Below are 120,351 nucleotides of genomic sequence, written 5' to 3' on the forward strand. Positions count from 1 at the left end.
GTTTGTCAGAATCATATAATACATGTAGATGAATTAATTGTTGAACAAAAATTTTGTTGTTATCTAAGAATCAGTAATCACAACGTGCTTTAAATTTCATAACAGAAAACAGATTGAGTTCCCTGATGGAAATAGCTTTCTAAATCTGAAGGGGGAAAAAAAAACAGGAAAAGATGAGATTCAAGATGTAGATATTTACGTAAGAGTGAAATTCACTGAAGGTAGGAGTTGCCTAAATATTTGAAATTTTAATATATGTACACACACATATTCGTTATTCTGACACTAATGCCTCCTATTTATTTCTGTGGAAACAATTGCATATGACCATCCAGAACAAGGCTTGCCTTTCACTTTACTGTTGTCACTGATGAAAGGCATCACCCACTGCCTCACTGCGCTCAAATCCACTGTTTGGTCTCCATAAAAGTTCAGCAAGCATCAGTGAATGCCAATCAGTGCCACGTTTTCCACATGGAGAAATTCAGTGACACACCTCTGCTTCATCTGCTCTTCCACGTTAGACACCATTTTGTCAGACTACACCTCTGCTTTCACATTAATGTGACAACAAACACAGAATTGTTGTTTGAATTTATGCCAGAATGAATTTATGCCAGCCAACACAATTTACAGAATATTGGTTTTATCAAACAAGCCAATACTTTTTGTATGAGATTACAATTGTTGTAAAGAGAGCTAGATAGTCAAAACAATTGGAAAAAGTATTTGAACCTCCACTAATTGGCAATAGCATAATTTTAAAATGACCACTGAAGGTCTATCTTTCATATGTTAAATAAACTGAAAATTACTCAGTAGTTCGAAATCATGAAGCAGCTACTTATGCAGTTAGTACCATTCTTCAGCACTCAGCCTTGATGATATGCAACACAATAATTAAGATTCCAAAGTAGACAGACTGTTACTTGTAATAGAAGTGTAGATATTCCTGGGTTTGATAAATCACTGAATTACAATGACATACACTATCATCACACTTGCATACTGTTCAAACACTTGCAAAACAAAAACAGTGACATGTTTAAGAAACATGTTTATGTCATATAATTTCATAGAAATTATCATACAATAAAAGTGATACTGGCTTTTATTGGTGTTTTTTGAAGACTGGTTTTGTTGCTTTGGTTTGGTTTTTTGATTTTTTTTTTTTTGTTGTTTTACTTTTTGCAAATGATGGGTCAGGAACACTTCAGCAGGAATTTCTAATGCTAATATCACATTTTCACAAATAGCAGGATAAAAAGCAGTGAAAAGGTTCTCTGTTGGGATCCAGCACTAGTAAACTACACAGAGTGGCATTTCTTATGTCTGTATTTCAGAACAGGATGCTGAAAAAAACTATGAATGGTGAAATGTTGAAAAAATGTTTTCCGGTAAGAAATTTATGGTATAATAATAAATCAAGGCAACTTTGAATTTAAAATAAAATCTTTGTTGACAATTGTTTAGAAGCATACGTGTTTTTTAAGTGGTGTATTCACTTCTGGATAAGAAACTGCACAATTCTGTACAAAGTACCAACCTTTGTAAGAATCAGTGCCTCCCAGCACATCCTTTTGTTAAAAAATAAGTAATTTGTCTGCTCAGTCTCTACATAATTGTGCTGAATTCATGCTTCTTCAATATTGCCAAAAGCATTTTTTCTCCATGTATTCTACCAGGGTTTGAATAGGAAAATTACAGATACTTTCCCATGGCATGTGTCTGCACACACACCTTGGCCTTTCATGTATAAAATTTGAATTCCAGAACAAGATTTCTTGCCCGTCAGGAGTACCTGGATTACAATATTGACCAGAGAGCTCTGGTTCTCCCTTTTAAATATGAAAAAGGGAATTAGGACTCAAGTTCAGAAGAGAAACTGCTTTGTTCCTATGAAGGTCAGCTCTGGAAATCCAGCACTAGCAAATCAGTTATTCCATAGATTCTTTTTTCCATCATATAGATTATGGACTGTGTATACTGTGTATACTGGACTCCCACTTTTGCTTTCAGACACATTTTCAGAATTCTGTCATTCTGCATTTACATCTCCCTATCATCTTATTTTTACAGACCTATCTAAAGTTGACTCCAAAACGTGTATATTAACTTGCTCTGAAGATCTTCCTCTATGAATAGATTTATAAAATCTCTGTCAGCAAAAAAAGTCACCTTGTCTTTTCTCCTCATTATCCTGGCTTGAAAATTAATGTAGAATGAGCAGAAAAAATGGGGAGTTACTGCAAGCAGATCCTCAAGTGGCTGAATTGTTTATATACCTCCATTCACTTTACCTAAGTATATTAAAAATCTTCAGAATAATTTGCTTGTAACTATTGATAGAGACAGAGCACGTCACAAGAAACACCAACATGATCAAGCAGAGATGAATAAGCACGCAGCACTGCAATAGATGGTTATTAGAACAATAAAATAGTGTTGTGACAGTGAGATTCATGCCAAACATGCTGTATGACATGGATGAAATTTAGCATCACAGAGCTGTATGGATGTCTGTGTAGGCACAGTTTCTACCTCACAAAGGCATATAAAAGAGCAAGTCATGCTCATCAATATTATTGATGCATGACATCCTGAAGTAGAACATAACACTGTACATTTGGCAGCTGTTTCAGGACTCCTTGCTTATGTATACACAACAAAGTAGAATACTGTGTAGACAACTGCAACCTAGGAAGGGCTAAGCTAATTTCAGAATCAGAACCATCCCAAACTGGAACTGCTGATCCTGCTATATGTAGCTACCGTAACCCAGCACTACTTCAGTGTGCTTTGTATCTCATTCTAGTCAGAGAATAAACTGGCCCTTAAATGCAATCATCCTTTTCCCTCTTTTCTGTGATATGTACCTACATGTATGCACACACAAGTCAATTCAGACCAGCAGCAATATTCAACTGCAGAAATATTTTTGTTCAGTCTTTGAGTCCAGCCATACACACACCAAAGGTTTAGCACTGCGTTCCGAGCTCCTGATGGATGTTCCATCTAAGATGACTGCAAAAATAAGTTAAGCCCTAACCTCTGAGTTAGACAACAAGGATAGAGAGCTGGTTCAGAGTACCACAGGGAGATTTTACAAGACACTTATCAGTCCAGAGATTCACATTTGGTTTTTGTTTTTTTCAAAATGATGATTCAGAGAGCACAATGTAATGTGAGAACTGTCCCACAGGTGAACAAAACAACTCAAATCAGCATTTGAAAGGGCCATGCAAACATGTGGAATTGAAAAATCTATAGAAGGCGACCCTCTCTGTACAATCCCAAAGCAGCTCAGTAACAAGATGGGCATTCTCCTTTGGGTTAAAAGTAAATAAATGATAAGGAGAAACAACTCCTTCAGAAGCAAGACAGAAGTAAAAGGTCTGTTTTTCTAATGAAATAAATCATTAATGAATTCTCACTAGGATGTGTACTGAGTCCATTCTTTTCTGTTTATTCATAAACAAACTGGAAGGGAAGGTGAAGCCTTATGTGAGTCAGTTTGCTGAAAGAGATAAAAGGTGAGGACTGACTGCCAAGGGAAGATCCTACTGTCCTGCCTGATGGAATGTAACATAGGTAAACAAGAACCAAGGTATTGAACAAGTTAAACCAAATGATGTGAAACCGAGCAGAGCACAACAACTTTCAGCATCAGCAAAAGTATTCATTTCGAATTTCTTTTATGTAGATAAGGAATTATTTTCTGTGTATATATATAAATATATATGTAAATTAAAAATTGAAGCCAAGATAAGAAAAAAGTGAAACAGATAGAAGACTTATACTCTACTAAATTTTAAATAGTGGATGACAGAGTTTATAACAGAAAGTGCTGGATGACATTAACAGAGTTTCATTTCATTCTCTCAGCTCTGTTGAATGTTAGTGCTATCCCTCATATACTCATTATCTCAGGACTTCTTGGAGTTTGTCTACATCTACTGTGTCAGAGTACTCCAATAGTTTGACAGTCTGAACTCTAATCTTATTTCCACAATCACTTTATTGTATTTTTTCATGGCTGTACAAAAGAATGCTGACTCAATTCTTTTAGAAGTTTGTCTTTACAATTCCCAACACAAATCAGGCTTATTACCCTTTAACGATAGGTTATCTTTTTTTCCTTCTTTCAAAAACTAGCACAGCAATACAAAGCAGCAAACATCACACAATAGTACAGTATCTGTAGTACGTACTACATCCTATCTCTCCCTTCACAGAGCTGACATCAGACTTCTTTTCTAAAAAAAAAAAAAAAAAAAAATCCCCTAAACAGTTTATTTACTTGATAGTTTGAGCCTTTCTAAATAAATCATGAGATCTCTGATCTCTCTGGCAAATGATTATTTTAATATGAGAGTACTTTATTTTTCCTGCTATATAAACACTTGAGAGATATATTTCATCCCACTTTTTTTTTTTTTTGTAAAACCGCAATAGCAACAAGTGGAAGGCAAGGCTTGACATACACTTCAGTTTTAGTGAATTACATGGTACATCATGAAAATTTAGTCACAAAAACAGTTCAAATGAATTTAATAACAGGCAGTCAAAAGCACTCACAAAATGGATGAAGAAGTTAATGGATACTGAGCATTTATATTAAATTGGTAGGAGGGTAGCTATGGCTCTGGGAAAACTGTTAATTTACTAATGCTGATTAACTGAATGAAACACATGGAACAGAAAGTCTGTCAGTTGCAATCACAGGTCTGCTAGAAAAGATCAAAGAATCATTGAATGGCTTGAGCTGCAAATGTTCTGGGGAATAAAGTAAAAAAGAATTTGGAATATGATGAAAGTCACCATGGACAGGATGCAAGAACAACTGTAAGAGCTACAGCATGACACAAAGCTGTCAAATGGATGTCACCCGGAAAATTACTGTCTGGCAAGAGTTACTGCAAGCTGTAAACTGAGCCTGTGTTGGCATTGTAACATGCTAATACAAAAGACAAGCACAGCTGCATAGGAAACACAGAAGGCAAACATTTTATTCTTTCAGTATGGGCATAGGAATGTTCTGAACACTGCCAACATGTTAAACCCACTGGACTTACCACCCACTGCAACGATAAAAGTGCCGGCCATATAAACTTCACATAGCTGGCACACCACCAAACAAAGGATGCTGGCACAGACACATTAAGAAGGCCTCTGAATGGAAATCAATAGAGACTGTACCTGACAAGTTTATGAGAATACAAGCAAAGGCCCAGAGAATAGAGATAACCGCAACCAGACTTCTCAGCATGCTAAACACATAGAGGATGTCTGCAGCAGAAACAAATGAAAGGAAGCTATGGCTGAGTTCTGAACGCTACCACAAACAGTCTTGTAGCTACAAAACAGGTTGGGTTCACACCTATCTGAATTTTTCCACTTTACATTGCAGTGATCTTGCATCAGCTTAACTTTCTGAATAAAGAAGAGCAAAGAGAAGACTGCATCAGCAGTTTGTAAGGCTCCTGCCTTTTCTCCATGGAAAAACAATCTGTAGAATTGTTCAAGCTAGCAGAGTGTCAGCACTCCATTACAAGATGCTCATGGAAGAAAGGCAGCAGAAAATATTGAAGAGTGCTAGGGTAGCTACATGTGTTAGGGGCATCTTCATGGCTCTATAGCTCTCTTTCCATGTGCATCGCACCAACTCCTGTATGCGGACATCTGCCTAATGTGTATGTCTTGCTAAGTTAATCTTTATTTCCAAATAGATAATAACATGGGACAGACAAGTGTAAAGCAACGTGGCTTTGGCTCTGCCATCAATTCTAAGATGATTTTTAATTACTGGAAAAGTAGCACAGCTTCTTTTGTTTGGAGATCAGACAAATTAGGAGTAAATTCAAGCTGTTTGATGTGGAATTGTGTTGTGAAGAGGGAAGACATTTAACATCCCCCTATCTTTGATGGTGGAAAAAAGTGCCTAGTACCTAAAAAGAACTTCTTGGCGCTTCACAAGGATTAAACGCTAGAGTGAGAACATTAAGAGATAGTTTGCTTTCTAATGATTTAAGTCTGACTCATCAAGACTTGACATTTACAGACATTCAAATATTCTGGAGTAATTAAAAGGGAAGCATTTTTAAAAGAGCTTTTTATATCAAAGAGAAAAGAAATAACTTTGTGTTGACTGTCTAACAGAAGTGTGACAAAGCCTAATTGCATTTATTCAAAATCCAGCCCAAATAAAATGTCAAGATAATGGCTCTTTCTCAAATTTTGAGCTGCATAAGAAACATACAGGGAAACAGGCTGTAATAGATACAAACAAATCTAAATCTGAATTAAATGAAAAGCTGTTACAAAAAGAAAGTGCACCATTTCCACAAAAGCAGCATAATGACAACTTAGAGGAAAATTATCATTCTCCAAAAAGCATATTCTACCTTGCCCATGAGAGGGCAACTCAATTCAGCTTCAGTGACTGTAGAAGATCCTGGGGACATGAAGATTGAGGGTTTGATAGGCAGGGAGGATTTCTGAGAAATTCTTAACCATTTTAAACAGTGTGGGTTTAAGTGGTAGCAGAAGCACATTAACCTGGATTTTCAGTAAAATTCAATGGCTCAAGTTCACTCTCAGGATCCCCTGCAGAAATGAGCTCAAGCTGCTGACTGAAGCAAAAAGCCAAATCGCTGTCTCTTTGTGAAAGCAAGGATATTACTCCCTGGATGATTTCCACTGATGAAGCAAAGAAAAATAAGGGCAAATGATAGAGGAACAGTACACCTCTAGGAAAAAGAAAAAGAAAAAAAAAGAAATGAAGCACAACTCTTTAATTGATTCTCTAGTCTCTTACATGCTGTCTCCTTTCTCCTCCTTCTACTGGCCAACTTCATCTTTAAATCAACTTCTATCCTTCCTTCTTATTTTTCTCTACACTGTCTTCTTAACAAGAAATTTTATGTACTACCAGTGAACACGGTACCTCATCAGGGACTAATCCTGCCATCCTTCAGCTAAGAGCTCTCCCAGTTAGAGACAACATACGGCCTATTTTTATCCAGAGAAAAACTACAGGGAAGAAAAAGAAAATAGAAAAGGTTATAAATAAAATAATTCTGGTGTCAGCATTAAACTATATTCTCTTTACTGCCCAAAGAAGTAAATAAAAATCATCATGAAATTTCTTCTTTCCATATACTGTAGATGAGTCATCAAAAATACAAGTGTGTTGGATGCACTAGTATTCAGAGAGCATCTCTACAACCTCATATAGCATAGGGAAGTTTTATTAAAACAAGGATCACGAAATCTCTGTCATGATCCCAGAGTTCCAATTACAAGCTCACACTTAGTTCTGTAGCTACCAGATGTCAAGTCAGAGCTGCCAAAGTGAAGAGGAACAGATGGCATAGATCCATTTAAGTCTGAGTTTTAAGAATAGGTTTGAGGGATTGCATAGAGGGGTTTTACTTGTGCCAAATAAATTACTAGGAGATGCTCCACCATTTATAGAGGAAAAAATAAAATTAAAAAAAAATCAGGATAAAATCATAGAATGGCTTGGGTTGCAAGGGACCTCAAGGTCTGTCAAGCTCCAACCCCCCCGCCGCATGCAGGGCGACAAACCTCTTTATCTAATGCTAGACCAGGCTAGGCAATAAATAAAAATAGGCAATCCAAAGGTTTGAACAAATATAGCAGATATTTAAATTCTGATAATTTTCCCCTCACGTGAAAATTTTTATTACTAAATCCACTTTTCTAAATGATTTCTTGGTTTTAATTTTTGAAAAGGTCTGTAAAACCTGAAGGAATTCCATTAAATCTCATCACTCAAAAATATATAAAAATGTGTTTTAAGACAGTGAACAACTCTTGGCTCTAAGCATATCTGAGAAGTATTAGATTGAAAATTAAAGAAGTTAAACAAGCATAAGTAATTGTATTTTGTCAGGGCCTGTCGTAGGGTTCGAAGAGAAATCTTACAGCCAAAGTGATTTTATAAGATTTTCAGCAAAGTGGCAAAACAGAACAATTTACTACTGGGTGAAGTTCAAAAAGAGGAAAAGTTTAAGATATCTGCCGTCTGAAATTACCAAATTCTTCTTTACACAGAAAATCTATTGCAATGCTAACATTCTGCAGTTGGTCAGCATATCTTCAGACTGACTGCTAAAGAGTCAGACTCCAATTCAGAAGTAACAATTTAAGCATGGCTTTTAACAGATGAACAATGCTATTAAGAGAAAGCAAGTAAATAGCTACAGTGATGAGGCTCACCACAAGCCAGTACAGCACTGCTGGAGGCATAGTCCCCACAGGATAACAGGATTTTTCCTCAATGGTCTGAGTTCTTGCCATTTGAAACTTGTTTCCCTGTAGAAAACCTTTCAGCTCTGCAAATCTGCATGTCTGCATCATCGTCGTACTGCATTGCTTAACTCCCCAACCATTATCAGAACAAGGCTTGAAAATGGCTGGCTTGGCTTATGAGGCTATGCAACATCAGTGCTCAATGTTGCAATCTGCATAGCATAGCAGAGCACAAGAAACATGCTCCTAAAACCAGTGATGAATGAGTCCGTAAACTCATAACCAACTGTGAAAGAATTTAAAGGATGCATCAATGTACTGGAAACAAAACTGCCCTCACATTCCTCATTTAACCTCTAGGCCTAGCTTCATCCTATTCAATTTAGAGATTTTACTTAGAAACGTGGCTGTCTGTGCCCTAAAATTAGGTTCTGAAATCACTAATTCCATCTGCATAATCTCACAAAATCCACAGAACAAGTAGTTATGGCATGCTCAGAAAAGGGGGGAGGAGATTAATTCTAATTTCATCATTTTAAAAGTCTTAAATGAGACTAAAATTAGACTGATATGAAGGGAGCCTGCCTTTCCAAAAGGGTTTGATTTGAATTCTTTCTGACAAAGAAGATAAGCACTTTTATTCTGGGCAAGTTCTTCAACTTTTGTAGTTACACAAAACTCCCAGTTGTTCTTTAAGAAGAAGAAATAAAAAGCTTTTAACATCCCCTCCCTCCTCATTCCCCAACTTGAATCTCATTGTGAGAGCACAGAATAGTCTCTACACTGGGAATGCAAATGAATGGGTTAGTCTACAATATATGGAGAATTACAGTACAGAAATGCAAAGAGAGTGAATATGTTACTACCATCTTTCCCTTGGAAATAAGGCTGCAAGGCAGACTGTGGAGCTTCACATACTTGTGAGGTCGTCTTCTGTACTCAGTAAAATAGATTTAGGACCAAAATCTTAAATCTACAGTAATTTACATGCTGGTTTTTATCCTACCTGTTATATATAGAATTTGGTCATAAAATTGAAAAGGATTGATATACAATATATCAAAGGTCTGAAATAGACTAAATGATGAAGATACAACCTCTGGGGGAAAAAATGAAATTAGAAGAAGAGGCAAGTAAATTAACTATCTGTAAAGGCAGTTCATGGAGCCAAGCAGCTGGCTTGTGTGGGCATTTTACTTACCAAACTGTCAGGCAACAAAGAATATCACACACTTTTCAGCTACATGCATCTCAGCAACAAACCTCTCTTGCTGAAATTTTAAAACTACAGAAGTGACTGCTTTTAACTAAGTCAGGCAGCTCAAACAATATACACTTATCTCTACAGAAATAATATTATGAAAAGTTGAAATTTCAAGAGGAATCACCAGGGAAGTGTAGTTATAGTAATCTGCGAACAACTTTCAGCCTGTGCTGAGGTCTACCTATTATCAGTCAGCCACCTAGGAAAAGAAGAGCAATACATTGGGAGAAACAGTACATTTTTTCCCCACTTTCTTTCTCTCCCACCAATAAGTAGAGTTCCAGAAGGAAAAAGTTTTTTGCTTCATTATCCCACCATAAAGCAGTTAAGTTCCTCATCTCAATGGGTGCTCAAATCCTCCCATACACTGGACCAGATTTGCCAAGTCTCTGCACTTGAGATAACCAACTGCTCTTGTCACACACTAGCATAAAGAGCACTAAGTCAGTAAGAGGAAAGCCAGTACCTCTGCAGGAGCATCTTGTGAGGAAATATGCAGTCTTTTCTTCTTCCTAGCTCTGGAAGAGCTCATTTATTTGTCTTTATTTTTTCCCCCCCTGTTTTTAGTAGCACAGCTGTACATTGTTACTTCATTTACCTCACTTTTCTCCAAGTCTCAACAGCAAATATTCTTTGTTCCTTGTCTTTGTCTTCTCTCATTTCCCACCAGAATCCTTAAAAGATTTGAACCTGCAGAACATTCTGCAACCAAGAGAGATTTTTGAAGGCAGGGAACACAGTATCCAATAAACATTTTCCCAAGAATGCCCAGGATATATTCATAACTACAGTTTTCCCTGAATTCCTCTCAAAGGGATGTATTTGTACCCCCGAGCTTGGAGTTTCCACATAAAATCTCAGTCAAGCCCTAGACTATTCCACAAGATGTAAGAAGGGACAGCTTGAACATCTAATCTGCATGAACCATTATAGATGAAGTTATGTGAAAATAACCAAAGAAAACATTTCATTCCTACAAATTCCCAGGTGTGCAGGTGACTTGGTCAGACTCAACCACAAAAAAAGTAAAATATATATACCTGTCTCAAGGCAAACCATGTCACTTCTATGTAACAATCAGCATGAATTTTCTGCTAAGATATTGATTTTCTAAAATATGGTACATGAAGTCACATGAGTTCCCTTCCAGTTTTGCTGTGAATAGCTATCTTGAGGTTATTGAAGATACTACTCAAATATCAATACTAATCTCTGTACATGGATAACTTAATCCAAGGTAAGAGAGCTGCATCTCAAAAGCCAATGTCACGTTCAAGTGTTCGCAAAATTGTATCGTACAACAGGAGCAACTACATGGGGAAAATCAACAAACAACCTTAGAATTACAGATTCTAAATTAGCAGAGGAACATTCTCCAAATAAAAATGCTCACTGTAGGCCAGGATGCTTTTAACGAGATAATGTAAAATCGTTTACTAAAATATTCCTCTGGTATCTCACACAGTTGCTCCTTCTGCTGACAGAATAGTAAAACTATAAAAGTTCTATGTATCATAAAATTTATTGTCTGCCTCAAGGAATATATTATATTATAGTTATTGTATTATGTAACTCCAAATAACTATGTATTATGTGTTTGCCAAGGGTTTTCTTTAATTACATCAATAACCAATTACTTTAATTTTGTCACAAATGTGATAGGAAAGATTCAACAGCGAAACATTGTCATGCAGAAATAAAAGTTTGAAATAAAATAGTTTTAAAGTGTTATAAAGTAATAATTAGAAAACATACTCTTTGAACTTTTGAACTTCAATGCACTTGAAATTTACATTTTGCCCATTTTGCCTGGAAAGTAGATTTAACATGCATATGTATTTTTGTGGGGAGCTAGAAGTTGTTGTTCTCCTTCTATTATGAAACAAAGGTGTCTGTTCTGCTGAGAACAAAATGTGACCTTTTTCAGTCATTTAAGTTTTACTGATTGCCTTTGAAGAGAAACAAAATGTCACTGTGTCTCCTGAAGTTTGCTGGTAACTCATGTAAACCAGAAAGATATTTATCTGAGTGGAAGACAAAGGTGTAATCAGCCTGAAATATAGCACGAGAAATAGTAATTTTAAAAGCCCTTTGGTTTAGATATATAAAAAAGTTATCTTGTTGATGGGTGAAAAGAGGCACTCTACCTAGCTTCGAGTGTCCTTCCAGTGCTCTAAGAAAGCATTTCAATCAATTTCCACAGGCTACAGACTCCTTAGTGCATGTGTTAGGGATAAGTCCAAGCCCATATTTGCCTGAGCATTAGCTCATTATTCCTACATTGCCTATTTTTGGATTTAGTTTAATTCCAGCTTGGTAAAATCTACCATGAAGCAGAAAGAAGCACAACAGCAGCCAGCATCTCAAAGACAAATATAAGAGGGAAACTTAAATAGATTAAAATGCATAAAAGCATTTCAGTTTTCATAAATAAAATCTTGGCTGTGTTGGCATGGAAGATTGCTGACATCAGTGCTCTCACTGTATATTTTACTCAAAGCTTTGCACTAAGCAAATACACCACCGGGTACCATAATGGGTTTTATTTCTTCATTATTTCCATTAGTACTCCAAGAGACAAATGCTACATCAGTGTATCAGTAAGCTTGTAGAAACTCAACATGACAACGAAGGAGAAAAGCAGGACCATGATCTCAAAGGCATGCTCTTTAACACTTTGAACTGATGGAATACATAAATTTGATTTCTCTCTCATTCTTTTCCCCAGGAAAATGTTTATTTTACTATTTTGATTAATTACAGGAAAACTGCAATTAAACTACAGCATTCTATTTATTTAAAATTCAACCTTTCATCATGATTCAGTTTTTAAAAAAACAAAATTCTCCATTTCTAAGTCAGATTGGTTATTTCCCATCAAACAAAATGGAGTGCATTTTGTTGTCACCAAATTTTTTTCAAGACTCTTTTGTCTTAAGAAGGAGGGGAAAAAAAGATAGGAAATGTTATGTAAATTCACAGCTTTTTCAGCAGTTGATGATATTGCCAGAGGGCTTTTAAAACTTGTAGAAAAAATGTAAGTCTTTATAAAAAAAGGCATAGGAAAAGGGAAAATGTAGACTGTAGACTTTTTCTATTCAATTCAGTGAGGAAGAGATAATCAAAAGTTATTCAAAATTATCTATAGAAGTGAGTCTTGTTTCCCCATACAAGGAATTTCAGGAAAACAAAAGCAAGCTCTGTATGGAGTGCAGGTTTAGATCACAGAATCACAGATCTCCTCTCTGTAGCATACTGAGCAAATATTTTTCTTTACCACATACAATCCAAACAGGTACAGCCTTCCTTGGTGCTGTTGCTTTTTCCAGCTAATAAGGTTCAAAGAGGTAGATTAGCTCTCTCAGCTTTTGTTCTTCAGAAACCTCTGGTTATTTCTTTGCTGAGCTATGTCAACATGGTACCACACGGAAAGTGCTGGTACCACACACTTCCAAGGCACAGTACACACCATGTGGAGATGGTCAGACGAGTCCCATTGCTTAGCATTTCCTGTTGGTAGGGGTAAACTATCAATATCAAACTTCTGTGTCTGATTACAAGCCTATCTTGCTCAAATTGATAGCAGAATGCATCCCTACATGCAGAAATACTAGTCTTTCCTTTAGGCTTTACTCTGAAGTACCTTCTTCTGCACATATTTTCTGGCATGGGAGAAGTGTAGCAGACACAGTGAATTTCCACTTATTCTAGAAAGGTGGGCAATGGACACACACTGGCAAATGAATTTTATCTGAGATCTGATACGTGGCAATTTGAATCATAATCTATACTTTGCAGATGTACAAGATTTTTTTTTTAAGCAATAGAATAATGAGAACTGACTTTAAAATAATAGTTTATATTACATACCAGCTTATAGTTGAAGATCCCCAAGCCAGTTCTAAATAGACTAGTTCAGTCAGTACAAGCTACAGCCTAAGCACCTTGAAGCAGAATAAGTGAGCCCCAGCGCACAGAAGCTCTGTGCAGACTTATGTTTAACACTGGTGTTTACCATTTGTACCTGGGTTGTTTTGTTTTTGTTTTAATAATAATACATTTTAAGTGTAGGTTTTTATTTTATTTATTAAGGTTGTGTATTTAGGCAAAAGAGAAAACCAAAAAAGCTTTTAAATCCATCAGGCATTTTACCACTACTGAAGGTCACCTTGCCAATAACTAAGAAACAGAAAAAGCCATCATAAAGTTATGCATAGTCACACTGCTCTTCTGTTGGTTTTGATCTTTTTGCAAGAACAATTAATAAAACAGTGAGGAACTGCATATATTAACCAAACTGTCCTATTGTAGCTTTTCACAGTGTTAGCTAGTTATCACAAGTGGTAGCAACACAATTAACAGGCAGCTTGTGATTGAGTATCAGTACATCACCAGACAGAATTTGTTCAACTTGATCACCTATTCCTAAGCATTATAACTTCAGAGTCAACATGGTATCAAAAGCTTTTATTACAATGTCAATTATATTTCTTAAAATGACATTTGTTTTTCTCTAGTAAGAATGCTTTTATTCTCTATAATTTAGAAAATCAATTCCTAAACATCTGCAATGAAAAGATAATGTAACTAAATAAATGGCAGCTGGAATCTTTATATGAAGCAAAGAATATGAGTTTCTCTGCCAGAATTTCAGCCCCTTTTTATCTAATTGTGTGTTCTTACTGCATTTTTTCCCTTCAGCATAATGATTAAGCATTGTGTTCTCCGAGGCAGTCTGATCCAGTGTTGATTGCCCTCAGATGCTTTAGCTAGGAAGGAGGGAATAAAACTTGAGAAATGTAATGTTATCACTTATATACATGTACATTTGGCAAATGGAATTGTATTTAATAATGCCCTTTCAAACACTATTGCAAATCATTACAGTTACATTAGTGGGATCAGATCACTCATTTTTTAATGGAGTAGCTTGAATTATAGAAATATTCCTGCATTAGTAAGAGGAATATATTAGGGTATATTAGGAACATACTCTGTCATCTTACTGCTCCTCAAGCACATTCCTTGTTACATACTTAGTATGACACTTGGTCCACCTACTGTGATACACATGCCTATCACACACCTTTCTAAAGGTTGAAGATGTATTGGAAGAGAGTGTTTTTCTATTACCCTGAGTGGAAGGAGTAGCAGACTCACAGATGAATGGCTTTTCAGAGCCAGACTTAGAAATGAAAGAAGCCCCACCACTCTTATAGCCAGTGGAAATTTTTCCTTAGCTTACAAGAGTTTAAATCAAAATTTAGAGTTAAAAAGAGTTTAAATCAAAATAACCCAGAAATTTTTGTTTCTAAGGAGTCAAATTATCACTGCCTAATACTACTGAGACTTCTCTAACTGCAGGTTGTCTGCATCAGAAAGGAAGTAGAGACCATAAGACATATTACAAACTGGTACTTAACATTTAGAGCTTTTCCTTAAGGCCCCCGTCCACCATGCTGTGGTAATATACTCTAATAAATATTTCATCTGGCACTCTGGATATATCTCCTGCCCACTGAAATGGTTAAATGAGTAAGCACACAAGCCACAGAAATAGACAAATAAAAGAGACAAATACTTTCCAACATTTAAAACTACAAGATTAGTCCATGCTGCCTTCAATTCAGAAGACATTTGAAACCTCTGTTTTAAACTGTGCTTTACAGTCATATCTGTAACAGCTATATAATTTTGCTGTCTGTATAATTAAGCTCCTTCATGGCATACCTCCCAAACCAGCAATTTTGCTTCAACATTTGATACATTAGTATGTGCTGAATCTGCACACACTGTTATAATCAAGTATTGTGCTTCTGTTGAAAAGTGGTAAAGAGAAGCTTGAAAAATCACTTGGAGGCTGCAGTCAGCAGCATGAGACTCAAAGCAAGGATCTGTTTAAACCACCTTCAGCATTTTCCCCAAAACTCAGACTTCTTGGAGACAAGGTGGGGAGTGGCGTGCTCCATACTGAGCAAGAACTCTTGTTCCAGCCATACAGCCTGGCCTAGAATGGATGTGGCACTGGTACCCTTTGCTGCATTTCACCTTCTCTGCATGAGCTCCCTTTTGATCATATGTACTTCCCTCCACTCTGTAACACAATTACCTTCTTTTTGTTCTAGCATCTCTTTTTATGTGGAAAAGGTGAGAATGAACCAGAAAGATCCTATTCAGCTTTGGTAGTCTGACTATACGTTTACATACATAGGCATACAGATTCTAAAACTTGAACAAATTGGGAAAATATCCCCATCAGACAGGGATGTAGCTGCCAAAGTAGGTAAGAAATGAGAACAAGAAATGCAGAGTGTTAACCCTTGTACAACACCAGAAATCTACATTTCTAGTGAACAATAAATATGTTTCCATGGCAGATAGCCATAGTATGGTTTCTCTTGGATCATACCCATCCTAATTAAGATTGTTTAAGTGTACCTTACCCTTGGATTTGCTATTTCCAGTTTTATTTGGTTATTGTTCTTTACTAACCTAGTTTTACAATTCACTTGAGTGTCTGCCAATAAATACATCTTTAGAAGCATCTGGTATAGTGGCTTGCATCTGACATCATGAGAACACTTCAAATGATAGCTTCAAAGTTAATTTTCCTTTTATTTAGTTAAGAATTACACAAGGGATGGGCACGAGCTAATTATTTACTTCTACATTTCTAGTTCTGAATTTCTAGATCATTCCACAAAACTGCTAGCTAGAGCTGCAATGATAAACAACAATTGGAAAGGGTGAGTTCTGGAGCTTTTGTGCTTTTGCTTTTTTTTAATAATCTTTCAAATCTAGCTGAAGTTATAAGAAATAGCCTTGGGAATAGATGATAACCTGTGCTTGTATTCCTTTTAAAGACTGTATGACTGAATTTTGTGATGGATGGACATTCAGAAAGCAGTCCATAATCTGCTCCTGCTCTTTCATACTATTACTGAAAAGGAACTAGGAAAATTCACAGAAGCCTTCTCTGGAAGACAACCATAATTTAGCAGATGGAGATATTCGTGTGAGTGAAGGATGCTATAAAAAGAGCAGCAACAGAGCATCTTATCTCATAAGAGATGATGTAACTGATATCACAAGCAAAGTGTCTCACCATACAAACTTCAGCATTTATGGCTTAACTTGCCTATCCCCTCTAAAGCACTGCCATCCTCCTCTCTGAAGGACACAGAGATCTTGCAATAAGGAAAATAGGTAATCTCTTATAATGGATAACAAATCCAAAAATCCATTTTTTTTTGAATTGTGTGGAGTGAATGAGATTCCAGTGTTCTTGCACAGGCAATTTTTATTCAGTGCAAAGTGTATTCCAACAGAAAAACAAACACAACATTCAGCAACACACACACACACAAAAAAAAAAAACAGCCCAAGACCTCACACTAGCTGGGCTCCCTACTATTTTGTTTTACAAAGAAATCAGAAAGGTTAATTTACATCGATGGGTCTTGTAACACATCATGGATGTGCCAGTTATTTCCATTTGTGTTATATACTCCTTCTATAACATGGGATAAAGCCAATCAGTATCGTTATATCTCATCATTGACGGCCTGTACAGCCTGAGCACCGTGAAAGACAACCTTAGAGTAGCTGGACACAAAAGAAAAACAGAGGTGAAAAGTGCTTTACAATACAGTAAAAGTCAATCATTTTTATTAGGACGTACTAAGTCAATTGTCCTTGGACAACACAAGGGAAAACTAGAATGACTATGCTTGGTTTCTTATCCCTTTTCATTGAGCACCAGGGCTGTGGTACTGCAAGATTAGAATATCAAGCTGTATGGGAACTGCTGAATCACAGCCTGAACCTCTGATTGACGACCTGAGGCGAGCAATGATTCAGCCCTGGGATCACAGGTGAAGGCAATTCATCTGCCCTACGGAAGGGGTACAACCAACAACTCTCCTCAACCCCATTTAAGAGCTGACTACCAGTGGGGAAGGCTCTCTTTTGGAGACTGCTCCTCATGGGGTCTTCTCAGCAAGCCCAGGACAGGGGTAAGCTTTCCATCCATTCTTCTTTAGTGTGATAACCTGTTTAGCCTTTCTTGTATATTTCTTAATTATAACATCCATATAATGAATATCATTGATTATACACAAGCCCAGAAAGGATAAAAATGTAGAAAAAAAAAAACTTTTTTTCTTGATAGGTATATTAAATTTTATTTAAAACAAAAACAGTAAGAAGGAAGGGGTACCTTCCCTGGAGGTGTTCAAGGAATGTTTGGATGTTGTGTTGAGGGATATGGTTTAGCGAGAACCATTGGCGATAGGTGGATGGTTGGACTGGATGATCTTATAGGTCTTTTCCAACCTTAGTGATTCCGTGATTCTGTGAAATAATAATAATGTTGCCACTAGACATATCACTGATAGATCACTTAATTTTAGCCTAGTTTGTATTTTCAAAATAATAACAAATCCTACCTCACACAGCTAAGGAACAGCCTTCAACAAATTCCAGGTCCAGTCCCTTGCCCAGCTTCTGGTTGTGCCATTCAGTAGTGTTTGCACAGCCCCTGGGACCACTATGTATGGTATGTGTCAGTCTTGAAAATGCAATTGCTATCATAACAGCAAGTACTAGCAAGCTAATTGATCTGTCACTCCCATGGGCTTCTTTGATCACCAAGGCTGTATATGTATTCTGCCATGTTTAAACTAGACAGTGAATTAATGCTTTATTGCCATCTGATGTTTGTCTAAATTGATAAAAATAAAATAAATTGCTGTCAATAGAAAAATCATAAATAACTAGAAAAAATATTGTGTATGACTTGTAATAAAATGTGGTGATTGATTGTAGGGTTTTATTAACAGCTATGAAATTGGTGGGGTTTATGTTTTATTTGCAATCCTGAACTCTTGTCTAATGCAAGTCAGAATTCATTAACTATTAACCCATTTATTAAATGACCTCATCAAAAAAGCAACAGTTTTCCACTATTAAAAAAAATGCATTAGTAATAGCTCAGATGGAAAATGTTATGCTGTGTTTTCTTCAGTGTAGTACAAACATAAGGCCTCCAATCTACCTCAATCCAAAGATGATGAGGTCATCAGTGTCAGGCATGGTTCATTGAGTCCAGCAGACTTATTCTGCTTTTCACACATGGAGGTAAGGACATATTAAGCTTGTATTTATTCAGACATCTTCGGTACAATCCAGCTGCTCAATGACTTGCTACATCTCCCAAGCTCATGCCTCCAAACAGGTAGGGAATTTCAGATACATCAGAACATTAAAGTAATGAAAAATAAAAAATAGTAATTATGATGCGGGGTCCAGTTGAAGTGTGAGACAAAACTTGTGCCATTCAAGTATTCTTCCAGCACCCTGACCACATACATGCCTTAATCCTACAACTCTCCTTAAGGCATTGCAAAGAGACTCAGAGAACCACCAGTACAAGAGGAACATAAGACTTGGGAATCCTAATGTTTACTGTGCCAAATCCCAGACTTTCCATGTGACCTTTGTCATTCATCCACTGCAATGGGTGCCACAGTGTTTTCACTGAAGCTTGTAGTTAAGGATTTTACCAGAAAGGAAACTGAGTCAGAGGTATGATCATCTGCAAACCAACAACTGTGGTAATAAAGTGGCTCATGCAACTTCACACAGGTGAACTACAGATAAGGCTATGAGATGATATAGTCTTAAGAAAATATAGACTGTACAAAAAATCCAAGGTTCTGTTTAAGGAGCACTGGGGTTCAGAATGGGATGCTTTCTTGCAGCTATATCTAAATAAAAGGTCACTTTTGCTCCCTAGCATACATTTTCTAGGAATATCACCTGCCTGTTCACCTTCAGCATTTACCTTCATGTTCCCCAGGGCCTCCAGTGGTCTCACTGTTACTGGGAATTGTTCCTCCTCTCCCTGTTAGCAGAAAAAAATATTCCACTATCATTTCATCCAACTGGGGCATCTGTGGTAAACTATCTTATGCCATGTGGTCTGTGGCAACTGAGAAGCTCACTGGATGTCTCCTCCTTTAGTGCCAGAAAATGTCACAGTTTAAAAAACTGAAATGGGCAATTTATTTGAATACTCAGGCTTCCTCGTGTCCACAGTAAGAAAATTTTCTAGCTCTTTTACAATTAGAAGGTTAGGTAGCTGTCATGGTGAACATGTGACACATTGGACGGCTATTCTTTTAAATTCTATTTTGTTTTAGTGGGTCTATTACCACAGTTGTAAAGAGTACATGGCCAAGATATTTATTGATAGTACTTTTGGGAGTGACATAGATGCTGAAGATAGGAAAACTAGTAATTAATTGTGTGCAGATCCATTAATGTTAAAGAGCACATCCCTGGCCCGTGTCCTCAGTCAGAAGGTGTCTGCCTACAAGATCTAAGTGAATGGACATAACATATAGGTAATCTATGACAGGTTAAGACCCAGAGCAGCAAGAAAAAGGGTTGTATGCAACTCCCCCTAGTAAATGAGCAAGACTGAGGTCAGCAGCTTGAGTCACTGAAATGTTCCTTGCTGCTACTCAGGAAGATGTTTCTCTAAAGTGAAGTAGAAAGCACCCTGCTCTTGAACAACTGGGAATAAATTGCTTGAACAACTGGGAATAAATTGATCCCTTCATGAGTCTAAGAAACTTATTCTTCAACACACTCAGAGACTTCTGGTTAGTAAATGTTGTTTGCCAGCGAGTGGCCAGCATACTAAAGGTTAACAGCATTAGTGTCATATTAACAATACTGTGCAATGTGCAGTTTTCCTACCTGAAGTTTTCTTATTGTTGGAACCTACGATATCAGGAAGGAGAGGGTGGGTGGACTTGTACTGATTAATTTGAATTTCCTCTCTGATTAAAATACATTAAGTACCACATTTTAGAATAATGAAGCCTCAACAAACATTTCTATTGCAAGATTTCCTTTTATTAGCTCTGGCAGAGCTCCTCAATGCACTATATGGCCCGAGGGGACTTGTTGGAATGGAGTGGGGAAGTCCAACACAAGAGTAGCTGTGTCTGGCACACTGTGATCTTGCGTGCCTCTGGCTTCAGGAAGAGAGCTGATAGTCAGTCACTGCTGGACTGACTCACTGGCCTCTGTCAGGCTGCTAGCAGCCCTGCAGGGCTAGGACTTGGGCAAGTAGTTAGGGGGCTGATCATCTCCTGACTATCAGATATCCTTAATCTAAAGTCACAACCTACTCCATGATTCTTGTCTTTATCATGAACACCAGCAATGCCAAAGTGGAAACTTTCAATTACTAAAGGCTTGTGCAAGATCTAAACTAAGCTGCAGGTTTTTAACCCTACACTGCTTCAGTTCCCCTAGGTGTCTAACTTTCTGTAAAGATAGATTTATATCCATGTTTTCCAAGACATTACTGCAAGCATAATGGTCATTACCCTGTTCACCATTTCTATTAGAAATATTAGCATCTTCACCCCATTCTATCTGGGTGATAATATCTAAATTTCAGGAATTTGCCACCCTTCTCAACTCTGGGGATGTTTTTTTTATTTTTTTTTTTAGTGCATGCTCAATTGGCCTTTAGCTGCCTTGGTGCCTGAGCAAGACCTTAAGCATTTCACTGTGCCCAAGTAAAGCCTTGTATGTAACAGCCAGGTAAAAAGAGGAAGCTGGGGGAGTGCACGCTGTCACACTGCTACTTCCAGGTGACTGTGTTGTGGGTGACTCACCCAGTGCAGGCCATTTTTTTATTCAAAACAATTCAGTAGAAGATAATTCCATTACATAAACAGGCCCTCAGACCATCACACATTAAAGCTAAGAGCTGTGAATGTCTTCCTGAACATGTAAGTGGAATTATTCTACTACAAATTTTCTGATATTCAGCACATTTTCTAATTTTGGAGGCAGTAAAGAAATGTCTCCTGTATGTTGCACTCTGACAGCTGTGCAGGTAAAAAGATGAGTCATAGTTTTCAGTTAAGTAACACAAAGCTTGAATCTCTACAGACACACACTGTAATCATTTGTATTGGTGTTCAGCTAAGTCTACCCAGTACTACAATTCTACTGGATACTCTCCTCACGTACAGATGTGAACAGAATGGACAGGAGGCACATGAATGCCTCTGTCAGAGAACACATCCAGAAGCGCTTGTGCTTTCTAGACCCCTTTCAAGATTTCATTTCAAGATACATTCCATGAGAGTTGAAAATCATGTAATTATTCATGTCATGCAGACGTTTCAAAATTTAAGAACCATCATGTCCTAAAAAAAAGTTGGCATTAGATTTTCCATTTATGTAGGCTGTTAAGGAAGCAGTGAAGAACACTGCGTTGGCCCACATAAATCACAAAAGCATGTTCTGTCAAGAACACCAGAACTTTTACTTCAGACCTCAAATCATCCCTTGCAGTATTTATCTTTTAAACAGAGACTGCCCAAAACACAAAAGCACCACACAGTAACAGCTGAAACCACTGGATCAGACACAGGAACAGCACATATATTTGCATAGGAACCTCTTAGTAAATAGTGGAACAAATACAATTCAGCTGTTTCTTATGCAGCATTTCATATTAGAATTCCACAGTAACAGCAACATGCAATATTTCAGTTTTTTCCTCTTCTTTTTCAGCTTTCATATCATCAGCTCTTTACTACAAACCAAAACCATCTCCCCTAAAGTTGTATAAGGTGAACTGCCAGGTAGACAAAAAAAAGGACAGCCAGATTTTAGCCAGATATTTGTCTAATGGAGCAAGATTAGCCAGAGCCTTGCTTTACATTCTTTGCTTTTTGCACACAGTAACTATTCCAAGTAGAAGTCCATCAGAGAGAGAACAGCTGTTCTCTGTAAAACCAGAGAAGCTTCCCCCACCATCTAACCATTGCCAAAAATCCTCTGTTTTACTACTGGCTTTTTTTATTGTCACTCAAGACTGTGTTTAAGTATTCAGTTCTGGTTCCAATAAAAATGCAGGTCAAAGGAGTGTAGCTATGCTACAGATTACAGTGTGATGGAGGGATGTGAGCAAGCTTGAATCGAGAAAGCCTGAGTGTTAGCACTTGTCTAGCTGTGGCCTTGTTCAGCAGAGTAGATTAGTCATGGTAAGGCTTTGTGCTGCTGCAGTAAGATCTCTACGAATACCCAAGTTACCTCATTTAAAGCTAGAGTGAGAAGACAAGAAGAGAGCTTCCATCATTAAATACTCAAATGGTTAGCAGTTCCATGGCATACTCAAGCCAGGTCACTCCAAGAACTCACATGCTGTGAATTGAGATTTTTTTTGTTAAGCTGTTAAACATGAAGCAGTTGCTAAGCATCAAAACTGCAAGCAAACTTCAACACTTCTGTCCTCTTGGGAAATACAAATAATGATTCTACCTAATGAGTTTACCCTGTCTTTGAAAATTTAACAGTATTTCTAAAGACTGCTCAATTCAATATTTCTTTTAAACAATAAAAGGACATTAATGAAATACCTTTTTCAATCATGTAAACCTTACCATACTGCATTTGGAAACCAGTTTTTTTGTTTGTTTCATTTTGTTGTTGTGTTTTTTGTTTTGTTTTTTTTTTAAGGTAGTGTTTTTTCCTCAGGTTTCTAAGATCTTGCAAGTTCTATATATTAGAAAGGATACGTTCTCTAACAGTGAACATTGTCAACTAGAAGATATTTTTCAAAAGACAGAGTCATCTTTACAGAAGGAAAACAGTAACTGCTAAGTTTTGTAGACATTAATAATGTAAGGTTACTATACAAGGTACAGTAATGTTTGCATCTGCTATTGAGAAAGTCTTCAGAAACTCAGTGGAATTTTCAGAAGATTGATATATTCAAATTTGCTCTCTCCAAAGGACAATCTATGACACTGACTTTATTCATAGTGGATACTGAGGCACTAGAGAACCCTTTAGACCTTTGCTTCAACTAAAATCTTACCATAATTTCAATGTTTGGTTGTCACTCCATTACACTGTATCTTGAAAGACTAGGAAAAACCACCTCTTGCTTTTGCTGTTCAACAGGGTAAGACAGAAGTACATTTTTTTTTTTTTTTCCACTGTATCTTTGCTGGATTGGTGACTGCAATAATCAGATATTGCATCAGCTTGAGTTACTTTTGGAGAGCAGGAGAAAAAAGCCACTGGATGAAGAGGGGCTGTCATCATGCAGCAAATTGAGGATATATGTTCTTTGAAGCTTTCCTTCAGCTTTTCCTTCAAGGGAAGATTAAAGACTCGGAGGAAAAACTCCTCAACAGGGACAAGCAGAAACTCTCAAATGGAACTTGGAAACAGTTGAAAAGCCACAGCATGGAAAAAAGAGACTGCAGAGAAGCAGATTGTAACTGGGCAGCAATAACCTACCTAAGCTTGCGAAAAATAGCCAAATTTAGATAAGACTGTGCATTTAATGATTTGTTATTTAGTCTTTTTTTTTTTTTTTTTTTTTTTTTAGCAAAACCTCTATGGAAAAACAAATCACATATTGCTCAGTGCTAACAGTTCCCTGAGACTGTATGAGACCACTTATAGCGGCTCTTACCATAAAAGCAAGATTGCTTTACCTGGTCAAAAAGAGATCAAGCGGGCCAAGAAAGAAAGGAATGGTCACTGAAAACCACAGGGGAAAAAAGGACTGATACAGACAGGAAATATTCAGGGAAGAGATCAAAGGTAGTTCTACTTTATCTTCAACCTCAAATGCAATTGATGTATTTGCTTTAACTAAGGGAACATACTTTTTTCTCCTTTTGTTTCTTTCATTTTTATTTGTTTCGAGAAAAAAAAAGAAAGACAACCATTACCCTACTGAAACCAGACTTCAGAGGTTTCACTCCTCTGGAAAAGGGTAACAATACAGTGGGCAAGTATTAGATGTATCACTACTTTACTGAAACGCATACCCATGAACACCATGGGGACCTTTGTGGGGCAGCAGAGGTTAATTGCATTTCATTTTTTCTAATCTTTTCCTTTCATGCAGGATTTTGCCTTTCAGATGATTTCTTAAGAGAGTTCCCTTCCACACCACATGCAATTCTTTTGCCCTTTAATGAAGGACTAGATTTCTAGTCAACCACAGTAAAGTTTTCTTACTGTTTTTTCACCCAAGCAATAATAAGCTTCAACAACAGTTTCGCTGACTTGGTTTGCAGTGTTTGTTGTCACTACCTAGAATATCTCAAAGCAGTGAAGGGAAAGCAGCAAATAACACTGGTGCATATGCACTCCAAATCTCTTACTAACAATCACAGCTTTGGAAAAAATGACTTGACAGGTGCAGTCTCTTAATGGGAAAGGGCTGTGGGTGTTCATCATCACTAGGAACAAGGCAAATTTCAGTGTCTTTTGTTGAAAAATATCTTCATAATATTTCAGAAAGGAATTCAGTGCAATGTGTAATATATCTGATGCAAGGCAAGAAAAACCAAGGATCCCTTCCCATTCAAATGATCCTGTGATTCTGTGTGATGTCTCATTACCATACAACTTAACAGAATTTAAAAGCAACTGACATGTACAGAAGAGACATGAACAGAGATTACTTCTAGAGTCCAAAGGATCAAAATCTTTTCTATTATTAAGAGAATTATGTGAAAATAGAATAATGCACAATGCAGCATTTAAATAAGCATAACCTATACGTAGCATAAACAAAGACCGCTTCTATCACATAATATCATTTATAAAAGGCTAACATATCCTTATATTCCACAAGGAAATGACAGCTTGGATTCATGCTCTTGTGTGGCCAATATATCAAGCATGATTTTTACACCCTCATACCATTGCAGAAAGCAAATAGCACCTGGAGTCCTTACAAGGTCAAACTGGTCACTGGAGCAAAATAGCAAGGGATTAACCCTAGGAGGAGGCACCAGCACAGAGGAATGCTTCTTGCTTTTCAGCAGGGCCTTCAAGCCACCTATGCTATCAGCCATTAAAGAAACGGTTGGTGGGAGGGAGTAAAGAAACTTGATTAACAGCTCTAAACATACCTCTGTAAGGAAACAGAATACAGGAAGGAATACTATGCAATTTTTCAAAATCAGGTGTTTTCTTATAATTGAACTGTGAGAAGGAAGTATCTGACAAAGTACAACAGTATTTACTTTTTACATTTTCCACAAATCTTTTGAATTTCAAAAATTAGCCAGACATCAAGCTAGACTCTCTTCCTATATAAACATGAAAAATGTAAAGGAAGGGAGTAGCTGGCCAGAACATACTAAAATAGATATCCAACTAGGAAACCTTAAAAAAAAAAAAAAAAAAAAAGGGCAAGAAAGAAAAACGTCACCTGAAATCCTTTCTTAAATTACCAAAGCTCCCAAGATGCAAAATATCAAATAGTTTAGTCTTAACCTAGAAAAATAGTGCCCTCTGGTGGTAAAAATGTCGTGTTATTTGAAAGTATGAAGTTTATCATTTCTAAAGACACTTAACTGTATTAGATTACTTGATTTACAGGGCTCCGTTTTCTAAATATGCTTAATTAAGAAGCTTTTATTTGTAGCAAGATATCTGAGTGCATGATTGCAAAACTGGCAAATCAGCATTTTCTTACGTGATGTAAGTATCTGCTGTCCGATTATGCTGCTCTGCACATTCTCAGTATTCATTATAGTTAGAAGGTGCTTTACAGAAGAGGGATTTGCAGCCCATATGACTGCGTCATTTGAGAATTAACATGGATATAACACTTAGTCATAGATGTGTAGATCTCAAGCAGATCAAACTGGAGAAAAGGAAATAAGTATTTTTTAAAAAGAATGACTTAACATTATCTTAAATGAGATTTCATGTGTATAGTGTCCCAGTGAAAATATCGCTAATTCAAGTAAATAAGAAAAATATTGAAATTGGGGGGGAGTAAGTATTTGCAGGTTAAGGAATCTAACACAAGAAATATGAAATAATGGTGAAAGGGATCAAAATATTGATTCTATTCCACATACCACAATATTAACTGGTGTTACACTTTGAGATGCACTTCCTGCATAAATGCATGTAAAATAACTGGAAAATAACTACTAATTTCACCTCATATCATAGTTTACTTGTCCATAGAAGATCTAGTTTGCTTTGAGTAGTCTCACTATAAGCTCACACTTCTCAAACAGGAAGGAAAGGACTGGATGAGGATCTGAGAAGTGAATTCTTTCAGACAGAGAACAGGCAACAAGCAGAATCACAGAATATGACCTGGTCTAAGGCAATATTACAGAACCACTCATTTTACTCATCCATGGCAAAAGCATATGAAAGAGCACAGTGGCCAAAGAAGGCAGGTATCTACTGATCTTCTCTCTGTAAAGACTCTTCTTGATGTGAACCTGGTTATGCTTATGAAGAAGGAGGCTGAGAGATGAAGCAACATCATAGCTGGCGCAGACTTCAGGATTTCTATTCATTAGCCATGACTCAACTTTTCCAGACACTTGGACTACAGTTTCTAAGAGATTTCTGTCCTTGTTTTTCCATAGTCATGTGCTGAGAACGAGAGCCCCCAAGGAAACATTTGAGAACTAAAGGACAACGGCACATCATTACCAAGATAAGAGAGGGCTCAATTTCTTTTTTCCAGTGTAGGCCTATCCACTCAGGCAGAAGAACCTCTCAATGTATGCCTGTCCTACTGTCTTTTTAACAGCTTTAAGCTTTATAACAGACTAGCTTTGAGAATTTGAATACGGAGGCAGTGAAGAAAGTGAATTTTAATCTGAGTCTATAGTAGTGAAAAGGTTTGAAGTAGTATTAATGTTGTTTTTGCAAACATTTCAAATTAATTTGAAAATAGGAGTGTTTCTACTCAGCTCAGGATATCATTTAAGTGAAATCTGCTTCCATTTAACCAGTACCTCTTAGAAGTGATCTCTGTGAAGCAAGATGCATTTCTATAAATTATTTTGTATTTTTCACTATCTTAGATATTAGCACTTTTCCTTCCTCTGACTGGAACAGATAGATCATGTTTATGACACTGAGCAGTCAGAATGACAATGTTAAAAGCTTTAACTATGCATTTAAATTTAGCATAAGAATTTGACATTACCAAACTATTATACATGATCTTTTAAATGTAGACGTTACCATCTTTCTTATCTAAATAGTAGCAAGAACACAATAGAAAAGGATTTGAAATTAAATTTGAATAAGCACAATCATATAGCATGCTACAGAACTACCTTAAAGAATCGTCTACCTACCCTTTTTCTCCAGAGGAGCTCGCTAAGTACACAGTAAGCACACTGCACTTACTGAAGTCAGGCATTTGCCTGCAAGTATTCATTTTTGAGGTGTGAGAGAGAGAGCGCGTGCACAACAGACAATGCACAAATAAAACTAGCTGCTCCTAGGAAAGATAATTTAAATCTTCTCTCCCCCTCTCACTACCAGCAGTACAAACAAAAGGAGTAGTGCCTGGCATACAGACTAGCTCTCTTCACACAGCAAGAGCAAAGATCAAGAGTTAGGGTTCTTTAGTTTATTTTATAATGCTGGAAAGTATTCTATTGATCCTGTTGTTCCTACTGCCCAACGCTATTTTACAGGCTCTACTTATTCATCCCGGTATACTCTAGAAAATGAAGAGATACAGTATTGAAGAACTATTAACTCAAAAAGTAGAGCGAGTCCCCCAAATCAAGAGTGAAAAAGAAAACAAGTTCTTTGATCCCACAATATGAACAACAACAAATATATCCAAGACATTAACTTAGAGTGTCATAACACTATATTTGATAAAGGAATTCCTTCAAATGAGATGTTTAAGAGGAAAATGCTTGCAGAGAGTATACAGCTGAGGATACCAATTAAGACTATTTATGTATACAAGCCTCATTATATTCTGAACTTCTGCAAGATCAGGAAAAGGTGAGCAGTGGAAGAAGAGTATTTGAAGCAGTCAAGGAAGTTTTCTTTGAAAGACAGAGACATCATATTTTTTTTTTTTTTTAAGGTATTAATGTTTGATGTGTTACCTATTTATTATCCCATTCAATATAATATTTGAATGCATCTCACCACCTTTAGGAATCCAAGTCCAAAGAAGCAATACAAATTTTATATCTAATTTCGCTTATCAACCCTATTCTTTTACCAGTCCTTAAGAAAAATGGGAAGAGGGCTTGTAAGTGAAAATAGCAATAAAATACAGTTCTTAAGTACTAGGCTTCAAATTGACAATATAGTATAAAATACAAAGGAGTCTGATAATGGGCCAATTGTCAATTAAATCACAGAATGTCTAAAAATAGAGTGAGAAAGGACAAGAAGTTAAAATACTTTAAGACTGGAATATATGCTATGTTCTTAAATATTTCATTATCTTTAACTGCACCTACAAAACTTATGGATGAAGAAGATATTGATTTTCCTTCCGTTGAGATCTATTTATAGAACAGCTCCATTTCTCTTTGTATCTGGTAGCCACTTTAACTCTCTTAGTTTGACCCCTATGATTCATTGTCCCTAAGAACATCAGAAACTTTATTACTGAAGGACACTTATCTGAACACAAATGATACTAATTCCTTGGTAAACCAAAGGCTGGAAAGTATCAAAGATGTACAGCCTGATGTGTTAGCTTAAAAATTACTGGTACCAGTTCTATGGTATTCAATACCATGGATTCAATATAGCAAAAACAATTAATGAAGCACTTGATTTTTAGATGTTTTGTTGCTTTGAAGGGGGAGGATAGGGAAGGGTCTGCAGTCAAATTGTTAGAAATACACTCCTCTGTGCTAATCTCCAAGGATGCCTTGAGATACTAATAATAATTCTGAAAGTTCAGGAAGTTTTGAAATATTCATAAGCTCTACTTTCAAAAGTTTAGTCAATGCCTTAAACTTATGGCAGACTTAAATAGCTCCTGTCAACTCAATAAGAGTAGGAAATTCCACTGGCAGAATACACACAACTGGTGCCTGGAGCATGAGCTTCAGAATATCACAGAAGAGAATTAAGTGAGCAAGGATCCATTCCTAAGCAGAAACTGCAAATGTGAAGAGGATACTGGAGATCCATACCCAGCAGCAACCTAGCCACTGAATCATTCTGCTGCAGTGCAGCCAGGCAAATATATTAACCTGGATCAGAATGACTGCACATCTTCACTGTTCCAGGTTCCTCATACCAGTTCTGCATGACTAAGTAGCCATGCCTCAGGTTTAAAAAAAAAAAAACATTGTTGAGATCTTACTGAATTTGATGTTGATGCCAGATATATAAAATAAGTTTCTTATATCTATGTTAGCTTTTAAATATCATTGAAGTTTATCAGATCTATATATTTGATGTTTTTAATGTTTAGCTGGAGTGCTGTGCAATTTCCACGTAGTACTATAAGCATTAATTGCTGTAGCACTAAGCAGAATTAGTTTCAAATAGATTGTTTAAAGGAAATCACATAAGGAAAACTAATTATTCATTGTTTTATAGTAATACGTGACTCTCACACCAAATAAAGCAGAAAACATTACACACTTTAAAAGGTTAAATAATGTCCAAAGTAATTTTCTAGAAACTATAACTATGAATAATTTAATGTTTAATTATTTCTGCCAGTAAAACAGTAAGAAACTCTAAGTTCAGTGTTTCTTCCTTGAAACTGTTTCAAAATAGACAACTAATATTTATAAATTTACTTGTCATAATAAATAGCACATAAACATTGATTTAATTACTGAGAAGTGATATATCCACATATGCTCTGAACAAAATCCAAGCTGTTTTTTTGACACAGACTATCAATATCAGCTTCCTATAGCATCCATACACACAAAATGCAGCCAGAGAAAATTTTCTGCTCCAAGGCAGCTCCACATTGACATAAACTCTTTATTATCTGCTCAGTATTCTTTTCTCTATTCACATTTCTCCCTTAAACCTGTCTGAAATGCCCATAGGTAAGATGAATGAAAACACTGCTGAAAGGGTTGCAGCAGAACGTGGCTGGCTGCCAGAATGCTCTGGCAAGCAGAGGAAGGCTACTGGCCAGCATGGAGCAAAGGTAACTGGCAGCTCAAAAACACGGATGTGATCACAGCCAAGGGAGCAGACGGGTTTCTGCACACCTCAGCAGACTGAAAAAGGAAATTGAAAAAAAACTAACCTCCCCATGACTATGCAGAGGACTTGAACAGTGCAGCTGCTGTCCTCCTTCAGCAATTCCTGAATCCAGGGATTTAATTCAAGTTCCTCCAGTTAACCACAAGTGTGAAAGCAGAAACAGACTAGAGAAAACATGCGAACAACCAGAATGAAGCATTATAGGTCTTCACCCAGGAGAAACTTCTCCACACTACCTAATGCACCATCAGCTTGTTTCTCTCTGACGCATCAGACAGCATACAGAGCAAACAACCAAGCCAGTGAGAAACTGAGCATATTCACACAGAATGAGTCTCAATTTAGATTTTGCCAAAAACAAAACATTAACATGTTATATGGTTATGATTATTTTTCCATCTCCTTTCCTCCTCCGTGAATGTTAGAGAATTTATACCTCCAATGCTACTCTTTTTCATAAAAACACAGAAATATATTGCGATATTGCTGCAAGCATCAAAGCCCTTCCTCCATAAAAAAAAAATCTTGGTGACTGTGCAGAAAGCCACGTGTTACAAAGAAAAGGTCAAGAAGTCGTTCTTTGTACAGGGATGAACAAAGGCTTTGCTCACCATCAGCATTCATAATCACTTAGCAGACACCTCGCCTGGGGCATGAGGCTGTTGTTCTTCATCTTTAGGAAGCACAAGCAGAAAGATCCTGGTACAGAAACAGCTGAACAGTGCTCGAGACCCAGCCATGCTACTTCTGCATTGTGATGTGTATCTGTTTACTTCAGACCTGTCCTTCCTTCTCACCTCCCTTTCTGCAGCTTGCCCTCTTACCCCCATTCAGTCATTTGCATTCAAGGAGTGTTTCCCTGTCTGTTCTGCAAAGAAAGGAGGGAGACCAGATGGATGTGTCCTGTCCAGCCAGTCTGCAATGCAAGCCATGGCCATAGCAGTTTCAAACTAAAGGAGGCTCGAGTTTCTTCTCTCCCAGCCTCATGCTTTCCTGAAGTGCAAGATTCCCCATGGATTTGGGCTCAAACATCAGGCAAATTTAAAGTTTGTATGAACAAAAGGTAGCATACATGAAGTACAGGCTATGTGACTTTCACTGAACATACACATGTACTGTATGGTCAAGTTCTAGAAATCATTTGACTGATGCACCCAGAAATGTACATACAGATAGGCTTTGTATGTTTTCCTAAAGAGACTTCAGCTGTTTCCATTCAGAACAAAGCACACAAAAATATAGGTCTCTAGAAAATACAGTGCCTAGAGATAATATCCTATTCTGTTCAACCTCACCTTGGAGATACAACAGCACCTGACAGCAGTATTTAGAAAGATAAAACTATCACTAGATCTATCAACCAGGACAGTTATTTGATATTCCTTCATTTTCTTTCACATCAATTAATTAAATGGAGATAAACATAATTACCCAGAGAGATGCTTCTGTCCTTTATTTCTCAGGAGGGACTCTACATGAAGAGAGAAAAATGGGTGATATGTTCTCTGTTCCTGAGTCAGAGATTGCAGTACTGCATTTAGTAGTATTTGGCAAATCTTTCTATTGCCAATTTGCACAATCACTCTCTTCGTATCTGGTGTCAGAATATCTTGCTGAGGCACTGTATGCAAAAATTCCACTTTGCACATTAATGTAAACGGGCTGTGGGATAATTCTTGTACTTTGACGAGCAGTGGATAATTATCACTTAAATAACTTCATGGCATATATATATATATTTTTTTTTTCTGGCATTTATCTTCTCTTCAGCAATGAAGATCTCTGCATTGTTTAAAAAAATTTATCACGAGAAAAGGGGACTCAAACTGGATGAAATCCACTTCATGAAAATGGTGTAATAATAACATACGATCTTGTTTTATTCTTCCCAACTATTCTGTAATAATCATTTCATTACCATGAAGCCTTGCAGTGACTCTTAATAAAGCAAACAATATTGAACCAAGATCTTTTCTGAGTAGTAAAATGTAGCTGAAAGCTCCTCACCCATGCATAGAGAGTGATGGTAACACACAACTTTTCCAAGACTTTTGATCTTCTGAGACTTCTGTTACATTTCATCTGACTGCTTTAAAATTTTTATGTTATTGGTAAATTTTGCTATATCCCTTCTCAGCTCCCAGGCTTATATACGAGCACAATGAAGAAACTGCGTCCACAGCTCTTCTACTATTCTCCCCTACATTACTACAAAAAAAATTCCTATTTCTCGCTTTTCATTCCCCATTGTTAAATTTATTTTTATAAAGTTCTCAAAGAATTGTAGATACCATAAAACAAGAGCTGGATAAGAGACAGGAACAGCAATACCGGAATATATGGCTGGAGTTACTGCTGCAACCATCTGGATGCATACACATTGGGCTTTCAAATGCTGGCTTTCTTAGTTGGAGCCCTCCCTCAAAAGCATTCCCACGTGCTGTAGCTCACCAAAACCTGCTATGCTTCCTTTCACTCTTTGATCCCTTTAAGTGTTAATTTCCCCTGTTTGCTGTTGATTTTCCGCTCTTCCCTCTTTTCTCCTTCTCTCCTGAAACTCACATCAGCCATTGTCTTTGTATTTCCATTATCAGCTACCGTGGAAGAATAAAAACTAAATGATCCCTATCGCTCTTCTTGACAAGTACACGCTTGAGCCGCTGTTAGTCAGTACAGTGGTTTTCATAGCAACAACATTAATAGGAGTACGATTTCCTTTTATTTTTGCATTAAAATAAATATTTGCTTATCTCCAACTAACCTATTACATTTTGCTCAGTCATTGATCTCTTTAAGAATCATTGGAGTATAATAAGTGCATGTTCCACTCACAGTTGAAAACCCTAAATCTTGCATCAAAAGAAAGTTGTCTTCTGTGGCACACTAACATTATATTTCTTCCTCATAGCAAAGGGGAATATAGAAAAAAGGATAATTCATAGCAGTCAAGAATATCCAACCAGAACATAACAACACATTCATAAGAGTGTCAAAAAGCCTCGAATACATAATTAATGCAGTTTGTTAGTAATCAGATTTTGAAATAGAATAACCAGATTTTACTTAGAATATTCCTGTCAGAGTCTGTCTGCTCATCTCCCACTGGGTATCTCTATTAACTGATCAGAGATTTTGAACAAAATTGCCTGTGATTTCTTTAAATAAAAGTTCCGTAGTAATTCCAGTACTCAAGATTTTCCTGAAGTAACAGTTACCAATGGAAATGAAAAAAAAAATCTTGCTTCAGGCTTATGTAAACATTTCATTTAATTTCTGGTTAGTTGTTTATCATTGTCAGCTGCCACGGAATTTCAAATCTTTGGTGTTTTCACAATCCCTCTGAGGAAGCTCTGGCAAACAGCTGCTGCCCTAGTGCAGTCTCACTTAGCATGCACTGCAGGACATTTATTACCAGTGCAAGAACACCATAGACTTGTGATAACCAGAGCAAGCGCGTCTAGGCTAGGGTGATCAGATGCATTGAGCATGCTAAGACTACAATGAATTATCTTGGTTGGGTGGTTTATTGTATTTTTTCCCCCCAGGAAGCCTTATAAATAGAAGTTTAAGAATTTAATGATAAATTCGTAACTCCATTTAATGTAATGAGCAGATGTTCTCAGTCTCAAAAATTAAACGGGTCTCTTTGTGATAATAACAATTCTATCTTTAAAATCGTTCCTGGGCTTAACACTATTCAGCCTAGTTAAAAATGCAAGAAAAGACTATTAAAATCAACCACTACATTAAAATCTTTGCAAGAAAAAGAGATGGAGAAACAAAATAAGTTGTACAGGAGCTAACTATGTGAATACATCAAAACAAATCTGGAATAATGCTTGCTTCGCTGACCTCCGAAAGAACTCTTACAAAAGGAGAACGTATGCTAAATACAGCAATAGGAATATAGTAGTTGCTATGCTTAGATTCAAGCTTTGATCACAATGCATCGCCCTTAATTTCAGTCTCACTCTCATTGCCCAGTTTCACACATTGCATTTCTCTGCTTATCAGCAGGAAGCCTTATGCAAGCAGATTCAATCAACTTGGTAAGAAAACTGAAAATTGGTCCTTTCTGTTCAAGAATGTAAGAACTATCACAGCCAACTAAGTCTCTGAAAATAGGAAAACAAGGCCCAAGGAATGAAGAGTGGTTTGTGTTCTGAAAAAGCTCTCTCTCCAAGGACAGCAGACAGTCCCAGCAAGCATAGATCCTTGTACGCGGAGAGGAATTTATTTCCCTATATGCAGGAAAGAGGATATTTTGTATATGTTAATTGAAACTTGTAGAGAAATAAGAGCAGCACTTCATTCTCTGTCACTCTCCCTTCTTCCTTTGAATGATTGACATTGGTTCTTTCCAGGAAAAACATTGTCCAAAGAATGGACAAAAATCATGAAAGAATCACAGTAATGTGTCTCAAACCAGGGCTGGGGGAAGGTCAATAAGGCAAGGGGCTCAGACCAACAGTTGTTAAAGGAAATTGTGTTGGATTTAGGGTGGATTTTAAAAGCAAAATGTGCTGAAAGACAGCTAATGATATGCAATTAAGTCTTCATTAATGCTAAGATCCTCAGGTCATACATTACCATCCTTACTTAACCTGACAGGCAGCAAGTATACTGAGTAAGCACACAGCAATAAGTTCATTTAAACAAACCCACTTCCAAGAGATTTCTGTTTCTCATGTTATCACTGTCAGCTGCTGTGATAAAAAGGCTTTATCCTTATTACATTAACTTTTTCATGTATGCCTCATTATTTCTTCATCCTGATTTCACAATGGAAGTGTTGGATTCTATTGAAGGCTATGGAAAAGGTCACTGACAAAAGAGTACTCGAGTGTCTGTTTGCTATTTTTAAAGAAAACTACCACCCTAGTGTTAATATTTGCTTTCACTTCCAGCAGGTATGCTCTGGTTATCTGAAAAGCAATCACAGTGACCCATACAAATGAAAAAGCACTGAGAAGCCATTGATCTCAAAAGGATGTAGACATGTAATGACTGAATTGTTAGCTTTTTTTTTTAAAAACAGAAATTGCTGAAATATTTTGTGTTTTGTTGTTATCATTAAAAGGCATTTCAGCTACCCCCTGCAGAAAAGATAAAGGACAATTTATTTGATATCCACAGAAGAAATCAGAGCATGCAAGTTAAAAGAGAAGCCATTACAACAACTGAAATTGAATGCAAAGTGAATAATGATTATAAATAAACCATTTACTTCAATAAAAAATTTACATGAGCACAGAGCAAGAATGGCTTCTGGTTTTGTTCAACTGCTCTTTACTTTCTAGGTGAGTTAAAAAGACTTTGAGAAGAGTTTAGGCAGCAATTTTACAGTTGGCCTTGATGCCTGAAGAGTAATTTTTAGATGCAAATATTACCACTGCATTCAAGAGCTAAATCAGGTTTTGTAGCAGAAAAAGGTCAGGATGAGGTTTGCTATCAGGACCCATTTATAACATTTATGGTAACTTTTCAAATAATTTGAAATATATCATTTCAAATCATATTTCATATATGATTTGTTAAGAAGCAATAAATTCATAGTGTCTTTTACATGAGATTTTGCACAGACTGTATAGAGAGCTCAGGCACGTCCAGATCTGGTAAGCACTGACAGACATCACTTGCTCTGCATTGACAGCTGTCTTAAGTGCCAGAAGTGAAAAAACACAACACAGAATTGTAGGGGTTAGACAGGACCAAGAATAGGTTGCCAATATATCCCTTCCAGTATGAGACTGCCTCTTCCCCAGAAACCATCCATCCTTTTCCCATCTTGCCCATCTCAGTTGCAAGAGCCTTCAGAGAACTGTAACTGTAACTCAGGAAGATCAAGCCTTTCACTGCCTCCAGTTGCCAAACTTATGTGCCATGATGTGAATGGCCTCAACGAGATCAGTGGTAGATAAGTGATAACATTCAGAATAGGAACTGTCATCATCGTTCCCTCCAGCGACAGAGAGCCCAGTGGAGATGTAAAAGACAGACCATACTAAAAATGCAACTACATTCCAGCCAGCAGCAAAACAGCAGCAAACTGCATCTTTAAGAGGCTAGATAGGGAATGAGGTCTTCTCCCACACAGCTTTGATGTCAAGATCCCACGTGTTGTATTTTGGAGAGCAGTCTGCTCTACCCCCAACATCTGTGAGGGCAAAAGGCATGAAACAGCATTTAAAATGACGTTTTGCACATTATAGGAGTACCTAAGATTCTGTATGCGCTATGGTATTAAAACACAACTGATGGTAACTAGTTACTGCACAGCCCAAGACTGTTTAACTTACTTATAGCAGAATTGAATAATGTTGCATATTAGCTTCTACCTTTAAGCATACTTTCTAAATACAAATGTCCTGAAAAAAAAAAACCACACTTCATACATCCCAACATATCAACAATGTTAAGCAAGCTTGTGAAGCCTAAAGATTGCAAGCCATGGTCTCTCACTGGGATTTATGTAGGTGTTATTTTGTTTTACATAAACCAGATTAAATTTTTTGGTTTAAGCTTCAAAAAGTATATACAAATGACAGCTTGGTGAAGCTGTTTGCTGCAGATGGATTTATTCAATCCAATTACTTTTCTTATGTTATATGAAAGAGTTACTCAGAAGTTCAATTTTACTTGCTGACTGATCTAAAAATATACCTGCCACTCCAGTTCATTTCATAAACTGAATGAAGAGACAAAAAATTCACTTTCAAAAGGCACTATCTTTGTGAAAATCGTACAGTTCAGTTGACCCAATCAGTAAATGAAGCTGTACTAACTGATTAAAAAGTACACTGAGGTTTTTGAATTCTGCAGAAAAGGAGAATATAGAAGGCAATAAACAACATTTTCAAACCAAAACTACCAACAAAGGGATAGTGAGAAATGAAGTGTTAGAGGAAAATGAGGCATTTCAGGCTGCACCTGGGGCTTCTTCCAGTAACTCACTGGACAGAAAAGAGCTTCACTGTACATCTTATGAATGCCTCTGATTTCACTTCCTGTTAGCTGTCCAGAAAGCCTTTGCCCACAGGCTTACTCTACGCTCCTGCCCTAGGGCTTCCTCAAAATAGAATGGTTGGAAGGAACCATAAAGCCCACCCTACCCAAAACTAGATCAGACTGCCCAGGGCCCCAGCCAGCCTGGCCTTGAGTGCCCCCAGGGATGGGGCATCCACAGCTTCTCTGGGTAGCTGTGCCAACACTTCACTACCCTCTGAGTAAAAAATTTCTTCATAACAGCTAATCTAAGTCACACGCTCAGGATGAACCCTACTCAGAGTTCTATGGGCATCAGGAGGACAGTATCCATTATGCAGACCACACAGGTAAACATTTTGCAAAGGTATAATGTTACAGAAGTATTCCAAAAGACTAAAACGACTCATGCGCCAGCATCTCCAAGAATGGTGCATGAAAGCACGTGGAAAGGACAGGAGACAAAGCCCTTACCTTTGTGATTCCTGTAATGCAAAGTGTCAAAACCACTATCATTTTACCACCCTAGGAAAGAATCAACATGGCAATCTAAGCTTGTTTCTTCTGTTAGCTGAACATATCGCTTCCTCTCACATATTTCAACAAGTAATACAGGCTGCAACAGGGACAGCAGTTTCTCATGCTCAAACTCTGAAGTCAGTCAGAATCTGTATTGAGTATCACAGCTGCACGTTCTGAGTCACTGGGTTCCAGTGTCACTGGTGTTTGCAAGATTCAAAGCAGAAGCCAGGTCTTCCACCCTCAGCCCTGCACTTACCCTGGCAGAATGACATGATGTGCTGGGACAGAGCAGGCAATCATGAGCATTGACTCAAGTCAGCATGCTGGGCACCTGCAGCTTTACAGAGCAGCACTTGCTTTCTCAGCCAAAGATTTTTAGATCTGAAGGGAGAATGGTGATGTGACACAGCCATTAACTGTAGTTTTATAAAGTGCAAGTACGAAAATCAAGTGCATTACATATAAAGCACTGAGCAGATATGTTAATTATCCGATGATGTGGAGACAAAAAAACATCATTTTTTAAAAACATGAGTTTTCAGCTCCAATTTTTCATATACAAAAATTTAGTTTCTTTTTAAAAGCTTACTATAGGGCAGCACATTTATGATCTAGCATGAACATAAAGACAAGTTTATTTAGGAGGTTCTATTGTACTGCTGTAACATTTTTTTAAAAATAAAAACTTTCTAAACACTTCTAACCGAAGCCATTCTACAAAAAAAGGAAACCTCCCTTACAATAAAAGTAGCTACAAAGGATGACTATTTTTGAAGAAAAATAAGTTGAAATAGGAAGAGTATCTTTTGACAACCCTTGAAAAACACCCATATAATTCTCCAGTTTTGCAATCCTTAGCAGACAAAGTCTTCTACCTGCCTAAGGCAACGGATACCTAAGGACGAACTTCATACAAATTGGTAGCAGTACTGGCAGCTGTCTTTCCAGCTGCTTTTTATGGCTTTTGTCTTTCAGCACATACACTCAACAAACACCCATTCGATCTGTTGTTGTAACGTAATTCACGAGTGTGGAGTTTCTTGTTCTGTGATATTCACTTCTCACCTGTGTTTATATATTCTGTCATCCTACAGCCTCCTTCACATAGCCATCTCTTCCACTGTGCCATAAAATATTTCTGCAATTCATTGATTTTAACTTTTTCCAGGTAGCAGCTAGACATTCCTATTTTATATAAGCAGCTCATCACAAAACAGATTCCTGGCAACAAAACATTTTCTGGTGACAGTAGTACTTCCTCCTTTGTCCTAATCCATCTTTGTTTTTAACATAGCTGCAAATCGGAAATGTTTTCTACTAAGATAATACATTTACCTCAATATTTCGCAATGCAGTTGGCTTAATTTGGTGAAAGATTTGTTTAGATTTGCCTCAGTGAATAGCACTGCTCATTTCACATTTAGAGAATGAAGTGACAGATCTGCTGGAAGTCAGTAACAGTTACTGTTTATGCCTTCCCAAACAATATGGAGAGACACTGAAGTAGTACAGCTGTAAGGAAGCAAGTTTTCTAAGCAAATAGCCATAGCATTATCATAACCCATCTGATCTGAGTGGTTGGCCAAAGAAACAGATGTAGGGCTTGATTTCACAATGTATTCATAATGGAGTCTAAGATTACTATTTACAAGGAACATACAGAATTCTTTTTACCTACAGTACAGATCAGAGCAAAGCAAAATATCATTCCTCTCATCTTCAGCAACTTTCTGATCAGTAAATACTTTATCTTCAACATTTAACCTGAAAATTTCTCTCAGTTTCTGAATTCTGCAGTTAGATATTAAATTATCTCCTTTCCTGTATTATTCCATCTCACCCAATTAACTACACATTCATACACCTGTAGAGCAAGAAATTGTAACTCCTATGTTTGATTTCTATCAAAGCTCTTCATACTTGATATGAAAGAGTACAAGCAACTTTTACTGAAAGCAGACCCACGAAACCAATTCAGTGAATTCATAGCTGCAAGAAGGAAAAGCAGAGCTTGGGCCTACAACTACTCTTCGTAACACTTTAAGATCACTTAAGTATAAATGAGGTGATAAAAACCCTCAACTTCTTACAAGCCTAGTTATGCCAATGAAAAGCAAAAGGAAAGGCAGATTATATAAACAAAGCTCTTTGTTTTAGAAATGATATTCAAGATGTAGAACTTCTGTTACACACCAGATCAGCACATTATTATCTTTGTCCTTTCCCTTAATGCATTCCCACCAGGGTTTATTAGCTCAGCCACAGGTCTCTTGTAATGCAGTCCTGCAACTTTTTGAGACCTTGAATGGCAGACAGAGCAAGTTCACCTTTTTTCATGTGACACTGTCTTAGTATTATCTGCTCAAATTAAGTTAGTCACATTTATTTCTTAGCAATTTGATTTGGGACTGCAGACCTTCACTAAGAGACTCCGTAGGTTCAGATGTTTTGACACAGTTAAAGTGCCAGTGGAGTCACAGAATGAACTGCTCACAGCCACAGCTCTGAAGTCCACTCCCAGGTCCTGTCTTCACATCTGCTGGTGGCTTTCTGATCTTGTCCTGGCTTTCATTTTTACTTAACTGCAAATCTGGGATTAAGTGCAGCTAGTGTTTTCAAGGCATTTAAAGATTCGTTCAGCAAAATAGCTTAACAAATATTTACAGTTTCCTGTTTTGCTAATGATTGTAATAATACAGATATAAATTTCCATTTATCAGCTCAAGAGTAGTAACAGATGTGTTACACATTGAAACGCAGGCCAGAATTTGCTATTTTTAAATTACAGTTCTTTATTGTTGCCATCACCAAACTGGACACCCCAGTCTCCCTCCATCCAACCACGGAGTCATGAGAACAAATAAGATCAAGTGCTTTCAGTGTCTGGCTTAGGCTAAGAGAAAAAAACATGACATCAGACTAGCTCTTAAGCTATTTCAGAAGATGGCAAGCACTCTTTCCATCAGAAAAGAAGATTTAAGTTTTGTCTTTGCAACACTGCATTTCAGAAAAAAAGCACACGTGCAATCTGAATGAGTACTGAAAGAGCATCAGATTGATCCAGTACTCACTCAGAATATCCTGTTTCAATGACAGTGTTAAACCCTGTTGTTCTTCCAGGCTCTCAACTATCAAGTTTTTTCTTTGTTTTTGTTGTTGTTTGTTTTTTTGTTGTTGTTTTTTTTAAGATAATCTTACCAGATTTCAAAGTGATCTGAGAATTTTATTCATTAGTGCATCCTACATTTGTTCAACCTTGCAAGACCTAAAAGCATATCAGAATGGCATGCTATAGTGCCAGCTATTTTACAGTTTAATCATCATGTCATAAGAATAAAGTAGAGCCATGAGCTTACCAATCTTTTCAGAGTTAGAGAAGAAACAAGACTGTAAAAGAAAAATCTAGAGGCAACGTAATAAATCAAAACTCTCCAAGAACACCAAGAGTTCGCAGGCAAGATCCAATTTCAGCAGTTCTGTTGCTTTCTGTTCTCATCGCAATTTTACACAATTTCACACAATTTCAATTATTATATATATATATATATATATATATATGCACACACATATATATGGCCTAGCATATATTTTCATCATGGGCCTAACTGTGCAATATGAAAATATGCAATCTCAGAGGTCATCAAGTTTTTTTTCCTCCTTTCATATCTATACAGGGTTTTTCCTTAAAAAATTACTTTTCAAAGTGAATGAAATTTAATTGAAGATACAGGCATACAGAGCCTAGAGATAGAACTGGATGCAAGAAAATCACAGGAAATTTAGACCACAGACATAATAAGTTCCCAGCTCCTCAGTTTGTGATTCATTCAGCATGATTTTTAATGCTTTTCACAGCCTCCTGGCAGTGGAAGCTTATGCTATGAATTTAAGTCTTGATCTCATGGGCTATTTACTCTCCTCTATTCATCATACTGGGGGAAAAAGTCTGGCTGCACATAGCTACAGTATATTTTACAGCACCAATACACACACACACAGCTAACAGCACTAACTAGGAGAAAGAGATAGGAAATCCAGGTGGGATGGTGACTGGTTAAATAAAAAAAGTCAGATTTTTGGGAGTCAGGATAGAGAACAGACACCTCCATGCCATACTTTAGAACACCTCAACCTCAGCTTCTGTCTCAATAACAGATGTTTGTTATCTATTTGAATTTCCACTAGGAAGCTTCTGCAGAATTGCAGTTTTTGCAGAAATTGCGGAAATCAGAACTCCCTTGTTCTCAAGGAGGACATGAGACCCCCTAGGAACTTACTGGCTTATTAAAACATTCTTCTTGCACCAATAAGTTCTTCTAACATCTGTTGTAAGCTGAAACCTTCACAGTACTTCTCTGAATTGTTTCCACTTCACTACTCTTCTGTTCATAGTACAAGGCTGTACTATAAAGCCAAGATGCAGCTTTGTCTAGAAATTGTGTAGTTGAATTAATAGCAAATTAAGCAACATGAAACACTGATTAAAAAAATATCATGCGATTTTTCACTGAACAAATTAAGAAGAAACACACTGCAATTTCACAAAGGTCTAAAAACTTCAAGGCAACAACAGTCAAGACAACCTGTTTCTGTATAGACTGTGCTATATATCTTGTGGTATCCCTAACCTGATTTCTACAGAGCAAAAAGCAAATCACACCTGTGAGATGACCTTCCCAGTGACAAACCAATTTTCTCCACCCCAACACTATGTTTTTATTGATATTGTACCAGTTCCCTTCCAGGAATGTCAAGTGTTTATTTCTATACAGAAAAATATAGAAGCAGCACTCACCAAAACGCTGGTTAAGACTGTTATTCAACACGGGGTTATTTTTCAACAAACACGTAGCCTGTCTTTGTGCACTGTAGAGAGAGCTGCTTGATGCTTCATAGAAGGGATAAAAGCCTCAGGAATTGTGGACAATTTCTAATGGTATGATCTCACACAGATTGTTCTGTGCATACAAGCAGCAGAGTAATTGAGTCCTGTAGAACATCAGCCCATAGGTCCAGCTCTTCTACAGGACCACAGCTTGCCCTTTGTGCCTTGCAACTACCCAGGCACAGTTCTGGCTGTTCCCCAGCCTAACACAAGGCATTGTTCCAAGTTGGCATATCCGTGCTGGGATGCATCTCCAGGAGTCAATGTGATCAGGCTGCACTGTCTTTGATTTCCTCCAGACCCCTAAGGGTTACCCTGGCCACCAGTGCAATACAGTATACCTGCATGATCTCGTGCCAAGGCACAGTTTTTCGTGCTAGAGACAGAGGTTACTTCAGAAGCTCTAAACTCAGCACTTCTGGTGCTTCAGTGCCACCAATATCCTGAATGGAGCTAGCAGATTTATGGCAAGTATGACATAACCTAAGTCAATTAGATTTGCCCCTTTTTTCAGAAGTGCTGCCCTTATTTCATCATCACTGTTCATCAGCACTCTCAGTGTAGGGGAAGGAGGGCAAAGGCAGCAGATTACACAGTCACTCATTTCTTCCTGCTTCTCCTAGTCATTAATGCCTTTGTCAGGCCTCATGTGAACTACTGCAGATTTGTACTGATCAGTGCAATTGCATTTACTATTGTCATCAGATCAATTTATCCTTTAGAGAAATAAGAGTGTGTTATTTTGTCTTTTTCTGCATGGTTTTGATTTTAGGCCACTGAGGCACTCCTAAAACCACACAACTCAGAATGAATTAATATACTAGAAGCCTTAGGGCACAATTTCAGTACACGTAATCCTGCATAGCACTGTGAGAAAATGGAATCACCACTTGCAAAAGAGGAAATAACATTGCCAAAACAAAAAAATTTATTGCACCCAAGAAAAAGCATAGCAAACTCCAATTATGAGCTTCTACTGAGACTAAGAACTGCCACTGGCCAGAAAACACATTAATATGCCAGCATGAAAAGCATGTGCAGAATTTAGTGCCTCTTGCTTTTAATAGGAGTTTTAGATGGAAATGGTTTCCTTCTTCTGTCAATACCTGAAAAATTTCTGAAGAAAAATGAAAAAAAAGAAAAATATTAATACAATAGAAAACCTGGTATCTATCTTCCAAAACACAAATAAAGCTTGAAATTAAAAGCAAAAGCTTTTGGAGAATTTTTTTTTTTTAAGCTGAAAACCTCATTGGTGTTAGCTTAAAAAAAAAAGTTTTTGTGCAATTTTCCTCCACCTAGCTCCAACTATAATGTGGGGAAGCCAGGGGTTCCTGGCTTCAGACAGCTCTCTGATAGCTATGGCAGAAGGAGAAAAGATGCTGAGCTCTCTCCAAACACATCTAACTGAAATCATCACAGTGTTGCCTTACTGGTGTATTCAGTAAATGTAAACAAATGAATACTGTTTTTATTTTTCACAGCTACACTCAGTTTTTATTTCCTTAGGTTCTGTCAAATACACGGCTCCACTCTTAAGTGAGCAGTTTTAGAAAACTATGCCACAATAATACAGATTGTTTTCAAAGATCACTGTAAAAAGCATGAAAAAGTTGCAAAGGAAGAAAAAAATAAGGATGCACAGAAAACACAGTACAACCCATCTCACTGGAAGTGGGGAAGAACAGCTGGAAAGGGAGGCAAACACCAGTCCTGCCTCACTCCCCCAGAACCCCAGCCCTGAGCTCCCTACCAGCAGTTATCAATCAGTGCTGCAACAGACAGTGCAGGTAAAGGTAAGCTCACTTACTCAATTTTACATGGGGCCACAAAAATGTGCAACTATGTTTCTATTCTTGTTTTGAAAGAATGGATCTGCACATATCCAACATGATCCCCACTGCGCGCAGTCATCGCCAAAGGCTTGCACAACGTTATCAGCCAAGCTACTGACAGAAAGGTCATTTCTGTTTAACGAAGATAAAACCAAAGCTGCATTTTAAGGATAAGCGTGGGGAAATGAAGAAACAAATATACCTTTTCTGTTCCTAAAACCAACTGGGATAACATTAGACATCTGTAACACGATGATTTATAGATCACTTTTCCTTGGTTTTGTCAAGGAAAGTTCAGAAATTGCCACAAATAGATTTATAGACAGACAATCCTATTTTAATGTTGAATTGCAATCCGACCCGACACAAGTGGGAATATCACTCTGCCTTTCTAATCTGTTGACAATAAAACAGCAAAATCTTTGAATTACAAAGTTGTTTTTCTACTGATGATGGGGAAGAGAGTTCAGGTTTGTTCTCTTTTCTCAGTCCCAAGGCTGAGATTTTCCACAGGCCTGTGCAGCCCTGAGGAATTAAATGTTTTTAGCTGTTCTTTCATTCCCTTGCCTTCCCATAAAGAGCTGTGCCACAATTGCTGTAGTTAGAGTGGTTTGGATGAGTGAACTTCAATTTCCCTGCCTTGCTCAGCAGCTGGACTCCTGAAAGTCTCAAAGACAGGCACATCTGATGAAGAGACCATTAAAGCGAATGGGAGACAACTCAAAAGATGTGGCTTATAACATCAAAAGCAAGTGTTGTGCAGGTGCTTCATATTTTCAGTCATTATGTGTTAAGTCTTTCAAACAAGCAGTCTTCTCCAACAAAGTGACTTGGCACAGATGCTGAAGCATAAAGCTTACTACTCCAAAAGACTACAATGCACTGGCAAAAAAACATAGGGAGGTAAAAAAAAACAGCTCCCAGGCTAAGCTGTGTAGTTCTTAAAAACCTAAGCTAAAACCTTAAGTACAGAGAAACATTGTCTTTTTCTATTTAGATGAGAAGTCACAAATCCTGGTGGTGATATAGACAGAACTATAATGATAATCATTAATAGGTAAATCATGTAAGAAAATCATGTCACTATAAAGCCAAGAAATTCAGCACACACTTGAACAGTTGGCTTAAGTTGATCTATCAAATGATCTTTTCTGCTGTAGGGGGTTGCATTAAGTCAGCAATTAGATGATTAAGAACCTGCTAGCCAGCATACAGAAAACAGCCCCATTTGACAAGTAAGCCTTATAATATTTTCCAATTGCTTTTCCATCCCAATATCATCTGTGTCAAAGATAGGACAGATGGCTTATTAAGCATATCACAATCCACTTTTATTCACTAATTTCCTTAATGTTTCTTACTACATCTTCTTCTGCGTCTCTCTAATGTTTAAGGACCACTCCCCCACTGTCCTTCTGTATCCCATTTAGTTAGCTCTCAGTCTATTAGAGAGAAGTCACTCACCCACAGAGATTCCTCTGCTATCAAGTCCCATATTGGCCTCTACGGAGTAGGGAGCAGATGTGCAATTCTCTCCAGTATGCTAGAAAAAATTCTAAAGGAAGGAGGAATTTTTATTTGTTTTGAAGACCAAGCACATCCCTTCCTCTCCCTTAACCAATAAAATGTGAACATGCCATATTGATTCAAGGTAGTTCCCTGAAAGTCATTCTTAGGGAGTTTATGGAAAAAAAATTGGAAATGTTAAAATATAGCTAATCTAGTATCAAAACATGAATGATTAACATAAGACTTCCTTCATTCTCTGTTTCAATTTGTTCCCCTCTTCTTGTATGAGCTACCTCAAAAGGTATTTGAAGTTTTACCTGCACAAGATTATTTCCACTATTTCCACTTCTCCCTCACCATTCCCTGCTCCCAAAAATACTGATATCACTTTTCATTGCAATCATCTTCCATCCTGACAGAATATAAAATCTGTAACTGCCCTGAAGATTATTAAGCTATAAATAAACCGTTTACATTTTGTGTGGTTATGCAAGTGAAATAAACAGATTCCATCTTCCAGCTCAAAACTGCAAAACAGACGTGTGTGGATTTCATCACTCTTAAATGAAGTCACAAAATGGTAAACAAATACACAGGCACAGAGAAGCGTTTCAAGTGACTGATCCCAAATCACTATGAGAACTATGATGATCTTTTCTACTTTGTAAATGCATATTTAATAGTAACATTATCTCAGAGATGTTGAAAGTTAATTCTAATAGAAGAGAGACTAAGAATAAAAATATATTCCATAACAAAAGAAAGTACTGGAACTAAAAAAAAAAATAATCAGTCATGCAAATAAGCAGAGCCAACTGACCTCCTTTGGGGATGCAGATGAAAAAGAATTAATTTAAAACCTAAGATGAACACCACAATGTCTAAAAGTAACTTCAACGTGGATGAGGCGCCAAGTCTGACCTCACCGTATGGAAACATTCCTGCTTGAGTCAGTCCATAGGTACCTGTCCAGAAACCTCCTGAAGAGCAGCAGTCAACAGCCAAAACACAAACATAGCAATGATAGCAAAAACACCATAGCACAAGGCTTGTTCCTTAGAGAGCTGTGTAATATTGACTGAAAACAGATTAATGTACCATTTTCAGTATTTAGCTAGAGACTACTCCATTATATCTGAAATAGGTTTACTAAAACAAAACTCAATGTTTATAAATGTCACAGGACACTTCCAAGAATAAGGTTAATCTTCTAATTCATTGTGAACACGTCCTTCACTAGCACCAGACAAAAATACACAATTCCTTTTTGGCTAACATAAACTCGAGAACTAAAATCCTTCCAATTCCAAGAATGTAATTTATTCTAATGTACATCATTTATAAATTAATCAACAAAGATACGCCAATGCTTACAACACTGGTCTGTTTAACAAAATAAGTCCTCTATCTCTAGGCCCAGCACTGACCATAGTAATCGGCTCTCAAACACAGAAGGCTCCATTCAACAGCATACTTCAGAAATTTCTGAATCTGTGTACTTTATCTTCCATAAGCACGCATCTATTTCTAAGGATACAAACAAGAGGCAGTAAGAAGAGGGAAAATAATGAAAATAATATTAAAGTTACTATATTGAAGAAACTGCTTAACATCTAATCTATTAGACCTTGTTTTTTGATCAGCACACAGAAAACTGCTGCCTTTTTCTCCTGTGGGAGATTGCACAGACAAATATTCCAGAAGAGAATCACTTCAGGCTACCACACAGTCAGAAATCTGTCCTGCTTAAGTCAACTGGAAGGGGCAAAAAAAAAAAGAACAGTAACTTTTACACGAGCTTTGCTGAATGTTAAGTTACAAGCACATAATTTCCCATTATTCATTATAGCAACATAGTTCTAGTTCTAGATGAAGATTTACAATGCAAGTTTTTTGACATTGCATATACATAATGAATTTACCCAACATTAAAATATCCGACAGCTAGCAAAAGGGACAGTCCAAGCTGTCTTCTTCCACAGTTTAAAAGAATTCTAGATATTGCTTTACCTACCACCAGAGCGTGGCATTCCATCCAGGAGCTTTGCCCACAGTGTATTATAGCAAACTTGGACTTTTACCAACACCTTGAAAAATTCATCTCATTTGAAAGATGAAATTAGCGTGATAAAGATAAAACATATTTGGCTAGAACTTCCATAGAGTTAATTTAAACCCCTTCCCTTTGAAAAGCTGTTTTGTGTCCACTGAGACTTCTAGAAACTGTATTTCTAGTTACTCTTTCTAAAGAAAGAAAATGTGTATGCTGGTGTGCTCTGGATGTCAATTTTTTTTTCCATTTGGTTTCTGATTAAGGCCTTATGCTTCCAAAAGCGTTGAAAAAGAAAATCCTTACAGAACTTCTCCATTATTTTTTTTTTCTTTAACAGCAAGGCCCATGCAGGTATCTTGGGATATTTTTAGAATCTAAGAAGCATTTAAAGACTTCTCTGATGTCCACCACTACACTACAAGACAGTTTTACACGTTATTCTATGCATGGAAAAACAACATATTTAAACAATCACTTCATAATTAAATTTATGAGACAGCACACTGAAATCGTTGTCCAGACAAACCACACTGGGTAAATTTGCTGCTGGAGTTGGGACAGTGGTCACCTCATTAAAAACAAAATTGCAGTCAGATGAAAAGTTTCTTTAAAAAGTTTTCAAAGATGCCAAAAGGAAGAAAAAAGAAAAAACCTAAGTGAGTTTTAAAACTTCAGGCCTGATATGGATTAATTATTGTCAAAAAACCTATTCCTAATACTTGACCAAACCAGACTGGCTAGGCTTTGGGGCTGCTTACTATTCCTTGAATATCTTCATCAGGTACCAGGACAAGGAAACAGACTGCTTTTGCAGAGGATCTCCATAACACCTAACAGCTTTTTTATTAACTGTTATTTTTTAGCTTCCCCTTTAAAGAAAGGAGGTACTTTTTTCTCTAATCAATTAGGACTCTAAGCTCTCAGTTGGCTTTCTCAGTCTGGGATGCATTTTACAATATGATTTTTAAAGTAACTATTAAGTATTATTAAAGTAATTAACTCCATATTGTCTTGTGAATTGTACACAGATGCTGCAAGAGGAAACATCCACAATGGAATCTAAAAAAGTCAACACAGCTGATAATTTAAGGCTGTTTAAATCTTGCTGGAAATTTCAGCTAGGATAAAACTCTCAAAAAATCTTTAAAACAGAAAAGCAAAGACGACTGGGGAGAACAAGGTGGTACAAGATGACCTAGGTTGCCAGAGAGATTCATGTCTGAGAGGCTTCACATGATGTTCCAGCCTGTTGTCTGGGAGGTCTGCTTTAAGTGTAATAGGGTTGAAAAATCTCACCAGCGCTAACTGTGGGCTATGCACTGACATGAACAGAAAAGCACAAGTTTGAGAAGTTCTCTGCTCAAAGAATCTTCTCTGCCATGTTCAGGGATACTTGCCATCCTTCACGCCCTATACATGCCATACTGCAAGCTTATCTCCCACGTTTGGGCTGCTTCCTGGATTCACATGCTCATCAGCAAACTCAAGAACTGCAAAGCAATTGCAAGTCCAGGCATTTAAAACACTGTAAAATCATAGCCCTTCCGGCCCCTGAGAAGCCCTAATCTGTAAGGAACTGCAGTAGTTTGGAAGTGACTAAAGCAAACAGATTCTGTCATTCAAGACTTTAAAGCATTATCCGTTCTGTGCTATCCATGCCTCTCACCAGCCTGAAGAACACAAATCATCTTCTACACTTAAAAATACAGTCTTTGACCACACACATGCACAGTTAAAGCCACAAGGACTTCGCCACTTGGATCTCAGACCTGGAATTCATTGTTGCAACACATTCTTAATTCTGGTCTGCATCAAGAGTGGTAGGTCTTAGAGGACTGGATTAATTCCACTACCTTTGTCAGTCTCCATAAGGTGTCATTGAGAAGTAACAGTACAGATTTAGAAACATATTTGTATTCCTTTTTTTTTTTTGGCAACATAAATTCAATGCTTGGAGGAGTTGAACTCCTGGATAAGAGGATCCAGAAGACATATCTTTTCTGAGGACAAATCAATATTTTCAGCTCTGCCAGTTTTAGGAGATTAGACTTAAGACAAAGATAAATCAGGCATTAACTTAACAATAATTTTGATCAAAGACTTAGAGGATACAGCTAGTTAATTTTCAGTAGAAGCTAAGGCTGATAAAACTGCTTGAAAATTATCTTTCACAATTATCCTGTTGTTCAAAACATTTGAAGAATACCTACTCCTCAAAGATGCATTTCTATGTCATAGCCATAGTTTGAACACTGCCATCTGTCAGCACACAGACTTACACTTGACTAAGTTCCTCACTAGCTTTCTTACTTTATCAGTTTCTCTGGTTCACTAAAACCCTCTCTTTATATGATATATACGGGCTTTGCCAAACAGAAAAGTCAGTTTAGCAAGATCTTGTGCAGTTTCACAGGTAAGTTTCCAGTGGAAAAAAATCTCATAAATTAAGACCAATCTTGGTTTTACAAAGGAAAGAAGTAGTTCCTTTGCACTATCCACCTTCAGAACACCATGGCTTCAAATAGGGCATTCCTCATCTACAACAGTCAGCATATATTCATCCTTAACTGTCATATTGGTTTCAGTTGCAACACAGCTACAACCAGGGTTCAGACTTCACTGAGATGGGCCACTAATCATATAGTTTAAAAAACTGTAATTGGCAATGCTTCCACAACAATTATTTGCATTTCTGTCTTTCAGCATGATTGCTGCCTGTCTCTGCTTGCTTTGATAGACTATTGGAATTCTTAGCAGCAAGAGAAATATAATGAAGGGTCTTGATATACAGCAGCAAGTTATCACAAGCCTAGATCTCCTATGCTAACCTGAGCTACAGCTTTACAAAAGACTTTCTGTGGCACTATACATCATAAAAACAACCACCATATCAGCGTAGGATTTAGGGTACACTTGGTCAGATGTAGTTACAAATTAACTGGATTAGGAACAATGATATTTGAAGCACAGCTAAGACACACACTGCAGCAACCATAAAACCAAAGATTCAGTACGTATTTTCATTTCTCCAGTTGCATTCTTTAGCAACACACAGAAAGCTCAAACTCAACATCAGAGTAAACAGGCAGTATGCATTTAGATATATTCAGTTGTACTTTTTCAAATGCATATGCAGGTAAAAACATGTTAGTTGGCAAGCAGCAATAATAGCATCTGCAGTCTGAGAATAACCAACGGGCAAACTTTTGAAAATAGGAGACCTAACTTACACTCATTTGGTGTCTTCAAGCTTTCACAGACCATCTAATTTTTACACTCCAGGTGAACTGTACTTGGCTGTTGACTAACCCTCCCAGATCTGGTGGAATTTATAGCACTTCACTAATTCTAAGTAGACCACTTGCTGTACTTCCAAAAGAGCCCAATACATCACCATAACTATTATTATTCAGAGCTCTCCATTTAACAGTCCACATCTCCTTCGCAGTTCCTTCATACAAGTTGGTAGCTTGAAGCTCCCTATAACATTTTGATGTGTGGCCCTCTATGCATTTTAAATGGAAAGAAGATTAAAGAGGTGCTTTCTTTTACCTTTAGTAGTTAACATGATGCCCTTAGGGAGTCTAAAACTGGGATCTTTAAAGAGGATAAATGCTCCTGAGCTGTCAGAGGAGGTCTGAGCAGACATACAACAAGGCTGCTGACTACAGCAGTTGAACACATGCTCTTAGTAACTGCTATGTTCTTTAGCCTCCTTGTCCAAATATATGAGAAGCTGCTAAGTTAGGTTTCCATATTCCTGAAATACTCAGTTATTCAAATAAGGTGAATTTGACTTCTCTTCAGTCCAAGCTAGAAGTAAGAGGACTTGGAGTTACTACATTACTGCTAGTGTGAGCTGGTACTTTTGCCCTTTTCATCATCATTTTTTTGACATCTGTTTTTACCATCATACCTATTATTATAGGTATATTTTTCCAGAAAGCACTTCAAAAGCTCTTCATAATGATATCTAGAAATCTAGTTTGCATAAACAGGTCATTTACGTGAGCTTGCTCCTCTTTTCTTGTACGAAGATCATTAGATTTGCTAATACTAATACAATAACTAATTCAAATCACCAAAAAGTAGTATCACCATCTGTATTACAGTCTACCATTGGAACACTCTAGGAAAGAAAATAGTGTTGATGAAAACATACCCATGCAAAATTCTAATGGTAAGAATCTTTTGTGCGTGTTCATGGAAGTAGTTTAATGTCATTTACAAAATACTATGAAAGAAAACCCATTTCTATAGCTTCCACTTCGATTTCTTACATTTAATTTGCAGCAGTTTCCACAGTTTGTTATTTCATGACTTAATGGAAAACTCTCTGTACCACCTCCTTTTAGATTGGTATACACAGTCAGTAGGCTCTGAATAAATTAAAAACAAGTAATTGATAACAGAGGAGATGAAAGGAATAAAATGAGCTGGATTAATTGCAATCTTTCTACCACATCACAGAAATGTGCAAATGGGACAGTTCTTTTAAGGTGCTAGAGTAAATTCAGGAAATGAGAACATTCTTGGCAATGCTGTGACTTAAAGTGGATCCTTGGACAAGTTCATTAATTACTAATATTAATGTAATCACTATATATAAGAGTAATACTTCCTACAGTTAGAAAGAAGTTGCAGCACATAACCAAATGTTCATGATATCTTCAATTTTTGATTTTTCATTATTTCTATTCAATACTCAATCAGATCATACCAAAAAGTTGTAACAACTAATCTTCTCAGCTGATTTCTGATCCAGTGAGACAGCTCAGAAGTCTCCTCCCTCTTCATTGTGTCATTTGGTAACAAAGAATTTCCCAAAAGTCCTGTAACTATGTGGTATTTAAAGCTGAAACAAAAAGGCAAATCCAAACTATTGAAATATAGCAGCATCTAATAAGCTATTTCAGGTGTTTATTCTCCTACAGTTTTTGCTAATTTTATTATCTCATAACTTCAATTAACTCAAAACGAATTCTCGGGCAAAAAGAATGATGCTGCAAGTTATCTAGCACTTGGTCTCTTGGAAAAAAGTTGTCTGTAAACATCTTGACAAAAAACATTAGAAAATAACCATAACTTTTCTTAATAGCTCTACTCATTCATGATTTTGTTTTAGCTTCTTTTGTTGTCCAAGCACAGAATAACTACATTACAAAAATGACTCGGCTGCCACCAATTTGCACAACCTATTTGGAAAATGAGATGTAAGTTAAGACTTGATACAAACAGCTTCTGTCCTAATCAAATTTAAGTTGGTTTGGGTTTGTTTTTTTTTTTTCTTTTTTCCTTCTGTAGTACTGTGGCAGTACATATATAAGCTAAAAGAACCCAAAAAAAGCACCAAGCACATCATTGAAAGCTCTGGTGTTCTCTTGTTTACTGGCTTCTACTAGCCAGTAGAAGAATTGATTCAATAACCACATAAGAAATACTTCAAAAGGTCTCAGCATCTTCAACTCATACTAGTAAAACTGAAGAAACATACACACACTCCTGAGAAGCTATTCCAGTTTGAAAGTGCTTTACAAGATTCAGAAGTTTTTATCTGGACAGAAAAATCAAGATACTTAAAGAAAATCCATACAAGAACGTACCTTTTTGAAGTTAACTTTTATCACTTACAAAAGCAAAAATCGGGTCATTAGATTATTAAGAGATTCCTAAGTAAAATGTAGTAGCCTTCATTATTCAGCTATTGATAATTAAAGGGTTAACATTAAACCCTAAAACAGAAAGTCCTCTTAAAGTTTCGCCTCCAGCAAGAATATTTACTAACATTTTTTCTGGAAATCTTTCCAACCAATACATCCAAGAAACTGGAAGAGGGCTGTAATCCTTCCACTATTTCAGTAAAGCACTATTCTATCATAAGAACTAAAAATCCACATTAGACCTAGAGACCACAACAACAAACTACTACAATGCCCATCAACTCTAAGTCAGAGATCTCAAGGTGATTTAAAAAATAAAACAACTTTAAACTCTTTAAACTTACCTGTATGGTGCTGCCCAACAAAGCCAACAGTATCTCCAGGAGCTTACGAGATAGAACTGCCTGTAAGTTTCACACACCTGGAAAAACAGAGGGAATAATGCATCACTGAGAGGACCATGTGGCTCCTGTTTAACTAATTAAAGGAAGAAAAAATAAATGAAGAGCAAGCTTCCAGTCTTGCCTTTCTGAACATGAGACCACTGGAGTTTTCAGTTACTTCAATTGTCCAGCATGAAAGAGTGAAGTAGTAACATAACATCATGTACTTTTATTTCCTTCTCTGACCACCTTTGTGTCCAGCTGGTAGCCTTCTTAGAACAACAACATTAGGAAGGCATGAGATCTGTATTTCCAGACCAATTTATTTCTAAATCAAGCCATATGCTCAACACACAACAAAAGAAATGATTCTGATTTTAATCAGCAGTACACTTTGAACACAGTCACTGTAATGCAATGGAAAGCACAGCAATGATGGTGGAGTAGCAAAGTCTTGGGCTGCTGCAAGTGAAGTTCAGCCCAAATGCAGCAGCCTTGAACACAGAAACAAAGGAAAAAAGCTGCTTACCCTTAAAAGACTTCACATAGGCAAGGATCTCCAGAAAAATAGCCTTGCTTCCACTGCTAACCCTTAAATGAGATCTGGGGAGGGGTGGAGCCAGATTCCAGTCACTCAGATGCATTGCATACAGCTGAGCTCCCCTGGGTTGGCCCAGGTAGACTTCCCACCAGGTGCTCAATCACTGTTTCAAGCTGTGACATTTCTGCTACTGTTGCCTAATTTCATTTGGGGGAATGCAGCTATGTCAAATAAGGGAGCTAAACTGAAGGAAGAGTGTGGAACTCTGCCATACTGCCTTAGGCCATAGATGTGATGAATTTTGCAGAATACAAAAACTACAAAATTGTTAAACTATTAGTACTTTAGAATGCATGAAGTTCTCTCTAAATTACTACTTTTTTTTTTTTCTAGCTATAGGATAATGTCCAACACTGCCCTTTTTTCTACCAAACATTAAATTGTGCTCTTTTTTTAATTTTATGGCAGCATACTGAATCAGTTCTTTAAAAAAAAAAAAATCACCAAAAAGGGCAGGCCCACATTCTACTCAGTTCTAGGGCAAATAATGACAGTATTAACATGGGAATGGTTCTGCATCCAAACCTCTCAAAATGTGCTTTCTAACCTCACCCTCACTGTAATATCCCGAAGCGGCATTAAATAATCCCTTCACTCAGGCCCAGCTCAAGTGCTTCAGGAGCACTCAATTCACCAGAAGTGAGGCCATTTTGTGTTTCCTCACACACCTGGGATTCGTTGCATCACCCCTATATGAGGCCAGGCAAAGCATTTCTTCAGTGACTGTGTGTCATGGAAGAGATGGCCAAGCCAGCATGCCTGTCTCTGGAGACATTTTCTTTGAACGAAGAGCGAGCCTGACTCTGCCCCTCAGGTGCCAACACAATCACTTGCAAACAGGAAGGACAATTTTGTGTTTGTAGTATCCACAGTGCAGGAGAGGATTCTGCCACAGAATGGTGGAAGGAGTTGAATGCATCCACTATGTATGGGGAGACTGGGATTTTCTGCATTTTTTGAAAAAGTGAGAAAGCCAAGTACCTTCATTTCAGCTGGGATGCACCAACAAACACCTCATCCCCCGACACTGAAACTAGAGCAGCTGGGCCCACACTGCCTTCGCCCCAGGCTTACCCAAGTTATATCCACCCTAGACTCTGTAGGGTAAGGATGCTCCCCCATTTAACTCTGCAGTCTGAAATTCTCAGTGCATTTCATGAGGCCCATCTTCTCTGTAACTCTCCCTTCTTCACCCTTATGTCTCAGCTTACAGCAGATGAGGAACTGCAGGAGAGTACATCCCTGGGTCCTGTCTCCCTGCTGCTATCCCTGCCAGCCACAGCACAGTGGTAGCTGCAGGCAGGCAGGGAACAAAGAGCAGGACTTCTAAAAATCACAAGTTTCTTTTACTATTTTATTAAATACACACCAAGTCTACAGTTGTCTGTCACTGAAATTGCCCATACTTGTTGAAAAAAGTTCTTGTAATAGTCTCCAAATTTCTGTCCATCCTGTTTACCACAAACTTGCAGGAGATTTTCCTCCTTTGACACCAACATATACAATATATGAACAGCTTTATTTCTAACTGAAGTCTTGATTCAGTACAATAAACAGAAGTTATGTATTACACAAAGAAACAGTTCTACTGCCTGCTCCCATAGCTCCCAGCTAACTCCCTTTAACAGATGTTTCATGCTGTAAGTCAAGCTTGAGCCTTTGTATATGCATACACAGTTTATGAAATGAGCAAATTCAATTGCACAGTAAAAACTACTGCTTCTTGGCTACGGCCGCTTCCGCAGTCAAACCTCTGTATGCAATAGCTGTTTGGGAACTGAAATTGAATCCTGCCCTTATTAAAGTTATCAGTGTCTCCTTTTCCCTCCAGAATTCTACATTTCATTCTGTTTAACACAGGAAGATTTTCAGTAGGTCTCTGAAATCTTCATAGATTAAAAAACTTCCTGTGAAAATGAATGAAATCCTTGTTACCTGAGCATTCAAAGCTGGCAACAGACACTAACGTTTGGGACAGATATTTCATTTTTCAATTAGTATCCTTCCAGTATTGTTTTTGAAGAGAAAAGCATTATTTAATTGAAAGATAGGTCCACCAACATTTATGTCCTTATGTATGTACAGTAAACACATTCCATGATGTATGATATTACAGATTTAGAAGTATTACAAATATGCAATCATGATCCAAATAAAAATAGGTCAGCTGTATTCAAGTTACATTTACTTCTTGCAAAGGTTAGGAGTGTCATCTTAACTACATCTGCATTGCATTAAGACAAAACTGCAAATCAGTTGCTGAAAGAAATGGAGAGCAATCAGATTTAAAGGGTTTCTAGAGGGCAGAATTACCATAAAAACTGAGCTGCAAGATCTTACATTTGACTACTGCCAGAATTTATTCTAAAAATAATAAAAATAATAGTTCCACTAACAAAATATCCTCTCATTCTTAGTTAAGGCTGTAGTGATTCTATATACAATCAGAAATTTTGGCAAAAGACACTGTCAGCAAAACAAGGAGCTGTTAATGAATTAAAATGCAAAAAGGCTGTGTAGAAGAAATATAAATGAGGACAGGTGACAAAGGAGGAATATAAAAGCAGTGCTTGGGTAATTTGGGATGTTATCAGGAAATAGAGAGCCCAGCAGGAGCTCAACCTGCTGAGGAGCATAAAAGGCAAAAAGAAAACAATTTTGTAAGTACACTAATAGCAAACCAAAGTTTAAAGGAAATGTGAAGCTGTTGTTGAGTGGTGGAAACTACCTACTGGCAGATGATATAGCAAGGTTGAAATATTAAATGACTTTTTTGTCACGATCTTCAAAAAAGTTCCCAGGCTGCTGTATTTATCTGTATAGTTTGAGAAAGGAGGTCAAGCTAAGGCAGAGGAGTTAGACTGTTTAAAGAACGTAGGTGTATACACATAAATGGGATCAATAGAATCTGCTCAAGGATGGTGAAAAAAATGGGTGATGTGATTATGAAGACACATCATCCTCAGAACATTGTGATGATTTACAGGAAAGGGTTAGTGTTACAATCATCTTTTAGAAGGGTCCAGAGAAGGATCTGAGAAACTAGCTGCTGACAGCTTCAACTCAGTCTCTGAAAAAGCATCTATACATTTCCAAACAAAGGATAAACAAGAAGGTGATGGGCGAAAGGATTTATGTATAGCAGACAAGGTCTGTAATTACTAATTCCATCTGTCCTTCTATGCTGACGTATCTAGCAAGAAAAAAAAGACACTCCTCTTTGGCAGCACATTCATAAGGTCATTTTACATAGGTAGTGTATTCCAAGGTTCAATCCAGCACAAAGGCTCAGACCTGTTAGTGCTAATACACAAAACTGTGAAACATGTATCAGTCCCACTCCACAGCCAAAGAGGAAGACACAGTTTAATACTGCAAGTGTAATCCCCTCTTCTTTGATGCTGAATTAATTCCATAGGTTACTTCATACCAAGCTAGCGTCACCAAATGTTTTTGAATCTTCACTTACATTCTATTTTTTCCACACGACTGTGCATTCTTCATAAACTTTCACCAAGAACCCCAGTGGATCGGTAGAGCCCCGTATAGTATTTGCAGACTATGAACTGTGGTCTGTGAGTCACTGGCATATATCCCAGGTTAAAAAAAAAAAAAAAAACAGTAACCACATAGAGGTAAGTTCAAACCTAAAAGGAATTATGTATCTGGGGACCTCAGAGGCCATCTCCACATTGTTTCAACTCCATTTCATCAACCACTGTGGTTCCCAGTCATCGCCAATAGCACAGTTTGTGTATGCTCTAAAAGCAGATAATCCCCTGAGTGATTGTCCAAAGGAGAATACAACAAGGTAGCCATGCCTAGACTTTGTGAGATGAGCTGTTTTTCTAATAAGGTATATTAGCCTTTGGCCATTCTCTAGTCAAACATCCCTGAATGCACACAGTTCCAGTGCAAGACAGTAGATTCGTAGCAGAACTCGTGAATGCATCTCTCCAAGAGGGACGTGGGACACTGTTGCTCATCCAACGTGCATTAACTTTCAAGAAAGCTCTTACTACATTTCATGACCGATGTATCACACATCTATATATTTCCAGGCAGTCATGGAATAGGATGGAAAGATGCACAGAATGGACATTCTGAGGGTGTTGGTGACAGCCTCTGCTATTTATGCATGCAGTGATTATTTTGCTTCATTTCTGCTGAAAGCAATTTATGGACATTGATTTCATTGTTTATTTTCCACCTACATGGTCCTTTCTTTGGACAAAAGCTTGTGTTGTTAGGTACAATATGCTATTTTAAATGAGATTTTACATTAAATTCAGAGCAGAGCAACAACTTAATTAATCTTACCATCTGTTCTGTTCAGGCTCGGTGGCTTTCACGTAACATTTAACTTTTGTGCAAACCCAAAATGCTAAAAGTTAAACTGAGCTCAATTTCTTTGTGCTTCACCATTTGATGGGGATAATGAAATTGTTTGCCTCAGATTTGGTAGAAAAACAGGGTAGGCTCCTGGTCACCATTTATCAACTTCTGCTTTTAACTGCAGAAAATAAGAAATATCAGGAAATGCGATTTTTCACCACAGTACTGTGTTGGAAGCAGCCATGGGATCACTTATTGCTGTGGGAGCCTCACAGACCAAGGCTCTGAGGCAGTCAGACAGATTTATCAGGCAGCGTTTTCACATCTGGTCAAAAACATTTGACTTTAAGCAGTTTAACTTCAATTTTGGGGTTGAGCTTGTTACCTTGTGAGCTATCCCATCCAAGCTGGAGATTAACAGTTCTCTACCTTTTCCAAGAAAGGAGGAAAGTAAATCATTGACACTCACAAAATGACACAGGCAATGTCAGGGCAGGCTGCTGCCTTCTTTCCAGCACACTACATCTCTGTGTGGATGGCAAGAAGATTGGTTTAGAGGACCAATCAGAAACATTTAGGGCTTTTAGTTTATTAGACACCAGAATCAACATTCCTGTTTTGGATGATGGCTGTTCTTCCTCTAACTGGTTCATTTCAAACTAGATCTATGAAACTCTGTTAATACTCCTGAACCAACAGCAGATCTCACTTTTACAGGTTCCGGCAAACATGCACATCTTTAATAAATAAAATAAAGCTAAAATCCTGTACTGTGAGAAAAAGATATCCCCTATGGCTACAATAAAGGCAGCAATGCAAAAGTAGAACCACCCAACAGAATTTGAAGAAATCCTTATGGCAGGAACAAAGAGGAAGTGGTCACAGATTACAGCATCAGAAAACAGCATGAGTACAGACTCTGGCAAAATATTTGTCATGGCTCCCATGGTGATACAAGAAGCCCTTGCACCACAGCTAAGGCCTTATCCATTTCCCCATGCTACAGAAAGTGAGGAAAAAGGAACACCACCACTGGAGGGCTCCAACTGACCTCACCAAGAATGCACATCTAGGCAAAAAATTTGTAACTTGGAATAGTCCAAATTACACAGCCCCATGCTCATTTCCATGAGGATATGTGGGCAAAGTAAATGGACTGAGAATACGGGAACTGGAGAAACAATGAAAAGAGGAAAAGAAAGAAAACAACACAACAGATGCTTCTGCAGCACACAGAGCCTAAAAAGTTGTTCTGAGAAAAAGGCAGTGGACTAGAAATAACAGCCAGGCACCACACAGTGACTGCCAGTCACAGCGTGTGTTTCTATGAAACATTCAAACACTGGCAACAAGATCATCAACAGCTGTTCAATTTCTATGAACCTCCATCTGATTTCATGAACCTGGCAGACCATTAGCCTCAGCTGTGCTTCTCAGATAGCCTATCTGAGCATATCTATCTTCAGGCATATCTAATGAAGGCCTTTATCTCAAAAACAGATTTTGCATCATTCTAAACTGCTTAACTGAGCAGAGAAAGTAGCATCCAATTGCTCAATGCTGTTGTTGTCTACCTACTGATATTTTTCAATCTTCAGCTGCCCAGGCATAGCAATTGGACAGATCAATACAATGGGAAAAGTTGTTTCACCAAAGTGCAACGACAGAAGGATTGGCACAATAGAAAGGTGCTCTAAAGGAAACGAAGAAAATTGCTTACCTGCATCAGAAGATTCCACGTTCACAGGGGAAAGCTCCACCAAGGAGGGATCTCCAGAAAGAAACCCATCCCCAGCAGAAGTCAGCCCTTAAATGGAGTCTCAGAGAGGTGCAGCCAGGCTCCACCCTTTCTGGTCACACAGCTGAATTACCTTCACCTGTGCTCCCAGGGCTGACCGGTCCTCTCTCCAGGTGCTCAATCAGTGGTTCAGGCCATGACTCAGCAGTTCCCATACACCAGGACTTAACAGCACAGTCAGCAACTCTGTTTTATCTCTTATCCAGTAAAATGGTAATTCACTGAAGCATGAGACAGGAGTAAAAATCTCCATATGTTCTTCACGAGATTTGACCAACTCCTTCTCTGATTTCCAACCTGTGTCCACTCAAAACCAAGTATTTAAAGAGATTTTCACTATGCAGTCCAACATGGGTGCTATGAATGGACTGAAAAGATTCATGTATTCAAAACAGTCCAAGTTATTTATAGTTCTGCCCATAAGTTACAGCATCAATTTTAGGATACACCTCTTTTACCTGTCCATTATGAAATTTCAGCAATCACACGTAATAGGGACTGTAAACAAGACATTCCCATGTTTATTTTACCCATTATTGTTTTTTAAATTCCCTGCACAACAATTTCATGACATCCTCAATATCCCACTGTCCTGCAGGGGCACACCAGTGCTGTAGAAACTGCAGCTGAAAAATGCCATTTTCCCCACATTTTAGATCAAAATTGAATTTGTTCTCACTACCAGAACTGTAACAGAATTCTCTCATCCAGAAAACAACCAGTGGTTACTGTCATCTCCTGCAGGCATAAATCCTGAAACAGCTGCATCCCCTATACATTTTGGTTGAATGTTCAAAGGAAATTAAGAGAGCTAAAGCTGAATTTGAAAAACACCTTATAAGAGATATTGAACTCTATAATGAAAAATTCTTCAAGTACAATCAAAGAAGCACAGCTTCCAGGGAATCAGTGAGACTGCTCATTGGCGGAGTAATAAGTGGGACACTAAAAGAACTAAAGGAGGAAATTCTTTACTTATGAGGGTGGCAAAGCTCTTGCACAGGATGCTCAGAGAAGATGAAGATGCTTCACCCCCACAACAGCTCAAGGCCACGCTGGATGGGGCTTTGGGCAACATGGTTTAGTGGAAGTTGTCCCTGCCCATGGCAGGAGGAGCTTGAACAAGATGATCTTTAAGGTCCATTTTAACTAAAGCACTCTGTGGTTCTAAGTTTCTATTAGGAATAGAGCAATGAAACTCAGTGCAGTCTTTGTCACTGTTGAATGTATTGAGGAGGTTACTGTTCCCAGTGTGCTCTTTGCAGGATATAAAACTGATGCAACTCATCAGATCTATGTAAACGTTTAAGAGGTATTAAACCAAATAGATGAGTAAGACATTACTAAGTTACCAGGAGGGGACAGTACTCACCCTAGAGTTCTAAAGGGAAAGAAAAAACACCAACAGGAAGAAATGACAGCAAAGGTGTCTAAAAGTAATTACATACACCAGTGTGCCAGAGGACCAGCAGACTGCTTCCCACATCACACCCACAGAAAGGGTTGTATGAAGCAGGCTTGTATGAAGGAAAATCCTGTCTCACTAACCAATATTTGGAAGGAGTCAGTCAATAAGCAGGAGAATAGAGGAGAAAATACATCAGGCTCCAGGATTTTTTAAAAGTCTTCAGCAGTGTAAAATATCTAAAACAAAAGAAGTGCATGAGTTGCAAAGGGAGTGGATAGAAGAACCCACTGTAGACTAAAAGATGGTTAAGGGACAGAAAGGAAGCATAGAACTTACTAAACACATAACAAACAAAAATCTGTTATCATGACATGATGGTGAAGTGATTCATTAGTGGAATGATATTTAACTGTCAAATAAATCAGACATACCTAGTGTCAGGAAAAAATTTTTTTAGACTTATTTCTTAACTAAAACAAGAAGAGGGCTTCTGAATCTTTATCTCAAATTGCAAGTAATGTGGGCAGTTCAATATCACTAAAAGTTAAGTTTTATACCAATAATAATTGGCATCGAAGATGTGAGGTTATTCTCAATTTTATCATTACTAGCTTTATTTCCACAATTCATTTCAAGCACAAACAGAAAATCAGCACAATAAACACAAAAAGTGGAAGAAAACATTTTATTTGTACTGAGGCAAAAGGAACACATCTCATTTTGATAAAAGGAGAGCAAATGGTTTTGAGAATTTACACAAAAAATTAAAAAAACCTCATTCTTATCACACCAATACATGATTGAATTTCCTATGTCAAAACTCTCTTCCTCCCAACTTGGCACCATTTTTATTGCCCAGTACAATATTTCATGTCTTCATTTGTCAAAACATCATGTTACCTATGTAAACATCTGTTTTATGTGTAAACTTCAAAAAGTAAATGGAAAAACCTAATTTATTTCCTAAGTCACCCAAAAATTAAGTGTTAACTAAATATCAGATTAATTACAGCATATTCTCTGTAACACTGTTTCAATAAGAACTACAGCCTGTTGAGTTCCTAACAGAAATGGTCCAGAAAAAGCTGATGTGCAGAGTCATGTATTAGTGTAATAACTTTATAAGGCAATAATAAGAAAGATAATATACTTCTTTTTTCTAAAGCATACATGCCAGGACAAAACTCAAGGCTGCACTCTGCCAGTTCATTTTTGTAGTGTAGGATTTCTTCTCAACTCAAGCTTTGTGCAATAGCAGACTTTTTTTAGTGTTTTTGTTTTTTTTTTTTTTTTAACGTTTTCAATCCAAATTCTTCACATGAAAAGTAAGAAAAACTCTGTTCCCAAAGAATCAGCTATAGTAAATGCAAACAGGAACTATCTGAAGTTAAATACTTCTAAAAAAAATAACCAACACATGAACAATAAGATCACTGCAGAGAAGTTCCACAACCTAAGTCAAAAGATTGAGCTAATATTACTTTTGTAACCTTTTTGTTGCTTTTTTGTTCACTTTATGCTCAATTTCAATAAGTAGTAGTAGTTGTATGGCAATCTGGAAAGCACGACATCACCAAAGATTTCCTTTATTGTTCAATGTGGCTTTGTAGTGCACAGCATAATCAACCTCAACCACTCAAGAAGAGAAAACGTTTCAAAGTTGTTGAAAACAATCTAAAAGTAATTACAGTATGGCAGTAATCAAAATGACTGTTCTCTTTCCTCTAATTATAACTTAATCTACTACTTGTCATTTTTACAAACTGCAGTTCACATTAAAACATTTTTGATAACAAAAGCTTTTCTTTGAAAACAACACTGCTTTACATCTAGTCAGGCAGCTTGTGCATATCAGAGCATTCTGTCTAGAGAGACACAGAAAAAGGCAAAGGAGGAAGAGCTGAAATACGGCTACAGCTTATGTGTGCCTGTAACGCACTGCAGCATCTCAGGCAGCACTAGAGACAGCAAGTTTCTTCAGATGATCCATAAATACTTGCAAGCTGACATCATCAGTAAGAATGGGTGCTCCAGATTCCTATAAAAGAAAACAGAGAATAGATTAGTTATTGTGAAGAAAAAGCATTTTAAGGTACATATGCTCCATCAACAAACACCTCTCTAAACTGAAGTTTTGAATGATCTTAAAAGCATATTATTGCTGATGTTTTCTGACCAAAAAAAACAAACAACCAAACCTGCAGTCTATACACTTTCATACATTTACATAAATTCAGACACAAATCACAACCAGGACATGAGGAAACAGTCTCAAGTTGCTGCAGGGAATGTTTAGATTAAATATCAGGAAGACTTTCTTCATGAGAAGGGTGGTTAGGCACTGGAACAGGTTGGTGGAACAGCTGTCCCTGGACGTATTTAGGAGACATGTAGACACTGCTTATGGACAAAATTTCGTAATGGATCTGGTAGCATGGTAGTGTCAGGCAATGGCTGGACTTAATCTTAAGGGTTTTTTCAAACCTAACATGATTCTACTTTATGATTCTATGACCACCCTCTTTCCCAAGGTGGACGCATGAGTTGAAGTGCAGCAAGATATTTACATCAAACATAAAAAACTCAGCGTTTTTGACAGATACCAAACTCTAATTTTCAGAATTTTAGAAGTGAAAGCTTCCATGTCACGATTTCAGTACCATTCCTATCTCAGTGAAGCAAAGGTGACAAGCAGAAATGCGCAAGCACCACAACTACTAAATCAGTATCAGTCACTGCTGAAGCTCAGATGCATCAAAATATCAAAATGGAGAAAGGAAGAAAAAAAGCCACTGAAGATCTGATCTAAGTGAGGGTCAATTAGCTTTTCCAAAGTGAGCTGGACCTACAGCCCTGGGCTACCTCAAGAGAACCACAAAAGTATCAGAAGCTACATCTGATTACAAATAATGAAATCTATGTTAGAGATATGCTTGTAATTTGCTTTTTGACCCCAGAATTAAAAAAAAATCAAGATGTTCATATTTTTATTATCTACAAGCAAACTTCCACTCTAAATAAAACAGCAGAGTTGGCAACTCTGCAAATGTTACATCATAACTCTCTTAGGTTATCTGAAACAAGTCTTAATTACTCTATAAATTTAAAAAAAAAAAAAAAAGAAAAGAAAGAAAGAAAAAAGAAAAACCACAAAACCTTTTCAAGGTACTAAGCACCCACAATTCCAAATGGAATCAGAACCATCTGAACTTTTAGTAAATCTTTCAAAACAAAGACAGAAAAGTCCTAATGAGGATGCTTAGACCTGGTGCTCCTTATTTAGGACTGGCCAAAACCACTCCTCAGTTAATGACCAAGGCACAAATCCAGGAGCAGAAAGACTTTTTACATACATTATACTTGATATACACACAGCAAATGTCAGTGAAGACTCACTTTTAACTTTTTTTTTTTTTTTTTTTTAAATCTTTTAACTTCTGGAGCCAGGTAAAAATAAAGACATTATTCTTCCGTATTCATCAAAAGCTAAGCTTTTCTTGTTTAAGGAGCCACAAGAGGATAACAAGTACTTCAGTTCTGTTGCAGAATATGATTTGCCACCTTGTGTCTTATGTATGGAACAGAGTGCATCATCCCCCAGAAGAAAGAAAGGAATGGAGTTGTTAGAAATCTAAGAGGACTTTCCCCACAGTGACTGCTGGTGGTAATCCATGATACTTAAAACCAAAGCACAAACTTTTCCTTCAGCTTAACACAATACAATTAAACCAACGAGAACTCACTGCACAGCATGCAAATCCGAAAAGCAGATGAAACTTAGCTTCAATTTTGCACAAATTATCTTAAATTTTGTTTTCTGTTCATTCAAAATGTTCAGCTAAGGAATACGCTGAGGACTTAAATGTAATTAACAGTGATTTAATGAGAGTTAACTGGGTATCTGGTAAGATTTGTGCCACCGGCGTCTTCCATTTCAAATTGCAAAAAATTACCGACAAGATTATTTAAAAAAAAGAGAGATGAAAATGAAAGTAAATGCCATATCCAATATAATCAGAAAACTTGAACTGCATCTTAAAAGAGTAATCAATATGCACTTTCAGAGCCAATAGAATTGAGCTGTATGCAATTAGTTTACCATTATCTTCTGAGAATATTTTACATACCAAATAAGGTACTTATCTGCTAAAGTTTGAAAAAATCTTTACTTACAATGTTAAAACCAAAGTAGTCAATTGATCACCGCCTGAAATACGGTCTCAGTGGTGTGTGGGTGCCCTCTTCAGGTCAATGTGGACTAACAATTTTTTTCTGTGGACTTTCAGTTTTGCACAAAATACACAAATTAACACGAAGTCCAAGACAAAAATAGGCAAAACCAGCTCAGTTCAGTATTTCCTTTCAGCATTTCTAGTTTCATAATTTTTACTCTATCCAGATTTCTTCACAAAAAAAATACAAAACAAGCAGGATATTATGGAGAGCACACACATTACAGTGATACTGGGGAAATTAGCACACTGTCTTTTTTTATGTCACCCTAAACTAATTATTTCCAACATTACAAGGGAAAGTTGTGTTTCAGAAAGTCTCACTGGGACTTCTCCAGCATAAACAGTTTTGTTAGAGATTCAGTTCAGTATTTGCATCTACATTTGATCCACCTCATTTGCTTACTAAGAAAGCTGTTGTCCTACACCATGAGAAATATCAAAACTCCAAAAAATTTCCAGGTAACATAGACATAAGAACCATTCAAACCACATAGTTCATGAGGAACTTCATGGAAGTTCAAAGGAAACTTCCAAATTTGAAGGCAAGAGAAACAGTTTAAAATGGTGCCCTCTCTGACTCAGTACAAGCTCTTGAAGCATTTTCATTCTGGATCTCAGTGCTCTATCCCACCAGAATTTTCCTTAGAACCAGTAGTACATCTCTATGAAAACATACCCTGATCAAACTTATCTGACAAAAAACACTGCCATAAAATTGTTACACAGCTCACTCATTCATAACTTGAAAACCAAATGCCTTTCACCAAAATACAAATACAGTTAATGTGAAGATCTCTCTGATGCTATCACATTTTCATGAGAAAATTACACTGCACCAGTATTCAGCCAGTGCAGTGTTTCTCTTTCCACTACGAAAGCTGAATTTGGAAGGATGACACTCAACAAAATAAGCAGCTTAAGCAGCTACAGAATGTTTCATTTTTGAATTCATATATTACTTCTTTCACAGAGAAAATTTGAAAAGCCTAATCAAATGGTTCACCAAAATTCTAGGAAATATCGGTACCTTCTGGCTCTTCCTAAAAATAATTTCAAAATTAATATCCTCTACTGAAAAAAAAGTCCTTTAGCCTTTATGTGTGTTAGGTGCCCTCGTTCTAAGGAATCTAAATATAGTTATGAAAGATAGCTAGACATTAAAGAATCCTAACAGAAGCTTAAAATAGAAAAGTAGATCATTCTTGTCTAAAGAAATGAAATTTTTTTCTTAATTTTCACAATTCTAATGGCATCAGGCCAAAACTGTTTTTTTCAGTTTCAAAATCTGACATTACTACTTTTATGTACACAGCATCTTACATGATTTCTAAAACAGGGAAAAATACTCATAAAATTACACATGTGAGCTTAATTGTCAGATTCTTAACTCACCTGTCCCCATGCATACATGTTGTTATGAGTCTGAGAGGGATTTACTTTTGAAAGCAGGAAACGAGCCTTTAAAAAACAAAGCACATGCAACAAATTAATCTTCTCAGGCAGAATTTTCTTATTCTCAAAAAAAGAATACCCATGCATGAAATATACCAGTTCTATTACCTGTGGATAAAAACAAGCACAGATGCCCATTTAGAAGAACGAGTAGCTTCTCAACAAAAGCCACTCTCTGAACTCCATAGCTATAATGCAGAATTGCTAACAGATTAACAAAGAAGCAGGAAGCAATTTTTCTTTTTTAAACACTAGCAAAGAAATTGTGAACATATATGAAACATTAATTAAAAGTTTAAAAAACAAACCAAAATCCACGAAGAATATTTTTCATATTGGTCCAAACGCTCTGACAAGCACTATTTTTATCCTATACATCTCAAGGAAATTAAGAGTTTAAGCCAGTACAGTTAAAAACAAAACCCCAAAAAACAGGTTTCACAAAGTAGACTAAAAGGTATCAATAAATATCTGTCTCTGCAGAAGTTTTTAAATTCCAGATATTCACTTATTATTTACATATATTTTAGTACAAAAAAGCATATTTACTGTATCAAAAAAATCTCAAGACCTTACAGCACATCACTTCCTAGATGATAAAAACATATACTTGGCTATACCTGGCTTCCTCCATGCTCTGTATCAATGTATCTGGGCATTGGAAATCTTGAATGAAGAATTTCCTGGGCATCATCTATGGGCGCTTGAAGCAAGTGATGGAAGTTTTCATATTCTGGCATATCCTGGTAACCGGATTTGCGCCACTGAGCTATGGTCTGGGAAGAGGAAGAAGTTTAGAACCAATTTAATCAATCCTTCTTAAAAGAAAATGTGCCATTTAAGTTAACTTTTTAAAAGCACAATGCAGACATGCCTCTACACCTGGCTCGGCACCCTATTCATCTGGATCCTTGCCTAGAAACTTGACTTTCTGGCCCAAATTCAGACCAACTTGTGTGACGATCTGGAATGATGGCTGAAAGCTTCTGTCTACAAAACACTCTGTCCGCCTTGCTCAGGCTCTCCACAAGGCCTCAGCCTTATTTGTAAACATGCTCTGCTCCATTACCCTTCCCTCAGGGAACACACCACCCCATTTACTTCCAGGCAACGTCTTACAAAAATGCAGAGAACATTTTTTCTAATTAAAAACTATTGAAGTTTATAGTTATTTTTAAAAGAGCCACTATGAGGACAAGATCCAGAACACTGTTTCCCAAACCCTGAGGTGGGAAACACACAGTTGCAAAACAGCAAAAAGCAACAGCTTGGTTCCTTCTAGGGCAGGAGAACAGTAGCAAGTCACATGTATTTGTATGAGAATACAAGGGAATGTCCATCTACTCAACTGCCAGGAGCAGTTTCATTCCTCTCAGGCAGTGCAGATGAAGGATGATTTTAAAACACTGTATTCTGGCTCCTTATCCCCAGAAAATTCAGAGCTTTAAAATAAATAAGTGAAGAACAGAAGTAGGAAGAAACACTACTCTCAAAAGCCAGAAAAATATTGACCAATAAACTGCATGCTGAAGTCAATTCCTTCTAAATTTATCCGAAGAAACAGGATTGGACCAAAACAGCAAGTAAGGCCAGCTGTCTTTGTATAGGCAAGTTAGACTATCAGACTGCAAATATGAAACAGGAGTCTGGTACTGGCCATGCAGATGACATCAGGCATTGAAGCACTTTAGAAAGGGGCCTTGACTTTCACAGTGTAGAACTCGTACAGAAAAAGGAATATTTAAATAAAAAATTACTCATCTTACCTCTCCATGATATATAAGAATCTGGAAAAAGGTGTCCATTAGAAGAATGCGATCTGGTAAAATGCTGCTGCTATCCAGAAGAACAGGCTAAGATTTAAAAATAAATAAAAGGTTTCCAACTAATGTAGAATTAAGCAGCCACAGGCATTACAACCTCTTTGAATAAATCACTGTATCTTAGAACTTATTCCATATCTTATTAAAGCTCCTATTTTTTGTTTTCACATTACACAATCTCATTGTAAAGTTATCCATCTTTATTCTGAGTACATAACATCATGAAAGTAATAAAAACAGAACTTGTAAGCTGTTTCAAAATTATGCACTTTTCTAGCCTTTTAAGTATCATGTTAGTATCATATGATTTCATTGAATCAGCACCATCTGATTTAATTGGATCAGTTATATTAGGAGACAGCAAAAATATTATTTCAAGAAGAAGGAAAAAAAAGCTATTATTCATTCTACACTGAAGTGTCAGCTCACACTTTTATCAAGTGGGATCGGGCTTCCATTTTGCATCATCCATGTGAGTAACTTTTCTTTATATGTGGGAGAATGATCTCACACTTTTGAGTAGCTCCTCACAAACCACCTCATTACTTTAAATTAAATTCCACAGTTAGAAGTCTTTATCCTCACAATATAGTATCAAAAAATGTTTACAAAAGTTAGGTTCCAGCTGCCAAGATCCCTGCCTACGATGTTCATTTTCACTGTCACAGTTTCCTTGCTCTTTCTTTCCTGACTACTTTTGTTGCCTCCTACCTAACTCATCTTTTTTATGCTTTCCAGAAGATCAGTTTTTTATTTTAGGTTTATACAGCATATGCCATTATAAGATCTGAAGTTCTATTCCAAATATGGTAACCACATCAGAATTAGAACGCTTGGATGAGGGTACTGAGGTGGAGGGAGTTCTGTACATTTTAAAGAATGGTTTTTCAATTTGAAAAGTTGAAAAAATACATTTTGACATAAAAAGACATTTTTGTTGATGCTTACATTCCAGCACCAAAAAAAAAAAAAACCCCAAACGATTGCTGCTCTCAAAAAATAACAAAAAAGATTTCTTAATTTAAAATATAGTCTCTCAACAAGGTAAGATTTTCCCTCAAGACTGTTACATTAGAATTCTGAGATACACTCTGTTCTTTTTCTATATAAAATGAATAGTTTCTCACGTAAAAAACTTTACAACAGCATATTTTGTAACATGTATGACAATGAGGACAACAAATCTCTCTCTCTCAAAACCACATATTTTAATCTACAATTAGGTTACACATCACAATACCTCTGGAGGCCCATTGAAGGAGTAAGCATAGAGGATTGGTTGAACCATGATAAGTGACTGTGTTAGATCCTGACGCATAAAATGGTGACGGTAGTATGAGCTCTCATCCGGGCTGTTGTTAAAAACTTGTAAGAAAGGAGATCTTCTCAAGTGAAACATGAACTGCAAAACAAAAATCATTTATTTGAACTTCCATAAAATAGAATCGTAGTGAGAAAATTTTTCAGGAAAACAAGGTACAAGAAATGAATGCCACAGCAAATTTGAATTACAGGTCTCAGAATCACAAAAACACTGAATGGCAAAGACTGGAATGGAGCTCAGCCTGCCAGCAAATAAGCTCATGAAGCTGGGAGAGAGGTACAGCCAGATCAGCAGAACCAAACAGTCCACAGGACATTTCATACCATATAGCATCATGCTCAACAATAACACTGCAGGCAGTTGGCCAGTAGGCTGCCATTGCTCAGGGACTGGCTTGGCGCTACTGGTGAGCAGCTATGTTTTGCATCATCTTTTTTTTTTTTCCTCTTTGATTACAGTCATTGGTATCATTTCCTTTCTTTTTTCTTTTTTTTTTTTTTTTTTTTAAATGGCCCTCATCTCAAACCAAAAGTTCCCACTTATGCCTCTAAACCTTCATCCCTCTATTTACCAGTGTTACAACAAAAAAGATCTTTTCACTCTAATATAAACAAATTTTCCTTCTACTCACCTGTGGGTAAAGTGAAAAGGTTTCTGAAAATCTGAAAGAGCTTGGATCATCCTTGTGATATTCTCCAAATTTCTGACACTGGAGCGAAAGAAAATTGTATCTAAGTTCAGAAACATGGTAGCTTCATCATGCCATTACTGTAAGCTTGTTCGGTTTTAATAAACACACAATTTGAAGTGCCTACATCTTTGTAAGCAAACAGAAATGTAGCAAAAAAAAAAAAACAAAAACAACCTGACATTCTTTTCTTAGCAAGCAGTGATTTTGCATACGAGGCTTTAATGGCTTTTTGTTTTTCATTTAAATCACCAGAAGAATTAGATAATTAAACACCCCCAAAGAACATCATTATTAAGAATTTAATTTAAAGCTACTTACAGGAAAGAAATAATAACTAAAAACAAACAGAAAACTGAATTTTTGAAGATGAAGAGAACTTCGACTTTTTTTCCTTAAAATGTTTAAATATTTAATCTACAAATAACTGCTAGCATCATGTTAGATTTTCTCTTAGTTGCTGGCAGAGACCAAATGCTGAGGGCTGAGGAGATATTAATAAATTCAAGAAAAAGAAACCTGCTCTTTCAACATTCAAAATAAAAATTCTCTTATAATTCTGCATAACCACTTGTGGAAATACTCCCCCCTCACCCCACTTTTAAGAAACAAGCACTGAATACTGGTGAACGATATTGTCTGGAGAAAAGAAAACAATTTAACTATTTAGTTCTTCTTACCAGTCGTATAAGTTGTCTGTCCAGCCACCTAAGTACATCAGGCCCCTCTTCTGTCTCTGCCCTATACACAGCCAATCTAGCCATGAGAATTGCTGCAGCTTCCTGGTCAAAAGATGCTGCAATGTTTTGAATCTGTGTCTGTGCATCTGCCCAGCTGTAAAAGAAAAATACACATATTTGCATCACAAAGAAAGGATCCCAACTTCTACATAAACATCTTCAAAATTAAGGCAAAAAGAATAGGCTTAACAGTTTAACAGATGATCTCACGCTGAAGCTTCAAAAATCTACTGGGTATAAATGAGCAGCCTCTCAAAAAAAAAAAAAGGAAGTTAATTAGAAATGTCATTTATAGAAATGCCACGTATCCATATAAAACAGTCAGTTATATGAAAAAGTTGACAAATTGTGAAAAGTTAAGCTACAGAAAACACTGTCCACAAAGCTAGTCACATATCTTCACTGTTTACTTGTGTACTTCTGGGATCTAATTGCTTATTCTCAATTTACATGGTGTACTACTATTCTGTCTTTTCAACAGTCACCAAGATGATTCTACTAACGTAACAAATATAAACATGATACTCAATAACAGCAATGTCAGTGCTTTCTTGTTTTTGTTTTTTTTTTAAATCTGAATGTTCCATCAAACTAACCAAACAAAAATCTTCATTTTCAAGCGAACATCATTTGATGCTGGAAAATGTTTCAATAATATTAAACATCACTTTCCAAAATGGAGAAGTAAACTGAACCAGGGAAGCTGCAGGTAAAGATTACACACAGAAGAACAGGTAAATACAAGTCACTGAACTGCAACACTCCAAAATTATGGCACTGGCTGATGTTTATCATTCCATTAGGCCACTCAATATCTCCTCTTCATCTAAAATCACTAGGATGCAAAAGCATCTTTAGAGCACTACCAAAACATTATTATACAGCCACTGCAACCTCCTGGAGAGGAAACAGCCCACAGAACAAAACAGAGGCAACTGTCTCAAAGTTGTCTTCACCATTACCACCAAATAGCCCAGAACAGTGTTTTGGTTATGAAATTCTGAAGATTGAAAGGCAAATATGTATTTTCTTCTTCAAATACAATTTGTTAAAGGAAAAAAAGAAAAAGAAAAACCACATACTTTCTGGCAACTGTGGTCACTCTGATACGTCTCTGTCCACTGGAATGCTGGTACTGAGTCACAAACTGGATCGCACCACGTCCTCCTTGAGGAATTGGAGCATTGTGCTGAGCATGGGAGGAAAAGATTCGTAAAGGAGGCTGCCAAGATCTTGCAGCATAATTTGAGAATTGACAAGCAAATGATAGAATATGATAAAAATTTTAACAAAAGCCACTGAAATTCTATAAATGCATTAACTGATGCTTTTATCATACCTAGTATTTTTACCAAAGATAGCTAATAAGCTTGGTGACTGTTAAGGCATAGAAGGAGCATACTAGATACCTTTAAAGATTCTCTCTCCTTCCACACACCCTCACAAACAACAATATTTTCAACAGGATTACGTTAGAATCTAATAAAATCAACAATTCTATCAGAACACTCTGGAATCAAAGGACAACAAAACTGATAGCACTATAAAAAGTCAACAAATTAATTCCATAAAGCAACACTGAAACATATAGACAGGAATTTAGGCATGAAATTTCGAAACTCTGAGCAGCAAAAATACAGATTTCTGATACTGTCAACTAGGTAAAGTAATTTCAAAAGGACAACTGACACTGACTATGACGTACTACTACCAGACTAGTTTGTGAGCCAGTAATAAAATATGATTAAAATAAATATATAAAAAGCAAATACAAATGGTTAAGGTAAGCAGAGGTTTTAAAACCTACTCCTTTGCAATACAGTATACAATGTGGCACACTAAATACATAGAATACATAGCTTGTTGCTCTCCTGAGCAGCAAACATCTGAAAGAAGGGAACGTACTCAAATACAACAGTGCATTTGCTTGCCATGTTTTTATGTTCATCCCTAAAGCCTCTCTGTGGGAGAAAGGAGAACAGACTATATGCCCCTAATGTGTTTCCATTAAGCCAAACTTTATTTACTTTACTTACAAACTGAGCATCAAAACCAAAATTAAGATGTAACATTATAGAGCAATTATCCTGTAACTAAAACAGAAATACTGAAAAGTACTTTTAAATAAATAGGTTACAGCATCTTCACATATTGCAGCAGAATTATATTTCACTAAGTAATGTTCTGAAAATAAATATATGGACTTAGATAATGAACCTTAACCAAAATTGCTAAAGCACTTTGAATCTCACTCATTATCCAAGGAGACTAACTCATCATTAATCTGTTAATGCCCACCTCCTTAACTTTGATGCTACACAATAGTAACACCATTCATATACCTACTACTGTGCTTCACAAAAAAAAAAAGAGACATAAAAAGACTAAAAGCAAAAATATTGCTTCAGAAATCACATAAAATCAAGCTAATAGACAAGTAGACAAACATGTATTACCTGGTTGACCACTTCAAAGTAGAGTGCAAGAGTTGTAGTAGGATTAAGTCCACAAATCTTCCACTGACAGGTACCCCCCGTTCCAATCTCCTGTAAACAGATTCATGTGACAACTTTACAAAACAGAAATATTATCATATTTGCAACAGAGCATCTATCTATTTCAGACAACATTTCACAATTATTTCTTTACAAGTTTTCTCCCTGCTCACTCTGACATCATCTCAGACCAAAATAACACCACTTGCAATACAACTACAGTGTTGAATGCAGGAGTCATTAAAAAAAAATAATAATTAAAGAAAGATAATGGTTTGAAAAAGTTTAAAATATTAGAAAGGTAAGAAGATGGAATCAGAAAAAATGAAAAAGCAAGTCAAAAAAAAGGAAACATGAAAAAGAAAATTAATACACTGAGTTTAAGCAGTCCCAAAAGAAACAGCAGCATTGAGAGATATGGGCAAAATTCACCACTGACCAGTGGGCAGGCCCAGCAAAAACACAACATTAACCAAAGGTGGTTAGGTAAGCTCTCCTGGATTCCTATCATTTTGTTGTGCATACTCACTACTATAGCAATGAGGCAGTGCATATGTCCTTCATTTATTAAACGGTCATTGCATATTGAAGAGGTAACAAATTGAATGTTGAGCTTCCCAAAGCATGAAGAGATAGGAAAAAAAAAAGAGATGCACCTCCATTTTTAGATTAGCAGCAAGAGGAGGAAATTTAGACTTAGGAAAGTCACACAGATTTGTTTGACTGAGGAAAGACAAACAAACCAGATGCAGACTGTTTCCTCTACAACAATTACTATTACTAACTTCCCTAGTACTACTCTTCTGTCACCTCCCACAGAAGGAAGACTTGGGTATGACACGGTTTGTACTACGGTATACTCCAGTGGAAAATTTTCTCTAGGTTTTGATAAAATAGGTGAATTCTCTACCACTATCTTAGAACAAATATATAATCCCATTGCTAACATCTAACAAGTCAGGCAAGAGAATTGCCGAGTTCCGAGAAGTAGAAGCAAAAAGGTAACTCACCACACTTTTCTTCACCCTATTTCAGATAGGTTCTAACTCTTTCTTTAAAATGAATGCATGCCTACTTGAAGAATGAGCTGTACCATAAATGTATTAGACTTTGGTGAAATGTTGGTTACTAAAGGTTTCCTCATATAAAAAATATTTTTTTAAAAGAGACAAGGAGAGACAAAAAAAATACAGAATTGTCAGAAGCAAGAAAATTGTGGAGTACTTTTGCTGGAAATTCAGTATTAAACAAATGGTGTCAGGGCTGAAAGCAGCTATAAGAGTTTACAGCATCAAAATCTTCTCCTGAAACTATGTGACAACTCCCAGTAAAACATTGTTTGAGTATGGAAGATACCTCACACCAGATTAGGATTTCTTGTTACAATTGTTACTGTTCCAACTTCCTTGTTCCATCAGGCTAAGCTTTATGTATTAGGAAAAATGTATTTCCTTTGTTATGTGATTGGAAAGATAACAGTCCCACTTAATGAATCATTTTAAATTACTGCAATTATGAAAAAAGTGCTCAAGTGGGATGCCACTTCTAACCCACGCCATTAAAAATTTCTGGTTGGCAGCTCATATAATGAATAGTACCTCTTCACTAGTAACTAACAAAGTATCTGTACAGATGGTGATTTGAAGTGGCAACTCATTTTTGTCATCAAAACACCACCAGTACCAAAAAAAAAAAGAATTAAAATAAGCTTCATTCCTAAGAGAACAAGTGAAACCAAACAAAGTATTCAAGGAGAATTATACTGGCAATAGTCACCACTGTGCTTGTATCCCAAGTATTACAGCCAAATTAATTATCCAGTTACTACCTTAAATGAGTTGCATATATCTACTTTTAGTTTACACATTTTATCTCAAAAATTTTAATTCAGATAATCTCAACAAAAAATATTTTTGAAATAGAAATTAATTATGATGTAACTGCAGGGCAACAGACATGAATGAGCTATTAAGTTTTCTACAGTCCCCTGTGATTTAAATATATAGCTTAAAAAGGGAGCTGTACATTTAATTGCTTCTGGAGAAGGTTACACACTTTGCTGTAATTTACTCAACCACTCAAGTGATGACAGAGAATCTGTGCCAGACCACCAAGAGAAAACAATTTCTGTACTGAGATTTTTAATTCACAAAGACAGGAAAAAAATATATATTTGTGAAAAATGCTTCAGAGTATGCCATTTGTAAGCACTTGCACACTGTAAGTGCTCTGCATGCAGAGCCTATTAGGAACAAAACCAGAAAATTTTGACATTTAAGACATCAATTACCTGTATTAACTGTTTTTTATGAGTAATAAAAGATAAAATTAAACTCTAATAATAACTCTAATAATATTTGATAAGCAAATAAATGATAACTTAAGTCTGTTGTAAATTTAAGGGAGTTACTTCAGAAGCCTGTAACAGCTGGATATTCCAAGCAATTATTAAATGCATATTTGGTAAAGTAGCTAATAGGAATACTAATGGGAAGAGTGATGTTCCCAAACTTGTCTCCTCCTTTCTCTCAGTCTTTCTAAAGAATATTTTCATGGCTATATTCTTTTGTTCAAAAAGAGAAATTTGGTTTTAACACTAAAGCATGTTAACTCACTTTCTAGTTGGTTTCTGTTACACCAGCACATAGTTTCACCACAGTAATTTTAAAGCAACCACCCAGTGAACAAATTTAACCAAGTAACAATGGACTTGGACTAATGCACTAATGGACTAATACAACTCAAATCTAATCTAGCAGTGAACATAAGCTTATCCAAAGAACAGCCCTTGAGTGCATTTAATTTAAAACTGTGAAAACTGAACACAATTCATGGAGAAGTTTCATCCATCCTCTCTCCTTTCAGATCCAAAAATCCTAAATCCCACTTTTCCATAATGGGACATTACCTTCATTTTCAGCAAATTTTACTTACATTTTCTGAGACACAGGGTCCTTTAGAGTTTAGAGATACGCAGGGTCCAATAGCTCCAGAAATCTTTACTTCTCTTGAAGTCTTTATATTTAAAAGAAAAACACACATTAATATGGCACACTAAGAGAACTCAGCTGTACTTTATCACTAATAATGAAAAATCTAATGCACATCAGTCTTTTTATACCTTTAGGAAAGGTTATACATATAATAATGCTCGATACACTTAGGCAAACTTTTCACCTGGTCATATTCTACACCAAATTAGGAATATTTGCTTTAATTGTATGTTCATACTGGTTTTTCAGATGAACTTAAATTAAAACATAGAGGAAAAGTCCAGTTATTCATGAATCTGAGAACCTAGAAAACATATTGCATCATGTCTATTTTCCAGGAAAGTCATTGTAATATTCAAAACATGAGATTAAAACTGAAGATTTGTAGGATATGTCTGTATGTATCTTACAGTGAATTCACTCCCTGTATCTTCTAAACATATCTAAAAGAAAAATCCAGTCATTTACATTCTTGCAGTGTAATTTTACTGTTTTAAGTGATCTGTGCATTCCTCTATAGCTGAGCCTCTCTTACTGCATTTTCCAGGATTTCCCAACAAAATTCACAGCAACATTTACATGAAAAAAAGAAGGTTCCATTGTTTGTCCTGGTAGCAAAAATTTAAACAGAATTTTGCTGAACAAGAAAATAGCCACATATTCTTCTAATAGACAACGTTGTAATACTTCCCAAGAAAGATGACTAAAGGCTGTACCCGAACCTGGAACATATTCAGCTCAAAGCTTCTCAAAAGACAGGAGATACAAATAAGCACTGCTGAAGTGCCAATATGGATTCTGATAAAAATGGAAAATGAAATATTTGCTGCACTACATAGACAGCTTTGACCTAAATCCAAGAAACACTCACTACTGACACCAAAGATATAAGCATATAGTATTCTGAATTTCTAACAGACTAGTTTTAGTACAGTTTCCCTTTTAGCTGTCACTGAATGCAGGGAATTAAGATTGTATCTAACTAACATGCAGAGAATTGCAAAACTGTAAAAATGTAACTAGTCAGTAACAGCTATGTCCAAGCAAATCCCAATGCATCACTTTAGCACATTCCCAAAAATTCCTTAAAGGGTAGAAATGCTACATTTAATAGCAATCCCATGGTAGTGTTTCACTAACACACTGCATTTTTTTTCTTACCTTTATTTCTAATGTGCCACCAAATCCCATTTTAAATTGTCCTTGCATATCTTTTGTGAATACTCTCTGAAAGGTCTGTTTGAATAAAGATGTATTGAAAGAATCTCCCATTACCATGTAGCCACTAGACACAAAAAAGAACAAGAAAAAACTTAAGTTAAAATAGATGATACGTTATGCAATTATTTAGCATATGGGATTTAAGTAGTTTGTTTCTATTAAAGATAAAAATGAAAGACAGTTTGTAATGAGACACATTTTTGTCTTCTTGACTATTATTACATTAACATTCTGTTAAACGTTAGGGATGAATTTTTTAAGTGAAGTTTTGCCCAATAAGCATGTTAAGGTCATTGTGATTATAGTACATAACAAAATCTTTCACTGGGAAAATACTATGCCAGGCTGTAAATCCACCTAACAGGAAGGGTGAGGGTGTCATTAACAATAAAACAAAATAGAGGAGTGGTTTATAAGAAAGACTAGAATTTGTTTTGATCAAATTAAAATGAACTGATGCCAAGACACCCTGGAGGAATGCAAGAGCACATATGAAATGCAGATCTGGCTAGAGGGAGCAAAAATCAGGAGCAACAAGTTTGTAAAGTACGCAACCTGATAATCCCCTGAGACAGTAGCTGAATCTATGAACAACAGTATCTAGAAGAAGGGCACAAACAAGGCAGAAGGAATAGAACTGACTTTTGTTCCATTCTGAGCAGAGAGAAGACAGGTCTTTACCTGTACATAAGCTCAAAGCATATATATATCTATATATGCACAAACACGATGAAAAACTGTCTAAGACAGCCATGTTATTTAAGTCACAAGCAGATCAAATTAAAGAAAAACAGCAAAAAGACTTCTCACAAACCCAGAAGTACGGTGACAACTTTGCCAGAAACTGAGAAATTCCAGCACAAATGCAACCATGACAGTAAATTTAAATTTAAAACAAACAAACCTACAGAATGTTTTTGCTAATTGCCTCCTGTGAAATTAATTCAAAAAATAAAAAACTGCATCTTCATAGATTACTTAAAACTGAATGGGCACGTACCCAGTGTAGTTGGGACAGCACTTCATCTCCAGAAGACCAGTCTGATCCAGTGCACATGCATATATGTCAACAACATGACCATTTGCTGCAGCACGATTAGCCAAGGCTTCAAAATGCTAAATGAGAGATGAAAATACAATTTAAAGCAATTTATGACATGAACTGTCAACTTCACATTAAACCTCTGACTTCCAACATTTTTCTAAAACAGTATCAGATTTTATTCATAACATATTCTAATAAAAGATAGAAGGATATTTTCTCCTGATGTTAATTTTAGACTGAAAATTTCCACATCTGTGTTTCATTTTATGACCAGCTGAGAACTCAACACACACTACATGGACCAGTAGCTGCTATTTCAACTAGAAAGTGACCTTGATTTTTTCTTTTCCAACTGTGCATTAAGGAGTAGATCCAACTCACAGAATGTAATTTACTTCTCTAATCTCAAGTGTCTACAATGACAGGTGCCTGTGACTGAGCTAATAATTTAGCTCCCATCATAATCAGTCAAGATGGATTCAAAAGGTTCCAGATGCAGCTCACCTGCACAAGTGTGCATTTAGGATGAAATGAACTTTGCCTAAATAATACTGACTAATCCTCCCTCCAACTAAAGAAACAGTCTTAAGCAGCTTTTGTAGAAGCAGACAGTCTTACTTCAGATATACCATTTAGTAACATGAACTGCTCCAAGTTAAATCAGGGAAACACTCTGAAGAATTTTAATGAGAGCTGGACAAAGTCCTAAGTCAATACACTGAAATTTCTGAAAAAATTCATGAGGATATACTAGTATTCAGAAATAGTTACTGAAAAACACACAATTCCCAGCTCTCTATACTTTTACTACCTCTACTAACAGTATTTTACACTGCCAAGCACTGTAAATATTTACTTACAGGTAACTACTTAAAATGTCATCTCTTACCTTAGTACCCTTTTTAACATATTTAGCATTGTCTTTCTCAATGTCATGCCATGACCTTATAGGTAACTTCAGCTCATCCCCTACAACCATCCCAGGTCCTTGTGTAGCTGGTCCGCCAATGAACATCATTATACGTGCACCAGTATTAGGAAAAGTGCACTGCAGGAAACAAAAGACAAATGAAAGAACCACTTCTTGCTACTTTTTTTTCCTACAGACAGAAGAATGTAGGCATTTTTCACGCTGATAAGATTTTAACAATAATTTTAACATAAACTGTATTTTTTAAAATTCCTTGCTAATTCAAAATCTCAAACTTGCCTTGCTGACATGCATATTTAAACACACAATTACTCCATGTGTGTACAGCATGATATTAATCAGATCTAGTATGCATCAATTATTAAAATTTTTATATATTGGTTATGTGAACTTTTCTGCAACAAAAATCTATTTACATAAGTAGCACAAGTGTAGTTAAAGCTCTTACCTCAAGAAGTCCTACAGCTATAGAGAGAGCCACTCCAGAGGAACGTAAGGGCCTTTTCCCTTGTGGAACTGGCCAAGGATCTCGCTGCAGTTCACCCAAAAGATCAGTAAGATTCATATCAATCTTCTGCACTGGCTGTAAAAATCTGGAAACAAATAGATGGAATTAATTTTTCAATAAAAATTACACTAGTTGCTCAACAAAGCAGACATATATTAGCAACATCAGACACCACTCCAGATTCAGAGCAATGCTTCTGCCTCACCAAGACAATGCAGATCAGCATTACTATATAGACAGCTTCAGAAGTTCAGCAAAGAGCTTGTAAAATAAAAGCTTGCTGACTCTGGAGTATCACCACTATCCAGAAAGAATCACATCTAGTCAAAAGAACACAGCAGATAGCCATCTGTGAATCTCAAAAGGAAACAAGTGTCACTACTTCAGTGGAAAAAAAAAAAAATCAAAAACCAGAAAAAATATTAAAAAGAGAACTTGTTTTCCAAGCAAGAGACTGTCGACAAATGCACCGACAGGATGGCTGAGATTTAATTTTTTTTTTAAAGTATTTTAGCAATTTATTTTATGTCTCACTGGGTATGCAGAAGAACCAAACATCAGTCCACAATTTTCAAATGTGAGACAAAAGGGAAGAGAGGAGGAGCATAAGACAGAAAGAGCAGACGAAACCAGATATTGACAGAAGAGAGGCACTAAGACAGTCATTAACACCTTCCAGAGCACAAACCAACAGAAACAGTTATTTATGTATCTATGCTATGTCAGTTTGCCAGGACATTTCAAAAACATCATCCAGGAGATTTTACTACCACACATTACGTCTTTTCTTTGGAGTACAAACTGCCAGGAAGGAAAAAAACTACAGCCACTGGTTTCCAAGTAGTTTGCTCCCTATCAGAAGGCTCAACTCTTGTTTGATATCTTCCTTAGCATACAACATAAGTTTTCCAGTAAATTGGTATAGCCAAGCTGAGTTTTTAAATGTTTTAAGCACATTACCTGTTAGAAGGTGGTGGCTGCTGCACTTGAGGACCCCGACCAACTTGTGAAACAGCTACTTTTGTAAGTCCTAGCATTTCCTGCAGTCAAACACACAAGATTTCAGTACAACATTTGTTTACAGAGTGTTTTAGTGTTTTCATCATCTTGATGACTTCCTTCTATTTTCGTGGCTTACCTGCAGTTGCTTTGCAGACAGGTCCTTCGTTCCTCGGAAGACATAACTTTTGGAAATGCCTTCACAGCCAAGCTCATGAACCTGCACCATTCGTCCAAAGGTAATGAGACCTACTAAGGCAGTTGGTGGTAGGAGACTAAGAGACATTTGCATCGATTCCTTCAGAGCTTGCAAGTCTTCATCTTCCATGCACGTGTCCACGACATAAAGAAATATCAAGGGCATCTGAGGACCACGCTTTAAGAAATACAAACATCAATACATGAGAAATAAATCTTGTAATCTTTACGGGATCAAAAATGAACAAATAAGATATGTTTTGGGTAAGTTTTGATACTTTAATCATACTGATAACATCAATGTTCAATCTAAATTATCTCCTTCCTCCCTCTCAAATAATAATTGGTATATAAGGCTGAAGAGGAACAAAATCCTTATCACAATGAACTCTACAACAAAAATCAAATATATACTAAAAAAAATCATTTTTGAATGCCAAGATATTTTTAAAGCATGTTCCAATTTTACAAACCATTTAATAAACAATGAGCTTTTATTGCTCAAAATGAAGATAACAGTAATAAGTTATGCACACTATAAAACTTCTGATCAGGTAACATTCAGTAGGATTTTATCTAGAAACCAACAGCTCTTCCTTCTCAACAAATTTTGCTGCACAAAGTATTTCCTTTACTTTTTGTTAAATGAGCTGGCAAAATATAGATTCTGTTCAGCTTTTTTTCCATAATCTGAATGCCTCACTGAAGTCTGAAATTGTAATCCTCAAAAGTAGAATTTAGAGACCACAAGTTTGCTTCTTTAGGTTGTACATTCTTCCTTTGTTCCCAGTCCTTTCAACTCTTTTCAATCCTAATGAATAAGTATTGCTGTTTTCTCTAATCCAATACCAACTGATAATTATTCAATTACAAACTTAAATTCAAATAATTGATGAGATTTAAATCAACAACTTGAGTCAAAATCATTTGATCAAGCAGCAGCAGTAATGAAATCCCCAGCATAAACAAAAATGAAATTCCTAGTTTTAGAAATATACCTAAGAAAAGTGTTGTATTTAAAAAGAAACCTCATTCTGTTTTTGGGTTTGATGTTTTTTAGAACAGCAGTGTTATTAGTCATGCTTGCGTTCTTACAAAAAAGTTAAGTTTCCCATTCCCATCTGATGACAAACCTTCAATCTACTGACATGCACATATGGACTCAGTCATTAAAATGCAGTGATTAACTAAAATTTATTATTTTTGTACATTGTTAGCTTATAGATAATATTAAATATCTTTTTTAATGATTTTACCTGTACTACATATTCAATACTAGAGAACTGAGGCAGAAGCTCAGCCGGCTGATTCATTTCAGATATGCCAGCATACGTAGGAGGAAACTGCAAAGAAAAACATAAACGCTAAGAGCAAACAAAAGATTACAACCTCAACAAAAACAAAAACATACATATGGACTACTTTTTTTCTACGGCAGATGCTCACTATCACTATCATGAAAAAAATCTCAATGCAATCTCTGAAGATACAGTTATGCTCTTCCTGCCAATTTCAGTTCACAACTATGATTTGATAAATGAGAATTTTTCATTTTCACCTTACAATGGTTTTTTTTGCCTTTTGTTTTTTGAAGTCTACTGAATGCTTCATTTCTTACCTGATTTCTTTGATAACAGAAGTTACAAGCCCAGAGCTTTGCTCGATAATCCACCTGGCTATAAAAATACAATAAGAAAAGTTTACATTGAGCAAAAAAAATGTTTTCCTCCAGTGACTCTAGAATATGCCTGTTCTTATTTTTCAAAAATATACAAAGTTAAATATTTCTACAGGACATGTTACATCATGTCTAGTCTCCCACTGTTATCCAGTACCTTTCACATGCTTATCAAATTCTACTTGGAAACCATTCAGCTTCTTGTGTTTGGAATGATGCACAAAATGCTTCTGCTGCTTCCAACCTTCTACAATCATCTGTGATTGTGCCATTATCATTCTTTACCTTAGTTATGATTTTACCCTCTCTCATGCCCACCACTAGAGTATTTATTTATCTGTAACATCTTTTTTCAGCTTGTTTTTCCAAATTAAACCATATAACCTGTTTCAATCTACAAATGCATTAAAGTTCATAACAGTTAATTTTACTTGGAAATTAAACAATCTCAGGGCCCAAAAGTTACAAATAAGTAGCATAACTTTTCACCTTGAGTTAATTTTCTAGAGGTGAAATACTAACACACAAGATGTGCAATTCCAAGAAAAATAACATGCCTGAAGTACACTGAAAAAAACTAGCTGAATGAAAGTCATCTTTTAATCATGCCTATGGCACCTTAAAAGCACAGATTTTTACACACAGATTTTCTTATCTAAAAGTTTGAGCTGTATACTCACGTGAGGAATATCTCAACACACTGCATCTTTTGCACCCTTTAACCAGCACTATTCTAAATAATGGTTTGTAAGAAAAAACATGGATATAATAAAAATGAATATATTAGATTTACCATAAGGGATTCAGAACAGCTCGACATGTGGTCCTACTGCACAGAACTGGTTCATACTGAATAGGAGGCAAGTCTGGCCGTTCTTTCAATGGTGTGAAGAGGGCAGCCACTGGGACTACCATCCTTGTAGCCTCAAGACGACTTGAAGGCCAAACATTCCAGCTGAATCTAACTCCATCTCTGTCCTCATTCTGCTGGATAAATTCCAAGAAGGTTGTCATGATCAACTCCTCTGGGTATCACTAAAACAAAAAGATAATCGTTACTAGAACGTGGAAATACAATTGTTTTAAAACACAAATCTTTGGTTTATGTAACAGTTAAAAACTTATAAAGTTTTCTAGATTGTAGTTTAACTTAATAGTTTGATTCTAAAAACGGCCTTTAACAAAGCAGATTGACATAATCCATAAAGAAATCCTACATTTCACAGTTAACATAATTAGGAACTTATCAACCATCCACAAGTGATGAAAACCACAAAAAGCACCCTCAAAACTGCTCCTATGAAACAAAGACTAGCATACAAACTTAACTATAAAATATCCCCTCGTGCAGTTTGTCTCAGATGCTATCACTAACCTCCATAATGTAGCACAAACACTAGAGCACTGTCAACATTTTCATGAGCACTTCACTGACACCAGGAGCAGATCCATGCATCACTGTAATTGCAGCACAGGAAGCCACATGCAATTCTGCACACAGGAATGTTTCCACTGCTGCTTCTACTCAAGCTGCAAGGCCATTGGGCAAATGACAAAAATACAAGGGGAAAGACATACTCAGAAGCCAGAGAAATCAGAAATAGAAAATAATTCCATTGAGGGAGGCAAGGATAGCCTAGGATCTGAAAAGGATGCAGAACACAAAACGTTTGTCCCCTAATACTTCAAGATTAATTCATCATTGTTCTGAGTAAAACGCTAAGGAAAATTATCCCTGAGAAATGGAGTAGTGCTAAAAAAATGAGGAAAGAGTCCCAGTTACAAGCACAAACTGAAAATAATCCCTCCTTTTAAAATTGCAACAGAGGCCACTTCAGTCATTCCATTTGAACCTGCTATGAAGTCCACGAGCTTCACATCCACACACTGCAATGCCAATTCCTACTTTCTGCTCTGGAGTTCAAAGTCTTTCTTCAATGTTAACCCAGACACATTTGAAATGGTTTCACATGGATATTATTTTAACTTATCACCTATTGCTCCACAGAGGGCAACGTACAAACATCAGTGTGCAGTGACCTATAAAGTACATGCATATACAGCAAAGATTTATGGGGTTTAGTGATTTAAATGCTGTTACTTTCCAGTAGATAATTCCTATTCAGAAGACAGAACCTGCTAAAAATCAAGGTGGTTATTAATAATAGACGGAATGAGAAGGAGCTGCAATGGGGAGGGGTCAGGTGGGTGTTAGAAAAAGGTTCTTCCCCAGGGCAGCAGTTGCAGCCCCAAGCTGACAGAGCTCAAGGGACATTTGGACACTGCTCTCACACTCTGGGTTTAGATTTTGAGTAGGGGTTGGATTCAGTGGACCTTGTGGGTTCCCTTCCAATTCAGGATATTCTATGATCCCATCATTCAAATTTCCCCTCATGGGTAAATAATGCTTACACATTTCAACTTAAAGCAGACGTGAATCTCACCCACAAGTCAGTGAGTGAGTCAGTCAGTTTTGGTAACATCTTCATAGCTATCCACACAGATTCTCTGGGATAGGTGTGGACCTGTGTAACATTAGACAAGAAGCACAAATCCTCCTGATCTACAGGCTATGCACTAAAAACTGAGAGCCATCATCTGCCTGAGAGCCACAAAATACATATTACCATCCTCAGCAAACCACAGAGAAGTGATTTCAGAACAGCTGAACAGTAACAGCTCCGAGTTGGGGATGTCACTACGTTGTGCTGCAGAACAAACACTCAGAAGAGGCTAACAGTCCTTTCAGGCTTGCTTCCTCCCACTTCTGAAGCTGAGCATTCCTTCCATCTCTGCACAGTGGCAATTTCATGCTGTATCACATTCAAATAAACCACACCTGAATTGCATAAAGAGTCACAAGCTGGCTGTAAAGGTGTCGTTCTGAGATAAACAACAGTATTAATGCAATTATTCTGATTGGATGCAAGAGTACTGTTAGGACTTTCTAACCAGCACACAAATCACAACGCAGAAAGCTATTCTCTACCCAAATGAACAGCTTTGAAATACATCACTTTGAAGCTACGTCGTTTTCAGTAGCTGTTGTAGAACTAACTGCAAACAGTAATGATGCAGTTCCTCCAAAACAGACCATTTGCAGAGCTCCTGGTTCCACTCAGCACCCTTACACAGCACTCGTAAATGCGTCCCAGTACAGAAAGCCAATAAAATAATATCCACTAAATGTTGCAAGCCCACTTACACACACACAAATGGGTCTGTAGCCAATCAGGTACAAATCTGCTACAGTTCCAGGAGGTCTGTGTGAGGAGGCAACCGCAAGCTGTCAAACCGATAACGTAAGAATCTAAGTTCCACTCATTTATGCATACATGGCCATCCTTCAAACCTGCCTTCCCAGTTTTGTCAAAGACTTCTTAAAAGAAGCGATCTGGGCATACAAGAACGCACCTACGTGTAAGAATAAACAAACGAGTAAGCAAACAAATCCACACGCACCAGGCCTCCCTAACGCAGCGCTCGCACAGCTCCAGTCGCACCGCAGGGTCCCGCTGCCCACCCCGCCGGCTCGGCGCGCTGCTCGCACCGCGCAGCCCCACGCCAGCAGAACGGAGCCGCCGCCGGGGCCGAGCCGCAGCTTACAGCGGAGCGGTGGCGGCGCCAAGGCCGTGCGGCTCCAGCCGAAGGGCTCTCGGCGGCCGCCGGCAGGGCCCCGCGCACGGGGTGGGCGCTCCCCGGCGAGCTGCAGGCCGTGCGGAGAGCTGACATGACGAGTCGCTCTCGGCCCCGCGGCCCCCCGGCTCTCCTCCACGGAGATCGGCTGAAGAGAGGCGGGCGGCCCCCGCCCGCGCTCCCCCGGCGCACCGGCAGGGCTGAACGCCCTCGGCCGCACACGGGAGCGCTCGGCGCCGGCCAAGGGCGCTCCTCCCCGCCGTGCCCCGCGCTCCCACCGCCGCTCCCCGGACTCCGCTCACCCCGCGTCCCGGCCGCCGCCTGCCTCGCGCTCGCTCTCCCCCTGGCGCACGCAGCCGCCCCAGCGCTGCCGACGCAGCCAACATGGCCGATGGGAGAGTCTGCGCCACGTCAAGGGGCAGAGAGCGGCGGGCCGGGGCTGGGGGCGGGCTGAGCGCCGCCGCTCCACGCCTTTCTCCGCTGCGGGCGAACTTGGCTGTGTCCGGGCTGACTCTGCCCTTGGCAGCGGTGTACCCGGCGTGAGACAGCCCGTACGGCCGCCCTCTGCCTTACCGTCCGCAGGGGCTCGTGCTTGCTTGTCCGCTTTTTGCCTTTCGACTTTGAGATTTCTTCTAAAAAGCCCGATCTTCCTGCCGGCCGTGTTTGGGAAATGACGGCTGCGGCCACTAGAGGGAGCTTCGCCTCCTCGTGTGTACGTGTTTTCTCAGGCTTCCTCGGGAAAAAAAAAATAGATTGATATCATGTTTGTGGCGGCCTTCAGCTTGAGACAATATTTTATATTATTCCACATTTAGAAATACCTTAACGCATGTATAATGCATATTTATTTAATATCTTCAGAGAAATTTTTATGTAGCCCTGATTGTACAATTCAGGTTTTGTCTTTTTTTTTTGGTTGTTTTTCTGGGTTCTATACCGTTACTATCTCCAGTGTTGTTTGCCAGCTTTCCTTAGTCTACCAACATGAGCAGGTAAACAAAAGCACATCTTAAAGGGAGGATTTGAATCTTCACTGCCCTTGAATCCCACTGTCAGCTGTGGGAGCATTCAGCTGCAGAATGCCAAGGACATGGAACCTCCTCTGTAAAAAAATGAAATGAAAACCTTTTGATGAACTCCAAACAGATGCACAGAAAGTAATACAGTGTTGTATCTTCAGAAGTACTCAAATACTCTTCTAATGAGTTGTTAGCACAGTTAAATTTCACCATGCAATGACAATCCAGTGTTCTAAACTTCAAGAAAAGTCTTGCAGACATTACAAGGGTGCAAACCAAGAGAAGCAAAGAGAGGCAATAACACTAATACTGCAGAGAAGATCAGGTGATAACACCGTATTTACATACTAAGAGAAAATGTGCCATTATCTTCCATTATTAGGTTGTATAGTAATACTATTTTTCTTAATAAAGAATTTTTGGTTGATGTCTCAGACTTTCTTAGGCAGCAGTGCATGCCCACAGGTAGCAGCTTACCTTTTCTTTGGAAAAGTACTCTTCTGCAATGGCTACGCAGCTGAGAAACGGGTCTGATACTCTGTTCCAGATTCTTTTTCCTCTTCTTCCACTGAATTACACTGACCAGCTGTTGCATTGATATCACTGGTAAAATTTGTGACAGCTTTTGCTGGAAGACTACCTGCAATAATTTTTAAAAGTTACTTGGCTTAAACTGTATAAATCAAAAGTTCCAGAAAAACATGTCCCAGGAGAGAAAATGTATTTTATTTCTGGAATCTCTTTCTGTTCATAGTTCTTGACTCCATGACAAATAGAAAAAAAAATAACTTCTGAATATTACCAAAGTTTTAGAAGAGAACTTTTCACGGTTTTACTCACCAGCATTTTTGCTTTGTCTGTTGGTCAGCCTTCCCAGAGGCATCACTGTGGCTTTGGGCTAGCAGGTCTTATTTCAAGCAATGGCTGCAGCTGTCGCACTCAACCAGGATGTGAGATCCGGACTCCCTGTTACACGTAGGTGGATTTGGAAACACCTTAAAGCAAACAAAAGTCAGCGGAGAGGAGGAGTTAGGGCTGATGTTTGTTTGGAGCTGCTAAAATACAGTCTTACAGAAAAATAAAGGACAAAACTGAGAACAATTTAGAGTTACGCTGTTCCGCTGTATGGGCTGCATTTAGCACACTGATTTAGCATGTTGTTCAGAATGCTAAGAAACATTAATATACAGGAGTTTGGTTATGAGACAATTTACATGATTTCAACAATTGCAACATCGTCCCTCTGCTTTTTATCTGAGAAGTAACCCACCTCAGTGCTACTGCTGCTTGGATTTTGATTTGGGATGCAGTCCATTACCATTTAGATAAATCCAAACAGAAACAGAATGAAATCTCAGCCAAACGCTTCCAGGTCTACACCTGGATTTACAGCAGTTTAAGCAATTAATTTTCACCACAGATCTCTAGGCGTGTCAAGGAAGGGAAAAGCATTATTACTGCCCGTCCTCGGGAGGAATAGGCAGCGTTATCAATGAGTGAGTCGTGAAGAACCGCTTGCAAAAGCTAAGAATGACGTAGGGCCTAAATCTGGTTATCGGGGGTCCCGTCCAGCTCAGGAACGGGGTTATCGCTTCGGCAACGCGGCCACCGCCAGCGCCCGGCGAACAGCTCACAGCGCCCGCAAGGCCGTAACGCCTGGGCACGGCGGCGGCGCTCCGCCTGCGCGAGGCCGCGTCTCTCGCGAGAGCAGCCGGGCTGGCGGCTGCGGCCGGCGGGGCGATGGAGTCGGCCGTGGAGGAGCTGATGCCGCGGCTGCTGCCCGTGGGGGACTGCGACCTGCCCGACGACTTCGACCCCACCGTGCCGCCCCGGACGCCGCAGGAGTACCTGAGGCGCGTCCAGTGAGTGGCGGGGCGGGGGTTGGCGGCGGGCCGGTCGGGCCGCCCCGTTTCTCGCTGCGTGTGCCCGAGGGCGCCGTTATTCCCCGGCGGGCCCCGCGCCCGGTGCTGGAGCTCTGTTCGGGGAAGACGGCGGGCGGGTTTGGGGCTCCGTGCGGCAGCAGCGTCCCAGGATGCCGCTGTGGGATGCGCAGCCTCGCTTCAAGGCAGCTTAGGAGCGTGCAAGCTTCAAGGGCGCCAGTGCACTTGTGTATGAAGAGGGAATACTTGGTAATTCTGAAGCCAGACCTTCTGTAAGAATTGCCTGCAGAGTCGGTTGTTTTTTGCATAAGTGAAGATTTCCACGGGTGCCGTATTCAGCCTATAACCGCCCACTGCAATACAGCAGTTTGATTCTGTTTTGTAGGATTGAAGCAGCACGATGCCCAGATGTGGTCGTGGCACAAATAGACCCCAAGAAGCTAAGAAAGAAGCAGACGGTAAACGTCGCAGTAAGTTTGGGCTGCTTTATGCCTTTTGCTTTAAGAAACAAGCAGCAGGAAAGAGGGGGGAGTCGTGAGCATAACTAAAACAGCAGTTTGCTGGATCTTAAAGCACTTAATGAAACTTCAGGGTTCGAAGAAATGCCCGTTGAATTTCTGGGCAATAAGCAGTCTTTGTAACTGATCAGTTTAAATCAGCACTGACACACAGCAGACTTTTTCTGCCTGAAGGAATCAAATGCTGAGTTAAATTTTACAAGTCTGTCATAAAACCTGCGTAAGCTTTAGAAGAAAGCAATATCTGTATCTAGATTGAAAAATATATCCTGTGTAGGGCAGTAAGAGCAGTAAGGACAGCTAACGTAAGATGAAATACTTAGCACCATTTCTTCACTTTTTGATGGAAACTCTTATTGGGATTTCCCCTTACAAGTAGATTTTTCTGTTGTCACATTGCTTTTTTTTTTTTATCTACCTCCAAATATTTTAAGTGCCCAATTTTGTCTTCCTTCAATGAACTGTATAACCTGCCTATTAGATTGCTATGCTAAAGCTTCTAGTATTGACATGACCATGTACTATTGTGACTGTTCTATTCATTTGTCTCATTTCTTCAGAATGACATTCTTAAACACTTGTAGAAAGATTTTTCTGTACTGTAATTCTTTCATGCTAATCTCTGAAGAGGTTATATCTACTTCATTGTCAGTTAATTTCCTAAAAGATACTTTTTTTTTACTTACTGTCTTTCCCAACTTACTGTCTGTTCAAGTAGAGCTCCTACTATTAATAGCACCTGTCCAAGATAAGGATAGAGCACTCTCCTTTATTAACAGGAAAGTTAAGGCAGAACAGGTGCTAAAAAGATGACCTTAAAAGGTTCTTCAACAGCACATTCTGCATATTTAATTTTCCTGCTTTGCATACATACAACATCAAGCAGGAGAAATTTTGTCTAGACCAACTGTTAAATCAGTTGTCAGGAAATTACCTTTTTTAAATTGAGTACTTCTATTTTTATCTGCTGGTAATTATTTACTAATTCTCTTGTTCTTTAAGGATTATTTTTATAAAGCTTTTTATACATTGTAATTATTACCAGTGTTTCCTTAGATTTCTGGATGTCAGCCTGCTCCGGAAGGATACTCTCCAACACTCAAGTGGCAGCAGCAGCAAGTGGCCAATTTCTCATCTGTTCGTCAGGTAGAAAATTCTGCGTGTGATGGGGAGTGGTGCAGTGTTTTAACTTGTACATCTGTGCTTTAGGGGGGACAAACTTATATCTTTCCTACCATTAAGTCATAACATTTTGATCAGATGTTGCTAGTTTTAAAAAAAAAAAAGAAAGAAAAAGAAAATGGGAATATACTGTGAGGCTTTTAAACTTCTGATGAAACTCCTTCCTGAGAGTCATGTTAAATAAAAATAAAGTAAAAATATCTGGCAATATTTACACCAAATGATACAGAGTACTTGAGGAAGGACAAAAATCGCTGTGATGTTACGCAGTGACACTAAAACCAACAGTGTTCTACATTGTTCTGTAGAGCTATAGAACAAGTGGATTCCTACCCACCATGAGATTTCTATATGTAAAACACAGTCCATTTAGGGTCCTATGGGCATTAGTGGGAGCCATTATGGTCAGAAATGCTGATTGCTAAAATGGATTTGTGCGGATGTAGTGTTAGCATAGACTTTCCTACCACATTTGTACCTTGCTTTTACAGAAAAGAAATGCAGAGCTGAACAGTGTCTCTCTGTGCACTATTCAAACAGGGTGTATATGAAGATATTTTACAGCTCCAGTACTGCTGAAGGCATGTTTATAATGTATTGATATTGCTTTGTAAAAATACCTGAATACACTAAAGTATAATCAATTGCACTGAAGCTGCTGTGGCATTGAGCTTAGTATGAGCTCATTTACCCTATTTTTTGAGGAAGATAAAGCAGCGAAGGTGGAGATAGTGAAGGAAAAAGAGCATCAAAAGTCACTTGTCAATACATTATGTATCAGCTAGTGTTAATTTCAGCATTTTTTTAAGTGCTTAACTTTACTTTTAGAGTAAAAATTGAATGAGGAAAAAATACTTCCATTACAAAAGCTTATACTTCCAATAGGAAATTGTCATGGAGACCAATTTGTCTTACATGGCATCCCTGTCAGAAGAAATGTTCTAGGAAAGTAAGCCTGCTGTCTTTTACAATTCTGTATGCACTGTATAGAGATACAGAGCGCTGTTGGAAACCTGGTATTGGTCTTATGTTTGCTTTTTTGCCTAGCCCAATTGTTTTTGCTTGTTACAGCAAGCATAAAAAAGGATTTTAAGTCTAGTAAAACTTACTAATTAAAGCTTTATGCGGTAGACTTTAAAATTCCTTTGGCTTTAATATTATTTCCGAAAACCCAGTATAAGTAACAGTTATATTTATACTAAGAGGCTAGAGGAATATGTACTCAGGAATGTCTTTACTGATTTCAGAAGTTCCTTTTTTAATGAAGATAAGATTATGGCTAGGATCTGGTAACTGTAAAGTTAAAACTGATTTAATTATTCAGAGCCTGAACAAGCACAGAAATCACTGGCGGTCACAGGATTTGGACAGCAATGTTAACATGGTGAGTAGAATTCATAACATTTATGTGTTTTTCCTAATCATTAAATTTGTGATTAATCTTGCTTTACAATGTAATTCAACAACTGGTAAGTATTATCATGTCTGTTCTTTGTTGTCTTCAAGATAGCTATATTTCACTGTTTTCATTTATTTTTATTTACTTCAGCCCAAATTAGAGGATGAAGAAGGTTGGAAGAAGTTCTGCCTGGGTGAAAGAGTATACGCAGAAATAGATGCAGAATCTGATAATGAAAATCTAGGAATTGATTACATAAAGGTGAGTATAAGAGGACTAATTTTCAACTGTTATTTTCACAAATAACTGCCAGAAACAATGCTACTCTTTATTACCACATTGTGCTAAATATAAAGCAATCTGTCTGGTGAGCCCAGTAAGACCCATTTCTCTTCCCTTTTAAGTTGAAACTGAGTGAAGCAGAGAGCAAGTCTGTTAGTTCAGTCAAAAAATTGGGGAAGTTCCCTCATCTGCTCCCAGCTAGAACACACTAATTCACTGCTAGAACAGAATCGAAAGTTTTATCCATAGTCTGGTTTAGTGTTTTGTGGAGGTGCTTCCTGGCCTTGTACATGCTACTCTAAAAAAATGCCCTTCACTGAAGCTTTTAAAAAAAAAAAAAAAAGCACACCCTTGTTTTACAAGTAACAGCAAAAGCAATGGTATTTGATACCAAATTTGGTTAGAGCTTATCTTGAAGTTACTTGAAGATTGTTTTGTTGGTTTGTTTTTTTAATAAATGTCAAAGCTTAAAACAGAATTCAAAATAATTACAAATTTCTGATCATATTACAAATGCTCTGATCAAATGTTACTAAGTTCTAACTTAGAAAAAAAGGTGTTTATGATGTTTCTGTATTTCCCAACTTGACTTTTTTCAGGTTGGCTTTCCTCCTTTGCTAAGTATTGTAAGCAGAATGAATCAGGTAAGCCTACATCTTAAGCCTACCTCTTAGGACAGCATAGTGATACTGCAAAAGTTAGTACTTCCTATGTTCCATGAGTTGCATAAGTCTTACTTATTTTTCTGTGCTGAGGTGATTGTTTATTCCAACTGTTATTCAATGTACACTTACAAGGAAAAAATATTATCTCACCTTTAACTACAAACAGTTATACCAGCAAATGTTTACGGTAACTAAATGTAAGCATATTTTCTCTTCATAATTTCTTTACAGAACATTCTAATGTTTGAGTGCCTCTTTTAGAGGCTTACAGTAAGTTATCACCTTTTGTCTTTTAAGTGCAGTCCTTCAACTTGATTGACTTGATTGTTAACTCCTAAATGCATTGCAAGACTGGAAGAACAATGTTTACTACATTTCTCACTGGTCATTCTTATATAGAAATAGTCAGTGTGATGTCTTTTTTTTATCTATCTGTAACATGTTGTTAACACAGAACGTTGCTTTATATAAAGCTCTTAGTTTTTTAAAAAGCTTTTTTCCCGTGACGCTTGAACATGTACTTTACCCTTACATATAATCTCAACCTGAACTAAATGCCATATAGAATTACAGTTGAGTGGAAACGTATTATGTCTATATTTAAAGACAAAAATCACATTTGCTTTTTACATAATGTAATCCTTTGGGTAAAAGGACAGCAAAACTAAACTTTGCCATTATCGCACTGTGTCTTTATGTTTCTCTTTTGAAGGCCACGGTAACCAGTGTCTTAGAATACCTGATAAGCTGGTTTGGAGAGAAAAAATTTACTCCAGAACTGGTAATTTTTTTCTAACTACTTGCACATTAGCATATCAAACAAGGGGTACATTATACCCTGTTTTCTGTAAAATTATTTTAGTTTCCAACTAGTTCTCTAGATACAAGTACTGTATTCAGTTGTTCTCAAAACTCACCTGACTAGATGCTAGAATGAACATACACAGAACTTTTTGAAGGGGTAATTACAGAACAACAGATAGAGATCTTTCAGGTACTGCTAAAACTCCTCCATTTCATTTGCTCTCCACAATAACTTAATCTGCAAGGTCGGAAGAGTGCTGGGGAGAGAAGAGGGCCAGAATACAGAAGCTTTGAAGTCAGTGAGCTGCCGGCTGTATTTGCCAACATATCTGTTTTAGTTTGGAGATGTGTGGTCTTCTGCTAAAAGAGATGCATTTAATCTTTTCATGAGCAGCACTATGTTATCTATGTTAATGTGGAAACAGATCCAATCTGATATAAAATTGAGACCGATGGAATACATTAGCATGAAGTTTGGCCACAACTAGCTATGTACCACAAAATAAATGAGTAATGAAAACTTACTTCCACAAAGCTAAATACAGCTTCTTGATTTTTGAGTTGTTCAAAGGCCTTTTCTGTTCTGACCCTTTCTTATTGACCAGTATGCTGCAGAGGATGTGCACACTGCTTAGTTAAATCCCATCGTGAAAGACACTAGGCACTGGAATTAATTTAATAAGTTAGACTGGTAGCAAAAGTGATGTTTATAATATTACAATGTTCAGTAAGTAAAAAGCAAAGGACATGTTTTTGCAGTGGGGTAGATCCTAAGGGTGATGTAACAGCATTACTTCCACAAAGATCTGACTTAATATATTCATTTTTTAGAATGTTTTTCCATGGTTTATAAAGTTAAAAAATAATAGCTATGTAATATTCCTTAGATATTGCTCAAATAGTGCTTCCCTTAGATTAATAGAAGAAACTGTTCAAAAAAAAAAAAAAAAAAAAGCAGGAAATCCAGGAGCACTCTCACAAGAAGCTTATTTACAGGTAATAAAATTCTACTATGCAGTCTCTAATCTGGCCCTTCAAACTTTTCCATTCTGGCAATGGCACTTAAATGAAATTGTGCTTTGAGACCTGTGCTCAAGGCCTATTACATATAACATGTTTTTCTTATGTAAAACTTGAAAGAAGTGCCCATAATTAAAAACTCAATATTTCAATCCACACAGGGTAGATGGTTTTATGCACTGTTGGCATGCCTTGAAAAACCTTTGCTACCTGAAGCTCACTCCCTTATTCGACAGCTGGCAAGGCGGTGCTCAGAAGTGAGAGTACTAGAGGTAAGATTTAATTGAATGTTGTGCAAAGGACTATTTCAACTTCATAAATTATCAAGAGAATGATTTTTCAGCTCTTAAATTCTTGATAAGTTATTTTTCACATTTGAAGTCTGCTGGAGAACGAGAGGAACACTACAACATATAACATGGCAGGTGACTTTTTTCTAGTGGATATGGTTAACAGAAGAACTGTTCTGATATTTGTTTCTCTTTCAGGAGAACAAGAATGAAGAGCAAGTTTCAGCTCTGAACCTGTTAATCTGCTTAGTTAGCAGGTAATGCAAACTACAGATATAAAATAGCAGAGTATGTCCAGAATAAGTGTGATTATCCTTGTGCTAACATAGATTCCTTGAAAGTGAAAGTCAATCCAAGTAGTCTGGATGTATGTAGCAGACATACTTAGTCACCAGGACTTAAGACAAGCCTAAGGCTAAAACAAAGGAAACACACTGGTTTTCTTTGGTGAGCCCTCTCAACCATGAGGCTATAAATATGATAGAAATACTAAATTAAACTTGGAAAGCAAATGGTCTAACATCTCAGAGCAAAGTAAGGAGTGTGTTGCATTAGAGTTTTCTTACTGTATTCTACTTCTCTCCCCTAGGTACTTTGATCAACGTGATTTAGCTGATGAACCCTCCTAGACTTTTCTGAGAAAACCATTTTCTGTTGCCATAGTACAAATAGTGTACAGGTCTGAAGCGTGCAGTATCTTTTTGTGAAGTACAATACAACTTCTTCAGAGCACCCTCGACATAATAATACATTTGGAACAGCTATGAATAACTTAAACTGATCTTTAGCATGAAGGTACTACTCTCTAGTATCCTCATCATAAAATGGTCCATGAATTATCTGTCATTATCTCTCAAGCAACTGTCTTAATATAGTAGATTCTTCATGATAAATTTTTACCATCTGAGTAATCCTGTGGATGCTGCCATTAGGTAAAGACTTCCGAGTTTAAAGAGTTGTCACAGATGACTGTTCTTTATCTAATACACAACCCTTGAGGTCTTTTTTTAATAAAACTAAAATGTTCTTTAAAGTGTTCTTAAACACTGTGGCTTTTCTCATTCTTCACAGTACTTAACAACTGCTTTACTTTAGAAGCCTACACAACTGGGATCCAATGTGTTTTTTCAGGAAATAGTTCCTGAGCTTAAATACTGCTAAACAGTACAACTATAGCCAGTGAATTACTGAAACAATGATGTTACCTAAACATAAAAGGAGGTAGTATATAGATTTCCTGAGTAATAATATTTGCTACTTTATAGTAAACAGTAGCAGAAACCAGGGGAAAAAGCACAGCTCTATTCAGTATTCTTTAACAGAAGCATTTATTAAACAAAATGGACAAATTTATTTTCTGTATAATATCTTGACAAATACGTTAGCTCACCTATTTGATTTAACATATTGAACATATTGAAAGAGAGTGCTTTGCCAAGAATATTGGTGTCTGCTTTGTACATACATGATTCTATTGGGTTTTAATTATCTTCAACAATTGAAAATCCAGTTTAAAGGAACTCTGATTTCTGCTGGTAACAGCAGACTGATAGACAGTATTGAATTTCACACTGTACAGGAAGCAGATATCAATCCCTCACTATTTAAAAAAGACATATCATTAAGCACGAGTTAATGGTTAAGGCCATAGTGTAACTTAGAATTATTAGCACTTTCTTATGTGGAACAGTAATTTTAACTGTCAAGTGAAAATGAAAGAAACTACTACAGTTTTAATTTTAGAGAAGCAAATTACAAAATGGCCTACCAAGTTGTGTGGGTGTCACTGAAGTGTCCATCTGTTAGGCACAGTGCAAGTCAGTCCCTTTAATAACAGCACTTAAAAACAGCATGAGTTGGCAACTGAAGCACCCACAAAACACACTCAGGAAGAATAGCAGTCAGCTAATTCTCTAACCTTACAATTTCAGAGAAGCCTGAATTGTACATGTGGACAACCACCACAACCTTCCTGTAAACTATCAGTATAAGAGCTCAGTGTTTTCAGTCACACAGCTGATCCCTACAGAGCACCAATCACCATGGTTACTTTTATCTTCTCTAGGTCTCTAAATGGTGCTATGGCATTCTGCTAGTGCTTTAGATCTTTCTTAGAACTATCAAATTATCCAGTTACAACTAATCTGAGCTAGCATTCACAGTACCTGAAAAAATTTGAATTTGTTCACATCTTAAGCTCATATAATAAGCCCCTGGTTATCATGTCTATAATCTATAGCTTGCCAGCACAGATTTATAGACTACAAAAGGCATCTATCCATTACAAGCTTCAGAACTTCCTTAGAGTTTACAGAACAACTTCCAGTGTTCCTGCCCAACCATGCACTTAGACAAACATTTATTCCAACACAGAAGATGGTTAAAACAGACAAAAACGTTGTTTTAGTGCATTTTTTTTTTATATCTAGCCTGTTATTTGCTGGTCTCAAAGTAGAAAGTGAGTCGCAATTCTCACATTTCTGAAAATGTAAGGTTTGACCCAGCCAACAGAAAAGTCTTACAATAAAATTTGTTACAAGTTTAAACAAGATGTTTTCATGCTTACCCATAGCAAGATACATATTGTTACACAAATGTTGTAACAAGTAGTATCCAGCAACCCCCAATCTCCTCTAGGGTCTTGGTGATGTCTTTATATCTTCTGGCTGGCCTAATCATCTTCCTGCACATACTCATTACAGAAGTGAGTTGTAGCTAGCAATTAAAAAAAAAAAAAGTACATTAATACTGAGTTTAGGCACAATAAAATAAAGCAAATTGCCTTTGCTGGTTGTAGATGTCCTTAGCTGTACAGTTCTTCTGATGCAAAAAAAAAAAAACAGCCGTAAATTTTAGAGGCATAGGATATACCTTTACTTTTGTAGAAATAAGTTATCTTTATCTGTTCATATAATTTCTATATTCCACTGAATGCTGTTAACTAAAACTGTTGATTTATGCAATAATTGTTTCCTCAGAATAATAGAAAGTTGCTGCCTCGTTTCTTAGGTGACATAAAACACATTTGTTTCTTACACCAACTGAGTCTTCATTGTGACTTTACTCTGTTCTTAAAATCTGCCTATTGTTTGATTTAGTACTATAAATCTTTTGTTGGAAACTTTTGAGAGGACAGTTTTTACCATGACGGACATTAATACCTTGGTACAGAATTAATTTCATACCAAGATACAAGAACAGTATTATTTTTAACAAATATTTATTATATACTTTGGAATTGTGCAGCACAGTGCTATAATTTACACGCTACATACAAAGCCGAACCAAAATACCAAAACCACAGACAGGATTTTTAAGGTAGATACCCAGATTTGATCATGCTCTACATTTTCTGTATCATCACCTGGAATTTACCTGCAAAGAGAATGCAAAGTCAGATCAAAGCACGAACTTTAGATTACTCCAAGTAGTTACTTTCTTTTTAAGACATTTTTTGTTAAGACATTTCTAAGAAATGTTTCAATCTTATGGTTTAATTGTGAGATATCTAGCCATGATTTAAATTTAGCATTTAAATCTAACTCCAGCTGAACACATTCACTTTTTTTTTTAGTTGATCCATGCCCCACATTACAGCAGTTTTCTTGTTCAAAGCTTCCTGGAAATCTTTAGCTCCATCTTAATCAGCTTATGTAGTTACAAGGGACTTCACTTACTACCTTTTTTACTGACTTCTATAAATAGAGAGCACAGAAATAGTTGTTTTTATCTTCAATTACTGCAGTGGAGTTCTGGATGTATGCCCTTTTGCATCTGATGCCTCCAAATGGAAATATAAGTTTGTAATGTAGCTTTCCACTTTAATGTCACGGAGGTTCACTGTCAGTATTTTTTAACAGTAAAGCAGAGTGAATCTGGTAACTAAAGTTAGCAAATGAGCTAATAGAGGAGTACTCTTGAGAAGTACTTACATGCAGGCATTGATGAAACTTCAGCTGTTACAATACTCTTTATTCCCAAATTCGATAGGCCCCCTCTGATTAGTCCACAGGTAAATGCTAAATACTAAACATAAAGTCACAGTTTAAAGAAGTTTCAAGGATGAAGCCTGTTGCAAAATACTGAAGAACTGAAGACTTATCACTTTGATAATATAAAACGAGGAGGTTTTGTTATTGTTCATCAGTGTACTGTGACAGTGGCAGAAATTTCGTCCTGAACTGCACACAAAATACATCAGCTCAATGATTTTCCACTTGCAGTCAGTACAGCTCCCACCATCAAGTAACTGAAGCATAACAATGTTTCAAAATCACTATGACTGTTTCTTGAACCACAGACCAAATAAACTGTTCTCAAGGTGCATTTCTAAAAAACAATTTTATGGAGACTAAATTTTAGCTTCCCTTTTGGTGGGTTTGTGTCCATTGAACTACAAAATTTCAAGTTATTATTAATAGACCAAGATGATTCAAATTAAACTCATAGATCCCAAGAAGGATACCTTTGGTGCATGTTCTAAATACTGCTTTCCTGCGGACATTTGTGTCAAGAGTCGAAATTTGTTGTCTTGAAGAACATAAATACCCTGTTAAAAAAAAAAAAAAAAAAGTTTAGAAGTTTTTAATCGAGTTTCTAATGAAATGTAATCCGAATTCTACCAAGCAACGTCATCAACAAGCAAACTTTGGGAAGTTTTTCAGCTGTTTTGTATAGAATTATGTTCTGTAGGGTGCAACTAAGTGTCTCGACTGCTGAAAACTGTAAATCTTTTTCCAAATTAAAAAATGACTTCAAGACAGCCATTCCATTTAAATGAGTTTTAAGGCAGCAATGTGATTTCTCACACTAGTTTTCTGCTAAAATATATTGTGGGATTCATGAAAACATTCCTGTGTGAGTCTTAATAAACTGTGAGCATTACTGTCCTGTCAGTTTGTAATTCCACAACACTGCATGTAAAATTGAAAACATTTAGTCTTTTCAAACAGGGTGGCAAGAAATACATCATAAGCAATTAAATTACTAAATTGTATTCTCAAAATCTACAAAAAAAAAAAAAAAAAAAAAAAGTAAGAACATTCCAACTCCTATAATTCTGTGATTCTGTGATTCTGGGTTTCTTCCCAGGTAATTAATCTTAGACCAAGACCAACAAAAAAATTCACCTATAAGACAAGATAGCGTTACTGATTTTGTAACTGAAATCATATTCTAGAGCATTAGTACCTGATGATTAGTCCTTAGGTTGTCTATTTGTTTTTTGAATACAGTTGTCCAAAAATCTTTGCAAATGAACTTCATAATATCTAATTCATCCTTGAACCTGGCTGTATCTTTTGTAAACCTAAAAGACAAGTGAGAAATATGTCAATAACAAACGTATGTGCAACAACTTGACTGATTAAGCAGAAAAATACAAAATAATACCAAAAAAAAAGTGGTACTATACAACATTACTTTTGAGAACGTTACAGAGATTAATGTTCCAGCTATCATGCTAGCAACACTCAACTTTCACCATGTATTAGAACTTGAGTAACATAGTTTTATCTTAATATTTGCAGCACTATGGTAAGAATAAATGAGTTTGAACTATATGATCATCAAAGACAGCTAAAGTACATAAAGATATCTTAACATAAAGCTCTCACATATAGTACTGTTCAGAAGGGCTCCTTCAAATATTGAAAATATCAGCCAACATTAATGCGTAGGAACAAACACACAAAACTTGTCTTCTGAAAAGTGCCTTCCTTCTTCACAGTTCTCCCCCCGTATTCTCCCTGATGGTCTTTGAGTCACTTTGACCAACTCGTGTCTCAGGTAACAGCGATTCAGGATGAGGGGTGACTGCCTTAAGTTATGCCAGGGGAGGTTCAGGCTGGATATTAGGAAAAACAACTAATCTACGCAGTGGTAGTGCATTGGAACGGGCTGCCCAGGGAGGTGGGGGAATCAGCATCCCTGGAGGCGTTCAAGAACCGCGTGGCTGTGGCACTGAGCGGCACGGTTGGTGGGCCGATGGTTGGACCGGATGCTCTTAGCGGTCCTTGCCAACTTTAACGGTTCAAGGAAAACGCGACGTCGGGAGCTCGGGATTCTCCACACAGCCCGAGCTGCGCTGCGAGGCACCGGCAGACGGAAGATCCAAGGGCCGAGAGGCCCACAGGAAGGGGACACAGTGCGGTAGCCAATTACAAAACTACCCTTCACACCCACCTCTCGATCAGCCCCTGCCCGACGCGGAAGCCCATGCTCTCCAGCTTGGTGGTGCAGCGGCCGTTCTCCTGCAAGACACAAGGGCAGCCGCCGCCTCAGCCTCGGGCCCGGCCGCCGCCGGACGGCCTCGGGGGCGGCACCGGCCCCACTCACCCCTTCGCCCTGCTCGGCGGCTCGGTACAGCCCCGCCACCATCTCGTTGTGCAGCAGCAGGAACAGCGCCTCGTCCGCCATGTCCGCCCCGCCGTCACGGCAACGGCCCGCCGCCGCCGGGAGCCGGGAGCCGCTGCGCCGCCCCTTCCGGGAGCGGGAGGGCTGCGGGCTGCCGCGCCGGGGCTGGGCGAGGCGAGGCGGAGAGCCGAGCAAGGGGCGAAGCTGGCACGTGTGTGAGAGGAAAGAGCGCTTTTGTGCTTTTTTTAAATCATTTTTTAATCGCCTTCAAAACGTCCCTTTCTACTCATCCTCCATTTCCTGCCTCTGTAAGATGGCAACTGGCGGGGCGCGGCCGGAGGCGCCCCAGCAAAAACGGCACCCGCGTTCCGTTAGAGCAGCGTCCCGCCGGGCAGCGGGGGGAGAACTACAGCCCAGAGCCCCCGGCGCCCATCCCACGCCGCTCCCCGCGATAACCCGCTACAGAAGCTCACGTTGCGCCGCGCGGGAGCGTACAACGCGGCAGCCCGCAGTAACGCCCCGCCTAATTGGCTCGTCCGGCACAGAGGCTGCGGTAGCGTGAAGGTGATTGGCTCCCACCACAGGAAAGTGACGAAGTAACTTTTCTTTAGCTAAAAGAGACGTCGCTCTGGCTCTCCCGCTTTATGATTCGCAGAGCTGGCAAGCGGCCGCTCTCGGTAATTGGTTAAGAAGGATGTCAGTCTGTCTCTGAGCTTCGTGATTGGCGGGTGAGTGCGGAGAGCCGTTCCAGGAGGGCGTACCCTTTCGTTTCAAGCCCGCCTATTGGCAGTCGGCGGCGTCCGCCGAGGGGCTATTGGCTGCGCCGTCCAGCGCCTCGCGGAGCCGAGCGGTGGCCGTCGGGCGGAGCCTCTCCCGCCGTTACCCAGCGGTGCCTTGCGCTGGGCCCCGGCTAGGCCGCGCGGCGGGCGGTATGGCGGTGGCGGTGCGTGCGCTGCAGGAGCAGCTGGAGAAGGCCAAGGAGAGCCTCAAGCACGTGGATGAGAATATCCGCAAGCTCACGGGCCGGGACCCCAACGATGTGAGGTGAGGGGCGGCTTGGCTTGTCGTCTCGAGGAGGCCGCCCCCACGCCTCCGGCGCGGCCCGGGGCCGGTCGGCGGCGTCCCCGCGGGGTGGGGGGGCAGCGATGGCTGCGGGCCCCGCGCCTGAGGCAGCGCCGCGGGAACACTGCGAGGGGCCCGGGCGGTGCCGCTGAGCGCTGTGCTGTCTTCCGCAGGCCCCCTCAGAACAGACTGCTGGCCCTCTCAGGCCCTGGTGGAGGTAGGGGGCGAGGGAGCTTACTGCTGAGGTAAGGAGCCGCGGCTCTGCTTTTCTCTCGTGACGCCGGGTTGATGTCTTCGCGCGTTCTGCGTTCTGGGGTTGATCCCTGTGCTCGCTGTAAGGGATCGGGAGCTGCTGCTGTAATAACGCGGTCGAGTGGGAGGCCTGCAAGGGCAGCCGGGGTTCGATAGCTGCGGTGCCCGGTTTGATACGGGTGGCCTTCCTTAGCGCTTCCAGCCATTAGACTTAAAGTGAAGGACCTTCAGAATGAAGGGAGGCGCTCTCTGGTGCGCTGGGCCTCCTTGCTTTGAAGTGGTGCAAAATCACTGTCTTGGTGATTAAGAAGCTGGTAGCATTTCTAGGGAGAATAGAAAGAATGGAACTGTCTAGGATTCCCAAAACCCACGTAGGCGACTTCCTTTGTGAATGTACCTTTTCTACCCTCTTTTATTTCCCATCTCTGTGGGAGAGCCAGAATCAAGGACAGATTTGTGCTCAGTGATTCCATCTTATCTGAGTACATAGTACATTTATTTTCTTTTGTTAAATTTCAACATCAAATTGTTGCTGAGCCCCTAGCACTTTAAAAACTTCTGCAAAAAACTTTTTTGAACCTAATGAGGTAGCTCGTTTGAGGGTAGCAACTCGTCTGAATGAGTTTAAATGGGTTGATTCACAAACAGTGCATTTAAATACTCTATTATTGTAGTAGCAGTCAAATGATTACAGAATTGAGTAAAATGTATGCCTTGCTCTGAGATCACAAGTGGTTTCCTTTTAGGCGTGGATTCTCGGATAGCGGAGGAGGACCCCCAGCCAAACAGAGGGATCTTGAAGGGGCATCCAGTAGGTGGGTGGAAAAATGCATGTAGAAACCTTGCTTTTTCAGAATGAGAGTTTATAACACTACATTCCAAATACTTAGATGTAATCATTTAGTAAATGATGGCTTTCTCTGTCGTCTTCAGAGATTTATTCATGACTTGTGAGAAATGTTCTTGGAGTTGATTGCGTTGGAATCTCTTCTCTAAATCCTATAGTAGTTTAAAAATTATTAATTTGAAGACTATAGCAATAATACAAAGATAAAATCAATACTAAGATTCTTGCATGATGGAGAAGCTTAAATGTATAATTCTTTCTCTGCTGGATTCAAGGGCTCATGTGGCCTCTGGAATCACTGTGGAGAGAACTGTATAGGGAATTAAATAACTTTGTATATTTATGATGGGTAGAAAACTCAAAGGTGTTGAAATATTACACTCACTATAATGAAGAGCACTTCTCATTTTTGTACTTGTTCCAGTGCCGTGGAGGGGTATTTCTTGTTCCTTGTCCATTCTGCACATAACTCCTCCTTTAACTTTCTGGGCATTTTTGTTGCAGGCTATAGTGAGTTGGTCAGTTTTCTGAATATAGTTACAGTGTTAGATGCCAAATTCTAAAATCTTGATTTAAAAACTTACGCTAAGTAAAGCAGAAAACTCATTGCAGTCTGCTGTATTAAATTTTGCATATTAACCCAGACTTGTATAACAGTAGACACAAATTGTGACTGGGATTTCCCTTTCATTAAACTTAATGCCTACTGTGTGACAGTATATACAGAGATTTCAGGCTTTCACTACTGGATGCAGATCCATCAGATGTGGCTTTGGTTATAGTGAGCTGCATTTTCTGAGCACTTACATGCAGTGCTAAATCTTGACAAAAGCAACACTTGCTTTTGAATTTTTGAGTTCTACAAAATGAATACTGTGAAATGCTCTACTGATAGTAAACTGCTATGCCACAAAGCTGAGATCAGAAGCTAAAATAACTTTCACTTAATACATTGCCTGGCTTTCTTGGATAACCTGAGTTTTTTTAGCAAAGGGCTCAGGTCCCAGCTAAATGCTTTGTCTGTCCTTAACTGTTTTCTAGGTATTTGCCTAGATAACCTCAATAGCATTTGGAATTTGAGAAAATCGTACTGCCCTCTGTGTCATGATGTATTTAAATCTACCTCATGTTTCTCTTACATAAGTAAACATTTTCGATATTCTGGAAAAAAAAAGCCCAAACAGGAAACAAAATCCAAAACTGTGCTAGAAAGTCAAATAGGGCAGTAACATGGGTTCTTCATTTTTACTTTACTACTGAAGTTACACTGAAATGTAAATCACATTTCTCACCTGCTACTTTAAAATTTTTTTGAACAGTTTTTCCTACAATATTTTTTTAGACAGTGATGTCTTTAAAAGCACTATTTATCTCTTGCCACTGTTCTGATAAACAGTTTTAGTGGAATTGTCAGTTCTGCTGACTATATATGTTGACATGTATAGATGCTGTTGTTAACAAATGTTCTCCAGTGGCCAGTAAAGCTTTTTATTCCTCAGGCTGGGTGGAGAGCGTCGGACGAGAAGAGAATCACGCCAAGAAAGTGACGGAGAGGATGATGATATTAAAAAGGTAATGCACGACAAAGGGAGCTGTGTAGGAAAAAGGAAGACATTTACGTGAACTAAGAAGTTTATATTTTTCTGTTGTAGCCAGCATTACCATCTTCTGTTGTTGCTACCTCCAAAGAGCGAACACGTCGAGACCTTATACAAGATCAAAATATGGATGAGAAAGGAAAACAAAGGTATGCAGCAATCTTTTCATGCATTTATGTGATGCTTCAGAGTCCTAGCCTAGGAAGTAACTTTAGGTTTTAAAAGGCATTATGCAGATGCTGTTATGCATCAAAGATGGTTTTGAAGATGCAACAGAATAGCATAGATTTGATTTTGAGAGAATATTTATCTAAACATTTCCAGTGCTAACAACAAATCATTCATGTAACATAGCTGACAGGGATTCTATTTCTCAAGCCATCTACAATAATAAGATTGTTATTGTAACAGGTCATTTTTAAGTAGGACAACTTAATTGGTTACTTAGCATTTTGGACTGTTAAAACAGGAAGTAAACCCAGAATGTGAATACAGGGGCATCCACTCTGTCATGTTTTGTGATATAGAAGATTGTGTCAATGTATCTTGGAAGTAACCAGTTCTTCCTGACATACCTTTATAGCTAGTAAAGGTACATCTTGAAAGAGCAGTTGTCAAGGACAGTACAGGTGATTCTTACTACTCTCACTTATTTTTTTTGGCTGAAAAAAGGTTTTGAGTGTGCGGTTTTCTTTTTTGCAGAGTAGCTCCTTTGTGGGTTTCTTTATTCGTACTACTTTCAGGCTTGTTGCACGTACAATTTGATGTTCCTTTTGCCTCTTTAAATTCTTAGTGTTTGTATCTCCTTTTTCTTAATGTGTGCGTGTGTGTGTTAGAGTAGCTCACTAAAGTTCTTGTTAAGATGCACTTATTTTGAGAAGGGTGTTGGAAAAGCAGCTTTGCAGCAGTATCCAGCCTCTTGGACTCTTCAGTCAGCGGCCTATGTGGTGTCATAATTACTTATGCTTCAAGCAGAATCTGAGCTGGAATAATGAACTATTTTGCACTTCTCTGATGAGGAACAGAGATCAATTAGAACAAAAAGACATCTTCCTTGGTCTTCTTTTACAGTTACAATGTCACTAACACTGCTATTGCATCCATTATGAGCTCCTGACTCTTTCCCTACAGAAGGAATAGTGGTGAAACTTTTATAGGGCTTTTGGCACAAAAAGTTTGTCTGTTTGGAATTGCAGTTTTAGCATTTTTGCATTTGAGTTGTGTTCTGGGGAGATGAGAAACAGTGTTGATCTGCATGTGACTCGTTGGAAAGAGGCCCTTCAGAAAGACAGCATCCATTCAGCTCTGGTTTTGCTCAGAGTCTTCTGAGTTGCCATTTGTATACAGATACTCTTGGTCAGGTAATCCCTAGCTTTCAGCTCTTTACCCATTGCTATTTTTGCTGTTTCATGAACAAGTAGTTTTATTTCTGCATATTTCTGTCAGGTTATTGCCACTGGAATAGAGCCTTGGGGTACTGAGTGAGAAGGGTAGTCTGCTTTCTTCTAATTACTTGAAAGTTCAAGGCAAGTAAGAAAGTTTCTTGCTGTAAAGGCTTAACTTGGTATTAAATGGAAAGAAAGAGAAGGTGAAATTCAGGAAGTTAGTTCAAAAGAAGGAAATTCCTTGAGGAATTTTGTTTACTTAAATTACTTCAAGTGTCCTTAATTAGATAAGAAGAATTCTGGTGTGCAGTGTCTTGTATAATAAGATATTGTTAGTTAGATTGTGGCAGATAGTCTTTCACTCCTCTGTGGCTGTGTTACTACTTAATCCCTTCAGTGGCACGGGGATGATCTTCAGACAACAACTTTCCAATTCAGTGCCTTTTTGAAATCTCACTCTGTATTTACTCAGTCTTTTCTTCCATGGCCTCCTTTTGAATTTTTTTTTAATATTAGTGTCATTATTTTCTGATGTGCAGGGCTCCTAATTTTCCCAATGCTAGCTGTGCTGTGTTACATATAGGTACTATGTCTTACTCTTAAGCAAAACATGATATCTTGGTGTAAGTTATATCCTCGACTGCTGGCAGTCAGTTTGTTTTCTATTGCTAGTGGCCTTGTGTGGTACTGAGCCTTTAAAAATAACCATCTCCTAGATGGAAAAGTTTCTCTGACTGTTTATACAAACAAAAATCGTGGTGCTTGAACTGAACCTCAAACTTCTTTTTGTTTTTACTCAGGAATCGACGTATATTTGGCTTGTTGATGGGCACTCTTCAAAAATTTAAGCAGGAGTCCACAGTTGCTACTGAGAGGGTACTTATTTTTAATTATATAAATCTTTCAGTTGTAAATAATAAAACCAAATTGTATGATTAAACTGCTTTAAATAGCAGTGAACATTTCCATGGTGTGGGTTACAGATGTCGCAAATTGGTAATAGTACAAATGGGTTTTTGTTTGCTTTGATTTAGTTGAATTGGGGGTGGGGAAGCAGGAAAGAGACTGTAGTGATTTAATGACCCTGCCACGCTTTTTGACCATTGTAGAAGTGGTAAGGCAATGATCTGTGTGTGCTTCTTAATTTCAATTCATCTTCAAAACATGTAAAATTCAAAATAGATTCTCTTTTCTTATCGGTATTACTTCTTGGAACACTTCAAAATGCTTGAAATTTAAGTGGAACTATACAGAAACGTATAGCTTTATCATGTCTTCTGTCTAAATACAAGTGGCTGTTTGCCCTATAGCAGAGAAAATGTTCATTAAAAGTAGGAATGCCCAAGTGTGTGACTGTACTGGATTGCAAATTTTGTAGCTTAGTGGTAACTTCAATATCTTGCATCTAGGTTGGTGGTAACTTTTTTTTTCTTTGTATGCTCTTTTGAATAGTGCAAATTATAGTGCCTCTTACTGTTGTCCTAGATGGGTTATTCAATTAAAAATAATATTTTCTCGAGGATTTTAAATGTTTAAATGTTCATAGAGTTCTACTTCCAGCAGTCTAGGAGCAGATACAAATTCTTTAAATTAATAACCACTTCTGTGTGGTTTTAGCATACCTAGATTGCAGTGTTGATATTGATTACTTTGCAATTCACTATTTAGATATCCTAATGTTTTATCTAAATCGTATTGGGCAAAAAGTTCTCTGCTTTCTTACCTTTAGAATAGGAAATGATTACAAGAGATGGTCCAGCAGTATCTTTGCCTAAGAAAGACTGGGAGGTTCCTATTCATTGCAACATATTTCTGAGAATATGCTTCTACTTCATATATAAAATCTTACCCTAAAACAAGGTTGAGACCTAAGGAGTCAGGACACGGATATTCTTTGTCCAAGCACTAAACTATATGTGTGTGTGTATATATATATATTCTTAAACTATTTTGCAATCTGAGCATATGGCAATATAAGGATATGCAAATAGGGCACTCTTGGATTACAGTGACATATCTAATTAATGGTGGCAGAACTCCAAAGTATCTGCAGTATGATTTGTTTCGTTGTTTACAAACTTCAGCCCGTAGCCCTTCATTTGCTTGTGGAGAAATTGTCGTCTTTTTTTTCTTCTGGCTGAAATGCCTGAAATCTATTGCTTTTTTTTGTTGTTGTTTTTTTTCCCCTGCCATTTGGAAGAAAGTGTTATAGCTTGTGTTAAAAATTCAAATCCAAATTGAATGATAGAGAAGCAGTTAAAAAGCCATAGGGGTGCATAGTTTTATAGTTAATCCTCCAAAAATTATGTGCCAGCAAGCACTGGCACTCTTTTCTCCCTTTACCTGTAATTTAGTAGATTAAGTAGATAAAGATTATTTGTTCTTTGGAAATGCCTTTAACAATATAAATAATTTATTTCAGTTGTACCAAAGCAGGATGCTTTCTTGATTTAGGAAAAAAAATATTAAGATTAATATTTCCTTATCTTAGCAAAAGAGACGACAAGAAATTGAACAAAAACTTGAAGTACAAGCAGAGGAAGAAAGAAAACAAGTTGAAAATGAAAGACGAGAACTGTTTGAAGAAAGGCGTGCTAAACAAACAGAGCTGCGGTTACTGGAGCAAAAAGTTGAGCTTGCTCAGTTGGTAAGCTTTAGTTTTGCTCTCGAATCTTTCTATTGTAAAAAATATATTCCTGTATCTTAGGGGATATTTTTGTTTTCAATTCTTAGCAAGAAGAATGGAATGAACATAATGCAAAAATAATTAAATACATAAGAACAAAGACAAAACCTCACTTATTCTACATACCTGGCAGAATGTGTCCTGCTACACAAAAGTTGATGGAAGAATCACAGAAAAAGATGAATGGTAAGTGTTGTTTATGCTACATGACTGCTTTTGTTCTTGCCTCCCTTTGGTGTTTGTTCTACGAATTTAAGTCTTTCTGTTTAGATTCAGTAATTTCATGGTTAGAGCAAACTGTGTTCTTGCATGGGTATTCATCAAAAGTAAAAACGTTACTCCTTCAGTGATTTAGTTTTGTGCTTTAATTCTCTTACAAGAGGTGTATATGTGAGCTTGGAAGAATGTTTTTAAAATGTTCTTTATATTAAGTTTAGTACCCAGATGTATGCTGAGGCAGCAACTTCATTTTCTGAAAGGCCCATTCTGCAGTTTGGAAACAGAGGAAAATGCAGGGGTTTTTGTTTGTTTGTTTTGTTTTAGTTGTGAAACTCTTCCTTAAAGCATAGCACTAGAACTTCTTATTTCCTTGTGTATTCATGTATCTGTTTCACAGGATGATTACATTTTCCTTTTGGAAAACAATTTAAAATACTGCAGGTGATGGTAGTCCTGCTGTTCATTTGATTAAATTGAATTTATCTTTTCCTTAAGAAAGTTTTCTTCGTTGTCTGGGGAATAATGGAAGCTGAATTGCCTGTCTGAATAGCTTGTATTAAAAAAAGTTTTAATAATATCTAATCTGCTTTCCACTGATTTTTAGTGTCCTTTGTTTGCCTAGTGTATAAATACAGTTATTATTCCTAAATACCAAGGAATTTAGGGTATGGTTTTGATATACTGATGGTTGGACTGATTTTAGTGAAGTCAAAAGTACCCCTAGCTTAGATCTAGGATTTTACTTTTCTGACACTCAGCAGAGCTGTTTATCCTACTTATTTTAAATTAACCTGCGATCCATTTCATTATGCACGAATGGCTCACTACTTCAGAATGAATAAGGATGAAGTTCTTAAAACATTTTGATCACTTATTAGTTTATAATTAAGGAGGAAATAGCCTTCAGTTTTTGTAGCTACCTGTCTGAAACTGTTGTTTGTGCATTTTATTCCCTAGCAATTTTTGAAAGCAGGCGCAATGAATTTGCAGAGCAGATTAACAAAATGGAGGCCAGGCCCAGAAGACAATCTATGAAGGAAAAAGAACAGCAGGAGGTGCAGAATGAAGAAAAGAAGGAAGAACAGAACAAGGAGCAGGAAGAGGGTAAGGTGGTTCAGCAGGTGGAAGAGTTGGAGACAGGTAATCAGCGTAATGATGTAGAAATGGAGGAGGTAGGGGAGGAAAAGGGAAAAATAGGTTCAGGGCATAGTGATGCAGAGAAAGAACAGGAAGAGGAAGAACAAAAACATGAAATAGAGATTAAAGTGGAAGAGGCTGCTGAGGTGAGGGAGAATGACAAGCAACAGGATGGTCAGCACGAAGAGGTCACAGTTGTAAAAGACGAAAATGAAAATATTCAGCCAGTGGATAATGAGCAGGATATGGCTGAAATGAATGAGGCGGATAGTGTAGAACCTGTAGATAATGAGAATGGCAAAGAACTGGAGCCAGAAATGGAATGTGATGCTCAGCCAGAAAAAATGTGTGATATTCCTTCTCCTGAAAAGGAGAAACTTATCAAAACAGAAACTGAAGCCGAACCCGAAGAAAAACAGGAGCGGGCATCTGAAGCTCAGCCAGAACCCGTGGCTGAGGCCTTATCTCAGCCACAGTCTGTGCCACCACCACAGTCACCTCAGTTATCTCAGTCTGTTCAGGATACAGAGCCCCAGGCAGACAAAGATGAAAATGCTGTGGTGTCTGTAAAGGTTGAGGCACAGGCAGAGCAGAATCAGACACTGAGTGCAGAAATAAAAAATAAGACTAGAAGTAGAAGCAGGGGTAGGGCAGGGAACAAAGCTGTTAAGAGTCATAGTCGCAGCAGCAGCAGCAGTAGTAGCAGTAGTACTTCAAGCAGCACTAGTAGTGGAAGTAGTTCCAGCACTGGCAGCACTAGCAGTCGGAGTAGTTCCAGCAGCAGCAGCACAAGTGGAAGTACTAGCAGGGACAGTAGCAGCAGTAGCTCTACCAGTAGTGAAAGTAGAAGTCGGAGCAGAGGAAGAGGTCATAACAGAAACAGAAAACGCAGGAGGAGTGCAGAAAGGAAGCGAAGGGATGCCTCAGGAGTAGATAGAAGTCACAAGTCCTCGAAAGGTGGGAGTAGAGATGCAAAAAGTTCAAAGGATAAAAGTTCAAGATCTGACCGAAAGAGATCTATATCAGAAAGTAGTCGGTCAGGCAGGAGAACTTCACGGAGTGAAAGAGACCGTAAATCAGACAGGAAAGACAAAAGGCGTTAACAGAAGAGACCAAGCTTCCTTAGTCTAATCTTTGCAGCAGAAGATTATTTGAGTGAAAGGATTCCTTGTAAGGAGGAGGAGAAGGCTGCCTTAAGAATTGCATGCTGTAAAAAATCTTTTGGAAAAATGCAGACTGTTTACCAGGCATTCTTGTACTTTTTACATAATTTTGTAAAAGGTTACCTACCAAAATTATGTGAAGTTCCTGAAAATGTAAAAATAAAAGATTAACACTCCTTTGCATCTCTTTTTTTTAAATATTCTGTATTCGTTAAGATCCTCTGTATATTTTAATAGGCAAATCTTTAAGTTGGTGTGATCACTTTGTCTGTATCATAAACTTTTTTTGTAGAAATAAATGTGCGTTTTAAATAAATTGAGATGTCTTGTTGACACTTAAATTCCCCTTTTAGATCTGTAAGGAGTAAGGAGGCAATATTGCAGGAAACGTGAAATTTTGCTTTTCCCCTCTATTTCTTGCAATAATGGGAAACTTAAGGCTCTCTAATCTCTCCAGTGCTAGATGGGAAGGGAAAGTAATTGCTTTGAATCTATGCCTTTTTGTTTTCTTCTGTAATCACAAATTCTTAGTCAATTCTATATTCCAGTTCTATGAAACTTTTTCCTACCTGTAGGCAAGCAGTGATTAAATGTGAACACTTAAAGCTGACCAAGATAGCTCAAGTCAGTCTGGAATACCGCTCTCACCTGCTTTCTGCAGGTACTTTGGTAGTGTACATTTATGTTTTGAGGTAGTTGATATGTTTAGTAATGCTCCTTGCTTTGATGGACAGTGGCAGAAAGACTTCAGCTCGCTTCTCAACCAAGAGTATGTTTTAGTTGCGGTCCTATCTTTGATCCCTTCATACCACTAGGAATAATTACATTGCAGTGTTGGAGTTACTCAGGACTACCTAGTACTGACATTGTGTGCGTGCAAGACTGTTTCCTGAATGTATTTAATACAACACGAAGTGGTATGTTATCTATGAAGAGGAATTCTGTTTTATATAATTTTGTATGAAGAACAATAACATCTGTTGCTATGTTCTGTACATGTGCAAATAAATGTGGCTTTGTAGACTACTCTCAATGCCTGTGTCTATTTCTGTAAGACAAGTGTACTGCCTTTGTATCCATAAAACACTTTTCATAACTGCAGGTGACTGTACCTTAGTTCTGTATCTGAAATAATTCTTAAAGATCTTAATTTATGTCTGAATGTGAAACACTGCTACAGTTTGGACTGTTTGGGCGGAAAGAGAATTCATCTTGTGCAGAAACGCAGCCTGGGGAGACCTGGAGAGATTTCCAAATGGAAACGAGCAATAAGTTGATTTTAATTCATCAAATGCTACACATATGCTTTCTGGAACATGATGTGCATAGTGGTAGTTAGGGTGGGTGTTACTTTTTAAACACTTCTGTACTCTGAGTAGAGAGAGAGTTCTGAAGTACTGATCCTCATTGCTTATAGAAACACATCTAGCAAAGGATGAAGTTGGGATTTCTTCCAGCATGAATTTAAATGCTGGGAAATCTCCTCAGGTTTCTTTTCTCAATGAGTTCTGCGTGTTATTCAGATTCTTCATCCATTCACTATCTCGATATCCCATCTTCTCTACTGCTCTACAACTGACATTCCTTTTTACTTCTCAGAAGTCTTCTGCCATATCTTCAGAGGAAAGTGATCAGTGTTTTTTTGGGTGTGGGTTTGGATTGTTTTTTTGCTTGTTTTTGAGGCAAAACGTTCAAACATCTTTAACAGCAGTTTACCACAAGGAACACATTTTTATAATGAGTAGCTGAATGCGTGTTAATGCCTTGCATGTTTCTAAAGGCAATTTGAAATGAGAAGTTAGCAGAAGCCATTTTAATTTTCTTGGTTATTTTTGTTGAGATGTATAACATGAAGTATTTTTAAGATCAGTCTTTTTAAGCTAGAGAGATCCAGTGTTGAATAATACACTTTGTAGGTTAATTGAGAGGGTTTAAATAGCTAATGCTGTAGTTACACAAAGCTGCAGAAGAAGGCTGTTTCTCAAAAGCTATATTAACAGCATATATAGTAAGTGGGGAGTCCTGGTACGTAAAGTAGGGAATGGGTTGAGTACATTCTGATTTTGGTGTTTCAGGTTTTAAGCAATTTATATTTAAGCAATATATTCTTGACGAGGTGAGAATACAGGTATTTTGTTGCTGTTACAAAGCAGGAGACATGCTTGATAGTTCAGTGCTCCTTTCAAGAAACGACTGCTACTACTTAACTGTGCCGGAATTGATTTTGCTAAGCCTAAGCAGCTCAGTGAGACATATGTATAAAAATGTTGGTATCTGATACATTTCTGATAATGAAGTTCTCTAAGAGCTAGATATTCCAACCAATATTCTACTAGTGTAGTAGTATAACAGTATACTACTAGCACAGTATTGCAGAAAGACTAGTCTTAAAAAAAAAAAAAAAAAAAAAAAAAAAAAAAGTTTTATTTTTAGTAATTTAGTTACATTTCAAAGTTCTACCCTCTCACACAGAAACATTTTTACAACATTAGATAGAACTGTGCATTCTCTTAGCCTGAGATGATTTCAGAGTTATGGATAAGACTGAGATCATGAGTGAAATTTCCTTCTTCTGTTCCAAGACTACTATTTCAAATATTGGAAACTGAATATATATTTCTATATTCCATAAATATTTAAAGATTGAATTTGGTGAAACAGTCTTGGGGTTCTGGCAATTAAGTGCAGATAACACGCGACTAGAATGTCATTAAAATGTTTTGTTTCCTTTCCCTGTAGTGATGAGTAGAGAAGAAAAAACAAATACCCTGATCTCACTTCACTCAAGTAATGTGGGAAAATGAATGATCAAGAAGAGCAAAAACTAATAAAGTTGAGATACTTTATATGAGTGGTCAATAAAACACAGGTAGTGCTTGCATGAAATGGCACACCCTGCATTTAAATAGGAATTTAGAATATATATACAGCCTTTTTTTTTTTTTACAGTGCATTTATACTATGTGCACTGACTCTATATCATTTATGTGCCTCCATTTTCTTCAGTCTTGATGGAGAGAGAAGCTGGAAGTCTCCAGGAATGTGCTGTTTTCCATGGTGTTCTATTCAAAGTCGTTGTCAGAGCATGTGGATTGTTTGTGAACAGTAAACTGAAATGTGACTTTGCATAGAACGTAAGCTTCTTCAAATTTGTGCTTCTTTACTTGACTGGATTTCTTTGTTCTTAGAACAGTTTCACCGTAAGTATTCAGAGGAAACTTGAAAGTAATTTTTTTTCTGAAGAAAAGAGGTATTAGCTTAAAAAAAAACTCTAGTCAAATAAATTTCCAAGGCCAGTAAATATGCAAATTGATTTTTCCAGCACCGTTTGTTCATAAGGAAAGTAAAGTTCTTGAGGTTAAGCCGCAGGTATGATTCTGAGATCCAGAATTAGCTGCTGATTTTGTAACAATTACTGTGGTACAGCAACACAAACTCGTTCATTTCATATGTGTCCCAGGTCTTTGAAACAGGCTTTTCCGCTCAAAAAAGTGTTTCTGGGACCACAGGCATTTATGATGCCATCAAGTGCTGTGGCAATGGTATATATATTTCGTACCCAGATATCTGTGTTTTAGAAGATATAATGTTGCTCATTTTACTTTTTTTTCCCCCAATCTCAGTTACACAGAAAACCTGTGTTTTACACAAACCTTGTCAGGGCTGTTCTTATCATTGAGACAATATTTTAATATGTTGCAAAATGCGAGACATTGAAGCCATAAGATTATATCATCAAGATTCAAAGTATTAGGTTACAAGTTCCATGATTTTCTAGAAATACACTGTTGTCATGTTTTTAAACCTGTTTGTAACAGGAAAGCAGTAATTCCTTTACTTCCAACTTAACACCATAGCCACAGAATTTTGCTTAAATTTGGTTAGAGAACGAATGATGCCTATTCTGATTTATTTAACTGGAAGAAGTGAGAGTGAATTAGTGTTGCTTCTCTTCCTTTCATTTATTAGATTTTTAAAAATACTTGTTTGAAACAAATGTATATATTTTTTGCATGAAACGTAATTCAGTATAAAACTTGATCACTTGATACTAACATCCTAAATCAAGAGAACTATGTTTTAATATTCTTCCACTTATTTGTGCAATCTTCTACCCAGTGAAACCTTACATTCTGTACAGAACCTTTTGATGCTATCATAAAAATATAATCAAAACTGTACATAGTGTTATCATCGTTTTTTTATGTACTTATATATGTTATGTATTTGTAGTTCAGTAGTTAGAGTTACTAAAATATAATTCCCAGAGATTTAATAATATTTTTAACAATAGTTTCATTCTTATAAAAGCTGTTGGAAATAGAATTTAACTTTTTGTTAGCACTGGTTGTCTTTGCATGAATGATAGTACTTACATTTGTTGCTTCAGTTCTGCAAAAGGGTATCTAACTTTTACTTGCCAAACACAGTGAAGTCTCACTCAATCCGGTGTGAAGTTTTCAACTTTGTCCTTTGGAAGCCAGCTATAATAAACTCCATGAGTTTGTCATTGATTTAAGTTCAAAGGTGATCAGAAGCTATGTTTGTATAATATCTGCAAGTGTGGGATTTACACTCTGAAGAAAAGAACATTCGATATGTATTTTGTTACTGAAGTTATGTTAAATGTGTAAGTAACACATAACAAAGATCAGAGCACTGCCAAGCAGCCTTTTAAAAGCTTAAACCTAGATGACTGATTGTTGAGACTAAGCTACACAATAAGCATTGCCCACAGTAACTTGAAAATTGTAGATGTAGGTTAAACGGAACAGCTAGGATGGGCTGCAACAATTGTAGTATCTCCATTTAAAGACCTGAGAATCAGTTTGTCCATATGAAAAGTCAGAGCCGTTTTGAGATCTTTTGACAAATACAGTTATAATGTGTAAATTTCAAGGTGTGGGTGTCTTAGTTTTCTCTCCACTGCAAACTTGCTGACCTATGTAATTTTGAGTGCCAGAGTATTTGGCTTTTCCATTTTTAGGTGAACCACCTTCATCTTTTCAGGGTCAAAAAGAGACTGCTAGTCTTCCTAATCCCATAGTTGGTGTTTGTCTTATGTTCCATGGTTGGTAAACAACATTCTGACTCTTCTGATCAGCTTTTAATCTTGCCAGTATAAAAATTCTGTCCTTCTGATTTTGTACAATGCTTTATATTGGGGTTCTACCTAATATTAATGTCTTCTGTAGTCCTTCCCTCCCCCCAATAACATTTCTTTGTCTATTCTTTCTCATCAGTCTATCCTAATCTGTAGCAATTTGGGAATGAAAAGCTTGTCCACCTTTTTCCTCTCCAGGCTTCTATGAACTTGTGATGTTTCAGTTGCCTGCTATTCTATTTTCTCCACCTTCTCTTTCTCTGGTTAAACCCACAAGGGTCCCAGGAAAGGTCCCCAGTCGTTGCCACTCTAAGCATTATAACATCTAGAGTGGAGGAGAGAGAACATTCGTGCTGGGGATGGGGCACCATCAATTGGTGCTACTGAGAGGAGAGCACTGGGGGACAAATCATGTGTGTCTTCATTCCAATGGGCACACGGGGCAGGTAATCTACCCCGTAATCATAGCAGAGGCAGCTGGTGTGTCAGGTCATAGCAGAAGCTGTCTGACTATCAGGTCATGTAGCAAGAGAGTGGGGCAAAGTGTTAGATTGCAACTGGAGGACGTCAGCTACTGTGATTTCTTTGTTTGTGGGACATTGCTGGTTAACACGGCCCCGGTTGCAGTGCACTTTGTGCTCTACTTCCCAGCCTCCTGTAGATATTTGCTGGCTCGTCGGTCAGGCTAGGCACAGGTATCTGGCAGATCTGAGCTGGGGAGCAGGAAAGAGGGGAACTATGCTGCAAGTAAGACACAGCTCAGGCTCCCAAAAAGAAAAAGCAAAACAAGTTATGTGCAACTCATGCTCAGGACTGAAGGAAGGGCAGGCCTACTCAGAAGTTCAGGGTAATGATCTGAAACATTTGAAGCAAAATTTACTTCTAAAGCAAATCACTCTGTAGGATCATATTTACAGCCCAACCTCATACCTATATAACCTGTGTACAATT

General features: G+C 37.6%; 4 protein-coding genes and 2 long non-coding RNA genes across 8 annotated transcripts; 2 read left to right on the forward strand and 4 right to left on the reverse strand.

Moving 5' to 3' along the window:
* Positions 1 to 33,278: 33,278 nt before the first annotated feature.
* On the reverse strand, positions 33,279 to 61,154 carry LOC116229377 (uncharacterized). Of its 2 annotated transcripts, none has more exons than XR_016467305.1 (4): positions 61,083 to 61,154; positions 54,388 to 54,464; positions 46,286 to 46,376; positions 33,279 to 36,752 (listed from the first exon to the last, which is right to left on the reverse strand). It is a non-coding gene; the product is annotated as an uncharacterized LOC116229377 (long non-coding RNA). The 2 variants fall into 2 exon arrangements; XR_004167003.1 differs by lacking the exon at positions 33,279 to 36,752 and adding an exon at positions 43,905 to 44,103.
* Positions 61,155 to 63,239: 2,085 nt separating this feature from the next.
* Positions 63,240 to 88,995, reverse strand: SEC23A (SEC23 homolog A, COPII component). The gene is made up of 20 exons (XM_031593838.2): positions 88,837 to 88,995; positions 85,692 to 85,933; positions 84,839 to 84,896; positions 84,477 to 84,563; positions 83,162 to 83,398; positions 82,984 to 83,063; positions 81,964 to 82,108; positions 81,474 to 81,632; positions 80,540 to 80,655; positions 79,480 to 79,603; positions 78,260 to 78,340; positions 75,287 to 75,376; positions 73,913 to 74,019; positions 72,771 to 72,924; positions 72,034 to 72,111; positions 71,319 to 71,480; positions 70,022 to 70,108; positions 68,876 to 69,031; positions 68,196 to 68,261; positions 63,240 to 64,606 (listed from the first exon to the last, which is right to left on the reverse strand). Exons 2-20 carry the CDS (start codon positions 85,910 to 85,912, stop codon positions 64,517 to 64,519), a joined length of 2,298 nt encoding a protein of 765 aa, XP_031449698.1. The 5' UTR covers positions 85,913 to 85,933; positions 88,837 to 88,995; the 3' UTR covers positions 63,240 to 64,516.
* Positions 88,996 to 89,112: 117 nt separating this feature from the next.
* LOC116229382 (uncharacterized) lies at positions 89,113 to 90,868 on the reverse strand. Its single transcript, XR_016467398.1, has 5 exons — positions 90,824 to 90,868; positions 90,394 to 90,460; positions 90,031 to 90,193; positions 89,472 to 89,636; positions 89,113 to 89,267 (listed from the first exon to the last, which is right to left on the reverse strand). It is a non-coding gene; the product is annotated as an uncharacterized LOC116229382 (long non-coding RNA).
* A 376-nt stretch (positions 90,869 to 91,244) lies between these two features.
* GEMIN2 (gem nuclear organelle associated protein 2) lies at positions 91,245 to 98,879 on the forward strand. Its single transcript, XM_031593840.2, has 10 exons — positions 91,245 to 91,415; positions 91,819 to 91,903; positions 93,008 to 93,097; positions 94,458 to 94,517; positions 94,683 to 94,793; positions 95,414 to 95,458; positions 96,192 to 96,260; positions 97,465 to 97,575; positions 97,792 to 97,850; positions 98,183 to 98,879. The coding sequence occupies exons 1-10, from the start codon at positions 91,294 to 91,296 to the stop codon at positions 98,220 to 98,222; spliced, it is 792 nt and encodes a 263-aa protein (XP_031449700.2). The 5' UTR covers positions 91,245 to 91,293; the 3' UTR covers positions 98,223 to 98,879.
* A 558-nt stretch (positions 98,880 to 99,437) lies between these two features.
* On the reverse strand, positions 99,438 to 104,484 carry TRAPPC6B (trafficking protein particle complex subunit 6B). 2 transcript variants are annotated; one of them, XM_031593844.2, is made up of 7 exons: positions 103,930 to 104,484; positions 103,777 to 103,844; positions 102,784 to 102,901; positions 102,059 to 102,142; positions 101,526 to 101,619; positions 100,920 to 100,968; positions 99,438 to 100,308 (listed from the first exon to the last, which is right to left on the reverse strand). In XM_031593844.2, the coding sequence occupies exons 1-6, from the start codon at positions 104,008 to 104,010 to the stop codon at positions 100,937 to 100,939; spliced, it is 477 nt and encodes a 158-aa protein (XP_031449704.1). In that variant the 5' UTR covers positions 104,011 to 104,484; the 3' UTR covers positions 99,438 to 100,308; positions 100,920 to 100,936. The 2 variants fall into 2 exon arrangements, with proteins under 2 accessions (XP_031449704.1, XP_031449702.1); XM_031593842.2 differs by lacking the exon at positions 99,438 to 100,308 and having other exon boundaries at positions 100,324 to 100,968; positions 103,930 to 104,483.
* A 255-nt stretch (positions 104,485 to 104,739) lies between these two features.
* Positions 104,740 to 114,472, forward strand: PNN (pinin, desmosome associated protein). Its single transcript, XM_031593839.2, has 9 exons — positions 104,740 to 104,991; positions 105,183 to 105,254; positions 106,008 to 106,076; positions 107,608 to 107,680; positions 107,761 to 107,855; positions 109,892 to 109,967; positions 111,583 to 111,738; positions 111,825 to 111,963; positions 112,954 to 114,472. Exons 1-9 carry the CDS (start codon positions 104,879 to 104,881, stop codon positions 114,234 to 114,236), a joined length of 2,076 nt encoding a protein of 691 aa, XP_031449699.2. The 5' UTR covers positions 104,740 to 104,878; the 3' UTR covers positions 114,237 to 114,472.
* Positions 114,473 to 120,351: the final 5,879 nt, after the last annotated feature.

The sequence above is a fragment of the Phasianus colchicus genome, chromosome 5, assembly GCF_987193195.1.
Source record: "Phasianus colchicus chromosome 5, bPhaCol1.hap1.1, whole genome shotgun sequence".
NCBI lineage: Eukaryota > Metazoa > Chordata > Aves > Galliformes > Phasianidae > Phasianus > Phasianus colchicus.

Coding starts and splice junctions, on each gene's coding strand:
- SEC23A (XM_031593838.2), bottom strand. CDS start 85,912: ATGACAACCTTCTTGGAATTTATCCAGCAGAATGAGGACAGAGATGGA. Junction 84,564..84,838: donor TCTGTTATCAAAGAAATCAG/GTAAGAAATGAA, acceptor TTTTCTTTGCAG/TTTCCTCCTACGTATGCTGG. Junction 72,112..72,770: donor ACAGACAACTTATACGACTG/GTAAGAAGAACT, acceptor CTTTCGCTCCAG/TGTCAGAAATTTGGAGAATA.
- GEMIN2 (XM_031593840.2), top strand. CDS start 91,294: ATGGAGTCGGCCGTGGAGGAGCTGATGCCGCGGCTGCTGCCCGTGGGG. Junction 91,904..93,007: donor AGCAGACGGTAAACGTCGCA/GTAAGTTTGGGC, acceptor GTGTTTCCTTAG/ATTTCTGGATGTCAGCCTGC. Junction 96,261..97,464: donor AAAAATTTACTCCAGAACTG/GTAATTTTTTTC, acceptor CAATCCACACAG/GGTAGATGGTTTTATGCACT.
- TRAPPC6B (XM_031593844.2), bottom strand. CDS start 104,010: ATGGCGGACGAGGCGCTGTTCCTGCTGCTGCACAACGAGATGGTGGCG. Junction 102,902..103,776: donor GGGCAGGGGCTGATCGAGAG/GTGGGTGTGAAG, acceptor CTTGTCTTTTAG/GTTTACAAAAGATACAGCCA. Junction 101,620..102,058: donor ATTTAGAACATGCACCAAAG/GTATCCTTCTTG, acceptor CTTTATGTTTAG/TATTTAGCATTTACCTGTGG.
- PNN (XM_031593839.2), top strand. CDS start 104,879: ATGGCGGTGGCGGTGCGTGCGCTGCAGGAGCAGCTGGAGAAGGCCAAG. Junction 105,255..106,007: donor CGAGGGAGCTTACTGCTGAG/GTAAGGAGCCGC, acceptor GTTTCCTTTTAG/GCGTGGATTCTCGGATAGCG. Junction 106,077..107,607: donor CTTGAAGGGGCATCCAGTAG/GTGGGTGGAAAA, acceptor TTTATTCCTCAG/GCTGGGTGGAGAGCGTCGGA.